General features: G+C 44.0%; 2 protein-coding genes across 3 annotated transcripts; both read right to left on the minus strand.

Moving 5' to 3' along the window:
• Window positions 1–304: 304 nt before the first annotated feature.
• LOC120065305 (sodium- and chloride-dependent GABA transporter 2-like) lies at window positions 305–51,466 on the minus strand. Of its 2 annotated transcripts, XM_039016195.1 has the most exons (14): window positions 51,115–51,466; window positions 46,667–46,801; window positions 43,974–44,114; window positions 15,210–15,297; window positions 14,171–14,303; window positions 7,866–8,000; window positions 7,498–7,601; window positions 6,726–6,850; window positions 6,386–6,498; window positions 6,001–6,138; window positions 5,466–5,568; window positions 1,348–1,448; window positions 986–1,156; window positions 305–659 (listed from the first exon to the last, which is right to left on the minus strand). In XM_039016195.1, the coding sequence occupies exons 1-14, from the start codon at window positions 51,317–51,319 to the stop codon at window positions 501–503; spliced, it is 1,851 nt and encodes a 616-aa protein (XP_038872123.1). In that variant the 5' UTR covers window positions 51,320–51,466; the 3' UTR covers window positions 305–500. The 2 variants fall into 2 exon arrangements, with proteins under 2 accessions (XP_038872123.1, XP_038872124.1); XM_039016196.1 differs by lacking the exon at window positions 46,667–46,801.
• Window positions 51,467–66,406: 14,940 nt separating this feature from the next.
• On the minus strand, window positions 66,407–115,649 carry LOC120064791 (fibroblast growth factor receptor substrate 2-like). Its single transcript, XM_039015393.1, has 6 exons — window positions 115,421–115,649; window positions 112,218–112,305; window positions 106,689–106,875; window positions 103,039–103,200; window positions 67,976–68,100; window positions 66,407–67,789 (listed from the first exon to the last, which is right to left on the minus strand). The coding sequence occupies exons 2-6, from the start codon at window positions 112,281–112,283 to the stop codon at window positions 66,407–66,409; spliced, it is 1,923 nt and encodes a 640-aa protein (XP_038871321.1). The 5' UTR covers window positions 112,284–112,305; window positions 115,421–115,649.
• Between the last annotated feature and the right edge of the window lie 4,911 nt (window positions 115,650–120,560).

Raw genomic sequence — 120,560 nt, forward strand, 5'->3', positions numbered from 1 at the left:
TGCTTATCCATTTTCTCTCATACATTTCAGCTTGGTTTCTCAAATCCTGCTATCTTGGTTCCTGCTTAACTTTCTAAGTTGCTAATCAATGCTTGCTGTATGCACATTTAAAACAATTTAGAATAACCTTTAAAACATACCCCATAATTATATCGTCACCATCTACATAGTAGCCTTTTCACATCTTAAAAGTATTTGAAAAGAAAAGTATTTGAAAACTCACAGTGCAAATAACATTTATAAAAGTCCTATCCCAAAAATATGGCTGCCATCCACCACTAAGGTGGGTCCTATATACAGTATAGGTAGAATAGCTGAGGTAAGACATAAATTACCTCAATACAATATCTGAGATCTAGAGAAAAAAAATACAAAATTAATACCATTTTTTTTATTTGCATATATTCCTCAAATATACAATACTTACGTATGGACTGTTTAATTTGGCACTGAAAATATATCAAAAGTACTATGTATCATGTTTTCAAATTAGCAAGATGTCATGTGTGCATCTCTAGCTCAACTATGCCACTTCCCTTGTACTCATGATTTGCAGCTGGATTAAGAATGGAATCTGGGTTCAGAGGGCACTGTTCAGGAGTTTGCTGCTTCTGGTTGAGGGCCTTGTTGGTTTCTGGGCGACATAGCTGTTTTAGGCTCTGTGAAAGCAGGTCGTCGATAAAAACAGAAATCCAATAACATGCATTTCACAGTTCTGATCAAAGAAGAGTAATAAATCCAAACAATCTAAATTACATTTCTGTGATTTTGCAAAATGTACGTTTTTGGTAAGCCCAAAGTCATTACTGAAGTATAAATCCCTATTTCTATGGTTCTACGTTATTAGGTTGTAATCTTTGTAAATAGTTTACCAAGCAATGTATGCCGTGGGCACAGGAAGATGGCATTTCCTCGCCACTTTCGTATTCTCATGAATATTGTATCTAAGCATTGTATCAACTACCACCATTGACAGTAGTCTTACCTGCCAGACTGTCAATTTGGACCGATAGACCTTCCAGATCATCCACAGAGGCACCAGAGCCACACAGGCGAGCCCCAGGAACCACCCCAATGCATATGCCCAGTCAGGGTACAAATAGGTTTTGTTGAACTTTAGGGGCTTGTATTGTACCAAGGAAAAGATGAATGTACCCTGAAGAGAAACAAATAATAACATAGGCATGTCATTCTATCGTGAATTGTTAAGGATTTGTATTGTTTTTTAGGCATGTTGCATGAGATAATATCATTCATATTAAAACCATAATATTACAGTATTTTTTTTAGAAATGTATATATTCCTTAAAGAAGGATTTTTGACAAAGCAGTGAGCCAACCACTCACCAAACAGACTGTAGGGGTGACGTAAAGCCAACAGTACTTAATCACTGGCCAGGGACGATACCCAATCATATCTTCTATGTTGTCATAGAGACGATCCACTCCTGTAAATAAAAAGTATAACACAGAGTTTGGGTCGACTCTGTTTACACTTCAACAAATTCAAGAAATTCATTTATATGATTTTCAGTGAGTATCAGTCTGAATTGTTAAATTATTGCTCTGAGTGAAGCTTTTAAAGGTTTAATCTGAAACACAAGTATTTTATGACCAATCAAGGGTTCAGCTAGGATGATAGTTTTGAAGTCGGGAGTTTACATACACTTAGGTTATAGTCATTAAAACTCGTTTTCAACAACTCCACAAATTTCTTGTTAACAAACTATAGTTTTGGCAAGTCGGTTAGGACATCTACTTTGTGCATGACACAAGTACATTTTCCAACAATTGTTTACAGACAGATTATTTCATTGTATCACAATTCCAGTGGGTCAGAAGTTTACATACACTAAGTTGACTGTGCCTTTAAACAGCTTGGAAAATTCCAGAAAATGATGTCATGGCTTTAGAAGGTTCTGATAGGCTAATTGACATCATTTGAGTCAATTGGAGGTGTACCTGTGGATGTATTTCAAGGCCTACCTTCAAACTCAGTGCCTCTTTGCTTGACATCATTGGAAAATCAAAAGAAATCATCCAAGACCTCAGAAAGAAAATTGTAGACCTCCACAAGTCTGGTTCATCCTTGAGAGCAATTTCCAAACACCTGAAGGTACCAGGTTCATCTGTACAAACAATAGTACGCAAGTATAAACACCATGGGACACTGCAGCCGTCATACTGCTCCGGAAGGAGACACGTTCTGTCTCCTAGAGATGAACGTACTTTGGTGCCAAAAGTGCAAATCAATCCCAGAACAACAGCAAAGGACCTTGTGAAGATGCTGGAGGAAACGGGTACAAAAGTATATATATCCACAGTAAAACGAGTCCTATATCAACATAACCTGAAAGGCCGCTCAGCAATGAAGAAGCCACTGCTCCAAAACAGCCATAAAAAAGCCAGACTACGGTTTGCAACTGCACATGGGGACAAAAATTGTACTTTTTGGAGAAATGTCCTCTGGTCTGATGAAACAAAAATAGGACTGCTTGGCCTTGACCTCGTTATGTTTGGAGGGAAAAGGGGGATGCTTGCAAGCTGAAGAACACCATCCTAACCGTGAAGCACAGGGGTGGCAGCATCATGTTGTGGGGATGCTTTGCTGCAGGAGGGGCTGGTGCACTTCACAAAATAGATAGCATCATGAGGATGGAAAATTGTGTGGATATATTGAAGCAACATCTCAAAACATCAGTCAGGAAGTTAAAGTTTGGTCGCAAATGGGTCTTCCAACTGGACAATGACCCCAAGCATACTTCCAAAGTTGTGGCAAATTGGCTTAAGGACAACAAAGTCAAGGCATTGGAGTGGCCATCACAAAGCCCTGACCTCAATCCTATAGAAAATGTGAGTGCAGAACTGAAAAAGCGTGTGCGAGCAAGGAGGCCTACAAACCTGACACAGTTACACCAACTCTGTCTGGAGGAATGGGCCAAAATTCACCCAACTTATTGTGGGAAGCTTGTGGAAGGCTACCTGAAACGTTTGACCCAAGTTAAACAATTTAAAGGCAATGCTACCAAATACTAATTGAGTTTATGTAAACTTCTGACCCACTGGGAATGTGATGAAAGAAATAAAAGCTGAAATAAATCATTCTCTCTACTATTATTCCGACATTTCACATTCTTAAAATAAAGTGGTGATCTTAACTGACCTAAGACAGGGAATTTTTATTAGGATTAAATGTCAGGAATTGTGAAAAACTGAGTTTAAATGTATTTGGCTAAGGTGTATGTAAACTTCCGACTTCAACTGTAGGTAAGGACATATCGGGTAGATATATAATGTTCAGTCAAACTTATGGATGGCTTCTCCATAATGAAGTATCATATCAATTATATTCCCATTATAAATTAAAGGTAAAACAATTATCTAGTCAGCACCCAAGGTGTTATAACACCTTTTGACAGAATTGCAGCAGATCTGACATGACTTTTGACATCATTTCTGGATACGTTCCTACCTGCTGCATCGGGTGTGTCAGGAAAGGCCGGGGGCCATATGTATTAAGATTCTCAGACTAGGAGTGCTGATTTAGGATCCGTTTAGCCTTTTAGATCAAAATGAATATGATTACACGAACAGGGGGGACCTGATCCTAGTGCAGCACTCATACGCTGAGACACTTGATACATACATACATACGGCCAAGATATCCCCTTTCAGTCCATAGTATTCCTATACGTTTTCCAGTAAGAGGTCAGGAGACTCATCCTCAGGTGTTCCTGTCTCCTTCCCTCTCATTAGAATACTTCTAGGATCTACAGTATTTACCCTAACATGCACCTCATTCCTACAGAAACACTTTGTAGCGCCAGCATACCTGCATTTATTACCATGCCATTTGGTTAGAACCTTCATAACAATTTTTGAATCTTTACTACAGTTCTCATTTACCAGCTATCCATGTGAACAAGGTCTCATAACATGTTGCTTCACTTGATATTAATGTTAATTGTATTACATTAGGTGCACACTGGGGGTGGTTTATTTTTCTGACTGCACAGTTGCCTGCCGTCTTTGTAAATTCCCCCCAGAGACATACACGGTCTGGCTGTGAACACACTGAAACACAATACTTCCCATGCCAGCAGACTGCCTTCAATGTTTCAAATGGAGTGAAAGATTAATGTCTGGAGTCAGTTTGAGGGAAATGTTAGTAAATAAATGTTATTTAAATAACACCATTACCTCTCTGACAGAAACTTGGATTGAGTATACTAAAACAATGAACAAGATCATTTCATGACCCACACTCCCACAGCCCAAGGGAGAGGGGCTATCCATGTTTCACAACCAATGACAGTTTATTTCCATAAAGCAATAAACATTTTCAAAGTTAGTCAAACGGACACAATTTGCAATAGCATGCCATGACTTGCATTGTTATGTTTATCTTAAAAGTAGTATCTTATAAAAGCGTTCAAGATTATATAATTGAACATCACTCTGCACATGAGTGAAATGGACCCTAATGAAACCTTATGTTAAACCCATGTGGATTTAAAGGTTTACTTGTGCGTTGCGCTCATTTAGTCTGTCAATGGTTAAGGCTTTTCTGTTTCGCAATCAAAGCCAAAGTAGCTGTGACAGCAGACATCCTTTTTCAAGAGACCAGGATGCCATCAAGCTTATATCCTCAATGGGGAAAGTCTAAGGAAGTATTATACACAGCTGACAGAGCACAAAGATGAAACCTAAGCAGAGACACTGTCTACAATTTTACTGACTAAGGACTAAGAGGATGAAATCAAGAGGACATATAGAAGACATATATCCAGTCATTGTTTGAATAGTGTTATTGAATAGGCTTGAGAAACAAGTGTACAATTATTTCACAAAAGACTGAATTAAGCACCTGGGACTTTAAAACACTGAAAACCCACAAAGAACATCAGAGGAACTGCACTTTAGAAGTCCCTATAAGAGATGTAAGAATCAACTTTATTGAATATCTGTTTTGGCTTCTGTGCCTCTTGCTTTAAAAGTACTTAGGCCACTTACTGAGTGATCATTTAGAAAGAATAGTATATCAACTGAGCAAAATGTAAGATCATTTGGCATTTGAAGATTTCAAGTGATATACAGTATTATTCAAAGACAATGTAGACTTCACTTACACATGTGCTATCATGGGACAAAATCATATTGCTTGGACATTTGAGCAACGTTCCTAGATGCTCAACCTTCTGGTCTGTCTACATGTGACAAAAAATGCAAATGCAAAAACGAGGGAACTTGGAGGCACACGTTTAGATAGACGTATCCACAACATCCTTAATCCCAAAAAATTAAAACCTGTCTTAGAAAGTCAAAATATTTCAACATAAATTAATTCCTCTCTAAGGATAAATCATAACCCAAAACAGGAACTGAATGGACGCTTAGGGCGAATAACTAACTCCTGAAGAGACACATTATTTCATTGTTATCACCAGAGAATCTTTAGGACTTACCATAAATCCAACCGATTGCTATTGACTGGCAGACAGAGAGCAGAAGGAGATTGTTGCCACTGCACACGTAATGGTCAAAAAGTTGAAGAAAATATAACCCTCCCTGCAACAGAGAACAGACATGATCGTACAGTGTGAAACTATGACTAATCGTCTAATCGGACGATACACTGGTATCGTCTGATCACAAAATGTTAATCAAAGGTACATGATATAGGGTATGTTATTCTCTAGAAAATAGTAACCAATAGTATGTATAGTACCAGGAAGACTTAAGATGTTAGCCTTTCTCACAGAGTGTGAGAATAAAATATTCATATGCCCCCAGGAAAGCAGCTTAACACGTTTCAACTTCTGGTAAAGGGGTGGGGAGGCCCTATCAGCGGTCTCACTAGACTGGTATACTAAGACAGTGTTGAGACATTGGCTAGGTCAGGACATAACTTTGTTCCAGTGCTTGACAACTATAGACTAGAAAAACACAGCCAGAATGAAGGGAGAAAAAGAGTGAAGACTTGTGTAGTGAGACACTCACCTCTGTGACCAGAAGGAGTCCCAGGAAGAAGCAGACAGAGCAGAGACAAAGCAGCAGCAGCTCTCGACGGTATCCCCTTCGAAACACGGTGGGGAACATGTCTGTCACAGAGGTCATCAGGCACTCCAGACTGACAAACTGTGACCAGGGGCAGAGAGGGGCCAAGTCATCCTCTACTCCTACTCACAAAGTTGCATGAACAACATTAAGCTCCGTCACTTGACTAAAAAATCCTAACAATAAAAATAATTTCCCATCTGTAATAAATAACAATGAAATCAGACACAAAATAATAAAAAGTTATCCTACTAATGTAGCCTCATATGGATAATATTTCAAGAATGATTAATCTAACTTCGATGCGGTTGAACCTTTGTTGTCTCACCTGTGTGTCAGCACCCAGCAAGATGACCATGACGAAGAAACATATGGACCACAACTGAGGTAAAGGCATCATGGCCACGGCACGAGGATAGGCTATGAACGCCAGGCCAGGACCTGTAGCAATGTGGACACATGCACTTTCTCATTCTCATACAAAATAAATAACCATAAACTCTGGAAGTATTGTTAAGTATAGAAGTTAGTGGTAAACTATGGAAGTTAGTGGTGGCCCCGGATCTGTTTGTGTTGTCTTGCCAACTCCTATGGTCATTGTCACGAGGAATTGGCAAGACAGCACAACGTGATCTGGCACCAGGCAAGGAAGTTAGTAGTACTCTTACCAGATGCTGCAACTTCAGATATGGGCAGCCCCTGTTCATATGACATGAAGCCCAACACAGAGAAGATAGCAAACCCAGCAACGAAGCTTGATCCTCCATTCACCAAACACAGCACAAACGTGTCCCTATAAATGAGGTAAAAGGTAAGAAAAGGTAAGGTAAGATCAGCTCGGGTCAAATCTCATGGATTGCACCTAAGGTCTGAGTAAATTTACTCTGTACAGGAATTCAAATAACTACATTTGAGATAAGCTAAACCTTCAGACAATGACAATAAAGAGGAGCAGGCTTTTAAGTCACCTCTCTGTCTCACTTGTTTGTGAACCAGGATAAAGAACTTCCTGTGAGGAGCCAGACCCCCCCTCAGCCTGAGCCATGGACACTCTGATGTATGAAAAGGCCCTTTAAGGGGTCAGTCAGAATCAATGCTAACAGTGTGTGGCTCCCAGACTCTCAGGCCAAGGACAGCATGGCCTATAGAGACTGTGAGACACTTGAGTGCCATGGCCAGCTACAGCACTACAGTTCCTGAAGTGATCCAAATTATAGTATAGAATATACTGTATATATCCAATACCCAAAAGTGTAAAATAATTTGATAATGGCAGACATAATTCAAACTGTCAGAGTAGGGCTCAAAAACAATACTTGGACATTTCCAAATCCACTACATCCTAGGCTAGTTAACCTCCCAAAGGACACAAAAAAAGTTCAATAAAAATTATAATACAATAGACAGCCAGCTGGCAGGGAAGAAAATATAAGTATTTACTTATAGCAGTCATTGTTATAATGATTGTAGCTGCCCAGTGCAGTCAGACTCCCTTGACAGATGCCAAAGGAGAAAAGCACCTGTGCTCCAGCATCCATCCATACCTGCAATGGTACACACAGTATACATCACTTTGAAGCCTTTTTAAAGGTAGAACATGAGCTGAAAAACATTGAGTAATAAAAACAGACAATGCATTGCATTTCCTGCCCACATGGTATCTTCGATGATTTTCTTGATCTACTGTTTTACCTGCTGCTCTCCAAACATACCTGTGGTGCTACAACAACCACATTGTCATCACCTATTTGTTACGGACTTATGATATTTGGCACACATGTTAAGGGGCATGACAGCTCATTATTTACCTGTGGGTCGACCAGTCTTGCAGGGTCCGGGTAGAGGTAGAACTTGATCCCATCAATAGCTCCAGGTAACGTGAGTCCCCGAGCCAATAGAACAATCAACATCAGATAGGGAAAGGTAGCTGTGAAATACACCACCTATCAAGAGGAGAGATATTACCTGACAATAAATAACCAAACATATTCACCATGACAGACATTTTAGTCCTTTCAGAAGATGTTTGTATCAAGGGAAAATAACAGTGTGCGTATATAACAAGGGGCTTAATGTCAGCCTCAGAAAGAGCAAAATGTATGTTAATAAAACTAAAGTGAGAATATTACACAGTGTACAAAACATTAGCAACACATGCTCTTTCCATGACATAGACTGACCAGGTGAATCCAGGTGAAATTTATGATCCCTTATTGATGTCACTTGTTAAATCAGTCAGTCTAGATGAAGGGCAGGAGACAGGTTAAATAAGTATTTTTAAGCCTTGAGACATGGTTTGTGTATGTGTGCCATTCAGAGGGTGAATTGGCAACCAAAAAAATGTAAGTGCCTTCGAACGGGGTATAGTAGTAGGTGCCAGGTGCACCGGCTTGAGTGTGTCAAGAACTGCAACGCTGCAGGGTTTTTCATGCTCAACAGTTTTCCGTGTGTATCAAGAATGGTCCACCACCCAAAGGACACCCAGCCAACTTGACACAACTGTGGGAAGCATTGGAGTCATGGGCCAGCATCCCTGTGAAACACTTTCGACACCTTGTAGAGTCCATGCCTGACGAATTGAGGCTGTTCTGAGTGCAAAAGGGGGTGCAACTTTATATTAGGAAGATGTCCCTAATGTTTTGTACACTCAGTGTATAAACAATAAATTATTCTAAATGTGACACATTTCTAGTTGGAACACTTTGTAAAAAACAAAACATATTGTTCCCTTTGGGAAAATATATCAATGTCCATGGTGAATTGGCACATAAAGCAAAAATTAATGTCAGAAAGCAACAGTGCTGGAATGTTTGCAGGTATAGGGGTAGCTTGAGAAAGCGTTTGCACAACTCCAGGTAAGTAGGTTGAATCATTTAAAACCACTCTTACTTAAACTTAAAGGGGCAATTTGCAGCTGCTTCATCCATTTTTGGACTTCTGAATTACTTACAGTTGAAGTCGGAAGTTTACATACACCTTAGCCAAATACATTTAAACTCAGTTTCACAATTCCTGACATTTAATCCGAGTAAAAATTCCTTGTCTTAGGTCAGTTAGGATCTCCACTTTATTTTAAGAATGTGAAATGTCAGAATAATAGTAGAGAGAATGATTTATTTAAGCTTTTATTGATTTCATCACATTCCCAGTGGGTAGCCTTCCACAAGCTTCCTACAATAAGTTGGGTGAATTTTGGCCCACTCCTCCTGACAGAGCTGGTGTAACTGAGTCAGGTTTGTAGGCCTCCTTGCTCGCACACACTTTTTCAGTTCTGCACACACATTTTCTATAGGATTGAGGTCAGGGCTTTGTGATGGCCACTCCAATACCTTGACTTTGTTGTCCTTAAGTCATTTGCCACAACTTTGGAAGTATGCTTGGGGTCATTGTCCATTTGGAAGACCCATTTGCGACCAATCTTTAACTTCCTGACTGATGTCTTGAGATGTTGCTTCAATATATCCACATAATTTTCCTACCTCATGATGCCATCTATTTTGTGAAGTGCACCAGCCCCTCCTGCAGCAAAGCACCCCCACAACATGATGCTGCCACCCCCGTGCTTCACGGTTGGGATGGTGTTCTTCAGCTTGCAAGCATCCCCCTTTTCCCTCCAAACATAACGATGATCATCAAGGCCAAACAGTTCGATTTTTGTTTCATCAGACCAGAGGACATTTCTCCAAAAAGCACAATCTTTGTCCCCATGTGCAGTTGCAAAGCGTAGTCTGGCTTTTTTATTGCGGTTTTGGAGCAGTGGCTGCTTCCTTGCTGAGCGGCTTTTCAGGTTATGTCGATATAGGACTTTTACTGTGGATATAGATAATTTTGAACCTGTTTCCTCCAGCATCGTCACAAAGTTCTTTGCTGTTGTTCTGGGATTGATTTGCACTTTTCGAACCAAAGTATGTTCATCTCTAGGACACAGACCGCGTCTCCTTCCTGAGCGGTATAATGGCTGCGTGGTCCCATGGTGTTTATACGTGCGTACTATTGTTTGTACAGATGAACCTGGTACCTTCAGGTGTTTGGAAATTGCTCTCAAGGATGAACCAGACTTGTGGAGGTCTACAATTTTCTTTCTGAGGTCTTGGCTGATTTCTTTTGATTTTGAAGAGGCACTGAGTTTGAAGGTAGGCCTTGAAATACATCCACAGGTTCACTTAGATTGCACACAGGTTGTAACGTCCTGACCGATCCCTGCTACACTCTCTCTTCTAGTGAAGAGAGGGAAGGCTGCCGTTACAGAACCACCCACCAAACCCGGACCAAGCAGCGTAGCAACGGGCAGCAACGGCAGCAGCAGCAGCAGCGGGACCAGGAGAAATGGACTTGGGAGGACGTATTGGACGGAAAGGGTTGCTACACATGGGAGGAGATCCTGGCTGGTAAGGATCGCCTTCCATGGGAACAGGTGGAGGCAGCTAGGAGAGCGAAAGCAGCTGAGAAGGGGAACCGGTGTTATGAGGGAACACGGCTGGCCAGGAAGCCCGAGAAGAAATCCCAAAAATTTCTTGGGGGGGGGGGGCTAAAGGGGAGTGTGGCGAAGTCAGGTAGGAGACCTGCGCCAACTTCCCGGGCTTACCGTGGAGAGCGAGAGTACGGGCAGACACCGTGTTGTGCGGAAGAGCGCACGGAGTCTCCTGTACGTGTGCTTAGCCCGGTGCGGGTTATTCCACCTCCCCGCACTAGCCGGGCTAGAGTGAGCATTGAGCCAAGTGCCATGAAGCCGGCTCAACATATCTGGCCTCCAGTACGTCTCCTCGGGCCGGTGTACATGGCACCAGCCTTACAAATGGTGTCTCCGGTTCGCCAGCATAGCCCAGTGCGGGCTATTCCACCTCGCCGCACTGGCAGGGCTACGGGGACCATTCAACCAGGTAAGGTTGGGCAGGCTCAGTGCTCAAGGGAGCCAGTACGCCTGCACGGTCCGGCATATCCGGCGCCACCTTCCCGCCCCAGCCCATTTCCTCCAGTTCCAGCACCCCGCACTCGCCTTATGGTGCGTGGCCCCAGCCCAGTACCACCAGTGCCTACACCACGCACCAGGCTTCCAGTGCGTCTCCAGAGCCCTGTTCCTCCTCCTCGCACTCTCCCTATGGTGCATGTCTCCAGCCCGGTACCACCAGTTCCGGCACCACGCATCAAGCCTCCTGTGCGTCTCCAGAGCCCTGTACGCACTGTTCCTTCTCCCCGCACTCGCCCTGAGGTGCGTGTCTCCAGTCCGGTACCACCAGTTCCGGCACCACGCATCAAGCCTCCTGTGCGTCTCCAGAGCCCTGTACGCACTGTTCCTTCTCCCCGCACTCGCCCTGAGGTGCGTGCCCTCAGCCCGGTACCTCCAGTTCCGGTACCACGCACCTCGAGAGTCCAGTGTGCCCTGTTCCTGTTCCCCGCACTAGCCTTGAGGTGCGTGTCTCCAGTCCGGTACCACCAGTTCCGGCACCACGCACCAGGCCTACTGTGCGCCTCAGCAGGTCAGAGTCGGCCGTCTGCCCAACGCCGCCTGCACTGCTCGTCTGCCCAGCGCCGTCTGAGCTGCTAGTCTGCCCAGCGCCGTCTGAGCCATCAGTCTGCCCAGCGCCATCTGAGCCATCCGTCTGCCCAGCGCCATCTGAGCCATCCGTCTGCCCAGCGCCATCTGAGCCATCTGCCTGCCCAGCACCATCTGAGCCATCCGTCTGCCCAGCGCCATCTGAGCCATCCGTCTGCCCAGCGCCATCTGAGCCATCCGTCTGCCCAGCGCCATCTGAGCCATCCGTCTGCCCAGCGCCATCTGAGCCATCCGTCTGCCCAGCGCCATGTGAGCCATCCGTCTGCCCAGCGCCATCTGAGCCATCCGTCTGCCCAGCGCCATCTGAGCCATCCGTCTGCCCAGCGCCATCTGAGCCATCCGTCTGCCCAGCGCCATCTGAGCCATCCGTCTGCCCAGCGCCATCTGAGCCATCCGTCTGCCCAGCGCCATCTGAGCCATCCGTCTGCCCAGCGCCATCTGAGCCATCCGTCTGCCACGAGCCTTCAGAGCCGCCCGTCTGTCCCGAGCCATTAGAGCCGTCCGCCAGACAGGAGCCGCTAGAGCCGTCCGTCAGTCAGGAGCCGCCAGCCAGTCAGGAGCCGCCAGAGCCGCCAGCCAGTCAGGAGCCGCCAGAGCCGCCAGCCAGTCAGGAGCCGCCAGAGCCGCCAGCCAGTCAGGAGCCGCCAGAGCCGCCAGCCAGTCAGGAGCCGCCAGAGCCGCCAGCCAGTCAGGAGCTGCCAGAGCCGCCAGCCAGTCAGGAGCTGCCAGAGCCGCCAGCCAGTCAGGAGCTGCCCTCCAGTCATGAGCTGCCCTCCAGTCATGAGCTGCACTCCAGTCATGAGCTGCCCTCCAGTCATGAGCTGCCCTCCAATCATGAGCTGCCCTCCAGTCATGAGCTGCCTTCCAGTCATGAGCTGCCCTCCAGTCATGAGCTGCCCTACAGTCATGAGCTGCCACTCAGTCATGAGCTGCCACTCAGTCATGAGCTGCCCTCCAGTCATGAGCTGCCTTCCAGTCATGAGCTGCACTCCAGTCATGAGCTGCCTTCCAGTCATGAGCTGCACTCCAGTCATGAGCTGCCTTCCAGTCATGAGCTGCCCTCCAGTCATGAGCTGCCTTCCAGTCATGAGCGGCCTTCCAGTCATGAGCTGCCCTACAGTCATGAGCTGCCCTACAGTCATGAGCTGCCCTCCAGTCATGAGCTGCCTTCCAGTCGTGAGCTGCCTTCCAGTCGTGAGCTGCCCTCCAGTCATGAGCTGCCTACCAGTCGTGAGCTGCCCTACAGTCGTGAGCTGCCCTACAGTCGTGAGCTGCCCTACATTCATGAGCTGCCACTCAGTCATGAGCTGCCACTCAGTCATGAGCTGCCACTCAGTCATGAGCTACCACTCAGTCATGAGCTGCCACTCAGTCCGGAGCTGCCACTCAGTCCGGAGCTGCCACTCAGTCCGGAGCTGCCACTCAGTCCGGAGCTGCCATTCAGTCCGGAGCTGCCATTCAGTCCGGAGCTGCCATTCAGTCCGGAGCTGCCATTCAGTCCGGAGCTGCCATTCGTCCTGAGCTGCCCCTCTGTCCTGAGCTACCTCTCTGTCCTGAGCTACCTCTCTGTCCTGAGCTACCTCTCTGTCCTGAGCTACCTCTCTGTCCTGAGCTACCTCCTAAATCATGTGGGGGCCTTGGGGAGGATTCTTAGGCCAAGGTCGTGGGCGAGGGTCGCCACTCAAAGGACGCTAAGGAGGGGGACAAAGACAGTGGTGGAGTGGTGTCCTCGTCCACCGCCGGAGCCGCCACCGCGGACAGATGCCCACCCAGACCCTCCCCTTGAGTTTTAGGGGTGCGTTCGGAGTCCGCACCTCAGGGGGGGGGGGGGGGGGGGGGGGGTACTGTAACGTCCTGACCATAGTTCTTATGTGTTTTGCTTGTTTAGTGTTGGTCAGGACGTGAGCTGGGTGGGAATTCTATGTTGTGTGTCTAGTTCGTCTGTTTCTGTGTTCAGCCTAATATGGTTCTCAATCAAAGACAGCTGTCAATCGTTGTCCCTGATTGAGAATCATATATAGGTGGCTTGTTTTGTGTTGGGGATTGTGGGTGGTTGTTTCCTGTCTTTGTGTTTTGTCTGCACCAGCTAGGACTGTATCGGTTTGCCACTTTTTGTTATTTTGTATCATTGTAAGTGTTCACTGTTTCGTTTAATTAAACATGTTGAGCACTGGCTACGCTGCGTGTTGGTCCGATCCCTGCTACACTCTCTCTTCTAGTGAAGAGAGGGAAGGCTGCCGTTACACAGGTGGACTTTATTTAACTAATTATGTGAAGGTAATTGGTTGCACCAGATCTTATTTAGGGGCTTCATAGCAAAGGGGGTGAATACATAGTGAATACATATGCACGCACCACTTGGACGTTAAAAAAAAATATATATATATTTGAAACAAGTTATTTTTTTCATTTCACGTCACCAATTTGAACTATTTTGTGTATGTCCATTACATGAAATCCAAATTAAAATCTATTTAAATTAAAGGTTGTAATGCAACAAAACAGGAAAAACGCCAAGGGGGATTAATACTTTTGCCATGCACTGTTGGCCTACTGTACCTTCCCAGTAGACTTCACTCCTTTCCAGACACAGAAGTAGCAGAGTATCCAGGCCAGCAGCAGACACAGAGCCAGCTCCCACCGCAGTCTACCAATCTGTTCTATCCCTGTGGAGATGCTCAACACCCTGCGCCTGGAAACAGCAGGCACATTTCATTCTTAATCTCACTGGGTTCACATACGCTTAATAAAAATACTACATATCAAAAATGTAACCCTGACTAATGTATAATTTGCTCCCTTCAAAAGGTTGTCATTGTGTTGGTATAGGCCCGGCCTAGACCAGTTTCTGTCTTGTTATGGATTAATAAAGTGTTCTAAGGATTAATTAAATCATTTGGATATGGAGCTAACTATCTCTCCAAAGTGGTCTGAACCAAACACTAATCCCTGAGAACAGACGTCACGAACAGGGTTGGGTTGGACACACTGCCTTCCCTTAACACTATTTTACAGACAGACATCTTGAGATGTTTTAGATATCATATTGAAAAGACAGAATAGTGAAGAAACTGCAGTTGTGCAATTCCTAAAAATGAACTAACTGTATGATAACTTCTGTACTTTTCAAGACTCATCTTCAATCAGCAGCTGCAGAAACTCCCAAAGTCAATACAGCTGTAAGGATTGAGTCCTATTGATTTGCCCTGATAAAGTATTATTTTGAACATATTGACAGTATTTTAAACTGCTATGAGACTTTTGTGCTTTTAGGTTTAATTAGTTTCGAAGGATGTGTGTTGACATGATAGTTGGCAACAAGAGAGAAATAGTAACCATATAAATCTATCGGGCATACACAGACCTTTGTTGAGATATTTAATTAAAGATTACATGGTTAAATGGAAAACACATAATAATAACTTGTGAATTACTTGATCATGAGAAAAAGTGATTATGAGAACATTGGCACATGACTACACTTAATTATTATAAGAATCACAGTAGTGTACAGTAGCTATAAGAATCCATGTGGAGAGAGTAGTGTAGAAATAGAATCACTTAGAATATTACAGTAAGTACTGTACATGACACTTACTCCCAGAACTCTGTCGCAGGTGAAGTTGCATTCACAGGGACTGTCCAGTTAGCTGACTGATTCCTCTTGTCAAATTCTACACAAGATTCTATGGGAGAAATACTTTTCATTAAAAATAAGACGAGTTTAATAGTTCAAGTAATATGTGTATACAGAATGTTTATTGTTCTTGCAAAGGTTGGAGATTATCATTTTGTTTTGTTAATAGACACCCTATTGTTTTAACCCAGTCAAACAAAACATAATATAGGCTGGAAATGAAAACCTAAGTTTAGATATTGAGGCAAAACAATGTCTAATGCAGAGACAGCATGAGCAGCTCAGTGGGAGCTCAAACTTAGCTTAAAAATACATCAGAAAATATTGCGCCCTTAGATAACTTGGGGAAACATTTAAGATTACAGTGGTAGTCTATATTATCACCCACGTCCTGTAATGCCATCTAGCGGACTCAGTAGATCAGGGTAACATCATAAACTACAAACTTCCTCCCCCACCCTTTTGTATCTGATACTTACTACTTACAAATGAAGTGGTAAAACAAGCTAATAATGACACTAACCTAATACAATCAAAACAAGCACCACTTGGTCTGTACTGGAACTAGATAGTGTTACACGGAGTGGAACAGTGGAATCCAAGACTCAGACGAGGAGACTGGGATGAAGTAACCAAGGTATTTATTGACAGGGGGGAAATGGAGTGCAGGTCAGGGGAAGCTCAGGCGGGTTTCTGGAAACCAGGTGCGGAGGCTGAGGCTGGAGCGAGAGGGGTTGAGACAGGGTAAGCAGGTCCGGAGGGGAATCTAGGGGAGTAGTAGAGTGGGGAATCCAGGACAGAGTAGACGTGGGACTGGAGACAGGGACCAGAGTCAGAGCGGGCAGAACTATAGCAGAGAGGAACAGGCATAACAGGATCTGAATAGTAACAAACGGCTAGAAACGTAGACTGACTGAGCAGAAGATTACAATCTGGCAGCGTGGAAGTGGCAGCGCTGAGTTTTTGTAGAGGTCTTGATTATGGAACAGGTTGCAGCTGGTGGGGATCTGCTCTAACTCCAGCACACCTGTCTCCGCCCACCCAATCACACACAGAGAGAGAGAGGGAGAGAGTACTGGCGGCAGCAGGTCAAGGAGACACAGGATGAGCGGTAGAGGGCATTGCGGGAGCAGATGTGACAGTACCACCCCCTCCAACCAGGCTTATCTGGGTGTGAGGTGTAGAAATCCCGTAAGAGGAAGGGGTCCAGAATGTGACGGCAGGGCACCCAGCAGCGCCCCTCAGGCCCGTATCCCTCCCAGTCCACCAGGTATTGCCAGCCACGACGGCGCACGTCCAGAAGCCGTCGGACGGTATAGGCAGGATGGTCAGCGATGAGCAGAGGGAGTGGAGGAGCTGCTGCAGGAAGAGGCAGGGAACTGGAGCAGACAGGTTTAATCAGGGATACATGGAAGGTAGGATGGATCTGGGTGGGAGTTTCAGGCACACCGCAGAGAGGTGTCAATTTCAAAGGGACCAATGAATCGGGGGGAAAGTTTCTTCGATGCCACATTCAATGGCAGGTTCTTTGATGAGAGCCATACCTTTTGACCCGGGGATGTAGACTGAAGCTGAGGCCCTGCGAAGGTTGGCTTGGGACTGGGTCCTGTCGGAGGCACAAAGAATGGCAGCCAAAGCCTTCCTCCAGTTTGGGTGATGATGGCGCAGATGGTTCTGGACAGAGGGAACCGCAATCTCAACCTCTTGGGCAGGGAACATGGGGAGTTGGTAACCGAGAGCACCCACACGAAGGGTGACATACTTGATGAGGCTTTGGTGAGGGTGTTGTGAGCATATTCAACCCAGGGTAGCTGAGCGCTCCAGGAGGAAGGGTTAGCAGAAGTCACGCAGCGTAGGGCAGTCTCCATCTCTTGGTTGGCCCGTTCGGTCTGGCCGTTGGTCTGGGGGGGATATCCAGAAGAAAGACTGACATTGATACCAAGAGCTGAACATAAGAATCTGCATACCTGGGAGGTAAACTGGGGTCCTCTGTCGGAAACGATGTCAGTGGGGATGACATGCAGACAAAACACATGTGATACTAACAGGTCCACAGTCTCCCTGGAGGACGGGAGCTTGGAGAGGGGAATGAAGTGAGCCATTTTGGAAAACCTGTCAATAATGGTGAGGATGACGGAGTTACCGTTTGATGGGGGAAGCCCAGTGACGAAGTCCAGAGCTATGTGTGACCAGCGACGACAGGGTATGGGAAGAGGGTGGAGCAGACCGGAAGTGGGTTTAGTGGAGGTTTTGTTCCGGGCACAAACCAAACAGGCTGAGACAAACTCCCGGACATCTCCCTCCATGGTGGGCCACCAAAAGCGCTGACGCAGGAAGGCGAGGCTCCGATTCATACCAGGGTGACAGGTGAGGTGGGTAGAATGGCCCCACTGAAGAACATCAGAGCAAACACAATCTGGAACAAACAGAGCATTACTTGGACCGTTACCCGGGCCAGGCTGGTTCTGCTGAGCCTGGCGGATATGGGACTTGATCTCCCAGGTGACGGCGGCAACAATGCAGGTGGATGGCACAATGGCTTCTGGCTCGGTACCCGTGTTGTCGGTGGTGAAATGTCGAGAGAGGGCATCAGGCTTGGTATTCTTCGAACAGGGGAAATAAGTGAGAGTGAAATTGAATCTACCGAAGAACAAGGCCCACCTGGCTTGCCGGGAGTTCAGACGTTTGGCGGTCTGGATGTAGGACAGGTTTTTATGGTCAGTCCACACGATGAAGGGGGTTACAGAGCCCTACAGCCAGTGACGCCATTCCTCCAGAGCCAGCTTAACTGCCAGGAGTTCCCGGTTTCCAATGTCAAAATTCCTCTCTGCAGGTGAGAGCTTATGGGAAAAGAATGCACATGGGTGGACCTTCTGATCAGAGGGGGAACTTGAGACAGAACAGCACCTACCCCGGTGTCAGAGGCGTCCACCTCCACGATGAACTGGAGTTCTGGGTCGGGCTGAGTAAGGAGCGGAGGTGAAGTGACGCTTCCAGGAAAGCTGCCTCTGGCTCAGGAGTCCAGTGAAACGGAGTGGAGGTGAAAGTGGTGAAAGGTGCTGCCAGTCGGCTGTAGTTGCGGATGAAATGTCTGTAAAAATGTGCAAACCCCAGGAAACGCTGTAGCTGCTTCAGGTTGGAGGGCGCGGGCCACTCTGTGACTGCCATGACCTTGGCGGGGTCCATACGTAACTGTCCCTGTGCAATAATATAACCCAGGAAAGACAATGTGGCAGCATGCAACTCACATTTTTCAGCTTCAACAAATAGCTTATTCTCCAACAGCCATTGAAGAACTTGGTGAACGTGTTGCTGGTGAGCCTCAGGATCCTTGGAAAAAAGATGATGATGTCATCTGAATAGACAAAAACGAAGCGTCCAATCACAGCCCTAAGCACGTCATTGACTAGGTTCTGGAAAACAGCAGGGGCATTAGTAAGACTTAAAGGCATGACCAAATACTCAAAGTGACCAAGTGTTGTGTTGAATGCAGTCTTCCACTCGTCCCCCTCTCTTATGCGGACAAGGTGGTAGGCATTCCGGAGGTCGAGTTTGGTAAACACGGTGGCACCATGGAGGGGGGAAAATGCAGAGCTGATGAGTGGCAAGGGGTACTTGTTCTTAACAGTGATATTATTCAGCCCACGGAAGTCTATGCACGGCCTCAGTGACCCATCCTTCTTCTTCACAAAGAAAAACCCAGCACCCACCGGGGAGGAAGATGGCTTGATAAGTCCTGCAGACAGAGAATCCTGGATGTATCACCCCATAGCCTCTTGCTCGGGACGAGAGAGGTTAAACAACCGGCTACTGGGGAGAGGACCTCCAGGTTGGAGGTCAATGGCACAGTTGTACGGCCGATGAGTGCAGCGACAGGGCGTGGTGCTTGCTGAACACAGGAGCTAGATCGTGATACTCAGGAGGAACTGATGACAGGTCCGGAGGTTCTGGAATGAACTGGGGCACAGACAAGGCAGGGGGGAGGGCAGAAAGTAAACAATTAGAGTGACAAAATGAACTCCAAGTTGTTACCTTTCCGGTGGTCCAATCAATCTGTGGGTTGTGTAGCTTTAACCGTGGATGGCCAAGAACCAGGGGAGAGTAAGGACAGTCGATTATGTGGAAACTGATCTTTTCCTGATGATTTCCAGAGAGACGCAGGATGACAGGGACGGTTCTCTCACAGACACGGGCGAGGAGCTGTCCATTGAGAGCTTTGGCATCGAGGGGTGAATCGAGTGGGACAGTGTCCAGGCCCAACTGGGTAACGACACCTCGGTCCAGGAAGCTCTCATCTGCGACCGAATCGATGAGAGCAGACAGAGGAAAAGCCTGGCTCTGCCACACAAGGTTGCCTTCAATCAGGGGTCTGGGGGAAGATGGGCAGGCGATTTGGCTCAACAGTACTGCCAACTACTGCCGAGCCCCCTCTTTTGCTGGACACAGTGAACAAGTGGAGACAAAGTGACAAACCTTGCCACAATATAGGCAGCTCCTAGCGCCGATTCGTCGTTGCTTCTCCTCTGGAAAGAGGAGGGCCCGGCCGAGCTGCATGGGTTCAGGATCTGGACTAGCCTGGGAATGAGATGCAGTCGGAGAAGGAGGACAAGGCACAGAGGCAGATGTTATGGGACATGCAACCCTACCTACCCTCTCCCTCCGACGCTCACGGAGACGGTTGTCGATGCGGATAGCGAGAGCGATGAGTTCATCAAGTCCATCAGGCTCATCCCTGGACACCAACTCGTCCTTGAGGATCTCAGTGAGCGCGTTCCGGAATGATCCCTGAAGGGCCTCCTCATTCCAGCCGCACTGAGCAGCGAGGGTGCGAAACTCACATGCCACCTCAGCAACACTATGGGGGCCTTGACAGAGGGACAGGAATCATTTAGTGGCATCCTTACCGCAGACCGGGTGGTCGAAGACTTTCTTCATCCACTCCGTGAATCTGGAGTAGGAGAAGCAGATGGGGGGTCTCTCCCACACCGCCGTGGCCCAGGAAAGCGCTGCTCCACGGAGCCAGCCCATCAGAAATGAAATCTTGGCCCGTTCGCTAGCATAAGAGTAGGGCTGTTGCTCAAATACTAGTGAACATTGTACCAAAAAGGCTCTGCAAGCTCCGAGGTTGCCATCGTAATTCTCGGGAGTCGGAAACAAACGGCTCCTGGAGCGTTTGAGAAGGACTTGGAACTGGTTGTAAGCTCTGGGCGAAGGGTTGGCCCGGTAGGTCAGACAGGCTCTGTGAAAACTCCTTGATGTGCTCCAGAAGGGTCTTCAGGGCTTGGTCATGTTGGAGAGTAGCAGTCTGCTGTGTTCATCTCTTTGGCCAGATCGTACTGTTACGCGGAGTGGAACAGGGGAATCCAAGAACAGACTCAGACGAGGAGACTGGGATGAAGTAACCAAGGTATTTATTGAAAGACAGGGAAGATGGAGTGCAGGTCAGGGGAAGCGCGGGCGGGTTTCTGGAAACCAGGTGCGGGGGCTGAGGCTGAGGCTGGAGCGAGAGGGGTTGTGTCACGTCCTGACCATAGTTCTTATGTGTTTTGCTTGTTTAGTGTTGGTCAGGACGTGAGCTGGGTGGGAATTCTATGTTGTGTGTCTAGTTTGTCTGTTTCTGTGTCCAGCCTAATATGGTTCTCAATCAGAGACAGCTGTCAATCGTTGTCCCTGATTGAGAATCATATATAGGTGGCTTGTTTTGTGTTGGGGATTGTGGGTGGTTGTTTCCTGTCTCTGTGTTTGTGTTCTGCACCAGATAGGACTGTTTCGGTTTGCCACACTTTGTTATTTTTTGTTCGTTGTAAGTGTTCACTGTTTTTTGTTTAATTAAACATGTTGAGCACTGGCTACGCTGCGTGTTGGTCCGATCCCTTTTAGTGAAGAGAGGGAAGGCTGCCGTTACAGAACCACCCACCAAACCCGGACCAAGCAGCGTAGCAACGGGCAGCAACGGCAGCAGCAGCAGCAGCGGGACCAGGAGAAATGGACTTGGGAGGACGTATTGGACGGAAAGGGTTGCTACACATGGGAGGAGATCCTGGCTGGTAAGGATCGCCTTCCATGGGAACAGGTGGAGGCAGCTAGGAGAGCGAAAGCAGCTGAGAAGGGGAACCGGTGTTATGAGGGAACACGGCTGGCCAGGAAGCCCGAGAAGAAATCCCCAAAATTTCTTGGGGAGGGGCTAAAGGGTAGTGTGGCGAAGTCAGGTAGGAGACCTGCGCCAACTTCCCATGCTTACCGTGGAGAGCGGGAGTACGGGCAGACACCGTGTTATGCGGAAGAGCGCACGGTGTCTCCTGTACGTGTGCATAGCCCGGTGCGGGTTATTCCACCTCCCCGCACTGGCCGGGCTAAATTGAGCATTGAGCCAAGTGCCATGAAGCCGGCTCAACATATCTGGCCTCCAGTACGTCTCCTCGGGCCGGTGTACATGGCACCAGCCTTACGCATGGTGTCCCCGGTTCGCCTACACAGCCCAGTGCGGGTTATTCCACCTCCCCACATTGGTCGGGCTACGGGGAGCATTCAACCAGGTAAGGTTGGGCAGGCTCAGTGCTCAAGGGAGCCAGTACGCCTGCACGGTCCGGTATATCCGGCGCCACCTTCCCGCCCCAGCCCAGTACCATCAGTGCCTACACCACGCACTAGGCTTCCAGTGCGTCTCCAGAGCCCTGTTCCTCCTCCACGCACTCTCCCTGTGGTGCGTGTCTCCAGCCCAGTACCACCAGTTCCGGCACCACGCACCAAGCCTCCTGTGCGTCTCCAGAGCCCTGTACGCACTGTTCCTTCTCCCCGCACTCGCCCTGAGGTGCGTGCCCTCAGTCCGGTACCACCAGTTCCGGCACCACGCACCAGGCCTATAGTGCGCTTTGAGAAACCAGTGTGCCCTGTTCCTGCTCCCCGCACTCGCCCTGAGGTGCGTGCCCTCAGTCCGGTACCACCAGTTCCGGCACCACGCACCAGGCCTATAGTGCGCTTTGAGAAACCAGTGTGCCCTGTTCCTGCTCCCCACACTAGCCTTGAGGTGCGTGTCTCCAGTCCGGTGCCACCAGTTCCGGCACCACGCACCAGGCCTACTGTGCGCCTCAGCAGGTCAGAGTCGGCCGTCTGCCCAACCCCACCTGCACTGCTCGTCTGCTCAACGCCGTCTGCACTGCTCGTCTGCCCAGCGCCATCTGAGCCATTCGTCTGCCCAGCGCCATCTGAGCCATCCGTCTGCCCAGCGCCATCTGAGCCATCCGTCTGCCCAGCGCCATCTGAGCCATCCGTCTGCCCAGCGCCATCTGAGCCATCCGTCTGCCCAGCGCCATCTGAGCCATCCGTCTGCCCAGCGCCATCTGAGCCATCCGTCTGTCCCGAGCCATTAGAGCCGCCCGTCTGTCCCGAGCCGTCAGAGCCGTTCGTCAGTCAGGAGCCGCTAGAGCCGTCCGTCAGTCAGGAGCCGCCAGAGCCTCCAGCCAGTCAGGGGCCGCCAGAGCCGCCAGCCAGTCAGGGGCCGCCAGAGCCGCCAGCCAGTCAGGGGCCGCCAGAGCCGCCAGCCAGTCAGGAGCCGCCAGAGCCGCCAGCCAGTCAGGAGCCGCCAGAGCCGCCAGCCAGTCAGGAGCCGCCAGAGCCGCCAGCCAGTCAGGAGCTGCCAGAGCCGCCAGCCAGTCAGGAGCTGCCAGAACCGCCAGCCAGTCAGGAGCTGCCAGAGCCGCCAGCCAGTCATGAGCTGCCCTCCAGTCATGAGCTGCCCTTCAGTCATGAGCTGCCTTCCAGTCATGAGCTGCCTTCCAGTCATGAGCTGCCTTCCAGTCATGAGCTGCCCTTCAGTCATGAGCTGCCCTCCAGTCATGAGCTGCCCTCCAGTCATGAGCTGCCCTCCAGTCATGAGCTGCCCTCCATTCATGAGCTGCCCTCCAGCCATGAGCTGGCCGCCAGTCATGAGCTGCCCGCCAGTCATGAGCTGCCCTCCAGTCATGAGCTGCCCCCCAGTCATGAGCTGCCCTCCAGTCATGAGCTGCCTTCCAGTCATGAGCTGCCTTCCAGTCATGAGCTGCCCTCCAGTCAGGAGCTGCATCTAGTCCGGAGCAACCATTCAGTCCAGAGCTGCCTCTCTGTCCGGAGCTGTCCTTCAGTCCGGAGTTGCCCCTCTGTCCTGAGCTGCCCCTCTGTCCTGAGCTACCTCTCTGTCCTGAGCTACCTCTCTGTCCTGAGCTACCCCTCTGTCCTGAGCTACCTCTCTGTCCTGAGTTGTCTATATTTAGGAGGGGCCTTGGTGAAGGTTCCTGGACCATGGTCGGGGGCGAGGGTCGCCACTCAAAGGACGCTAAGGAGGGGGACAAAGACAGTGGTGGAGTGGTGTCCTCGTCCACCGCCGGAGCCGCCACCGCGGACAGATGCCCACCCAGACCCTCCCCTTGAGTTTTAGGGGTGCGTTCGGAGTCCGCACCTCAGGGGGGGGGGTACTGTTACGTCCTGACCATAGTTCTTATGTGTTTTGCTTGTTTAGTGTTGGTCAGGACGTGAGCTGGGTGGGAATTCTATGTTGTGTGTCTAGTTTGTCTGTTTCTGTGTCCAGCCTAATATGGTTCTCAATCAGAGACAGCTGTCAATCGTTGTCCCTGATTGAGAATCATATATAGGTGGCTTGTTTTGTGTTGGGGATTGTGGGTGGTTGTTTCCTGTCTCTGTGTTTGTGTTCTGCACCAGATAGGACTGTTTCGGTTTGCCACACTTTGTTATTTTTTGTTCGTTGTAAGTGTTCACTGTTTTTTGTTTAATTAAACATGTTGAGCACTGGCTACGCTGCGTGTTGGTCCGATCCCTGTTTCACCCCCTCTTTTAGTGAAGAGAGGGAAGGCTGCCGTTACAGGTTGAAACAGGATAAGCAGGTCCGGAGGGGAATCCAAGGGAGTAGTAGAGTGGGGAATCCAGGACAGAGTAGCAGGATTTTTATTTTATTTATTTCACCTTTATTTAACCAGGTAGGCAAGTTGAGAACAAGTTCTCATTTACAATTGCGACCTGGCCAAGATAAAGCAAAGCAGTTCGACACATACAACAACACAGAGTTACACATGGAGTAAAACAAACATACAGTCAATAATGCAGTAGAAGAATAAGTCTATATACAATGTGAGCGAGTGAGGTGAGATAAGGGAGGTGAAGGCAAAAAAAGGCCATGGTGGCGAAGTAAATACAATATAGCAAGTAAAACACGAATGGTAGATTTGCAGTGGAAGAATGTGCAAAGTAGAAATAGAAATAACGGGGTGCAAAGGAGCTAAATAAATAAATAAATAAATACTGTAGGGGAAGAGGTAGTTGTTTGGGCTAAATTATGTACAGGTGCAGTAATTTGTGAGCTGCTCTGACAGCTGGTGCTTAAAGCTAGTGAGGGAGATAAGTATTTCCAGTTTCAGAGATTTTTGTAGTTCGCTCCAGCCATTGGCAGCAGAGAACTGGAAGGAGAGGCGGCCAAAGGAGGAATTGGCTTTCGGGGTGACCAGAGAGATATACCTGCTGGAGCGCGTGCTACAGGTGGGTGCTGCTATGGTGATCAGCGAGCTGAGATAAGGGGGGATTTTACCTAGCGGGGTCTTGTAGATGTAGAGCCAGTGGGTTTGGCGACGAGTATGAAGTGAGGGCCAGCCAACGAGAGCGTACAGGTCGCAGTGGTGGGTAGTATATGGGGCTTTGGTGACAAAACGGATGGCACTGTGATAGACTGCATCCAATTTATTGAGTATGTATTGGAGGCTATTTTGTAAATAGTCGAGGATCGGTAGGATGGTCAGTTTTACGAGGGTATGTTTGGCAGCATAAGTGAAGGATGCTTTGTTACGAAATAGGAAGCCAATTCTAGATTTAACTTTGGATTGGAGATGTTTGATGTGAGTCTGGAAGGAGAGTTTACAGTCTAACCAGACACCTAGTGTAACGCTCGTCTTCCTCCTCGTCTGAGGAGGAGCAAGGATCGGACCAATATGCAGCATGGGTTGAATACATAATAATTTTAATAATAATAACGAAGACGAAAAAACACTTGAACAAACTACAAAATAATAAACGACGTTAACAGACCTGAACTTGAGAACACATAAAACATGAACGCACGAACAGGAACAAACAAACGAACGAACGAAACGAAACAGTACCGTGTAGTGAACAAACACAGACACAGCAACAATCACCCACAAACAAACAGTGAGAACAGCCTACCTTAACATGGTTCTCAATCAGAGGAAACGTAAAACACCTGCCCCTGATTGAGAACCATATCAGGCTAATACAATGAACCCAACATATAAACACATAACATAGAATGCCCACCCAGCTCACGTCCTGACCAACTAAACAAGGCTAAACAAAGGAAATAAGGTCAGGAACGTGACACCTAGGTATTTGTAGTTGTACACATATTCTAAGTCAGAACCGTCCAGAGTAGTAATGCTGGACAGGCGGGCAGGTGCAGGCAGCGGTTGAAGAGCATGCATTTAGTTTTACTTGTAATTAAGAGCAGTTGGAGGCCACGGAAGGAGAGTTGTATGGCATTGAAGCTCGTCTGGAGGGTTGTTAACCTCTCTTGGGTAGGGGGCAGTATTTTCACGTCCGGATGAAAAGCGTGCCCAGAGTAAACTGCCTGATACTCAGGCCCAGATCCTAGGATATGCATATTATTAGTAGCTTCGGATAGAAAACACTCTGAAGTTTCTAAAACTGTTTGAAGGATGTCTGTGAGTATAACAGAACTCATAAGGCAGGCAAAAACCTGAGAGAAAATCCAACCAGGAAGTGGGAAATCTGAGGTTTGTAGGTTTTCAACTCTTTGCTTATCCAAGATACAGTGGAAATGGGGTCATGTTGCACTTCCTAAGGCTTCCACTAGATGTCAACAGTCTTTAGAACCCTCTTTGATGCTTCTACTGTGAAGTGGGGGCGAATGAGAGGGGATTGAGTAAGGTCTCTCCCAGAGTGCCACGAGCTGACCATGCGCGTTCATGTGAGAGTTAGCTTGAGTTCCATTGCATTTCTGAAGGCAAAGGAATTCTCCGGTTGGAAAATTATTGAAGATTTATGTTAAAAACATCCTAAAGATTGATTCTATACTTCGTTTGACATGTTTCTACGGACTGTAAAATTACTTTTTGGACTTTTCGTCCGTACTTTCCTCTGGACTTGCACGCGCGTCGTGAGTTTAATTATGTACTGAACGTGCGAACAACAAGGAGGAATTTGGACATAAATGATGGACATTATTGAACAAAACAAACATGTATTGTGGAACTGGGATTCCTGGGAGTGCATTCTGATGAAGATCATCAAAGGTAAGTGAATATTTATAATGCTATTTCTGACTTCTGTTGACTCCAACATGGCAGATATCTCTTTGGGTTGATTTGTCGTCTGAGCGCCGTACTCAGATTATTGCATGGTTTGCTTTTTCCGTAAAGTTTTTTCTAAATCTGACACAGCGGTTGCATTAAGGAGAAGTGCATCTAAAATTCCATGTATAACACTTGTATTTTCATAAAAATTTATGATGACTATTTCTGTAAATTGATGTGGCTCTCTGCAAAATCATCGGATGTTTTGGAACTACTGAACATAACGCGCCAATGTAAACTCAGATTTTTGGATATAAATATGAACTTTACCGAACAAAACATACATGTATTGTGTAACATGAAGTCCTATGAGTGTCATCTGATGAAGATCATCAAAGGTTAGTGATTCATTTTATCTATATTTCTGCTTTTTGTGACTCCTCTCTTTGGCTAGAAAAATGGCTGTGTTTTTCTGTGACTTGGCTCTGACCTAACATAATCGTTTGGTTTGCTTTCGTCGTAAAGCCTTTTTGAAATCGGACACTGTGTCTGGATTTACAACAAGTGTATCTTTAAAATGGTGTACAATACATGTATTTTTGAGGAATTTTAATTATGGGATTTCTGTTGTTTTGAATTTGGCGCCCTGCAGTTTCACTGGCTGTTGACGAGGTGAGATGCTACCGTCCCACATACCCTAGAGAGGTTAACACAGTGTCCAAAGAAGGGCCAGAAGTATACAGAATAGTGTCGTCTGCATAGAGGTGGATCAGAGACTCACCAGCAGCAAGAGCGACATCATTGATGTATACAGAGAAGAGAGTCGGCCCAAGAATTGAACCCTGTGGCACCCCCATAGAGACTGCCAGAGGCCCGGACAACAGGCCCTCCGATTTGACACACTGAACTCTATCAGAGAAGTAGTTGGTGAACCAGGCAAGGAATTAATTTGAGAAACTAAGGCTATTGAGTCTGCCGATGAGGATGTGGTGATTAACAGAGTCGAAAGCCTTGGCCAGGTCAATGAATACGGCTGCACAGTATTGTTTCTTATCGATGGCGGCTAAGATATCGTTTAGGACCTTGAGCGTGACTGAGGTGCACCCATGACCAGCTCTGAAACCAGATTGCACAGTGGAGAAGGTGTGGTGGGATTCAAAATGGTCGGTAATCTGTTTGTTGACTTGGCTTTCGAAGAACTTAGAAAGGCAGGGTAGGATAGATATAAGTCTGTAGCAGTTCGGGTCAAGAGTGTCCCCCCCTTTGAAGAGGGGGATGACCGCAGCTGCTTTCCAATCTTTGGGAATCTCAGACGACATGAAAGAGAGGTTGAACAGGCTAGTAATAGGGTTTGCAACCATTTCGGCAGATAACTTTAGAAAGAAAGGGTCCATATTGTCTAGCCCGGCTTATTTGTAGGGGTCCAGATTTTGCAGCTCTTTCAGAACATCAGCTGACTGGATTTGGGAGAAGGAGAAATGGGGAAGGCTTGGGCAAGTTGCTGTGGGGGGTGCGGTGCTGTTGACCGGGGTAGGGGTAGCCAGGTGGAAAGCATGGCCAGCCGTAGAAAAATGCTTATTGAAATTCTCAATTATAGTGGATTTATCAGTGGTGACAGAGTTTTCTATCCTCAGTGCAGTGGGCATCTGGGAGGAGGTGCTCTTATTCTCCATGGACTTTACAGTGTCCCCAAACTTTTTTGAGTTTGTGTTGCAGGAAGCACATTTCTGCTTGAAAAAGCTAGCCTTGGCTTTTCTAACTGCCTGTGTATATTGGTTTCTAACTTCCTGGAAAGTTGCATATCACGGGGGCTGTTCGATGCTAATGCAGAACGCCACAGGATGTTTTTGTGTTGGTTAAGGGCAGTCAGGTCTGGAGAGAACCAAGGGCTATATCTGTTCCTGGTTCTAAATTTCTTGAATGGGGCATGCTTATTTAAGATGGTGAGGAAGGCTTTTTTTTTTAAATAACCAGGCATCCTCTACTGACGGGATGAGGTCAATATCCTTCCAGGATACCCGGGCCAGGTCGATTAGAAAGGCCTGCTCGCTGAAGTGTTTCAGGGAGCGTTTGACAGTGATGAGTGGAGGTTGTTTGACCGCTGACCCATTACGGATGCAGGCAATGAGGCAGTGATCGCTGAGATCTTGGTTGAAAACAGCAGAGGTGTATTTAGAGGGCAAGTTGGTTAGGATGATATGAGGGTGCCCGTGTTTACGGCTTTGGGGTGGTACCTGATAGGTTCATTGATAATTTGTGTGAGATTGAGGGCATCAAGCTTAGATTGTAGGATGGCTGGGGTGTTAAGCATGTCCCAGTTTAGGTCACCTAGCAGCACGAGCTCTGAAGATAGATGGGGGGCAATCAGTTCACATATGGTGTCCAGAGCACAGCTGGGGGCAGAGGGTGGTCTATAGCAGGTGGCAACGGTGACAGACTTGTTTTTAGAGAGGTGGATTTTTAAAAGTAGAAGTTCAAATTGTTTGGGTACAGACCTGGATAGTAGGACAGAACTCTGCAGGCTATCACTGTAGTAGATTGCAACACCGCCCCCTTTGGCCGTTCTATCTTGTCTGAAAATGTTGTAGTTAGGGATGGAGATTTCAGAGTTTTTGGTGGTCTTCCTAAGCCAGGATTCAGACATGGCTAGGACATCCGGGTTGGCAGAGTGTACTAAAGCAGTGAATAAAACAAACTTAGGGAGGAGGCTTCTAATGTTAACATGCATGAAACCAAGGCTATTGCGGTTACAGAAGTCATCAAAAGAGAGCGCCTGGGGAATAGGAGTGGAGCTAGGCACTGCAGGGCCTGGATTCATCTCTACATCACCAGAGGAACAGAGGAGGAGTAGGATAAGGGTACGGCTAAAAGCTATGAGAATTGGTCGTCTAGGACGTCCGGAACAGAGAGTAAAAGGAGCAGGTTTCTGGGGGCGATAAAATAGCTTCAAGGTATAATGTACAGACAAAGGTATGGTAGAATGTGAATACAATAAGCTTAGGCATTGAGTGATGATGAGATAGATATTGTCTTTAGAAACATAATTGAAACCAGGTGATGTCATCGCATGTGTGGGTGGTGGAACTGAAAGGTTGGATAAGGTATTGTAATGATCTGACTAGATCATAAAGGAACAATTGTCCAGACAGAGTATTGAGTTTACAAATTGACGGTTTATTAACCCAACTTTACACAGGCTAATGTTTGGCCGTAGCCCACGCCAAATAAAATAAAGATACCCCACAAGCCAACCATGACCTTCTCTTGTGAAGGCCAGACATAAGAGAAAGAACAATGGCTAAACCTGGTCTTAACTTCCAATGCTCCATCCCCCTGCCCAACCCCCCTCCACGCCACTCCGCCAACCACCAGGATGCCCGGCATCAGAACATTCCAGGCATTCCCGTGATTGGCAGATAGCAGGTTGATTGGCATGTCGGACCCCGCGAACACTGGTAAGTACAACACAACCCACTAATAGCCTAACACATAACACACCGCTGTCTGTGCGGGTCGCTACAGTATAATGAGCAGGGCTAGAGGCTCTACAGTGAAATAAGTTAATAAACACTAACCAGAACAGCAATGGACAAGGCATATTGACATTAAGGAGAGGCTTGCTTAGCCGAGTGATCATAAGGGTCCAGCGAGTAGTGAGGTTGGTTGTGGTCACGGCGATTCAGACAGCTAGTCGGGCCATGGGTAGCAAGCTGGCAGAAGATGGAGGTCTGTTTTTAGCCACCTCGTGCGTTTCCGTTGGTAGATTAGTGGGGTTCCGTGTGGTAGAGGGGACCAATCCAATTGGCAAAATAGTTATAGTTATAGTGGCCCAAGAAAATTGTCCGATAGACCTATTCAGATAACAGCCGATAAGACAGCTAACGATTAGCGGGCCGCAGATGGGCGTTCAGGTTACGTCACAATGGAGGGGCCAGTTGGATAACTCCCTCGGGCAGATAACGTCGGTAGTCCAGTCGTGAAGGCCCGGTGGGGCTCCGCATCGGCAGTAAAACGTGTCCGGATAGGTGATTGTAGCCCAGGAGTGGCTGATGGAACTCTTCAGCTGGCTAGCTCCGGAATAATTGATGTTTGCTCCGAGACCGACGTTAGCCAATAGTCACTCGGATAGCAGCTAGCTAGCTGCAAGATCCAGGTGTAAATGTCCAGAGCTTGCGGTAGAAATCCAGGGATATGGAGAGAAAATAGGTCCGGTACGCTCTGGTCTGAGTCGCGTTGTACAAAACTGGCGATAGCTTTTCGAGCTAAATGATAGCTGATGACCGCCAACCATGGTTAGCTGAATACTAACGTTAGCCAGTGAAATGGCTAACTTCTGGCTAACTTCTGGCTAGCTTCTGTTGTGGATTTCAGTTTCGAGGTGAAAAATACTTTTTTTATTTTTTTATTGGTGTGGCGGGTTGTAGGAGAGTGTTTTGAAGTTGAGTTTTTAGAAAAAAATATATAAAAAGATATGTGAAGAAAAGATGTAAATATATATATACACGGGACACGACAAGACGAGGACAAAGGACGTCTGACTGCTATGCCATCTTGGAATGAGATTTTGAATCATGCTTATGATGAAATTATGAAATGTTCAGTATATTGTCAGTCTGTTTCAAAATAGATGGTTTGTTAAATGAGAATGTCCACTATTCCATTTGCCTACGTCAAAATGTATTTTCCTGTGTATGCATTGTAAATACAGTTGAAGATGGATGTTTACATACACCTTAGCCAAATACATTTAAACTCAGGTTTTCATAATTCCTGACATTTAATCCGAGTAAAAATTCCCTGTCTTAGGTCAGGTAGGATCACCACTTTATTTTAAGAATGTGAAATGTCAGAATAATAGTAGAGAGACTGATTTATTTCAGCTTAAATTTCTTTCATCACATTCCCAGTTGGTCAGTAGTTTACATACACTCAATTAGTATTTGGTAGCATTGCCTTTAAATTGTTTAACTTGGGTCAAATGTTTCGGGTAGCCTTCGACAAGCTCCCCACAATAAGTTGGGTGAATGTTGGCCCAATCCTCCTGACGGAGCTGGTGTAACTGAGTCAGGTTTGTAGGCCTCCTTGCTCGCACACACTTTTTCAGTTCTGCACACACATTTTCTATAGGATTGAGGTCAGGGCTTTGTGATGGCCACTCCAATACCTTGACTTTGCTGTCCTTAAGCCATTTTGCCACAACTTTGGAAGTATGCTTGGGGTCATTGTCCATTTGGAAGACCCATTTGCGACCAAGCTTTAACTTCCTGATTGATGTCTTGAGATGTTGCTTCAATATATCCATATACTTTTCCTACCTCATGATGCCATCTATTTTGTTAAGTGCACCAGTCCCTCCTGTAGCAAAGCACCCGCACAACATGATGCTGTCACCCCCGTGCTTCACGGTTGGGATGGTATTGTTCCGCTTGCAAGCCTCCCCCTTTTTCCTCCAAACATAACGATGGTCATTACGGCCAAACAGTTCTATTTTTGTTTCATCAGACCAGAGGACATTTCTCCAAAAAGTACGATCTTTGTTCCCATATGCAGTTGCAAACCGTAGTCTGGCTTTTTTATGGCGTTTTTGGAGCAGTGGCTTCTTCCTTGCTGTGCAGCCTTTCAGGTTATGTAGATATAGGATTCATTTTATTGTGGATATAGATACTTTTGTACCTGTTTCCTCCAGCATCTTCACAAGGTCCTTTGCTGTTGTTCTGGGATTGATTTGCACTTTTCGCACCAAAGTACGTTCATCTCTAGGAGACAGAACGCATCTTCTTCCTGAGACGTATGACGGCTGCATGGTAGCATGGTGTTTATACTTGCATACTGTTGTTTGTACAGATGAACGTGGTACCTTCAGGCATTTGGAAATTCCTCCCAAGGATGAACCTTGACTCAAATGATGTCAATTAGCATATCAGAAGCTTCTAAAGCCATGACATCATTTAAAAAAAAATCTAAGCTGTTTAAAGCACAGTCAACTTAGTGTATGTAAACTTCTGACCCACTGGAATTGTGATACAGTGAATTATAAGTGAAATAATCTGTCTGTAAACAATTGTTGGAAAAATTACTTGTGTCATGCACAAAGTAGATGTCCTAACCAACTTGCCAAAACTATAGTTTGTGAACAAGAAATTTGTAGAGTGGTTGAAAAACAGTTTTAATAACTGCAACATAAGTGTATGTAAACCTCCGACTTCAACTGTAGTTACATTTCTGCTGTCTTATTTTTTGCATATGAGATTTAATGTGATTGATGTGACGTGATCGCCTTGACATTTACATTTACATTTGAGTCATTTAGCAGACACCCTTAAACAGTATGACCTATAGGAGCAATTGGGGTTAAAACTTCTTGACGCTAGGGACCAGAATATATATCTTTTTTTTAATAACGTCCCCAACGTAAACGGACTATTTCTCAGGCCCAGATCGTAGAATATGCATATAATTTACAGATTAGGATAGAAAACACTCCAAAGTTTCCAAAACTGTCAAAATATAGTCTGTGAGTATAACAAAACTGATTCTGCAGGCGAAAACCTGAGGAAATCCAACCAGGAAGTGCTTTTTTATTTATTTTTATCCCTGTTCTGTTGCCTGCCCCTCCTCCATTTAAAAGCGTATCAACCAGATTCCTTTTCCAATGGCTTCCTCAGGCTGTGACCAGGCTTTAGACATAGTTTCAGGCTTTTATTTTGAAAAATGAGCGAGATTTGATTAGTTCCTGCGCGCGAGAGGGTAGCTCGACATTTTCTTTCTCTCTTTTATTGACTAGGTTACCGTCCGGTTGAAATATTATCGATTATGTGTGTTAAAAACAACCTGAGGATTGATTATAAAAAACGTTTGACATGTTTCTACGAACATTACGGATACTTTTTGGAATTTGTCTGCCTTTCAGGAACGGAACGAGGCTGTGGTTTTCTGAACATAACGCGCAACCCAAATGGCGTTTTTTTGTTATAAAACTAATATTTATCGAACAAAAATAACATTTATTGTGTAACTGGGAGTCTCGTGAGTACAAACATCCGAAGATTATCAAAGGTAAGCGATTAATTTTATTTATTTTCTGACTTTCGTGACCAAGCAAATTTAAGGTAACTGTTCTAGCATTGACTGATACACTCACAAACGCTTGGATTGCTTTCGCTGTAAAGCATATTTTCAAAATCTGACACGATAGGTGGATTAACAACAAGCTAAGCTGTGTTTTCGTATATTTCAGTTGTGATTGCATGATTATAAATATTTTTAGTATTATTTTTAGAATCTGATACTTTTTGGAATTTTCTTCTGCCTTTCAGGACCGGAACGAGCATGTGGTTTTCTGACCATAACGCGCAACCCAAATGGCGTTTTTTTGTTATAAACTAATATTTATCGAACAAAAATAACATTTATTGTGTAACTGGGAGTCTCGTGAGTGCAAACATCCAAAGATTATCAAAGGTAAGCGATTAATTGTATTGCTTTTCTGACTTTCGTGACCAAGCTAATATAAGGCTAACTGTTCTAGCATTGACTGATACACTCACAAACGCTTGGATTGCTTTCGCTGTAAAGCATATTTTCAAAATCTGACACGATAGGTGGATTAACAACAACCTAAGCTGTGTTTTGGTATATTTCACTTGTGATTCCATGATTATAAATATTTTTATGATTATTTTTGAATTTGGCGCTCTGCAATTCAGTGGTTGTTTAGGAAAATGATCCCGGTAACAGGATCCGTAGCGCCAAGAAGTTTTAAGTGCCTTGCTAAGGGAATATGACACCTGCGATTCACTTTAATTGCATGTGTGATGAATTAATTGCTTGTGTTATCACCTGCGTTGATGGGGCGGCAGGTAGCCTGGGTTAGAGCGTTGGGCCAGTAACCGAAAGGTTTCTGGATTGAATCCCAGAGCTGAAAAGGTCAAAATATGTCGATCTGCCCCTGAGCAAGGCAGTTAACCCACTGTTCCCCGGGCGCCAAAGATGTAGATTTTTTATTTATTTTATTTTACCTTTATGGTAGCCCCGCGCACCTCTCTGATTCAGAGGGGTTGGGTTAAATGCGGAAGACACATTTCAGTTGTACAACTGACTAGATATCCCCCTTTCCCTTTATTAACTGTTATGAAGTACACTACATGACCAAAAGCATGTGGACACCTACTCGTCAAACATCTCATTCCAAAATCATCGGCATTAATATGGAGTTGGTCCCCCCTTTGCTAGGGAAGGCTGGGAAGGCTTTCCACTAGATGTTGGAACATTGCTGCGGAGACTTACTTCCATTCAGCCACAAGAGCATTAGCGAAGTCGGGTGATTAGGCCTGGCTTGCAGTCGTCATTTCAATTCATCCCAAAGGTGTTCGATGAGGTCAGGGCTCTGTGCAGGCCAGTCAAGTTCTTCCACACCGATCTTGTGCACTAGGGCATTGTCATGCTGAAACAGGAAAGGGCCTTCCCCAAACTGTTGCCACAAAGTTGGAAGCACAAAATTGCCTAGAATGTCATTGTATGCTGTAGCATTAAGATTTTCCTTCACTGGAACTAAGCTCGAACCATGAAAAACAGCCCCAGACCATTATTCCTCCTCCACCAAACTTAACAGTTGGCACTATGCATTGGGGCAGGTAGCGTTCTCTTGGCATCTGCCAAACCCAGATTCGTCTGTCGATCTGCCAGATGGTGAAGCGTGAATCCAATGACGGTGACGCTTGGCATTGTGTATGGTGATTTAGGCTGCTTGGTCATGGAAACCCATTTCATGAAGCTCCGAACGAACAGTTCTTGTGCTGACATTGGAGGAATATGGAGGAATGATCTCTCTTAGGGTATACGAGTGGACGGCTAAGCTGAAAAATTTGACTCAATCGTACACTTTTTGATAAAAGCACCAAATGACTGCTTTTTTTGCCCCAGTGTAGCTCCTTTGTTAGGCTACTGATATTCCTTGCAGTTTGGTTGTTTTCAGTTTAAAAAAATGCTTAAGGCGCAACCACAGAGCAGGCTCAACTTACCCGGCTACCATAAATGTTATAAATTGGCCGTCTTTCACTTTAACGATGGGGATGAACCAAAATATAAGTTTTAGGCTCGCCACTGATTTGGTAAATAGCTGAGGGATTGGGGCTGGAGAAATGTAACTACTCTCAAATTCATAGAAAGAGCTATGGATGGAAGGACTGACCATCCAATGGAAGAGGCAAGTGGAAGGGGGAGAAAGTAAGGAACTTGTCTGTCGGCCCTGCATTAAAGACCAAAATTGGCTAAAGACAATTGTGATAAATAAAAAGTATACCAGTTTCATTTAAGGACCAAAACATTGACAACTCAACCAGCAACACGTTCCAGTATTGTGGAAAAAATCAATAATTATACCAATTCCTAAAGTATCGAATCCCTCTGTGCTGAATGACTATCGCCCTGTCGCTTTGACATCCTTAGTTATGAAATGCCTTGAGAAAATTGTGAAAAGTCATATTCTCAGTGTCACCCAGAAGCTCCTCGACCCATTTCAGTTTGCCTATCAGACCAGCAGAGGAGTTGATGATGCCATTCTTACCCTCCTTAACATGGTCTATAGACATCTAGAAGGTGCCAAATCCCATGTCAGGGTTCTGTTTGTTGACTTTTCTTCTGCCTTCAACACAATCCAGCCCTACATTCTGGCACAGAGACTCATTCGGGACTTTTCCTTAGATGGGGGGCTGGTTTTGTGGCTGTTGGACTTCCTGAGCCAACGCTCACAGCGAGTCAAAATAGGTCCCCATGTGTCGGATATACGCAATACCAACACAGGCTCTCCTCAGGGATGTGTTTTGTCCCCACTTCTGTACATCTTGTACACTAATAGTTGTACTAGTTCCCATACTGACAGACACCTCGTTAAGTTCGCTGATGACACTGCCTTGATCAGCCTGTTGCATGATGACGAGGAACATCATGGCCCGGTCCTAGATGACTTTGTAGAGTGGTGTGAGGAATCACACTTGGTCCTCAATACTAACAAGACCAAAGAGATGTGCATAGACTTCAGGAAGCGTACAACACCTACCTCTGCAACATCTATCAGAGGCCAGAATATAGAAATTGTAGAGGAATATAAATATCTGGGTGTCTTTTTGGACAGTAAGCTTCAGTGGAGTAAATGTACAGACCAGATCTACAAAAAGAGCCAACAGAGACTGTACTTTCTAAAAAAGTTGGGTTCTTTTAATATAGACTGTACTAGATTGACTCTGTTTTACAAATCCTTTATTGAGAGTATTTTAACTTTTTGTATTGTTTGTTGGTTTGGCAATGCCACTGTCAGTCAGAGAAACATGCTGAGAAGGATTATTACCACAGCAAGTAAGGTACTTGGAGTCAAACAGATAGGCCTGGATGAGATCTTTAAGGTCAGGGCCCTCCGTAAGGCTCACAAAATCATTTTAGACCCAAGTCACCCCCTGTACCTGGACTTTGAATTACTCCCCTCTGGGCGCAGGTATAGGGCACCCCTCAGCAGGAAAAATAGAACGAGACAATCATTTGTGCCAGGTGTGATATCCCTCTTAAATAGCTCGGGCAAATGTTCCCATTGACCTTTAAGGCCAGCAGGCTAGTCTTTGTTTTAAATGTTTTAAATGTTTTAAATGTTTTATTTTTTTCTTATTTCTTACTATTATTATTTTTTTATTGGTGCGTGACTGTTATTGAAAGTTGTATTGTCAATCTTGTTTTGTATTTAACGCCACTTTAAATGTGTACATGACACTGCAACAAAATTTCCCCATGGGGACAATAAAGTAAGTAAGTAAGTAAGCTGTGCCATATAGATTGCAAAATAGTTGGGAAGAGATTTTCAATGTACCGATTCCCTGTCATATGTCACAAAAAACAATGCTGGATTAAAAACGTATTAAGAGTTTTTCAATTCAAATTATTATACAAAAGTCTTGCAAAAAATAGAATGTTATATATATGGTGGATACAACCATCCCAGTTCTGCAGGTTTTTCTGTGAAGAGACAGAATCATTAGATCATTTGTTTTGGTAATGTCCATATGTAGCTTGTTTTTGGTTGCAAGTTCAGGAATGGCTGAACATTTACCTGGCGCTAACTCTGCAAATAGCACTGCTGGGTGATTTAAAAAGTAATTGTCAATTGATTTATAATTTTAATAATACTCTTATCAAAAATGTGTATCTTTAATTTACAGGATATATAATCTTTGAGAATAGAAAGGTTCATAACTTTTGTGAAACATCACAGCACCTATGAAAAATATATGGCAAATAGAAACTGGATAGTGTTCAGAGATAGATGGGAGGGGTTGAATGGAGCTGAAGGATGAGACTAAAAACACAAAAAAGAGAACTATTGTAAATTATACTGTGTCAGTAAAATGTATATAGTATGTATACGCTGGAAGTAGATGCCTAAGAGTTGTTGTCCATTAGTTTACTCCAATTAGGGGAGGGATTGTAGGGTTAGGGGAAAATAATAAAGAAAAATATATTTCAAACATACAGTACCAGTCAAAAGTTTGGACAGACCTACTCATTCAAGGGTTTTTCATTATTTTTACTATTTTCTACACTGTAGAATAATAGTGAAGACATCAAAACTATATAAATAACACATATGGAATCATGTTGTAACCAAAAAAGTGTTAAACAAATCAAAATATATTTTAGATTTTAGATTCTTCAAAGTAGCCACCCGTTGCCTTGATGACAGCTTTGCACACTCCTGGCATTCTCTCAACCAGCTTCACCTGGAATGATTTTCCAACAGTCTTGAGGGAGTTCCCACATATGCTGAGCACTTGTTGGCTGCTTTTCCTTCACTCTGCGATCCAACTCATCCCAAACCATCTCAATTGGGTTGAGATCGGGGTGATTGTGGAGCCCAGGCCATCTGATGCAGCACTCCATCACTCTCCTTCTTGGTCAAATAGCCCTTAAACAGCCTGGTGGTGTGTTGGGTCATTGATAGTCCCAATAAGCGCAAACCAGATGGGAGGCTGTGGTAGTCTTGAATTCTAAATAAATTACCGACAGTGTTACCAGCAAAGGACCCCAACACCATCACACCTCCTCCTTCATGCCTCACAGTGGGAACTACACATGCAGAGATCATCCGTTCACCTACTCTGCATCTCACATAGACACGTCGGTTGGAACAAAAAATCTACAATTTGGACTCATCAGACCAAAATAAAAAAATTCCACCGGTCTAATATCCATTGCTCGTGTTTCTTGGCCCAAGTCTCTTCTCAGCCATACGCTGCATTTGCTATATGCCTATTGTTTACCTTTTTGTTGGTGACACTTTGATATCTTGATACTATGCAGCTGTTTAAAACCTCTTGAGCCTATGGGGGGTGCTATTTCGATCTTGGAAAAATTGGTCTCCAAATTAAACTGCCTCGTACTCAATTCTTGCTCGTACAATATGCATATTATTATTACTATTGGATAGAAAACACTCTCTAGTTTCTAAAACCGTTTGAATTATGTCTCTGAGTGAAACAGAACTCATTCTGCAGCACTTTTCCTGCCAGGGAGTGAGATTTCAGAAATCTCGGCCTCTGTTCCCAGGTCAGTTTATAAGTCCCTGTGAACGCTGTGGGGCTACAAACACTGCATACGCCTTCCTCTAGATGTCAGTAAGTGGTGACAATTTGAATGGAGTCGATTGCGCAATCTGGGACCTTATATTAGACCCTGGAGCGGAAGTACCTTTCTTTTCAACCTTGCGCTCGACGCAGAATGGACGTCGGACTGGCCTCCTTCCAAGCTTTGGTTTAGCCAGTTCTATATCCCCGGTCATGTTTTTATTCGTTATAGGTGTTAAAGACATCATAAGGTAGTTAATTTAAACCGACTTATAGCAATTTATATCAGTTTATTGCGATTTTCTGGCATTTCTTTGTGACGCACTTTCAAGAGTTGGACACTTTTCCGGTACATGCCGAACGTTAGTGGCCATTTCGACAGGACAAGAGGACATCTTTCGACCAAAAGACGATGGTTCTGGAGAAAGGACACCTTGCCCAAGATTCTGATGGAAGCTCAGCTAATAGTAAGAACTATTTATGCTGATAAATTGTTGTTCTGTTGAAAATAGTCAAATGCATAAAACGCCATTACTTGCAATGTAGCCTTGCGTTATCGGACCCTGTATTGCGCAGCAACGTTAATTTTAAAAATGTAATTCAGCGATTGCATTAAGAACTAATTTGTCTTTCAATTGCTGTCCACCCTGTATTTTTTAGTCAAGTTTATGATTATTTATTGATTAGACTAGGTGACTCTCCAAGATGGCGCCCGACATTTTTCTGGGCAGCTTGGCAACTTTTCTCATTGTATAAGCACGATTTGTGCCGCTAAATATGCACATTTTCGAACAAACTCTATATGCCTTGTGTAATATGATGTTACAGGACTGTCATCTGAAGAATTCTGAGAAGGTTAGTGAAAAAATTTATATATTTTGGTGGTGATAACGTTATCGCTCTTTTTGCCTTGAATCAATGCTGGGGTGATGTTAGCACATGTGGTATGCTAATATAACGATATATTGTGTTTTCGCTGTAAAACACTTAGAAAATCTGAAATATTGTCTGGATTCACAAGATCTGTGTCTTTCAATTGCTGTACGCTGTGTATTTTTAAGAAATGTTTTATGATGAGTAATTAGGTAATACACGTTGCTCTCTGTAGTTATTCTAGTCGAGTTGTGATGGTGGCTGCAATGGTAAACTATGATTTATACCTGAAATATGCACATTTTTCTAACAAAACATATGCTATACAATAAATATGTTATCAGACTGTCATCTGATGAAGTTTTTTCTTGGTTAGTGGCTATTTATATCTTTATTTGGTCGAATTGGTGATAGCTACTGATGGAGTGAAAAAATGGTGGAGTAAGAAAAATGGTGTCTTTTGCTAACGTGGTTAGCTAATAGATTTACATATTGTGTCTTCCCTGTAAAACATTTTAAAAATCAGAAATGGTGGCTAGATTCACAAGAAGTGTATCTTTCATCTGGTGTCTTGGACTTGTGATTTAATGATATTTAGATGCTAGTATTTACTTGTGACGCTATGCTAGGCTATGCTAGTCAGCTTTTTTACTGGTGGGGGTGCTCCCGGATCCGGGTTTGGGAGGAACTAGAAGTTAAAGGGCAAATCCACAGATGGACCTAGAGAAATGTAACCACACTCAGATTAATAGATAGAGCTATGGATGCAAGGACTGACCATCTATGATATCAAAAATATTGTTTTAACCATGTTATGAGGCTATATGGTGTTTGTTTACATTTACAATGTTTACAAAACATTGGAGTAAAACAAGCTTATATTTTTGGTTCACATGTAGTGTGACAGTTTAACTAAACTAAAAACAAAAAGCAAAAAAAAAGGACTGACCATCCATGTGATCAAAATGACAGTTTAAGTCTATACAGTGTTGTTTACAAGGAGTAAAACAAGCTTATATATGGGGTTCTATTAGAAAGAAAATGATAATCTCATGATGGATATATAAATTATATTCTTCAAGAATCAATGGGTATTTATCATACATTTAAAAGTGTATTTTTCATATTGACAAGGTAGCGGAATTTAGTGAAATAAGGTACTTTATTCACATCAGGGGAATATTGTTAAACAAGGTAGCTATAATCACATCAGGGAAATTTAGCAAAACAAGGTAGCTTTATTCACATCAGGGGAATTTAGCAAAACAAGGTAGCTTTATTCACGTCAGGGGAATTTATCTGATTACGGTGCAACTCTACACGATTCAAGGTTGCTGTGTTCACATCCTGGTAACATAGCAGGTGTGAAACTTAAGTGCACCTCCCTATAATTCAAGGTTGCTGCATTCACGTCAGGTGAACATAGCAGGGGTGAAACTTTGGTGTAACTCCATACGATATGATATGTGGCTCTGTTCACGCCAGGGGAATGGAGCAGGAGTTAATGACTTTGGTGACACTCCACATGACATGATTATTGCCTTTCCATGTTGGTTTTCGTGTGTGGTGTACTTGCATTCAGTAGCATCTATGAATCACATGATTATGCACAGTATTGACGTAAAACAGAAGAACTAAGGATACCGATGTGAGATTCTCTCTGGTGTTTACAGAACAACTGGTGCTGTGAGATTAGGAAATCAGGATTCAAGGATGCTGGGAGATTAGGATATCAGGACCTGCTTAGACAAAGCAATTGTAATAGTAGAACAAAGGATCGCAATACATAAGAAAATGAATGGCTGCAGTATTGCTGTTATAACGAGAACATGATGTGTGGAATGCTAAACATACATTTAGGAAAGTGTGTATTCCTATTTTAAATGTATGTAGTTCTATCCTTGTGCTGTACTTGTCTATTAAAGGGAAACTTCAGGATTTTGGCAATGAGGCAATACTTCCCCAGAGTATATCAAGTCTCTGCATCCAGTATGAAGTAAGTTAGAGTTAGTTTCGCGAGCCAATGCTAACTAGCGTTAGCACAATGACTGGAAGTCTATGGGTATCTGCTAGCCTTATTAACTGTTATTATCTGTGTTATTAACTGCTATTACATATGTTATTAACGCTAAAGTAAGACTAGCTGTCGTCATTGGATCCTAATGGCTAAAAATCAAATTCAAGGTTACCAACCAGCCACTGACGAAACATACGCCTGCAATTCTTACATCGTAGCGCAGTAGGAGAGAGTGGTTTAATCCCTATTGCATATTCAGAGATCGATTTATAGCCATTAATCTAAAATAATTCATAGGTTTTAAACAAAAAACACTTCTTGTTTGTCATAGATGGACAAGATTAATATGAGATGAAAGGCGAGTTCCCAACGAGTTCAGGAAGCCAAGCTAGAGCTGTCTGACATTCACAGTGGTGGGGGCAGATGTTTTGATCAAGCGAGACCTTTAGAAAATATGCAAATTTTCTTTAACACTAAACATACAACTATGCATTTTACATGTATAAGTGTCACTCACCCAAGAGGGAAAGTCGTGACATAAGGAAGGTGAAATCTTAGTTAGTGGTTTTATAATTTTTTAAATACTATATTTAGAAAGCATAATTGTCATTTCAAGCCTTATTCATAGTTCTGTTGAATAGGAAAAAGTCATAGAAAATATTTCATGTTTTCATATTAATATCATATTTATACTGTTCCTCAAACGTGACTACACCTCGTCAATTTATAACTATTTTTACCAGAAAGGTGATATTTTAACCTTTCTTGTAGTGTGCAGCATTACTTGTTTATGGTCCTCATGATAAATAATTACTTTTGGGGATTACGTGGATTAGATTACATGTAGTTACATTTAAGAGGTTTTAAGGTCAATCCCTGCTACAACTAGGTTCTGAAGTTTTACCTGGTTACCATCAAGGAAAAACTCTGGGCCCAAGGGGAATAAAACTTTGCCCCCACTTCTGGGACCTGTGCTCCACCTCTGCTCAAAAATATAAATACCAAATGATTTACCCTCCAGAATATGTCTCCACACCAAGTTGAGTTGATAACCCATAGCATTCAAAGTTAAGAGTCAAAAGTTTAATATGGCAGCGGCACCCATATCAGTGGCCATCTTAGTTCATTCCAGTATGTCAGATTAACTCAATCGCCAATTTCTCAGCCTCTCAGTATCAGAGAAACGCAAAACTTTGAATGAATAACATACAAAGGTTTATGACAAGTTTTTGTGATTGAAATTGATCCGAATAACTTAAAACATGAAAAGCATACATCACATTTGACTATAAAGGTGTGAAAAGGTTAATAAAATAAAAATGTGTTACTGCTTGACAGTGTCTCTTCGCAATCATTACCAATTTGGAGTTGGCACTTTTAAGTATATAAATATGTTGCCACTTTTAAGGCTCGGACACACCAATAGCTTTTGCCAACCGATAGTACTTAGCACCTCTGAACAGAGTGCCGGATGTAATTTGCAAAGTGAGTGCAAACCGATTCCTCATGTAGAATCGTACAAAAATGTTGTCAGCCAGACATCCATCAGCAGGTGGTCCCTAAAACAAACCACGCCGAACAAGCAGCAGACAAACAGAAGATCGACAATCGGCGTGGTGTGTGTGGTCCTTTAGGGTTAACTGTTATTTCCTATGGAATTAACTTATTTGCTGTGTATTAATGTTATTAACTATTAATACATGTTTTATTAACTGTTACATCTAATTACTTGTGTTATCACCTGTTATCACCTGTCATTACTTGTGTAATTGACCTATTGTATATGTCAATATGTATATAATTGTAACTGCTATTGCCCATGTTACAAACTGTTATTACCTGTGTTATTGACTGTTATTACCATGTTGCTGTTATTACCTGTGTTATTGACTGTTATTACCCATGTTACTGTTATTACCTGTATTCCAGGCGTTTCTGCAGCTGGCCCATGGCAACTCGGCACTGAAGGAGGAGAACAAGTAGAAGAAGGCCCAGGCCTGGATGATGATGTATGACACTGCAGCATACGCAATGACCACCTGGGTGGCATAACCAATCCCTGGGGATGAACAAAACAAATGTAAATCTAAGTGCACTAAAATATACATGTAAATGTACACAGTTTCCTGTTTGCAGGTTTTGTGTTTTCCACCCTGATGAGGTTGGCTTTAAGGGAATTTTGTTACGGCCGTGTATATCCCCCCTCAAGCCGATACCACGACGGCCCACGACGGCCCTCAAGGAACTTCACTGGACTTTATGCAAACTGGAAACAATATATCCTGAAGTTGCATTTATTGTAGCTGGGGATTTTAACAAAGCAAATTTGAGGAAAAGGCTGCCTAAATTCAATCAACATATCGACTGTAGTACTCGCGCTGCTAAATCACTAGACCACTGTTACACCAACTTCCGGGATGCATACAAGGCCCTCTACCGCCCTCCATTCGGCAAATCTGACCCCGACTCCATTTTGCTCCTCCTTTCCTATAGGCAGAAACTCAAACAGGAAGTACACGTGCTAAGGACTATTCAACGCTGGTCTGACCAACCGGAATCCACACTTCAAGATTGTTTTGATCACGAGGACTGGGATATGTTCTGGGTAGCTTCTGAGAATAATATTGACAAATATATTGAAACGGTGACTGAGTTTATCAGGAAGTGTATAGCCTCCCGGGTGGCGCAGTGGTCTAGGGCACTGCATCGCAGTGCTAGCTGCGCCACCAGAGTCTCTGGGTTCGCGCCCAGGCTGGGCTGGGTTCGCGCCCAGGCTCTGTCGCAGCCGGCCGCAACCGGGAGGTCCGTGGGGCGACGCACAATTGGCATAGCGTCGTCCGGGTTAGGGAGGGTTTGGCCGGTAGGGATATCCTTGTCTCAGTATGTAAAATGTAATAAAATGTATGCACTCTACTGTAAGTCGCTCTGGATAAGAGCGTCTGCTAAATGACTAAAATGTAAATGTAAATGTATAGGAGACGTTGTACCCACTGTGACTATTAAAACCTACCCTAACCAGAAACCGTGGATAGATGGCAGCATTTGCGCAAAACTGAAAGTGCGAACCACCACATTTAACCATGGCAAGGTGACTGGGAATATGGCAGAATAGAAACAGAGTAGTTATTCCCTCCGCAAGGCATTCAAACATGCAAAATGTCAGTATAGAGACAAAGTGGAGTCTCAAGTCAACGGCTCAGACACAAGACGTATGTGGCAGGGTCTACAGACAATCACAGACTACAAAAGGAAAACCAGCCACGTCGCGGACACTGACGTCTTGCTTCCGGACAAGCTAAACACCTTCTTTGCCCGCTTTGAGGATAACACAGAGCCACTGACGCGGCCCGCTACCAAGGACTGCGGGCTCTCCTTCTCCGTGGCCGACGTGCGGCCCAGATGGCATCCCTAGCCGCGTCCTCAAAGCATGCGCAAACCAGCTGGCTGGTGTGTTTATAGACATATTCAATCTCTCCCTATCCCAGTCTGCTGTCCCCACATGTTTCAAGATGGCCACCATTGTTCCTGTACCCAAGAAAGCAAAGGTACTAAATGACTACCGACCCGTAGCACTCACTTCTGTCATCATGAAGTGCTTTGAGAGACTAGTCAAGGATCATATCACCTCTACCTTACCTGTCACCCTAGACCAATTTCAATTTGCGTACCGCCCCAATAGGTCCACAGACGATGCAATCGCCATCACACTGCAAGCTGCTCTATCCCATCTGGACAAGAGGAATACCTATGTAAGAATGCTGTTCATTGACTATAGCTCAGCATTCAACACCATAGTACCCTCTAAGCTCATCATTAAGCTCGAGGCTCTGGGTTTGAACCACGCCCTCTGCAATTGGGTCCTGGACTTGCTGACAGGCCACCCCCAGGTGCTGAAGGTAGGGAACAACACCTCCACTTCGCAGATCCTCAACACTGGGGCCCCACAAGGGTGCGTGCTCAGCCCCCTCCTGTACTCCCTGTTCACCCATGACTGCGTGGCCAAGCACGCCTCCAACTCAATCATCAAGTTTGCAGACGACACAACAGTAGTAGGGTTGACTACCAACAACAACGAGACTACCAACAACAACGGAATTGGGGGCTCTGTGGTGCAAGGAAAATAAACTCTCACTATATTATTTTATAATAATACAATTGCAGAGAATCAGATTTTGTTTAACAAGTAATACAATTTATATATATATTTTTTTTTAAATATAGGTTTCAGAATTATTGGAGGTGCCAATAATTTTGGAGGTGACTGTATATATTGTGTGGAATATTTCCCCTTGGCATCACCTGCTATTTACAAAACAAAATCCATCAGCACAGTACAGTACATACTGTACTATGAGGGTCCCTAAAATGAAATGTTCTTGCAGCTATAAATATCCTATCATTATTTCTCTCTCTCTCTCTCTCACACACACACACACACACACACACACACACACACACACACACACACACACACACACACACACACACACACACACACACACACACACACACACACACACACACACACACACACACACACACACACACACACACTTGTTAAACACACACACATTGGGATTCTATATGAAATTCTATTCTTGCAGTAGTAACCTTCAAAGAGAGGACAGAAGTGTCTCCAACAGGTGATGCAGCCCTGCGAGGTATACTGTCCCATGGCTGTCTCCAGGAGGAACATGGGGATCCCACAGGAGAGCAGGAACAGAACATAGGGAATCAGGAATGCACCTATGAGGACGGTTACAAAGTGTTGTTATGCCTAACTTGATTCACATGCCAACCTCATAAAATGTTAATCACATGGTCTAGACCAGCAGTTCCCAAACTGTGGGGCCTAGGGGGCGCAAGTTTTTTGAACTCAGTCTGGCTTTCAACTTACTCCTGAAAGATGTAATAGTAGAATGCACTAGGCGCAATTTAAAAAATTAAGTAGTGCATCATTAGTTTTCCTATTTATAACTTTTTAGAAATCTAGATTAACTAACCCATGTCAGCTAAGGTCTTTTAGCTAGGTTTTTTAGCCCATTGATTTTCTTGTAATGTTTGAGTCACTCAAATATCACATGAACACACATAAGACAATCTAAAATGTGAACAATTGAAGGAAATTTGCTATAATAAACTCTGACCCCCTCTGGTGGCATTTTTTAAATGACACATAATATTGAATACTACCCTCATTAAGTACATTTCGGTTTCCAAACTATAAGTCCTACAAACACACGCTTACTACAGTTAAAAAGGTAAGAACTGTGGGATTCAGATGAAGGTGTCAGAAATAATGTGACCACTACAGAGATCAAGAGTTTTATCGGGGGGGGGGGGGGTTCCCGAAAAAAGATTTGAACGGTTCGTTTTGAGGTAAAATATGTCACCAATTACAGTTCCAAAGGGAATGTATTTTTTTTTGTTGTTGAAAAATAAAATGTCAAATCTTTTACCTAATGGTGGCGCTGTAAACATGGACAAATTCCCGTTGGAACACAGCCATTTTAAAACCAATCCAATCCAATTTTATTGGTCACATACATGTGTTTAGCAGATGTTATTGCGGGTGTAGCGAAATGCTTGTGCTCTAGCTCCGACAGTGCAGTAATATCTAACAAGTAATATCTAACAATTTCACAACATATATCTAATACACACAATAAGTAAAGCAATAGAATTAAGAATATATAAATATATGGACGAGCAATGTCAGAGCGGCATAGACTAAGATACAGTAGAATAGTATAGAATAAAGTATATACATATGAGATGAGTAATGCAAGATATGTAAACATTATTAAAGTGTCATTATTAAAGTGACTAGTGTTCCATTTACTAAAGTGGCCAGTGATTTCAAGTCTGTGTATATAGGCAGCAGCCTCTCTGTGCTAGTGATGGCTGTTAAAAAGTCTGATGGCCTTGAGATAGAAGCTGTTTTTCAGTCTCTCAGTCCCAGCTTTGACGCACCTGTACTGACCTCGCCTTCTGGATGATAACTCAGTGAACAGGCAGTGGCTCGGGTGGTTGTTGTCCTTAATTAACTTTTTGTCCTTCCTGTGACATCGGGTGCTGTAGGTGTCCTGGGCAGTCCTGGGCAGGTAGTTTGCGCCCGTTGATGCGTTGGGCAGACCGTATCACCCTCTGGAGAGCCCTGCGGTTGCGGGCGGTGCAGTTGCCGTATCAGGTGGTGATACAGCCTGACAGGATGCTCTCAATTGTGCATCTGTAAAAGTTTGTGAGGGTTTTAGGTTTTAGGTTGAAGAGGTGCTGTTGCGTAGAGATTGAATATGTCCATAAACACACCAGCCAGCTGGTTTGCGCATGCTCTGAGGACGCGGCTCCGGATGCCATCTGGGCCGCAGCCTTGCGAGGGTTAACACATTTAAATGTCTTACTCACGTTGGCCACGGAGAAGGAGAACACACAGTCCTTGTTAGCAGGCTGCGTCAGTGGCTCTGTGTTATCCTCAAAGCGGGCAAAGAAGGTGTTTAGCTTGTCCGGAAGCAAGACGTCGGTATCTGCGACGTGGCTGGTTTTCCTTTTGTAGTCTGTGATTGTCTGTAGACCCTGTCACATACGTCTCGTGTCTGAGCCGTTGACTTGAGACTCCAATTTGTCTCTATACTGACGTTTTGCATGTTTGATTGCCTTGCGGAGGGAATAACTACTCTGTTTCTATTATGCCATATTCCCAGTCACCTTGCCATGGTTAAATGCGGTGGTTCGCACTTGGATCCTGGAAGTTGGAGTAACATTGGCCGAGTGATTTAGTAGCGTGAGTACTACAACCAATATGTTGATAGAATTTAGGCAGCCTTTTACTCAAATTTGCTTTGATAAAATCCCCAGCTACAATAAATGCAACTTCAGGATATATTGTTTCCAGTTTGCATAAAGTCCAGTGAAGTTCCTTGAGGGCTGTCGTGGTATCGGCTTGAGGGGGGATATACACAGCCGTGACTATAACCGAAGAAAATTATCTTGGGAGATAATACGGTCGGCATTTGATTGTGAGATATTCTAGGTGAACAAAAGGACTTCAGTTCCTGTATGTTATCACAATTACACCATGAGTTGTTAATCACGAAACACCCCTGCCCTTGATCTTCCCGGAGAGATGTTTATTCCTGTCTGCGCGATGAACTGAGAATCCAGATGGCTAGACCGATTCAGACAGTATATCCCGAGAGAGCCATGTTTCCGTGAAACAGAGTACAGTATGTTACAATCCCTGATGTCTCTCTGGAAAGAAACCCTTGCCCTGAGCTCGTCAATTTTATTATCCATGAACATGTTATTTATGAACATTAGCAAGTAATATACTCGGGAGCGGTGGGTGGTGTGCGCGCCTCCTAAATCGGACTAGAAGACCGCTCCGATTACCGGCGTAGTTTTGTGTCGGCTCTGGTATCAGTTCAATTGCCCTGGGTGGTACGAACAAAGGATCCGCTTTGAGAAAGTCGTATTCCTGGTAGCAATGCTGGTAGTGCTGGTGAAATACCGCCACTCTGATATACAATAGGATATTTTAAACATGCAGGGCTTGTGCAATTGTGCCATACCTTCATTTTTTGTCTACATATGAGTAGAAAGCTGAAGTCTCTACCTACCCACTGATGTAAATATATGCTGGGTCAGACGGGAATAATCTGGTGGGAAGTGAGGTGGCAACCAGAGGGTTGCTGGTATCAATTCCTTGATGCCATTGTCTGCCGCTGTGCCCTTGAGCGATGCACCCCCCACAATTTTCAGAGGGGTTGGGTTAAAAGCGGAAGTAAGGTTGGACCTTGTGCGCAATAAAGTGATCTTAATAATTGTTTCCTCTTTTACTGTTCACACCCCACACCTATTTAATGCATTCAATGTAGGTATCGGTATCAAACATTTCCTATCAAGCCATACCAGAGGAGATCAAATGTTGATTCAATTTCACAAGCTATACAAATTTTACAAGCTCAGGTAACACTTTACCACAAGGTACCCTTAATCCTTAACCTACAATTTCCTTGCCCCCATGGAAATCGAATTAACATAATACAAAAATCCCTATCAAAATCTGTCTGTTCAAGCTAGAGATATCTGTTTTTTTGCATGAGATGCGTCTCAATCCATCACATCCGCAGATATCATCTTTCCAGTGAAAAAGTGGCAGAGCTAAAGCAGTGTTTGTCAGACCATGAGACATCCCGAAAATTGGTATTTTCACAAAAACGTTTAAAGATGACACTCTCGTGAACTTGATGGTTTTCTCCATTTTGCTCTCGGACGCCCACAAGCCACAACATTTGTCTGAAGGTCCCTGATAGCAGTTTTAAAAAATGTGTGAAAATATATATGGAGATATTGTAGTTTAGTGCCTAAAATAAGGAGATAAATACATGTAAAAAAACAATTCTAATAGTTTCCTGGTCTTTCTTATATCTCTCAGATATAAGACAGACACTTCAGAACAAACTTCCTTCAGATTTTTTGGGGGGGCTATGTGTTGTTCCATGTAGTGAATCCGTTATTCAATGTGTTTCTATTGGTTAATAGCAGTAATGGCAAATTCAATGTTTCCTCCAATAATTTTTGTATATATTTTTTATACTTTAAAATTTAAAAATTCCAAATCAAATAGCTAAATGATCTTTGGTATGACCATCTTAAAACAATTCCATATGTTAGATTAGAACCCCCTCCCCCGGCTTAGACAGGGCTTAGACTCTATAGGGTTAAAGGGTTTCCAAGACATTTAATCATTAGTTAATTAATATGGAGTTTATAAACAGTTATAACTCCCTTAAAAGGTGCCTTAATGTAAAGTGTCACCCACTTTACACCCACTACGATCATAATGAAACCTGTGGGGAAAGACAGTACAGTACCTTACAACCATATCAAGTCAAATATTATATTAAAATAACATAAATAATAAGAATAGCAAGGTTATTCTTTCCCATGGTGTTGACATTGCAATCAAGTTCACTTAGTCCATGACCCTAGTGTAAATGCAGTAGCAGTGTACAGACAAAGTGTGCAGTTGTCTTCGAGTGTGCGATAGCGTCCCTTACCTCCTCCATTTTTGTAACACAGATATGGGAACCTCCACAAGTTCCCCAGCCCCACCAAGGTGCCTGCCACTGCCAAGAGGAACTCTAGCTTGTTGGCCCACTGGCCACGGTCTAGCAGCAACTGGCTCTTCTTCTGGCCCTTCACCAGACTGATGTCCTGGGCAGGCAGGTTATGACTGTGATCCTTCGGGAAATTTCTAGTCATTGTCACCAGCACACAGCAGTCTTTGGGTTAATAAAATTATACTGAAACCTTGTTTATTTAGGTGTTTGTTAAAAATCATAAAGACAAGCACCAAATTTGATAAATGTTCTCATTGCTGAATTTCCAATTAAATAGCCTATCAGTCACTCACTCTGTACGTTCTGAACCTAGTGAACCACAACACCCCACCTCTTTAAAGTGATTTGGTGCCAATAGGCGTTCCGTCATCTGCAAGGAGTTGGGCATAGATAATGCTGTATCTTCAGGTTGCGCACAGAGATACCTTTGTCCCGTGGTATTCTCACAAGTGTCTGAGGAAGTTCTAATTTTGCATCCATTGTTCTCCCAGTGTGTAACAGCCTAAAACTACTCAGCTGATCCTTACTTGGCACCAGTAGTAAGCTTCATTAATTTGCCCTTGTAGGATTACCAACAGTGGACATTTTTCTCACTTTCAGCCACTCGCTTACAAGTTAAAATGTATGGCTATATAGCACAATTACCTGACAATACTAAACCATTTGGATACCGTAGAGTGAAATATGCAGAACAAACATAATAAAGCACTTACCCCTCCATTACCATTGTCTCCTCCCCCATCCTCGCAGTGGTCTGAGTCTGTGCTGTAACGGCAGACTGATCAGTATTCCCCTCAGACAGCATGCTCCTAAACTGCTGCATACCCAGAACAAAGCAGAGATGTCATGAGTAGCCTAGACCAACAATCACAACAAACTAGTCAAACAATTCATTCTTAGTAACTACCCTTCACAACTTTCATCATAATCTTCATACATTGCCTAGAGAATAGGGTGATGGAGGAGGCTGAAAAAAGAATAGCACAAATAAACTGATAGCCAGTCAGGGCTGTTGTATGAGCTTGTTATTGTGGTAAGAGCTGCTACAGAGGAAAACAACACAGAATAACTTCCTGGGAGTACTTTTCCACTGGGACCGAGCTGCTGGGGTCATTGAGATTGGCAAAGTTGCTAACAACTAAACCAGATAAGCTGAGCTGTCTCTGGTATGTCAGAGCTGGTCATTAGGCTTTGGTCATTTGGTAATCGGGAAATGCTGATCATGGACCACTTATTATGTTGTTATTTAAACATATTTAGTCAACAATCCCTTCTCTCCCTATTATATCTTTGTAAAACAAGAAACTTCTCTGTGTTTTATTAAGATGTACAGTATACAATAAAAAAAATAACACATTTTAATTGAATACATTACTGCAGTATTTGTTCGTGTCAAGGTACAATTTGTTCAAGTAGTGGTTCTAAGTTGCCAAAATTCTTTTGAAATGCCATTCATTCACAGAAAATGAAGGTGCAGGTGTAAATTTTTGACTATGTTACTGAGTTGGCCTGGTTAAGTATCCACCATAGTTGCTGGAACCGGTCTGAACAGAACAATGTGAAAAGAAAATATATGAGCCAGCATAGTACAGTTTGGGTTGGCCCAATAGTGTGAATCAGACATACATGTACTGTATGTTTACCAGCTTGTGTCATTAACATTTAACCCACTGGTTTGGAAACAAACTGGATGGACTTCTCAGATGCTACCTAACCCTGGGATTAACACCATTACATATCATACATAATGTGCACTCTAAAAACAAAAAAGGTTCCTGGAGAATCCTTTCGGGGTTCTTCAAATTGAAACTGTGGGGGAACCCCAATAAGTTCTTAGAATAACCCTTTTTAGGAACTCATTTTAATGGTTCCTTTTGGGGTTCATTTTTGAACTACCCCCTCCCCTAATATTTGTATTATTAATAATATGCATAACATTAACAACAATAACATAATATTATAGTTGTCAGTGTTGATTATGATTTCAGTGGCAAAGCAGAATAAAAATATCTAAATATGAGGTAAACTCCCAGCAGAGCCCCAAGTATAATGGGTATATCCTCTGGCGTGTTGATGTTAATGTGTTGATGTTCTCCATATCATAACCAGAATGATTTATCCTCTGGCGTGTTGATGTTAATGTGTTGATGTTCTCCATATCCATAGCCAGAATGATTTATCCTCTGGCGTGTTGATGTTAATGTGTTGATGTTCTCCATATCATAACCAGAATGATTTATCCTCTGGCGTGTTGATGTTAATGTGTTGATGTTCTCCATATCATAACCAGAATGATTTATCCTCTGGCGTGTTGATGTTAATGTGTTGATGTTCTCCATATCATAACCAGAATGATTTTGCAGTGCATGGTGATTGAACAGGTTTCCTCTTATCTTCATCAGAGGTGTAGGAAGAGTGAAGTCTGTGAATCCCAAAAAAAGTATTATACAGATGATTAACAAAACATGCACACAACAGTATTCATACAGTTGAAGTCGGAAGTTTACATACAGTTAGGTTGGAGTCACTAAAACTAGTTTCTCAACCACTCCACAAATGTCTTGTTAACAAACTATAGTTTTGGCAAGTCGGTTAGGACATCTACTTTGTGCATGACACAAGTCATTTTTCCAACAATTGTTTACTGTCACGTTCGTCGTTTGGATGAAGAGAGGAGGACCAAGGTGCAGCGTGATAAGAATACATTCTTCTATTTATTTAACGAAACGAAGAACACTTAAACAAACTATGCAAAACAACAAACGAACGTGAAGCTATATATTAAACAAGTGCATACACAGGCAACTTACTTATAGACAATAACCCACAAAATACCCAACGGAATATGGCTGCCTAAATATGGTTCCCAATCAGAGACAACGATAAACAGCTGCCTCTAATTGAGAACCAATCTAGGCAACCATAGACATACAAACACCTAGACTAGTAAACACCCCATAAACATACAAAAAAACCTAAACAAGCCAAAACACATACATCCCCCATGTCACACCCTGACCTAACCAAAATAATAAAGAAATCAAAGATAACTAAGGTCAAATCAAATCAAATCAAGTTTATTTTATATAGCCCTTCGTACATCAGCTAATATCTCGAAGTGCTGTACATAAACCCAGCCTAAAACCCCAAACAGCAAGCAATGCAGGTGTAGAAGCACGGTGGCTAGGAAAAACTCCCTAGAAAGGCCAAAACCTAGGAAGAAACCTAGAGAGGAACCAGGCTATGAGGGGTGGCCAGTCCTCTTCTGGCTGTGCCGGGTGGAGATTATAACAGAACATGGCCAAGATGTTCAAAATGTTCATAAGTGACAAGCATGGTCAAATAATAATTAGGAATAAATGTCAGTTGGCTTTTCATAGCCGATCATTAAAAGTTGAAAACAGCAGGTCTGGGACAGGTAGAGGTTCCATAACCGCAGGCAGAACAGTTGAAACTGGAATAGCAGCAAGGCCAGGTGGACTGGGGACAGCAAGGAGTCATCATGCCCGGTAGTCCTGACGTATGGTCCTAGGGCTCAGGTCCTCCGAGAGAGAGAAAGAAAGAGAGAAGGAGAGAATTAGAGAGAGCCAAGATTTTCAAAATGTTCATAAATGACAAGCATGGTCAAATAATAATCAGGAATAAATGTCAGTTGGCTTTTCATAGCCGATCATTAAAAGTTGAAAACAGCAGGTCTGGGACAGGTAGGGGTTCCATAACCGCAGGCAGAACAGTTGAAACTGGAATAGCAGCAAGGCCAGGTGGACTGGGGACAGCAAGGAGTCATCATGCCCGGTAGTCCTGACGTATGGTCCTAGGGCTCAGGTCCTCCGAGAGAGAGAAAGAAAGAGAGAAGGAGAGAATTAGAGAGAGCCAAGATTTTCAAAATGTTCATAAATGACAAGCATGGTCAAATAATAATCAGGAATAAATGTCAGTTGGCTTTTCATAGCCGATCATTAAGAGTTGAAAGCAGCAGGTCTGGGACAGGTAAGGGTTCCATAACCGCAGGCAGAACAGTTGAAACTGGAACAGCAGCAAGGCCAGGTGGACTGGGGACAGCAAGGAGTCATCATGCCCGGTAGTCCTGACGTATGGTCCTAGGGCTCAGGTTCTCCGAGAGAGAGAAAGAAAGAGAGAAGGAGAGAATTAGAGAGAGCATACTTAAATTCACACAGGACACTGGATAAGACAGGAGAAGTACTCCAGATATAACCAACTGACCCTAGCCCCCCGACACATAAACTACTGCAGCATAAATACTGGAGGCTGAGACAGGAGGGGTCAGGAGACACTGTGGCCCCATCCGATGATACCCCCGGACAGGGCCAAACAGGAAGGAATGTAACCCCACCCACTTTGCCAAAGCACAGCCCCCGCACCACTAGAGGGATATCTTCAACCACCAACTTACAATCCTGAGACAAGGCCGAGTATAGCCCACAAAGATCTCCACCACAGCACAAACCAAGGGGGGCGCCAACCCAGACAGGAAGATCACGTCAGTAACTCAACCCACTCAAGTGACGCACCCCTCCTAGGGACGGCATGAAAGAGCACCAGTAAGCCAGTGACTCAGCCCCTGTAATAGGGTAAGAGGCAGAGAATCCCAGTGGAGAGAGGGGAACCGGCCAGGCAGAGACAGCAAGGGCGGTTCGTTGTTCCAGAGCCTTTCCGTTCACCTTCACACTCCTGGGCCAGACTACACTCAATCATATGACCTACTGAAGAGATAAGTCTTCAGTAAAGACTTAAAGGTTGAGACCGAGTCTGCGTCTCTCACATGGGTAGGCAGACCGTTCCATAAAAATGGAGATCTATAGGAGAAAGCCCTGCCTCCAGCTGTTTGCTTAGAAATTCTAGGGACAATTAGGAGGCCTGCGTCTTGTGACCGTAGCGTACGTGTAGGTATGTACGGCAGGACCAACTCGGAAAGATAGGTAGGAGCAAGCCCATGTAACGCTTTATAGGTTAACAGTAAAACCTTGAGGGCGTGACATTTACAGACAGATTATTTCACTTATAATTCACTGTATCACAATTCCAGTGGGTCAGAAGTTTACATACACTAAGTTGACTGTGCCTTTAAACAGCTTGAAAAATTCCAGAAAATTATGTCATGGCTTTAGAAGGTTCTGATAGGCTAATTGACATCATTTGAGTCAATTGGAGGTGTACCTGTGGATGTATTTCAAGGCCTACCTTCAAACTCAGTGCCTCTTTGCTTGACATCATTGGAAAATCAAAAGAAATCAGCCAAGACCTCAGAAAAAAAATTGTAGACCTCCACAAGTCTTGTTCATCCTTGGGAGCAATTTCCAAATGCCTGAAGGTACCACATTCCTCTGTACAAACAATAGTACACAAGTTTGAAAACCATGAGACCACGCAGCCGTCATACCGCTCAGGAAGGAGAAGCAGTCTGTCTCCTAGAGATGAAAGTAATTTGGTGCGAAAAGTGCAAATCAATCCCAGAACAACAGCAAAGGACCTTGTGAAGATGCTGGAGGAAACAGGTACAAAAGTATATATATCCACAGTAAAACGAGTCCTATATCAACATAACCTGAAAGGCCGCTCAGCAAGGAAGAAGCCACTGCTCCAAAACCGCCATAAAAAAGCCAGACTACGGTTTGCAACTACACATGGGGACAGAAATTGTACTTTTTGGAGAAATGTCCTCTGGTCTGATGAAACAAAAATAGACTTGTTTAGCCATAATGACCATCATTATGTTTGGAGGGAAAAGGGGATGCTTGCAAGCCGAAGAACACCATCCCAACCGTGAAGCACGGGGGTGGCAGCATCATGTTGTGCGGATGCTTTGCTGCAGGAGGGACTGGTGCACTTAACAAAATAGATGGCATCATGAGGATGGAAAATGATGTGGATATATTGAAGCAACATCTCAAGACATCAGTCAGGAAGTTAAAGCTTGGTCGCAAATGAGTCTTCCAAATGGGCAATGACCCCAAGCATACTTCCAAAGTTGTGGCAAAATGGCTTAAGGACAACAAAGTCAAGCTATTAGAGTGGCCATCACAAAGCCCTGACCTCAATCCTATAGAAAATGTGTGGGCAGAATTGAAAAAGTGTGTGCGAGCAAGGAGGCCTACAAACCTGACTCAGTTACACCAGCTCTGTCAGGAGGAATGGGCCAAAATTCACCCAACTTATCGTGGGAAGCTTGTGGAAGGCTACCCGAAATGTTTGACTCACGTTAAACAATTTAAAGGCAATGCTACCAAATACTAATTGAGTGTATGTAAACTTCTGACCCACTGGGAATGTGATGAAAGAAATAAAAGCTGAAATATATAATTCTTTCTACTATTATTCTGACATTTCATATTCTTAAAATAAAGTGGTGATCCTAATTTACCTAAAACAGGGATTTTTTTACTCGGATTAAATGTCAGGAATTGTGAAAAACTGAGTTTAAATGTATTTGGCTAAGTTTTATGTAAACTTCCGACTTCAACTGTACCTTGGTTTTTGTGGTAAATGTGAGTGAAAAAAAACTGTTTTCACACCCATACCTTGTCCATAATGTAGAGGCCTATGGTATATTTATTGAAGAGGTAAGGGAGGATGGTAAATGTGATCTGCATAACATACCAATACTAATTGACATACCTTTGTATACCTCCTCATCTGTACACCTACAGACCTACACACAAAAGTGAGCAGATCAGTCACCTGCACCCAATACAGCTAGACTTCAAAATATTCTTATAGCCTACATATTCTTAGCTCTTTGTTGATTGATATCCATTGAATTGTGGTGTCCATTTTCTGTTTTAGAATGATTTGCACAAATATGAAAAGATATGGTATCATCATAAAACAATATCCATTTATATAATACAAGGTACAAACCTTACCTTAAATTGAGGAGATCTTAACATTTCCCAATTAAGTGCCTGCACCTGCTGTCCTTTCAAATGAAAATCCAAATGTTTCAGTTAGGCAGTTAGGTTCCTGCAAGAACCCCCAACCTCGATGAACCCCACCTCCTATGGGGTTCTTGGAAGAAACTTTTGGGGGCAATTTTCAGTGCCAAGAACCCTAAGGTTCTTTGAAGAACTTTGAGGCTCTTAGAAGAACACTTGTGGAACCCCTAATTTTTAGAGTGTACAAGCAGGTGGCATCCAAGCCTTACACATAACAGTGGACACTACATCACCGCACTCCCTCTCTTGCTCTTGGTCCTCATCTTTGTAAGTCACATTGATTTAGCGCCTGTGTGTTTTATCAGTTTCTTTATGAAAATATTTAGCGAACTCCATGACAGTAGCTAAAGCAAGGGGCTATTAGCAACACACAAGTAGACTGCAAATTGGGCGGCAGGTAGCCTAGTGGTTAGAGCATTGGACTAGTAACCGAAAGGTTGCAAGATTGAATCCCCAAGCCGACAAGGTAAAAATCTGTCGTTCTGCCCCTGAACAAAGCAGTTAACCCACTATTCCTAGGTCGTCATTGGAAATAAGAATTTGTCCTTAACTGACTTGCCTAGTTAAATAAAGGTAAAATAAAAAATGCTGGGGCAGGCATGCCCTGAGCTCCTGAAGTGAGCGCCATTGGAGCGGGCAAGAAGGCTGACAAACTAGCCTTTGGGAATCTTGCTCCATGTCAAATTGGGCACACTCCGCTCATATACTCTGATCAGGGACTGGTAAGCTACTTCTACAATCTTTCCTCCTTGGGGGGCTGCTTCAAAATAGCACTGTAGAAGTGACAAACTAGTGTCACCTCAGGAACACTGGCCTATAGGATGTCAATGCTCAATAACATTCACAATGTTAGCTTCTGTTACACAGGATGGGTTCTTCTGTTACCACTACAAACATGCATTATGGATTCTAAGATCAGTTGGAACCTTTCCTCTAGCATCTTATATTGCTTACACCAAACGGAGTAAAAACAATAAAAACTCTTCTTTATTTGTGAGATTCCTCTTTATGACACAATGGATCATTAGCCATGAAACAAGACAGACGTATCAACACAACAAGACAACTATATAAAGCATATTTACAGCTGGATCAAAATCTCTAGTACTTACAAGACCATGCTCTCTGTACAAAAAATTATAAAAACGTGTTACACAGGCAGACGCCAAGTGCATGCTCAAAGTAAGGTAGTAAACAATATTTCACCTGCCAAAAGCAGTCTAAAAATGTATGTAATGTTGAATTTCAGGTTTTTTGTAAAACAAGATTATTATGAAGTAATATTCCATTGAAATGTACATACTCCAATCTTACTGTGGGCAATTTTAACAGGTACAGGCAGCTATTGATCATTTCCTCCAATGGAATGATTCAGTGTAAAAAAAAATCTGCTTCGGATTAAAATATTATTTTGATGACTATGTTCTTTACAGTTTAATTTTAATGTTGACATTACATTTAGTCACATACATATTTTTCGTACAAGTCACACTCTTCAATGGTTTATATACCATAACTCTCACCAAATGGCATGTATTCACCATTATGGCATTCATCAAAATAGTTTCATTTACGAAATGGCATGCCTGTTAAGTTTTGTATTGGGACAGGAACAGGAGGGGTACAGATAACATCCTGTAATATATGGGTCATCTTCTCTCAGAGTGATGGTATATGACATTTTTTATTCCCCAAATATAATGAGATGTTATGAGTTTCATCTTTCCACATTTCAACAGATGTAGCAAAAATAGCTTAGTTACAGTAGCTCCAATGAAGACAAGAGAAGACCTTCACTGCATCATACCCATATATATTATGTACATACCGAGAGACACATACTTACAAGAAATGCAAATATATACGAAGAAGAAACTCGCATAGCAAATTTTTAAATTGAGAACTTTTGAACACTCACTTTTCTGTTTTCAGCAAGGATAGAAACATTAAGCATAGTTGCCCTTCAGCTATACAGAGTCTCTCTTTGCTTATTACATTCATACCGCAGGTAAAACCAAGACCAGAGGGTGTCTCTCAAGGAGAATCCTATAGAGTTCCTGGTGAGTCTCAGCAAGTTGTGTCCCTGACCTTTGGTCAAAGTCATCGTACTCAAAGACATTTGGCACTCAGTCAATATTAGTGTACATCACAGTCAATTAGTTTGGCCCACCCCAAATTTCTATCAACCAATCAGCACAAATTCCATCACATACATTTTATTATCACCATTAACATACAGGTTCAACAGGTTTCCATTGATCTGGTCTTATTGGACTAGAAGAGTGTTAGCTTAGCATGTGACTGGATGAAAATAACGGACTCCTGTCAATATCATCGTCACCCAACAGTGGATATCACACATGCATTCAATGGTAAATAAATAAACAAACAAAAAAACATTAAGAAAATACAGTACCAAGTCACTGTAACATTTCGTAGATTTTGAGCTACTTTGTTAGTACCTTGGTAACATTATGGCACTAAGTGCATTCTGGACCTAGAGCGACATTTCGAGGGGCTGTGGAAGGAAAATTACTTATTTTCAAATAATCCCCATCATTGTGGCAAGAAACACCACTTGATGGCGATCTGCCTGTCAGGCAGTTGTAATGAAATTACAGAAAAGAGGGCAAAAACCTGTTGTTTGAATTAAATTATGGTAAAACTTTATTTTAAGATACACATATTAGCCACTAAGTTGTAGTTTATATGTGTGTATATCAGAGGAGGCTGGTGGAAGGAGCTATAGAAGGATGGGCTCATTGCAATGGCTGAAATGGAATCAATGGAACAGAGTCAGTCATGTGGTTTCCATGTTTGATACGCTCCATTAATTCCATTCCAGTCATTACAATGAGCCCGTAATCTTTTAGCTCCTCCCAACAGCCTCCTCTGGTGGATATGCTGTACATAGCTCATAAAGGCCTTTATTATGTCTTATTAGCCATATATTGGGCCTTAATTAAGTGTTTTCTTATTCAAACATAAGTCATGTGTTACTGGCCAGTAGTGCTGAGCGATTAGTGCTTTTTGAGGTCGGTTTGGTTTCGGTTTGAGAAAATAATCACGGTTTTTGATTTTTTTAAAACATTAATGTGGGTTGAATGCTGTAAAAACACAGAAAACAACAATTGATGGTAGTGACTGCCTATTACTATCACTTATTAAGCTGTGATCTGTCATTGTCATTGAAAACAAGTCTAAGAAGCAGTAAATCGGTTTTATGTTAACTATTTTTATTCAAATCATTCTTAAGTTTAGTTTTGCGTCTTTTACTTTCAGTTTTGTACTCCAGCTTCAAACAGCTGAAAATACAATATTTTTGGTTATGGGAAATATATTTCACAGCGATTTATACATAAACTGAAATTAGGCAAACTATTAGAATATTAGCAACCAGGAAATGCCAGTGCGATTTCTGCATAGTGCATCTTTAAATAACATATTTTGGTAGAATATATTCCATATTTGTTTTTAGTACGATGACTTTATTATTTCATTATTAAAACCCAAATGATGGTAGTGACTGCCCATTACTATTTACCACTTTTTAATGCACCATCCGTAATCATGAATCAAATATTTCAGTAGTGTATATTTAAGCAATAAGGCCTGAGTGGGTGTGGTATATGGCCAACATACCACGGCTAAGGGCTGTTCTTAGTGCGACGCAACGTGGAGTGCCTTGACACAGCCATTAGCCGTGGTATATTGGCCATATATCACAAACCCCCAAGGTGCCTTATTGCTATTATAAACTGTTACCAACGGAATTAGAGCAGTAAAAATAAGTGTTTTGTCATACCCGTGGTATACCACGGCTGTCAGCCAATCAGCATTCAGGGCTCAAACCACCCAGTTTATAATTTTTTAGGATTTATCATTTAATCCCAAATCGTCATCACATTAGCAGCCAGCCAGCCAGCCATCTATCCATCTATCTCTGTGCTCCCTAAAGATTCATCCTATTTAGGCTAGCAGCCTAACTAGCTGGCTGCTGTCTGACTAAATCACTGTTTCAGTTGTTCTTCAAAGTAGATAAGGCACACTTTTAAGACTGATGAATAACAACTATCAATCGATTAGATTAATTTTCGGTCGGGTAGATACCTAAATAACTGTTCCCTCGTTCGTGACGCGTTCTATGAACTTCTGTCTTTCTTTCCTTCTCATTCTGCCGGTCCCACAGGCTTGAACCAATGTGAACAGGCCGTTGAAGGCGCAATGGATTCTGGTCATTGTAGTTATTTACCCCCTCCCTGCAACGTCCCACAGCTCATACTTGATCTCTGAAGAGAAACCCGACGTTGAGCCAGAGATCAATACGTAATGAAGTCTCCGCACTAACAATGGGAGTCGTTGTCCAAAAGCCCGTAAGGCAGGCGACAAGCTTAAATTTTAAATAAGGCCATATATAGAAAGGAATTGGGCTTATGTTGGACATATTTTGCGACAGTGAAACCTCTCGCTTTGGCATCTTTCTCTGGTAAGAGCAAGAAATATTTACGAAATGGAATTAAAATAATTGAGTCTATGTCGTTAATTAAAAACTGAACATAAACCGAAATGTCGGCTAATCGCTTAGCACTACTGGCCAATCCTTAATCTTTTCTCTCATTTTGAAGGTACATCAATGTGACAACATTGATATAACAAGATACAGTATGACTTTAGCATAGGGTAGGTACACTTCCACATCTTAAGGTACTATTCCTGTGTACCAAATTGATAACAATGACTGACTAATGAATGGGCCTAGATCAACAGTCAAATACAGTACACAGATATCTTGGCCATACGCCTCCTGATACCTAACCTGGCCCTTTAAAAGGCTTCAACATTCAAGAGCCACCCACACACATCTATCAGAACGCTTGGCAACAGTCCCTTATGGCACAGTTAAGTCATGTGTAAAATAAGCGCACATCTGCTGTATATAAGACAATCAAGAAAACAGAAACATGCATTTTTCCACATTCTAATTTAAGCATGTATACAATAAAGTTGTATTATTATCAACTGACAGACAAAGGTCTTAGTTATTACAATGTCGATTCACATAAAAATAGGGATCAAATACAACAGACCTGCAGATCCATCAACAACACACCTCAAACCTCACACACATTGGACTGAATAAACCTCATCTCAATCAATACAACTCTATTAAACCATTATTGCGAAATGTAAACACCCTTTAAAATGTATCATGAAAAGATGTGTACAAATGGATATATCCCTGTCTGAAAAATGTCCACAGAGAGTAGACCTACATATCTCTTTCCATCAGATGAAATACAGTTATGTGGATTACAGTTGCTAGGCCTGTGCTGCACCTTCAGCCACTTTACTTCAGATTAGACAGCCAGATCGTAATGAAAACAAGGTTTGGTAGGATGATTATCACACCAATGAGGAGAAATAAGAAATAGAAATGAGAAATTACAACTTCCTTGAATTAAAAACAAATTTCTTTCCATACCGGTAGCCCATATGCACTGATCTTGAGTGACCTCTTCTTACGGTCTGAACTTCTGTGACAAATAGCTTACATACTGTCTCAATATGTTTATAGCAGCATAAAACCAGTGGAGTTGTGATGACTGGATAGATCCAACCAATCCTTTGTCTCACTCCAATATGGCTGTCGATGTATAACCTAGCCTATGAGGTGAAATGTGTCTTTCTTGCCCAGTTAAGAATCAGCTAGACAGATTCATGAGGAGGAGTACACAGGGTTAACAATTTAAATCCTGTGGCCATATGTATCAAGAGTCACAGAGTAGGAATGCTGCGTTTTAGATCACAATTAATACGATTACATTGACAGGGGAGACCTGATCCTAGATCAGCACTCCTACTCTTGATACATACACTCAGAGGCCAGTTTATTAGGTACACCACCCCGTTCACGAAAATGGTTCGCTCCTACAGACAGTGAGTCACGTGGCTGTGGCTTGCTATATAACGCAGGCAGACAGGCATCCAGTTACTGTTCGATTGAATGTTAGAATTGGGCAAAACGAGTGACCTAAGCAACTTTCAGCGTGATATGATGGAAACGGCCGGTCCTCCTGGGCTTTTCATGCACGACAGTGTCTAAAGTTTACCGAGAATGGTGCGAAAAACTAAAAACATCTATAGTCAGTGGCAGTCCTGTGGGTGAAAACAGCTCGTTGATGAGAGGTTAAAGGAGAATGGCAAGAATCGTGCAAGCTAACAGGCGGGGCCACAAACAGGCAAATAACAGGGCAGTACAACATTGGTGTTCAGAACGGCATCTCGGAACGCACAACTCATCGGCCCTTGTCACGGATGAGCCATTGCAGCAGACGACCACACCGGGTTCCACCCCTATCAGCTAAAAACAAGCAGAAAAAACAAGAAGAATCGTCCCCAGTTATAAATAAATAAATGTACGCCTGATCCCACGAATCCCGGTTCCTTTTGCGTCATGCAAAATCCCTTGATACCAATTGAGCAACGTTTCCATTCCCAGAAGAATTCTGAAGAGTTCTGGAGGCAAAGGGGGGTCAGGCCCGGTACTAGATAGGTGTACCTAATAAACTGGCCCTTGAACTCCAACTTTTGTTTTGTTTTTGACATGTAGGCTAACTCCTTCTTGCCTCTTAGCCCTCAAGTTTTCTTCTACAAATCCTAATGGAACATTGATTTGATTCATAATGTTCATACAGGTAACTAAAGATTTGGCACTTTAATATGTTAATACAGTCTTCTTCAGAATGTAATGTTATTAATTACAGGCATAACAATGGTATTACAATGGTGTCCCAGACAGTGTGCTGATGACTGGTGATACTTTGGTCTCCAAATCACCAACTGACTGGATTATGAAAAACTGGTCGTCACATTTTTTTGCAAAACAATCACAATATAGACATCTCGATGAATGAATAAATAAAATAATATCCTCAGTCAAATGTTCACTGATAGACTTTCCATAAACAGCTAACATTACACATAGTGATATATTCCCCTCAGACCCTCAGTTATCAATCTGATACTTACTAAAATAGTAAACAAGAAGACCTACTTTTTATGTGAGGTTATTTGTATTATCTTCAAGCCATTATCAAATTCTGCTCCGAAAAATTCCAGTTGCTATTGGTCTCTATAATGTTGCAAAAACAACAACATCCATACATAGTTTGGGCCTGTGTGATGACATCACCATCTCTAAGGAGTTTGTCAGAGCACAACCTTACTGTTACTCCAGAGCAGAGGGATTCTGAACTTTGGGGACATCAGTGGCCAGTGTCTGACCCCGAAGGTAAAAAGTGCAAAGGTAAGCATAGTTTAGGAATTAGATATGGATTCCTTATTCAAGTGGAATGATATGTGGTCAGAGGTCAATTCAATCATCTGTGTGTAGGGGGCAGTAGAGGATGCTGAACGTCTATCAACACACTATCATTATATGAAGGAAAACTATTATTTCCATTTGAAATACAATTTCAACGTGAAAGATTTATATTTAATCTTGAGGAGAGAGAAAATTGATACATAAAAAAAGAAATCTGCTGTGAGGTCTTTTTTAGACTCAAAATATAATACTCGATAGGATGTACGATTTTACAATTCCAAAGGATTATGTGCAAACTGTACTGATCTGTACTAATTCCTGAAGGCAGATAGTTATAAATATATATCATCATCTGTCCTTTCTATCAGTCACAGGGCCAAAATAAGTGCTTGTGAGGTGAAGAATGCACATTATTAGAATACAATTGAGGGAATAATAAACTATTTTTCATATCAGGAAATGTTCTGTCAATTTAACAATGTGGACTAGTAAACCTGTACTCGATAGTAGTTCATGTTCGTAAACAGGGATGTAAAATAAATAAAACAACAACACTGAATGATAATGGAATGAGGACCATAAACAATGGCAGCTAAAGGCTTTAACCATAAACCCAGCCAACCACGACCAAGGTTTCTGCTGCTAACTCAGACAGCATCTCACCACAGTCAGAAAGTGACCCATAATAATATTGCAACTTCAAACCAATCTTGCTCCATCAAGTGGAATATGTACGGATAGGTTTCAATTAGTTTTTTAATTAGGTACCTGTATATGATCCAACTGGTCAGGTCAGGACAGAACAGGACAGAAAAGGACAGGTGGATGGCTGGATGAGAGTGAGGGGTCCAGTGTGCTGCTGAGTTACTTATACCAGTCTATCCAACCAAGCCTGTTTCTCTCTCTCTTCTCCCTCCCTTCATTTTTCTCTGTCTCCTCCTCCTCACTGCGTCTACAGAGGCAGGTCTGTGCTGTTGTGGCGAGTCTTTCTCGACGTCCCATCGTCCCGGGGGAGGGCTTTCTGCAAGTTGGACATGGCTGCTGTCTTCTTCAGGTCGATCACAGCGTAGAACTCACTGCGCCGTGGGGCCTGCTGGGGGCCACATTTGAGGGGTGGCAGGCACTGGTGCTGTGGCTGTAGTGGCTGGTGCTGAGACTGGGCTCCTCCTCCACCCCCACCGAGGGCCTGGCATGGCGGCTCTGCATCGAGGTCCACCTGGATATAGTTGAGTTGCCTCGATGGGGTCATATGACCGTGTTCACAGCCCTCTCCCCGACCAAACCCTCCTCCCGGCCGCCTACGGAAATCAAAGCTGAATATTCGTCCGCCACGGTCCGACTGGGGGTGGCAGGCCTGGAGGTGAGGGGGGCAGGCATGTCGCAGCCGGCTGGGCTGGACCTGCTCTGTGTTGACATAGTTCTGCAGGGCGTCACGGTGGATTCCCCCCCTCCCCAGCCCGTCCTGGTGGTACCCGTTGGGCGTCCCAGGACCCTCTGAAAACTCGTACTCGTCAAAGTCCTCTTCCTCTTCCTCGTACTCCTCCTCATCCTGTTCCTCGTCATCGTCGTCCTGCTCCTCGTCTTTATGCAGGGCGCGGTACTCCCACACCGGCGGCAGCGACGGCAGGTTCTCGTAGTTGAGCAGAGCTGTCCGCCGGTGACCTCCGCCCATCCCTACGCCCCGCTCACAGGGGTACCCCTGAGGGGGCAGAGAGGATGGGCCGTGGGGGTGCGGTTGGAGAGGGTGTGGGTGTGATTGTGCGTGACTGTCTCCGGTGGTGCTGCTGCTGCTGCTGGAGCCCACAGACTGGGACACGCTGCTGGGGCTGAGTCTCATCCGGCGCCCCCCTCTCAGGCCGTTGATGTTCTCATAGGTGAGCTGGCTGCCCTGGCAGCCCTCCTGGTGCTCGTGGCCAGGGTGCCGGTGCATCACATGGTGATAGTGAGGGTGGTGGTAGGAGTGGGAGTTGCACAAGTGCAGAGGAGGCTCGTCCCCCTCTGCCTCTGAGCCTGTGGTGCCCTCTACAGGCAGCATGAGATGGGGATTGTGGCCCCCATGCCTCTCCCTCTCTAGCAGGTGGCGCTGTGCAGGGGTGGGTCCCAGCATGAATTTGACCTCCTGAGAGGAGGGCTGGAGGAATACCTGGGGTTCCTTGCGTTGTTCCTCCAGTGGGCAGCAGTGCATGCTGGCCTTCCCACCTCCTTGGCCCCCAACAGGCATGGCTCCTCGGGTTGACTCGTTGAAGGAGGTGGGCCGCACCTCAGGTAGAGAGTGTACACAGTGTCGACTGGAGAGTTCCCCATCCACAGTAACAGTATTCATATAGGTGTGAGCCTGCAGAGATGGGAAGAGAGAAAGAGAGCAAGAAAGAGAAAGATAAAGAGCGAGAGCAAGATTAGGAAGGACTCAGAGAGGATATTACACACATTGCGAGGTGAGGAGTAACCAGCGGTTACTGTGCAGCTCGGTTCGTCACTATAATGTGAAAACTACAATGGAGCGGTGAGGGGTCAATCTTACCTGGTCATCCAGGCCCATGAGGCTGTGGCCATGTGGGTCGTCAGTTAGAGAGGGCTGGGAGGATTCAGCTCTCATGGGATACCCCGGATATCCATTGGGAAAACCCTGGACAGGGAATGATGGAGCTGGAGACAATACAAACTGTGTTGAATGGGAGTCTGGGTAAATGAGGTTAGATGTTTTAATGTCTGCAAATCTAATGGTGTGTGTGTGTGGTGTATTGCAAAGACTGCTTAGTAATGAAACCTTTGCTGCATCTAGCGACTGGAATGAGCTGCAAAAAACACTCAAACTCCACAGTTTTGGGGCCTCCGGAGTGGCCGAAGGCACTAAATCGCAGTGCTAGAGGCGTCACTACAGATCCGGGTTTGATCCGGGCTGTGTCGCAGCTGGCCACAACCGGGAGACCCATGAGCGGCGCACAATTGGCCAAGCGTCTTCCGGGTTAGGGGAGGGCTTGGCCGGCTGGGATATCCTTGTCCCATCGCACTCTGGCTACTCCTTGTGGGGGCCGGGGGCATGCACGCCAACTTCGCCAGCTGTACGGTGTTTCCGCCGACACATTGGTACGGCTGGCTTCTGGGTTAAGCGAGCAGTGTTTCAAGGAGTGCGGTTTGGCGAGGGCGTGTTTCGGAGGACGCATGGCTCTCGACCTTCGCCTCTCCCAAGTCCGTACGGGAGTTGTAGCGATGGGACAAGACTGTAACTACCAATTGGATATCACAAAACATATAAGGGGTAAAAAGAACCCCCCAGAAAAAAAAAGAAATACTGGACAGTTTTATCTCCATCTCTTCATTCGAAGACTCAATCATGGACACTCTTACTGACAGGTATGGCTGATTCGCGTGATGTAGTGCTGTCTCTACCTTCTTGCCTTTATGCTGTTGTCTAAGCCCAATAACGTTTGCACCATGTTTTGTGCTGCTACCATGTGCTGCTGCCATGTTGTGTTGCTGCCATGCTATGTTGTTGTCTTAGGTCTCTCTTCATGTAGTGTTGTGGTGTCTCTTGTGATGATGTGTGTTATGTCCTATATATTTTTTTTAAATCCCAGCCCCGTCCCTGCAGGAGGCCTTTTGGTAGGCCGTCATCGGAAATAAGAATGAGTTTTTAACTGACTTGCCTAGTTAAATAAAGGTTAAACAATTAAAAAAATTCTACCCACAATATTAGAAGCTGTTACCAAGCGAAGCTTGATTTTGGAAGATGCTAACCCACTTAGCTAACTAGCTACTAAATTAGCAAACCAAATGCACAACTGCAAAGCAAAGCATTTAGGACATTTTAGTCAGTTCACTTAATAGTTATTATAAACACTTAGTTGTGAATTCCATACTACAACTACACTGAGAATACCAAAAGGTTAGGAACACCTTGAATGGCACACATACACAATCCATGTCTCAGGGCTTAAGAAATATTTTTTAACCTATCTCCTCACCTTCATCTACACTAATTGAAGTCGATTTAACAAGTGACATCAATAAGGGATCATAGCTTTCACATGGATTCACGTGGTATGTGGAAAGAGCAGGTGTGCTTAATATATTGTACACTCAGTGTAGATCACCTGACGTGTGCTGCACAACAGCATGTGACTCACAAGGCTCCGGTCTCTCATAATTTTGTGCTTGTAAACAAACACCACGTGACTGGGGACTATTGTTAGCTTCATAAGAAAAAATTATGTGACGTGAAATGAAGAACACGATCTTCTTCATCTCCTAACATATTGCACAAGTTAATTGCAGGTATTTACCTAAAAAGTAGCTTCAAATATTATAATTTATTAAAAAACTTAAAATAAATAGTTTCAATGGTATTGATGCTATTGAAAAACCATCCTGTGGCTATTTCCAAATATCCCGGCATACGGTACATGGTATACCGCCCAGGCCTACTCCCTACCCTTCCATTTCCTTTCCACTACCCTCCCTCACTCCCTACCCTCCCACCTGCCTTCCTCCTTACCCTTCCACCTCCCTTCTTCCCTACTCTTCCACCTCCCTCTCTGCCTCCAACAGGTTGGAGCGTTGAAACTGGGTTTGATGAAAGGGTTTACAGTAAGACGTGGTAGGCCTGTAGGCCCGATTGCCGACGGCGATGAGACAACCTACAGGGAGGAGGTCAGAGACTTGACAGTGTGGTGCCATGACAAAAACCTCTCCCTCAACGTCAGGGGAAAACACATCCTCATCCACATCGACGGGGCTGTAGTGGAGCAGATCGAGAGCTTCAAGTTCCTTGGCGTCCGCATCAATAAGGACGTAACATGATTCACACACACAGACACAAAGTCGAGGAAAAGGCATGACACCCCCTCTTCCCCCTCAGGAGGCTGAAAAGATTTGTCATGGGCCCTTGGATCCTCAAAAAGTTATACAGCTGCACCGTCGAGAGCCTCTTGACTGGTATTGCAAATTCACCACCTTTGACCTCCAAGCGCTACAGAGGGCGGAGCGAACAGTATATCACTAGGGCCGACCTCCCTGGCATCCAGGATTTCTATATCAGGCAGTGTTAGAGTAAGGCCCGAAAAATTGCCAAAGACTTCATCAATCTACACACAATACCCCATAATGATAAAGCAAAAACAGGTTTTAAAAATTGTCCTGAGCGCTCTGGAGCAGGTTTTCATCAAGGATCTCTCTGTACGTTGCTCCATTCATCTTTCCCTTGATCCTGACTAGTCTCCCAGTCCCTGCCTCTGAAAAACATCCTCACAGCATGATGCTGGCACCACCATACTTCACCGTAAGGATGGTGCCAGGTTTCCTCCAGACGTGACGCTTGGCATTCAGGCCAAAGAGTTCAATCTTGGTTTCATCAGACCAGAGAATCTTGTTTCTCATGATCTGAGAGTCCTTTACGTGCCTTTTGTCAAACTCCAAGTGGGCTGTCATGTGCCTTTTTACTGAGGAGTGGCTTCCGTCTGGCCACTCTATCATAAAGGCCTGATTGGTGGAGTGCTGCAGAGATGGTTGTCCTTCTGGAAGGTTCTCTCATCTCCAGAGAGGAGCTCTGGAGCTCTGTCAGAGTGACCATCGGGTTCTTGGTCACCTCTGTGACCAAGGCACTTCTCAAACCGATTTCTCAGTTTGGACAGGCGGCAAGCTCTAGGAGTGTTGGTGGTTCCAAACTTCTTCCATTTAAGAATGATGGAGGCCACTGTGTTCTTGGGGACTTACAATGCTGCAGAATTGTTTTGGTACCCTTCCCCAGATCTGTGCCTCGACATCATGTCTCAGAGCTCTACGGACAATTCCATCGACCTCATGGCTTGGGTTTTGCTCTGACATACACTGTCAACTGTGGGACCTTATATAGACAGGTGTGTGCCTTTCCAAATCATGTCCAATCAATTGAATTTACCAAAGGTGGACTCCAGTCAAGTTGTAGAAACAGCTCAAGGATGATCAATGGAAACAGGACGCACCTGAGCTCAATTTCGAGTCTCATACCAAAGGCTGAATACTTACGTAAATAAGGTATTTATGTTATGTTTTTTAAATAAATTTGCACACAAAAAAATTAACCCTGTTTTCGCTTTGTCATTATGAGGTATTGTGTGTAGATTGATGTCGAAAAACATTTATTTAATCAATTTTAGAATAAGGCTGTAACATAGCAAAATGTGGAAAAAGGGAAAGGGTCTGAATAATTTCCGAATGCACTGTACACACACACACACACACACACACACACACACACACACACACACACACACGCACACGCACACGCACACGCACACGCGCACGCGCACACGCATACTGACAGCACAAACCCACATACATACACACATGTATACCGACACAGCATTATTGATCCTTATACAACGGGTGGGTCTAATCCTGAATGCTGATTGGTTAAAACCGTATTCCAGCCGGTGTCTATTTCACAAGTTACCACCAACTAAATCTATGACGCTGAAATGCCTATTTACTCTGTTCCATCTGACTGCGCAATCCACTATCTCATCAACCCTGCCAGAAAATTTATAAACTTGATCTCCACTTTAAAAAGCATCTAGACTGTATCTCCCATTTCTTTTGGACTAACATTTGGTTTTCAACAGCGGAGAATTGTATAAACCTTGCTGTCTGTCTCTCTGACCTTTTCAATATTGAATTACGATCTCCACCGTCCAATATAAAGTGAATGTGTCTGAATGAGACAGACAGCAAATTGAGCTGGTTGTCATAGCCACATACAAAACTTTTTTTATTTGACTGGCTAAATTGATACTTTGTTGTGAAATCAACTGAATTGATGGCTAAGGGCTTGTAAGTAAGCATTTCACCAAGGTCTACACCTGTTGTATTCAGCGCAAGCGACAAATAAAATTAGATTTTGATTTGATTTGAGCTATCTCAGCTGTGGTGGATAACCAGAAGCCATGGATTACAGGCAACATCCGCACTGAGCTAAAGGCTAGAGCTGCCAATTCAAGGAGCGGGACTCTAACCCGGAAGCTTAATAAGAAATCCCGCTATGCCCTCCGGCGAACCATCCAACAGGCAAAGTGTCAATGCAGGACTAAGATCGAATCGTACTACACCGGCTCCGACGCTCGTCGGATGGGGCAGGGCTTGCAAACTATTACAGACTACAAAGGGAAGCACAGCCGAGAGCTGCCCAGTGACACGAGCCCACCAGACGAGCTAAACTACTTATATGCTCGCTTCGAGGCAAATAACACTGAAACATGCATGAGCGCACCAGCTGTTCCAGACGACTGTGTGATCACGCTCTCCACAGCCAATGTGAGTAAGACCTTTAAACAGGTTAACATTCACAAGGCCGTAGGGCCAGACGGATTACCAGGACGTGTACTGCGAGCATGCGCTGACCAACTGGTAAATGTCTTCACTGACATGTTCAACCTCTCCCTGTCCGGGTCTGTAATACCAACAGGTTTTAAGCAGACCACCATAGTCCCTGTTGCCAAGAACACTAAGGTAACCTGCCTAAATGACTACCGACCCGTAGCACTCATGTCTGTAGCCATGAAGTGCTTTGAAAGGCTGGTCATGGCTCACACCAACACCATTATCCCAGAAACCCTAGACCCACTCCAATTTGCACACCGCCCTAACAGATCCACAGATGATGCAATCTCTATTGCACTCCACACTGCCCTTTCCCACCTGGACAAAAGGAACACCTATGTAAGAATACTATTCATTGACTACAGCTCAGAGTTTAACACCATAGTGCCCTCAAAGCTCATTAATAAGCTAAGGACCCTGGGACTAAACACCTCCCTCTGCAACTGGATCCTGGACTTCTTGACGGGCCATCCAAGGTGGTAATGGCCAGGTCAATGAATACGGCTGCACAGTATTGTTTCTTATCGATGGCGGTTAAGATATCGTTTAGGACCTTGAGCGTGGCTGAAGTGCACCCATGACCAGGTCTGAAACTAGATTGCATAGCGGAGAAGGTATGGTGGGATTCGAAATGGTCGGTAATCTGTTTGTTGACTTGGCTTTCGAAAACCTTAGAAAGGCAGGGTAGGATAGATATAGGTCTGTAGCAGTTTGGGTCAAGAGTGTCCCCCCCCTTTGAAGAGGGGGATGATCGCAGCTGCTTTCCAATCTTTGGGAATCTCAGACGACACGAAAGAGAGGTTGAACAGGCTAGTAATATGGGTTGCAACAATTTCGGCAGATCATTTTAGAAAGAAAGGGTCCAGATTGTCTAGCCCGGCTGATTTGTAGGGGTCCAGATTTTGCCGCTCTTTCAGAACATCAGCTGACTGGATTTGGGAGAAGGAGAAATGGGGAAGGCTTGGGCGAGTTGCTGTGGGGGGTGCAGTGCTGTTGACCGGGGTAGGGGTAGCAAGGTGGAAAGCATGGCCAGCCGTAGAAAAATGCTTATTGAAATTCTCAATTATAGTGGATTTATCGGTGGTGAAAGTGTTTCCTATCCTCAGTGCAGTGGGCAGCTGTGAGGAGGTGTTCTTATTCTCCATGGACTTTACAGTCTCCCAGAACTTTTTTGAGTTTGTGTTGCAGGAAGCAAATTTCTGCTTGAAAAAGCTAGCCTTGGCTTTTCTAACTGCCTGTGTATATTGGTTTCTAGCTTCCCTGAAAAGTTGCATATCACGGGGGCTGTTCGATGCTAATGCAGATTGCCATAGGATGTTTATGTGTTGGTTAAGGGCAGTCAGGTCTGGAGAGAACCAAGGGCTATATCTGTTCCTGGTTCTACATTTCTTGAATGGGGCATGCTTAAGATGGTGAGGAAGGAATTTAAAAAAATAACCAGGCATCCTCTACTGACGGGATGAGATCAATATCCTTCCAGGATACCCCGGCCAGGTCGATTAGAAAGGCCTGCTCGCTGAAGTGTTTCAGGGAGCGTTTGACAGTGATGAGTGGAGGTCGTTTGACCGCTGACCCATTACGGATGCAGGCAATGAGGCAGTGATCGCTGAGATCTTGGTTGAAAACAGCAGAGGTGTATTTAGAGGGCAAGTTGGTTAGGATGATATCTATGAGGGTGCCCGTGTTTACGGCTTTGGGGTGGTACCTGGTAGGTTCATTGATAATTTGTGTGAGATTGAGGGCATCAAGCTTAGATTGTAGGATGGCTGGGGTGTTAAGCATGTTCCAGTTTAGGTCGCCTAGCAGCACGAGCTCTGAAGATAGATGGGGGGCAATCAGTTCACATATGGTGTCCAGAGCACAGCTGGGGGCAGAGCGTGGTCTATAGCAGGCGGCAACGGTGAGAGACTTGTTTTTAGAGGTGATTTTTAAAAGTAGAAGTTCAAATTGTTTGGGTACAGACCTGGATAGTAGGACAGAACTCTGCAGGCTATCTTTGCAGTAGATTGCAACACCGCCCCCTTTGGCCGTTCTATCTTGTCTGAAAATGTTGTAGTTAGGGATGGAGATTTCAAAGTTTTTGGTGGTCTTCCTAAGCCAGGATTCAGACACGGCTAGGACATCCGGGTTGGCAGAGTGTGCTAAAGCAGTGAATAAAACAAACTTAGGGAGGAGGCTTCTAATGTTAACATGCATGAAACCAAGGCTATTACGGTTACAGGAGTCATCAAAAGAGAGCGCCTGGGGAATAGGAGTGGAGCTAGGCACTGCAGGGCCTGGATTCACCTCTACATCACCAGAGGAACAGAGGAGGAGTAGGATAAGGGTTTGGCTAAAAACTATGAGAATTGGTCGTCTAAAACGTCCGGAACAGAGAGTAAAAGGAGGTTTCTGGGGGCGATAAAATAGCTTCAAGGTATAATGTACAGACAAAGGTATGGTAGGATGTGAATACAGTGGAGGTAAACCTAGGTATTGAGTGATGATGAGAGAGATATTGTCTCTAGAAACATCATTGAAACCAGGTGATGTCATCGCATGTGTGGGTGGTGGAACTGAAAGGTTGGATAAGGTATTATAATGAGCAGGGCTAGAGGCTCTACAGTGAAATAAGCCAATAAACACTAACCAGAACAGCAATGGACAAGGCATATTGACATTAAGGAGAGGCATGCTTAGTCGAGTGATCATAAGTGTCCAGTGAGTAGTGAGGTTGGTTGGGGTAACGGCGATTCAGACAGCTAGCCGGGCCATCGGTAGCAAGCTAGCAGAGGATGGAGGTCAGTTTTTAGCCACCTCGTGCGTTTCCGTCGGTAGATTAGTGGGGTTCCGTGTGGTAGAGGGGATCAATCCAATTGGCAAAATAGATATAGTTATAGTGACCCAAGAAAAATTGTCTGATAGACCTATTCAGATAGCAGCCGATAAGACAACTAACGATTAGCGGGCCGCAGATGGGCGTTCAGGTAACGTCGCGATGGAGGGGCCAGTTGAATAACTCCCTCGGGCAGATAACGTCGGTAGTCTAGTCGTGAAGGCCCGGTGGGGCTCCGCATCGGCAGTAAAACGTGTCCGGATACTCTTCAGCTGGCTAGCTCCGGAATAATTGTTGTTTGCTCCGGGATCGATGTAAGCCAATAGTCACACGGATAGCAGCTAGCTAGCTGCGAGATCCAGGTGTAAATGTCATGAGCTTGCGGTTGAAATCCGGGGATATGGAGAGAAAATAAGTCCGGTATGCTCTGGTCTGAGTCGCGTTGTACAAAACTGGCGATAGCTTTTCGAGCTAAAGGATAGCTGATGACCACAAACCGTGGTTAGCTGAATACTAACGTTAGCCAGTAAACTGGTTAGCTTCTGGCTAGCTTCTAGTAGGCTCATGGGTAGTTTCTGGTTAGCTTCTGGCTAGCTTCTGGTTAGCTTCTGGCTAGCTTCTGGTTAGCTTCTGGCTAGCTTCTATTGTGGATTTCAGATTTGAGGTAAATAATACTTCTTTTTTTTAATTGGTAAGGCGGCTTGCAGGAGAGTGTTTTGAAGTTGAGTTTTTGGAAAAGAAAATATATAAAAGATATGCGAAGAAAGATGTAAATATATATATACACGGGACACAACAAGACGAGGACAAAGGACGTCCGACTGCTATGCCAACTTGGTAAGAATGGTCCAAGCATGGTCCAAGCACACAAAGACAGTCGTGAAGAGGGCACGACAAAACCTATTCCTCCTCAGGAGACTCAAAAGATTTGGCATGGGTCCTCAGATCTTCAAAAAGTTATACAGCTGCACCATCAAGAGCATCCTGACTGGTTGCATCAGTGCCTGGTATGGCAACTGCTCAGCCTATGACCGCAAGGCACTACAGAGGGTAGTGTGTGCGGCCCAGTACATCACTGGGGCCAAGCTTCCTGCCACCCAGGACCTCTATACCAGGCGGAGTCAGAGGAAGGCCCTAAAAATTGTCAAAGACTCCAGCCACCCTAGTCATAGACTGTACTCTCTGCTACCACACGGCAAGCGGTACCGGAGCGTCCAAGTCTAGGTCCAAGAGGCTTCTTAACAGCTTCTACCCCCAAGTCATAAGACTCCTGAACATCTAATCAAATGGCTACCCAGACTATTTGCATTGCCCACCCCACCCCCTCTTTTACACCGCTGCTACTCTCTGTTATTATCTATGCATAGTCACTTTAATAACTCTACCTACATGTACATATTACCTCAATTACCTTGACTAACCGGTGCCCCCGCACATTGACTACCCTGTATACATTCTCGCTATTGTTATTTTACTTAGGGAGGAGGCTTCTAATGTTAACATGCATGAAACCAAGGCTATTACGGTTACAGGAGTCATCAAAAGAGAGCGCCTGGGGAATAGGAGTGGAGCTAGGCACTGCAGGGCCTGGATTCACCTCTACATCACCAGAGGAACAGAGGAGGAGTAGGATAAGGGTTTGGCTAAAAACTATGAGAATTGGTCGTCTAAAACGTCCGGAACAGAGAGTAAAAGGAGGTTTCTGGGGGCGATAAAATAGCTTCAAGGTATAATGTACAGACAAAGGTATGGTAGGATGTGAATACAGTGGAGGTAAACCTAGGTATTGAGTGATGATGAGAGAGATATTGTCTCTAGAAACATCATTGAAACCAGGTGATGTCATCGCATGTGTGGGTGGTGGAACTGAAAGGTTGGATAAGGTATTATAATGAGCAGGGCTAGAGGCTCTACAGTGAAATAAGCCAATAAACACTAACCAGAACAGCAATGGACAAGGCATATTGACATTAAGGAGAGGCATGCTTAGTCGAGTGATCATAAGTGTCCAGTGAGTAGTGAGGTTGGTTGGGGTAACGGCGATTCAGACAGCTAGCCGGGCCATCGGTAGCAAGCTAGCAGAGGATGGAGGTCAGTTTTTAGCCACCTCGTGCGTTTCCGTCGGTAGATTAGTGGGGTTCCGTGTGGTAGAGGGGATCAATCCAATTGGCAAAATAGATATAGTTATAGTGACCCAAGAAAAATTGTCTGATAGACCTATTCAGATAGCAGCCGATAAGACAACTAACGATTAGCGGGCCGCAGATGGGCGTTCAGGTAACGTCGCGATGGAGGGGCCAGTTGAATAACTCCCTCGGGCAGATAACGTCGGTAGTCTAGTCGTGAAGGCCCGGTGGGGCTCCGCATCGGCAGTAAAACGTGTCCGGATACTCTTCAGCTGGCTAGCTCCGGAATAATTGTTGTTTGCTCCGGGATCGATGTAAGCCAATAGTCACACGGATAGCAGCTAGCTAGCTGCGAGATCCAGGTGTAAATGTCATGAGCTTGCGGTTGAAATCCGGGGATATGGAGAGAAAATAAGTCCGGTATGCTCTGGTCTGAGTCGCGTTGTACAAAACTGGCGATAGCTTTTCGAGCTAAAGGATAGCTGATGACCACAAACCGTGGTTAGCTGAATACTAACGTTAGCCAGTAAACTGGTTAGCTTCTGGCTAGCTTCTAGTAGGCTCATGGGTAGTTTCTGGTTAGCTTCTGGCTAGCTTCTGGTTAGCTTCTGGCTAGCTTCTGGTTAGCTTCTGGCTAGCTTCTATTGTGGATTTCAGATTTGAGGTAAATAATACTTCTTTTTTTTAATTGGTAAGGCGGCTTGCAGGAGAGTGTTTTGAAGTTGAGTTTTTGGAAAAGAAAATATATAAAAGATATGCGAAGAAAGATGTAAATATATATATACACGGGACACAACAAGACGAGGACAAAGGACGTCCGACTGCTATGCCAACTTGGTAAGAATGGTCCAAGCATGGTCCAAGCACACAAAGACAGTCGTGAAGAGGGCACGACAAAACCTATTCCTCCTCAGGAGACTCAAAAGATTTGGCATGGGTCCTCAGATCTTCAAAAAGTTATACAGCTGCACCATCAAGAGCATCCTGACTGGTTGCATCAGTGCCTGGTATGGCAACTGCTCAGCCTATGACCGCAAGGCACTACAGAGGGTAGTGTGTGCGGCCCAGTACATCACTGGGGCCAAGCTTCCTGCCACCCAGGACCTCTATACCAGGCGGAGTCAGAGGAAGGCCCTAAAAATTGTCAAAGACTCCAGCCACCCTAGTCATAGACTGTACTCTCTGCTACCACACGGCAAGCGGTACCGGAGCGTCCAAGTCTAGGTCCAAGAGGCTTCTTAACAGCTTCTACCCCCAAGTCATAAGACTCCTGAACATCTAATCAAATGGCTACCCAGACTATTTGCATTGCCCACCCCACCCCCTCTTTTACACCGCTGCTACTCTCTGTTATTATCTATGCATAGTCACTTTAATAACTCTACCTACATGTACATATTACCTCAATTACCTTGACTAACCGGTGCCCCCGCACATTGACTACCCTGTATACATTCTCGCTATTGTTATTTTACTGCTGCTCTTTAACTACTAGTTACTTTTATTTCTTATTCATATTTTTTAAACTGCATTGTTGGTTAGGGGGTTGTAAGTAAGCATTTGTAAGGTCTACACCTGTTGTATTCGGTGCATGTGACTAATAAAATTTGATTTGATTTTTAACAAAGTGAATATATGGTTTCATTTATTAAAATCAGCTCAAATGAATGTCATGAATTGTCTTTCTTTTGTCTGAACATTGTTCTGACAAGAGAGCACATTTTCTCTGCCAGGCAAAACCGTGCATCATTAGCTCATTGTTATGGATTTATCCAAATAAATCCAACTAGAAAACAGCTACTTCGCTGTTATTCTGGCTGCACTTTTTGACGTGACTGTAAGTTAGCCGTAGTTGGCTAGCTAGCAAGCAAGAGATAAGAACGTTGCCAGCCAGTATTTCAATGGAACATCTAGAACGAGCGACTGGGTCGCGTCCATAGACTCAGAACAAAAAGACTGAACGACTGGGTCGCGTCGATAGATACAGAACAAAAAGACTGAACGACTGGGTCGCGTCTCTAGCAACCCTAGATTTGTGATGGGACTAAATCTTGTGGAAGGATGAAACAGTATGAATAAATTCATCAAAACAACAATTTTAATGAATATGTTGGTAAACCGTTGTATAAAAGTGATAATGCCCTCGAAGCCAATGTTTGGAAAGGGAAAGAGGGATACCTAGTCAGTTGAACAACTGAATGCATTCAACTTCAATGTGTCTTCCGCATTTAACCCAACCCCCTCTGAATCAGAGGATATATTGGCATGGTTTGCCGGCCCTCGACAAACACCTGTGCCAATATCCTCCAAACAGCGGCTTCTCTGGCATTATGACTTAATTATGCCTACACCCTTAAAAAATGACCCACGGGCTTAGTAAATATTGCAAAAGAAAATCAATGATTTTTACTTAAAATAATAGGTTTTACTTACATTTTAGAATATAATACGAATATTTCTAAGTAACAACCAACAACTACTTAATATTTTTGATATTCAAAGTATCATTATTATGTTGGACTGACAAGCTAAATCTAGTTCCGAATGTCAATTGTGCTTGGAACATTTCAACTGACTTTGTCTTGATCTTTCTCCTCTGGAATGGCCATGCGGCAGGAAAGGACCAAATTATAACTTGGAATGTAGTTTGGATCTCTCGACACATACTTTCGACTAAATTTCGAAAATATTTGTGGAAAAGATAAGGTAGAGTTAGATAATATTCTTCAAGTACGAAAAGCATTTAGCTAGCTATATTGCCAGAGCATATTATATTTGCACATTGATAAGCTAGCTAGTTAACGGCCGTGATGTCTGTATAGTTAGCTAGTGGTGGGCATGCTACTAGCTAGTAAGTTAGCAGTCATTTTTGTGTAAGATTATATTAACCGAAATAGCTATGTAACATATTACCTACCTAGCTTTACAAAAAATGCATCATCAGCAAACATGACAGTGGAACTGAACTAGAGTTCGACCGATTAATCGGAATGGCCGATTAATTAGGTTAATACCGATTAATCGGTATTTTTGGGCGCCGATTTGCCGATATTTTTTTTTATACCTTTATTTAACTAGGCAAGTCAGTTAAGAACACATTCTTATTTTCAATGACGGCCTAGGAACGGTGGGTTAACTGCCTTGTTCAGGGGCAGAACGACCGATTTTCACCTTGTCAGCTCGGGGGATCCAATCTTGCAACCTTACAGTTAACTAGTCCAACGCAATAACGACCTGCCTCTCTCTCGTTGCACTCCACAAGGAGACTGCCTGTTACGCGAATGCAGTAAGCCAAGGTAAGTTGCTAGCTAGCATTAAACTTATCTTATAAAAAACAATCAATTGTAACCACTAGTTAACTACACATGGTTGATGATATTACTAGATATTATCTAGCGTGTCCTGCGTTGCATATAATCTGACTGAGCATACAAGCATACAAGTATCTAAGTATCTGACTGAGCGGTGGTAGGCCGAAGCAGGCGCGTAAACATTAATTCAAACAGCACTTTCGTGCGTTTTGCCAGCAGCTCTTCATTGTGCGTCAAGCATTGCGCTGTTTATGACTTCAAGCCTATCAACTCCCGAGATAAGGCTGATGTAACCGAAGTGAAATGGCTAGCTAGTTAGCGCACGCTAATAGCGTTTCAAACATCACTCGCTCTGAGCCTTCTAGTAGTTGTTCCCCTTGCTCTGCATGGGTAACGCTGCTTCGATGGTGGGTGTTGTCGTTGTGTTGCTGGTTCGAGCCCAGGGAGAAGCAAGGAGAGGGACGGAAGCTATACTGTTACACTTGCAATACTATAGTGCCTATAAGAAACATCTAATAGTCAAAGGTTAATGAAATACAAATTGTATAGAGGGAAATAATCCTATAATTCCTATAATAACTACAACCTAAAACTTCTTAACTGGGAATATTGAAGACTCATGTTAAAAGGAACCACCAGCTTTCATATGTTCTCATGTTCTGAGCAAGGAACTGAAACGTTAGCTTTCTTACATAGCACATATTGCACTTTTACTTTCTTCTCCAACAATTTGTTTTTGCATTATTTAAACCAAATTGAACATGTTTCATTATTTACTTGAGGCTAAAATGATTTTATTGATGTATTATATTAAGTTAAAATAAGTGTTCATTCAGTATTGTTGTAATTGTTATTATTACAAATAAATAAATATCGGCCGATTAATCGGTATCGGCTTTTTTGGTCCTCCAATAATCGGTATCGGTATCGGCGTTGAAAAATCATAATCGGTCGACCTCTAAACTGAACACATGGTGCCCCTGCAATTTAAGGTTTGCATGCTAGGCAAGCTAGCCAGACAGAGACAGGAACGAACAATACGTAGCTAGCTATCTAGCTACACCTACTCTATCTAGCTACACCTAGCTATCTAGCTACACCTAGCTATCTAGCTACACCTAGCTATCAGCTACACCTGTCCTTGCAGAAACCTTGTTGTTCACGTATTCACAACATGTTCAAGGCAGCACTGCAAACGTTGACCTTGTGCAGTAGTTATCTAGTCTAATCTAACAGCCAAACTAGCTAAATTAAATAACTGGGCTGGCTAGTAAGATAGATAACAAGCAGCTCTTCCAAGTCAGCTAGGATTGCGATGATTCTGCTAGCTTTCTAAAGCTGAAGTCAAGTTTGATTTTCCTGACATTGTCATAGATTTGAATACAACTCCTCTTCTTTAGGTAATGTTATAGGTATTCAGACGTTCCTGAGTACTGGACAGACCATATTTTCCAGAATACATTGACAAGGTATGTAAATATATTCAAATGTTTGTGTTTTGATTGTAGCTCACATGAGGGCTTGTAGGGCCCTATGATTTCCGCAAAGCGGAAAACTCAGACGGAGCCCAGAAATTTAAACAGAATACACGCCACCCCTCTGTCACACCCTGGCCTCTGTTATATTGATTTTCTTTATTAGTTTAGTTAGGTCAGGGTGTGACATGGGATGTTTGTGTGTTTTTTCTAGTTTAGGGTGTGTGTATTGTTTAGGGGGTTGTGTATGGGGTTGTGTTCAGTAGAGAGGTCTAGGAAAGTCTATGGTTGCCTGGTTTGGTTCTCAATCAGAGACAGCTGTTTATTGTTGTCTCTGATTGGGAGCCATATTTAAGGCAGCCATAGACTTTAGGTGATTGTGGGAAATTGTCTATGTTCTATGTTGCATGTGTGCACTTAGTTCGGTTTAGCTTCACGATCGTTTGTTTTGTTCGTTTATAAGTGTTTGTTTTTTCCTTCATTAAAAGAAGATGTCTTTTTTCCACGCTGCGCCTTGGTCCACTCATTCGTCTCATAACGATCGTGACAGAATTTCCCACCAACCCAGGACCAAGCAGCGTGTGAAACAGCAACAGGACCCACCTACACAGGATTTATGGAAATGGGAGCAGGATCTGGGCTACACTACGTGGGAGGAGATCGACAGGTGGGCGATCGACCCAGGGCGAATGCCGGAGCCCGCCTGGGATTCTCTGGCGCAGTGCGAGGAGGGATACCGGCGAATGGAGGCAGCACGACAACGCGGTAGGAAGCCTGTGAGTCAGCCCAAAAAATTTCTTGTGGGGGGGGCTAAAAGGGAGTGTGGCGAAGTCAGGTAGGAGACCTGCGCCTACTCCCTGTACTTACCGTGGAGAGCGAGAGTACGGGCAGACACCGTGTTACGCAGTAGAGCGCATGGTGTCTCCTGTACGTGTGCATAGCCCGGTGCGGTACATACCAGCTCCTCGTATCGGCCGGGCTAGATTGAGTATTGAGCCAGGTGCCATGAAGCCGGCTCAACGCGTCTGGTCTCCAGTGCGTCTCCTCGGGCCGGCTTACATGGCACCAGCCTTACGCATGGTGTCCCCGGTTCGCCTGCATAGCCCGGTGCGGGTTATTCCACCTCCCCGTACTGGTCGGGCGATGGGGAGCATACAACCAGGTAAGGTTGGGCAGGCTCGGTGCTCAAGGGAGCCAGTACGCCTGCACGGTCCGGTATTTCCGGCGCCACCTCCCCGCCCCAGCCCAGTACCACCAGTGCCAACACCACGCACCAGGCTTCCAGTGTGTCTCCAGAGCCCTGTTCCTCCTCCACGCACTCGCCCTATGGTGCGTGTCTCCAGCCCGGTACCACCAGTTCCGGCACCACGCACCAAGCCTCCTGTGCGTCTCCAGAGTCCTGTGCGTCCTGTTGCTGCTCCCCGCACTAGCCTTGAGGTGCGTGTCCCCAGCCCGGTACCACCAGTTCCGGCACCACGCACTAGGCCTAATGTGCGTCTCCAGGGTCCAGTATGCCCTGTTCCTTCTCCCCGCACTAGCCTTGAGGTGCGTGTCTCCAGTCCGGTACCACCAGTTCCGGCACCACGCACCAGGCCTACTGTGCGCCTCAGCAGGTCAGAGTCGGCCGTCTGCCCAACGCCGCCTGCACTGCTCGTCTGCCCAGCGCCATCTGAGCCATCCGTCTGCCCAGCGCCATCTGAGCCATCCGTCTGCCCAGCGCCATCTGAGCCATCCGTCTGCCCAGCGCCATCTGAGCCATCCGTCTGCCCAGCGCCATCTGAGCCATCCGTCTGCCCAGCGCCATCTGAGCCATCCGTCTGCCCAGCACCATTAGAGCCGTCCGTCTGTCCCGAGCCGTCAGTGCCGTTCGTCAGCCAGGAGCCGCTAGAGCCGCCAGTCAGCCAGGATCTGCCAGAGCCGCCAGTCAGCCAGGATCTGCCAGAGCCGCCAGTCAGCCAGGATCTGCCAGAGCCGCCAGTCAGCCAGGATCTGCCAGAGCCGCCAGTCAGCCAGGATCTGCCAGAGCCGCCAGTCAGCCAGGATCTGCCAGAGCCGCCAGCCAGCCAGGATCTGCCAGAGCCGCCAGTCAGCCAGGATCTTCCAGAGCCGCCAACCAGCCAGGATCTTCCAGAGCCGCCAGCCAGCCATGAGCAGCCAGAGTCGCCAGCCAGCCATGAGCAGCCAGAGTCGCCAGCCAGCCATGAGCAGCCAGAGTCGCCAGCCAGCCATGAGCAGCCAGAGTCGCCAGCCAGCCATGAGCAGCCAGAGTCGCCAGCCAGCCATGAGCAGCCAGAGTCGCCAGCCAGCCATGAGCAGCCAGAGTCGCCAGCCAGCCATGAGCAGCCAGAGTCGCCAGCCAGCCATGAGCAGCCAGAGCCGCCAGCCAGCCAGGATCCGCCAGAGCCGCCAGCCAGCCAGGATCCGCCAGAGCGGGTAGTGACTATGGTGGAGGGGGGTCCACGTCCCGCACCCGAGCCGCCGCCATAGGAAGGCCCACCCGGACCCTCCCCTTCTGTGTCAGGTTTTGCGGCCGGAGTCCGCACCTTTGGGGGGGGGTACTGTCACACCCTGGCCTCTGTTATATTGATTTTCTTTATTAGTTTAGTTAGGTCAGGGTGTGACATGGGATGTTTGTGTGTTTTTTCTAGTTTAGGGTGTGTGTATTGTTTAGGGGGTTGTGTATGGGGTTGTGTTCAGTAGAGAGGTCTAGGAAAGTCTATGGTTGCCTGGTTTGGTTCTAAATCAGAGACAGCTGTTTATTGTTGTCTCTGATTGGGAGCCATATTTAAGGCAGCCATAGACTTTAGGTGATTGTGGGAAATTGTCTATGTTCTATGTTGCATGTGTGCACTTAGTTCGGTTTAGCTTCACGATCGTTTGTTTTGTTCGTTTATAAGTGTTTGTTTTTTCCTTCATTAAAAGAAGATGTCTTTTTTCCACGCTGCGCCTTGGTCCACTCATTCGTCTCATAACGATCGTGACACCCTCGGACAGGATACGCAGGATATTTTTATTACAGTAACCCAACATTAGTGTGAATAATAGGTATTAGATATATACTGTATTTTTTAAATCAACCAAATGGATTGAAAAAGTTAGGCAACAAAAAGACAACGGAATTTCAGAAAATAAAACAGCAAAAGTATTTTATAGGGCCCTATTAGTGTTTTACACAATGCGTTGTCACCCAGGCAGGTATTGACAATGTGTGTCTTCCTTATTTTAGAATGATATAGCATATGGGAAGTGTTAGTAATGTTTTAAGCTTATATATACACACAAAAATAATTGACTTCACCTTAACTTCTCTAGGGTATGTGGGACGGTAGCGTCCCACCTCCTCAACAGCCAGTGAAACTGCAGGGCGCCAAATTTAAAACAACAGAAATCCCATAATTTCAATTCCTCAAACATACAAGTATTTTACAACATTTTAAAGATACACTTGTTGTAAATCCAGCCAAAGTGTCCGATTTCAAAAAGGTTTTACCACGAAAGCACACCAAACGATTATGTTAGGTATGAGCCAAGTCACAGAAAAAGACAGCCATTTTTCCAGTCAAAGAGAGGAATAACAAAAAGCAGAAATAGAGATAAAGTTAATCACTAACCTTTGATGATCTTCATCAGATGACACTCATAGGACTTCATGTTACACAATACATGTATGTTTTGTTCGGTAAAGTTCATATTTATATCCAAAAATCTGAGTTTAGGTGGGACGCTACTGTCTCACTTGGCAAAAAGCCTGAGAAAATGCAGAGCGCCAAATTCAAATGAATTACTATAAGAATTACTATAAAAATCAAACGTTCATTAAATCACACATGAAAGATACCAAATTAAAGCTACACTGGTTGTGAATCCAGCCAACATGTCAGAATTCAAATAGGCTTTTCGGGGAAAGCAAACGATGCTATTATCTGAGGATAGCACCATTGTAAACAAAGACAGAGAAGCATATTTCAACCCTGCAGGCGCGACACAAAACGCAGAAATAAAAATATAATTCATGCCTTACCTTTGACGAGCTTCTGTTGTTGGCACTCCAATATGTCCCATAAACATCACAAATGGTCCTTTTGTTCGATTAATTCCGTCGATATATATCCAAAATGTCCATTTATTTGGCGCGTTTGATCCAGAAAAACACAGGTTCCAACTTGCTCAAACGTGACTACAAAATATCTCAAAGGTTACCTGTAAACTTTTCCAAAAGTTAATAATCAATAGAATTGAAGACGGGATGATCTGTGTTCAATACAGGATTAAAACCAACTATAGCTCGCTTTCTGGTCACGCGCTTCTATCTAACAGGACACCTCGAGTGACTCTCGTTCAAGATGGCCGTACATCTTCATTACACAAAGGAATAACCTCAACCAATTTCTCAAGACTGTTGACATCCAGTGGAAGCAGTAGGAACTGCAAGCAGGTCCCTTAGAAATCTGGTTTCCCAATGAAACCTCATTGAAAAGAGAGTGACCTCAAAAAAAAAGAATCTGAATGGTTTGTCCTCGGGGTTTCGCCTGCTAAATAAGTTCTGTTATACTCACAGACATGATTCAAACAGTTTTAGAAACTTCCGAGTGTTCTCTATCCAAATATACTAATAATATGCATATCTTATCTTCTGGGGATGAGTAGCTGGCAGTTTAATTTGGGCATGCTTTTCATCCAAAATTCCGAATGCTGCCCCCTACCCTAGACAAGTTAATTCCAAAGGGATCAAATGGCACATGCAATGTAAGATCTGCAGTTTTGCTGCATTCAAACAAACATAACTTTTCAAGCACTATAGACTGAGGCATGGACATAATCAACCACTGCCCTGCCTCCACCCAGACTGCATCTGTTCCTTCAAAACATGGGGTTCCCTTAAGGTACATTTGTCGAGGCAACATGCAACTGACAAGTCAGTAAGGCCAGGAGAGCTCTTTTCTTTTAAATGTGAAATTTGCAGAGCTTGCAGTTTCTCAACAGAAAAATATTTTTTTGAACACCGCGGAAACCATCTAAAGAAACATGAAACTGTCCTCTGTGTGTGACAAGTGCGGATTTAGAACAAATGTATATGGTACCTTTGCATCTCATAGGAGTCGAAAACACAATCCGCATTCTCTGGGCGACTTTAGAACTGGAGTCGTACAAAAACATATTGACCATTCAAATAAAGCAGGGACCGAGTGACTGAAAAACAGCTTCTATCTCAAGGCCATCAGACTGTTAAACAGCCACCACTAACATTTAGTGGCTGCTGCCAACATACTGACTCAACTCCAGCCACTTTAATAATGGGAATTATGTAAAAATGTATGTAAAAATGTATCACTAGCCACTTTAAACAATGCCACTTAATATAATGTTTACATACCCTACATTACTCATCTCATATGTATATGTATATACTGTACTCTATATCATCTACTGCATCTTGCCATCTTTATGTAATACATGTATCACTAGCCACTTTAAACTATGCCACTTTATGTTTATATACCCTACATTACTCATCTCATATGTATATACTGTACTCTATACCATCTACTGCATCTTGCCTATGCCGTTCTGTACCATCACTCATTCATATATCTTTATGTACATATTCTTTATCCCTTTACACTTGTGTGTATAAGGTAGTAGTTGTGGAATTGTTAGGTTAGATTACTCGTTGGTTATTACTGCATTGTCGGAACTAGAAGCACAAGCATTTCGCTACACTCGCATTAACATCTGCTAACCATGTGTATGTGATAAATACATTTGATTTGATTTGATTTGAATACACAAGTCCATGAAGAGGAGGAAACTTTAGAAGAACCAGAATTACAAAATGACATTGGGCAAAAAATTGGTCACCTTTTGCTCAAATTGGAAAGTATTTACAACGTGTCAAACAAGTGTATCAATGAGGTAGTAGAGGAACTGCATTTCATATCGTGCTCTGTGTCAGGTCCTGTCATAAAATACATTATTAATTCCTGTTTAAGGAAACATGGCTGTGTTATTGACAATTACAAAATCTCAGATTTGGTTCAAGATGTCTGAAACAAATCCCATGAGCACAGTTTTAGGGCCGGATGGAACCCTCGCCACACCGTACAAGAGGAAGCAGTTTTTTTAAGAAGAAAAATTCTGTGGTGGAGCCGGTAGAATATATACTTCATGCAAAGAAAGGAAGAAGCTTTCAGTATGTTCCTACATTCAGGAGAAAACTTTAAAAAGTAGGCCTACGAGTTTCTCGATACAAGTCTTTTTATGATGGCACACATTTCAAAGAAAATGACTGTATATCAGGAGATTAATTAACCCCATCTTTACTTCTCTATGTTGATGACTTTGAAGTGTGCAATCCCCTTGGAACATCCCGCAAAAAGCACAAAATCACAGGAGTCTATTGGGTGTTGGCAAATGTCCCATTACAGTTTAGGTCTACACTCAAGTCTATTTACTTAGCTGTTGTCTGCAAGGCTGTTGATGTTAAACATATGGATATGGGAAGGTGCTAGACACTTTTAAAAGATCTTGCACAATTGGAGGAGGAAGGACTTTTTATTCCTCTGCTGGGAAAGATACTGAAGGGCACTGTTTGTGTGGCGGCAGATAATCTTGGAGCCTACTCTATTGGTGGAGTTGTAGAAAGTTTTAGTGCAACGCATGTCTGCAGGTTCTGTTTGGATGAGTTATCTGAGATCCAGGTAAAAGAAGTGAGAACTGGGGCATTCCAACCCAGAACAAAGCAGCAACATTCTGAACAAATACAGACAGTTTTAGAAAATCCCACCTTAATACATTGCTATGGTGTGAAAAAGCAGTGTGCTTTGACTGAAAAACTTAAACATTTTGACATGCTGTCTGGCTATCCACCAGATGTGCTGCATGACCTTTTTTTGAGGGAATCCTGCCTCTGGAACTGGCATTGTGCTTAAAGGTTTTAATCAAGAATAAATATTTTATTCTGTTGGAACTCAACAATCTTATTATACAGATCCCCCATAAGTGGAGTGATAACACTGACTGCCCACAATCAATTCCTCTTGACTTGATGAATCCAAGGAAAATAAGTATTGGAGGAAATGCTCATGAAAACTGGTGCCTACTGCTTCTGCTTCCATTCGATATCGGAACTAAAATACCTGTAGGTGAACCATCATGGGAAATATGGACATCAAATATATTGTTGAACTTGTGGTTTCGCCAATTCACACAGAAGAATCAATTTGGTACCTTGACAGCAAGATATCCGAGCACAGGCATAGATTCTTAGAGGTTTTTCTTCAGGATAGTCTTATCCCGAAACATCATTTCATTGAACACTACCTGCAGCTGATAAAGGCATTTGGACCCCTTTTGGCTTTTTGGACTATGCGCTTTAAAGCTAAACACAGCTTTTTTAAGCGGATTGTTCGACAGACCAACAGCTTTCAAAACATGTTGCTGTCTCTTGCAGTGAAGCATCAACTAATTGCTTGCGTACCATCTGCATGGCACCAATCTTGTCAAGCCTGCCTTATCTGCCACAAAGCTGTCCACTGTTGCTTTGGAAGTGTTAAAGGATGACAAAGGAAGCGGTACAATGTTCTTTTCCAGATGAGACTTTTGTTCAGATGGCAAACACACTTTCCTGCAATGGTACCGACTACTCGGTTGGAATGATCCTAACCTACGGATCCACTGGAGGTCTACCAGACTTTGTTGAAATACTTCTAATGATCGTTGTTCATGGTGAACTTGCTTTTATTGCAAAGTGTCAGAATGCTTGGTATAATGAGCACCTTAGGGGGTTTGAGCTGGAATCCACACAGAAGCTTAAGGTCATTGAGCAAAAGGAATTGGCAGACATCTCCCCACTAACAGCATACGCTGTTGGCCAAAAGAGAATGGTAACCCTGAAGCACCACATTTGCCTGTAATATTAGGTAACAATCTTTTAAAATGGAATAGTTTTAAATGTGGTGTATTTATACATGGGTTTAAAAACAATGCATTGCTCATAGAGCTATGCCGGATTTAGTATTTGGTATAGAATAGAAATGCTTGGTTTTACATGTTTATTATTATGAGATCTAGTAAGCAGCACTTGATATCGATTTAATGGGATACCCATGTTTGACATCATACTCATTTGATAACTTTTAGGCATTTTTTCTTGACAGGATCACTTTCGCTACAACAGAACAGAAATGTCTGCCAGGCTACGGGACCTATTTGAGGGCCCTGATATCCGTAAGCTAACATTGCCTTCTGGAATCCCTGCTACTGTGGCTGAGCTTGGCACAATTGTGCAAGAGACATTTCAGCTTCAAAAATAATTTGTTCTACAGTACATGGACAGCGCATTTGGAGATCAGTTATTGTCTTTGCTTGATACTGAAGACCTAAAGGATAAAGACACCATCAAAGTGGTTGACCTTGACGGCCCACCTCTTATTACTTGAAATGTACAAGAACTCAATAACAGCTCCACAGAGACATCGGATGAGAGGGGCTCCCGTGGATCACGTGACACTGTGATATTGTCCTCTCCAGAAAGTACCTCTTCCCAACGCTCCAGTCCGTGGCCATCTGACTTTGAAGTTCCTCGCTTTGTTTATGATACAGAGCTCATTCTTGAGGCAGCTAATGAAGCACACATGAAGGATGGAACAGTACTCAACAATCTGTCTGTGAAATCAGACATCCTGGAAAAACTGTCTGAAAGGATCTTCCAGTTTACAGCCTATCCGTCAAGTCTACAAATTTGGCAGGTTGCAGAAGCTTTGGTAAAAAATTACCCATGTCTTAAAGAGCCTGGGTCCTTCTCAGGCCTGTACGGATGGCAAACCAACCTGAAGTATAAGATGGGCAATTACAGATCGAAACTGAGAGGAATTGTTTGCCCAGAACTGGAAGTGAACTCTGTCAATTGAAAATCCCCAGAGGACATGCCCGTTGCCAAGAACATAAAAAAAACAAAGAAGGCTGAGGTAAATTACCTCCCACCCCACCCTGCTGGAGAAACAGATGAGACTCTGGAGAGGGAGCGAGTGGAGCTACTGGGAGAAGTACAAATACGTGACAACCACATCATTGTGAGGCTTCTCATATCGAAGACAAGATGTCGTTCAGGCCCTTCCTGTGAAGGACTTCAAAGAAAGATGGCCAGCCCTGTTTGAGCCCACTCGGGTACAAAATACAGCTGAATGAAAATAGTCAATGTAGGTAAAAAATGTATATTGATTTAAATATTTTGTGTTGTCTTGACCTAATATTCTAATCTACAATGAAATATGCATTAAAGATTAGTCTGAACATTCTCAATCTGCACATGCTTTGGGAGGGGTTTCCCAATAGCATTCTGGCTCTCAGATCATCTTTTGTCCTTATCTGTTCAGAATTCTCTCTCTCTCTCTCACTCAGATTAAGGAAGAGTTCAGAAGAATTACAACTGTTGCTCTTGAGTCCACCTTTATGCAGAAGCTGGACGAATTTACACCAAAACTATTGGACTTGTTTAAGTCAAAAGGAGGTGAGGCCATGCAGAAAATCCTTGAAGTTCTGTACAGGGTATGCACAGTAACACCTTCACAATAGTATATATACTGTGTATTTATTTGCCGGTATTAAATGCAATTTGTATAACATCATATTACAGTGCAACACCATCCAGGAAAGAAGAGACAGTGTGATCCAGTGTGGGTGTGGGTTGAAGACCTTATCACAGAATACATGGTAAAGGATTTTATTTTTGTATCCTTATTTATCTCTAAATGAGGTATCTTCCTTTCTTTCCCTCTCTCCCCTCTCAAGTTGCACAGTTAATCTAGAAGCCTAGTCTGTTATTTCTTATTTTTTTCACTCAGGATGCTGACGACACCATGATTCGAGAGGACCTCGTTCAGCATGTGATGAAAGTGTTTACTGTGAAGGATCTGCACCAGAATATAGAACATGGGATCTGCATCGAAGGAGCAGAGGTCCTGGCTGGTATTCCGTGGGGCGACGCACAATTGGCATAGCGTCGTCCGGGTTAGGGAGGGTTTGGCCGGTAGGGATATCCTTGTCTCTGTATGTAAATGTAATAAAATGTATGCACTCTACTGTAAGTCGCTCTGGATAAGAGCGTCTGCTAAATGACTAAATGTAAAATGTATTCCCGGTGTTACACAGTCATGTACGTTGCTTATGGGCCTCATCTATGGCTTAAATCTAAGGTACCCCAAAGAACTGAAATATACCTTTGAGGTGTTCCAAAAAGTATTCTTGGAACTTGATGATCTCAGGACCTCCCCACGGGTCCAAGCTCTAAAGATGAAGTTACTTGTTTTCAGAGATGTCTAAAGATATCTATGAGAACTCTCAAAAGGCAAATCACAAACTGTGGTCTAAACCCTACTCAGTAAACTGAAAAGCTAGTTGCTAGGTGGTATAGGAGCTACAGTTTACATTATGCTCTTTGTCGGGTGAAGTCATAAGAGACATTGTCAATTCCTGTTTAAAAAAACAGCGTTGTTTTAAAACATACTACATATGCACTATAGTTTTGGCATGTCGGTTAGGGCATCTACTTTGTGCATGACAAGTCATTTTTACCCAAAAAATTACAGACAGATTATTTCATTTATAATTCACTGTATCACAATTCCAGTGGGTCAGAAGTCTACATACACTAAGTTGACTGTGCATTTAAACAGCTTGGAAAATTCCAGAAAATTATGTCATGGCTTTAGAAGGTTCTGATAGGCTAATTGACATCATTTGAGTCAATTGGAGGTGTACCTGTGGATGTATTTCAAGACCTACCTTCAAACTCAGTGCCTCTTTGCTTGACATCATGGGAAAATCAAAAGAAATCAGCCAAGACCTCCACAAAAATTGTAGACCTCCACAAGTCTGGTTCATCCTTGGGAGCAATTTCCAAATGCCTGAAGGTACCACGTTCATCTGTACAAACAATAGTACACAAGTATAAACACCATGGGACCACGCAGCCGTCATACCGCTCAGGAAGGAGACGCGTTCTGTCTCCTAGAGATGAACGTACTTTGGTGCGAAAAGTGCAAATCAATCCCAGAACAACAGCAAAGGACCTTGTGAAGATGCTGGAGGTAACAGGTACAAAAGTATATATATCCACAGTAAAACTAATCCTATGTCGATATAACCTGAAAGGCCGCTCAGCAAGGAAGAAGCCACTGCTCCAAAACCGCCATAAAAAAGCCAAAACTACGGTTTGCCACTGCATATGGGGACAAAGATCGTACTTTTTGGAGAAATGTCCTGTGGTCTGATGAAACAGAAATCTAACTGTTTGGCCATAATGACCATCGTTATGTTTGGAGGAAAGAGGGGGAGGCTTGCAAGCCGAAGAACACCATCCAAACCGTGAAGCACAGGAGTGGCAGCATCATGTTGTGGGGGTGCTTTGCTGCAGGAGGGACTGGTTCACTTCACAAAATAGATGGCATCATGAGGATGCAAAATTATGTGGATATATTGAAGCAACATCTCAAGACATCAGTCAGGAAGATAAAGCTTGGTCACAAATGGGTCTTCCAAATGGGCAATGACCCCAAGCATACTTCCAAAGTTGTGGAAAAATGGCTTAAGGACAACAAAGTCAAGGTATTGCAGTGGCCATCACAAAGCCCTGACCTCAATCCTATAGAAAATTTGTGTGCAGAACTGAAAAAGCGTGTGCGAGCAAGGAGGCCTACAAACCTGACTCAGTTACACCAGCTCTGTCAGGAGGAATGGGCCAAAATTCACCCAACTTATTGTTGGAAGCTTGTGGAAGGCTACCCAAAACGTTTGACCCAAGTTAAACAATTTAAAGGCAATGCTACCAAATACTAAATTGAGTGTATGTAAACTTCTGACCCACTGGGAATGAGATGAAAGAAATAAAAGCTTAAATAAATCATTCTCTCTACTATTATTCTGACATTTCACATTCTTAAAATAAAGTGGTGATCCTAACTGGCCTAAGACAGGGAATTTTTACTAGGATTAAATGTCAGGAATTGTGAAAACCTGAGTTTAAATGTACTTGGCTAAGGTGTATGTAAACTTCCGACTTCAATAGTATATATTTTTACCTCTATTTAACTAGTTAAGTCAGTTAAGAACAAATTCTTATTTACAATCACGGCCTACTTGTAAAGCCCCCCCCCCGGCCAAACCAGGGTCTATAGTGACGCCTCTAGCACTGCGATGCAGTGCCTTAGACCGTTGTGCCACTTCAATGCTGCAGAAATGTTTTGGTACCCTTCCCCAGATCTGTGCTTCGACATAATCCTGTCTTGGAGCTCTACACACAATTCCTTAGACCTCATGGCTTGGTTTTTGCTCTAACATGCACTGTCAAATCAAATCAAATTGTTTTTGTCACATGTTTCGAATACAACAGGTTCCGAATACAACCTTACCGTGAAATGCTTACTTACAAAGAAAGAGTTAAGAAAATATTTACTAAATAAACTAAAGTAAAAATAGTCAAATAAAAATAAATAACACAAAACTAACAGGGCTACATAAAGGGGGTACCAGTCCCGAGTCAATGTGTGGGGGTACAGGTTAGTCAAGTTATTTTGTACATGCAGGCAGGGGTAAAGTGACTATGCATAGATAATAAACAGCGAGTAGCAGCAGTGTAAAAACAAAGGGAGGGGGGTGTCTCAATGTAAATATTCCGGGTGGCCATTTGATTAATTGTTCAGCAGGCTTATGGCTTGTGGGTAGAAGCTGTTAACTTCCTATGGCTGTAGGGGCAGTATTGAGTAGCTTGGATGAAAGTTGCCCAGAGGTGCCCATCGTAAACTGCCTGCTTCTCAGTCCCAGTTGCTAATATATGCATATTATTATTCGTATTGGATAGAAAACACTCTGAAGTTTCTAAAACTGTTTGAATGATGTCTGTGAGTATAACAGAACTCATATGGCAGGCAAAAACCTGAGAAAAAATCCAAACAGTAAGTGGGAATTCTGAGGTTGGTCGATTTTCAACCAAGCCCCTATTGAATACACTGTGGGATATGGATGAGTTTGCACTTCCTACGGCTTCCACTAGATGTCAACAGTCTCTAGAACCTTGTCTGATGCCTCTACTGTGACGTGGGGCCGAAGGCGACAGGAATTAGTCAGGTCTATCATGACCTGACCATGCGCGTTCACATGAGAGGGAGCTCTGTTCCATCGCACATCTGAAGTCAATGTAATTCTCCGGTTGGAACGTTACTGAAGATTTATGTTAAAAACATTCTAAAGATTGATTCAACACATCGTTTGACATGTTTCTACTGACTGTTACGGAACTTTTTGACATTTTGTCTGCTTTTAGTGTACGCACTTCCTGACTTTGGATTTGTTTACCAAACACGCTAATAAAAATAGCTATTTGGACATAAATTATGGACATTACCGAACAAAACGAACATTTCTTGTGGAAGTGGGAGTCCTGGGAGTGCATTCCGACGAAGATCAGCAAAGGTAAGTGAAGATTTATAATGCTTTTTATGAGTTTTGTTGACTGCACAATTTGGCGGGTAACTGTATGGCTTCCTTTTGTGGCTGAACGCTGTTCTCAGATTATTGAATATTGTGGTTTTGCTGTAAAGCTTTTTGTAATCTGACACAGCGGTTGCATTAAGAACAAGTGTATCTTTAATTCTATGTAAAACATCTATCTTTCATCAAAGTTTATGATGAATATTTATGTTATTTGACATGGCTCTCTGCAATTTCTCCGGATATTTTGGAGGCATTTCTGAACATGGCGCCAATGTAAACTGAGTTTTTTGGATATAAATATGAACTTTATCGAACAAAACATATATGTATTGTGTAACATGAAGTCCTATGAGTGTCATCTGATGAAGATCATCAAAGGTTAGTGATTAATTTTATCTCTATTTCTGCTTTTTGTGAATCCTGTCTTTGGCTGGGAAAATGACTGTGTTTTTCTGTGATTTTGCGGTGACCTAACATAATCGTTTGTGGTGCTTTCGTGGTAAAGCCTATTTGAAATTGGACACTTTGGTGGGATTAACAACAAGATTACCTTTAAAATGCTATAAAATACATGTATGTTTGAGGAATTTTAATTATGAGATTTCTGTTTGAATTTGGCGCCCTGCACTTTCACTGGCTGTTGTCATATCATCCCGTTAACGGGATTGTAGCCATAAGAAGCTAGCCACTTTAAACTATGCCACTTTATGTTTACATACCCTACTTTACTCATCTCATATGTATATACTGTACTCTATACCATCTACTGTATCTTGCTTATGCCGTTCTGTACCATCACTCATTCATATATCTTTATGTACATATTCTTTATCCCTTTACACTTGTGTGTATAAGGTAGTAGTTGTGGAATTGTTAGGTTAGATTACTTGTTGGTTATTACTGCATTGTCGGAACTAGAAGCACAAGCATTTCGCTACACTCGCATTAACATCTGCTAACCATGTGTATGTGACAAATAAAATTTGATTTGATTTGATTTGCATTCGGAATGGATTCAGACACCTTCACTTTTTCCACATTTTGTTACGTTACTGCTTTATTCTAAAATGTATTAAATTAACTTTTTTGCTCACCAATTTACACACAATACCCCATGATGACAAAACAAAAACTGTTTTCAATATTTTTTCAAATTTATAAAAAATAAAAAACAGAAATACCTTATTTAGATAAGTATTCAGACCCTTTAATATGAGACTCAAAATTGATCATCCTTGAGCTGTTTCTACAACTTGATTGGAGTCCACCTGTGGTAAATTCAATTGATTGGACATGATTTGGAAAGGTCCCACAGTTGTCAGACTCCAGTCACCCAAGTCATAGACTGTTCTCTCTGCTACCGCACTGCAAGCAGTACTGGAGCGCCAAGTCTAGGAACAAAAGGCTCCCTAGTGATACATGTATTACATAAAGATGGCAAGATGGAGTAGATGATATAGAGTACAGTATATACATATACATATGAGATGAGTAATGTAGGGTATGTAAACATTATATTATGTGGCATTGTTTAAAGTGGCTAGTGGTACATTTTTACATAATTTCCATCAATTCCCATTATTAAAGTGGCTGGAGTTGAGTCAGTATGTTGGCAGCGGCCGCTAAATGTTAGTGGTGGCTGTTTAACAGTCTGATGGCCTTGAGATAGAAGCTGTTTTTCAGTCACTCGGTCCCTGCTTTATTTGAATGGTCAATATGTTTTTGTACGACTCCAGTTCTAAAGTCGCCCAGAGAATGCGGATTGTGTTTTCGACTCCTATGAGATGCAAAGGTACCATATACATTTGTTCTAAATCCGCACACTCACTCTCCTAAAGGTCCTGATCTAAACAATACAAATACTTTCCATTGTGTAACAGAGACTGTGTGACACTGTTTGGTCTGAGTGGGTTAGGAAAGTATATATCATCCACCACAGGCCTTTTTCTTGGGAGAGCGTTGTGGGCAAGTTCTTCCAAAACACACACTACTTCCTGTGTGTAGCATTAAGGAGACGTAGCAGCACTGGTTCTGGGAAAGTCTTGATGTGGAAATAGTTTGGACCAGAACACACTGAAATGAGAGTGAGAAAGGTCCAGCACAAAAGATGGACCTTTGAAGTTGTGCTTTAACCAGGACTTTGGTCATGTAGGACACAGTATTTCATCGAAATTGATGACTTTCTGTCACCGAACATAGTGGAAACAAAGGCATATGATGATCATGCTCTTGGTCTCAGTTGGTTAAATGATTCTGTATATACATCTGATCAAACTCTTTTTAATAAAGAATGGTAATATTTGATTTGTGTAGGTTTAAAAATCAGACCGTTTTTTTTACTAGTACTTTGTTAAGTATGACATTTGTGATAATATCCATAGTTGACGAAGGGATTGTGCATGTGTGTGTATATACACTGTGGCCAGTTTATTGGGTGCACCCATCTAGTACTGGGTTGGACCCCCCTTTGCCTCCAGAACAGCCTGAATTCTTCGGGACATGGAAAAGTTTGTCAATTTCTCAAGGGACCTAACATTCACCTGGTAAACATTCCCCACATCATTACGCCACCAGCCAGTACTGTTGACACCAGGTAGGATGGGACCATGCTTATTCCCCATTCTGACTCTGTCATCAGCATGACGCAGAAACCAGGATTTTCAAAACCAGGATTTGACGGACCAGACAATGTTTTTCCACTCCTCAATTGTCCAGTATTGGTGTTTGAGTGCCCACTGGAGCCGCTTCTTGTTTTTAGCTGACAGGAGGGGAACCCTGTGTGGTCGTCTGCTGCAATCCATGCATCCATGACAAGGACCGATGATTTGTATATTCTGAGATGCCATTCTGCAAACCACTGTTGTACTGCGCCGTTATTTGCCTGTTTGTGGCCCACCTGTTAGCTTGCACAATTCCTGCCATTCTCCTTCGACATCTCTCATCGAGCTGTTTTGCCCGCAGGACTGCCACTGACTGGATGTGTTTTTTGTCGCACCATTCTCTGTAAACCCTATACACAGTCGTGCGTGAAACCCAAGAGGGCAGACCTTTCTGAGGTACTGGAACCAACGCGCCTGGCCCCGACGATCATACCACACTCAAAGTCGCTTAGGTCCCTCGTTTTGCCCATTCTAACGTTTGATCGAACAGTAACTGAATGCCTCATGCATGTCTGCCTGTTTTATATAGCAGCCCACGTGACCCACTGTCTGTAAGAGCTAACCAATTAACGTGAACGGGGTGGTGAACCAAATCAAATTTTATTGGTCGCATACACATGGTTAGCGGATGTTATTGCGAGTGTAGTGAAATGCTTGTGCTTCTAGTTCCGTCAGTGCAGCAATATCTAACAATTCCACAACAACTACCTAATACACACATCTAAGTAAGGAATGGAATAAGAATATATAAATATATGGATGAGCAATGACAGAGGCATAGGCAAGATGTAATAGGTGGTATAAAATACAGTATATACATATGAGATGAGTAATGCAAGATATGTTAACATTATTAAAGTGCCATTATTAAAGTGACTAGTGATCCATTTATTGAAGTGGCCAATGATTTCAAGTCTGTATGTTGGCAGCAGCCTCTCTGTGTTAGTGATGGCTGTTTAACAGTCTGATGGCCTTGAGACGGAAGCTGTTTTTCAGTCTCTCTGTCCCAGCTTTGATGCACCTGTACTGACCTCGCCTTCTGGATGGTAGCGGGGTGAACAGGCAGTGGCTTGGGTGGTTGTTGTCCTTGATGATCTTTATGGCCTTCCTGTGACATCGGGTGGTGTAGGTGTCCTGGAGGGCAGGTAGTTTGCCCCCGGTGATGCGTTGTGCAGACCTCACTACCCTCTGGAGAGCCTTACGGTTGTGGGCGGAGCAGTTGCCGTACCAGGCGGTGATACAGCCCGACAGGATGCTCTCGATTGTGCATCTGTAGAAGTTTGTGAGTGCTTTTGGTGACAAGCCGAATTTCTTCAGCCTCCTGAGGTTGAAGAGGCGCTGCTGCGCCTTCTTCACAACGCTGTCTGTGTGGGTGGACCAATTCAGTTTGTCCGTGATGTGTACACCGAGGAACTTAAAACTTTCCACCTTCTCCACTACTGACCCTTCGATGTGGATAGGGGGGTGCTCCCTTTGCTGTTTCCTGAAGTCCACAATCATCTCCTTTGTTTTGTTGACGTTGAGTGTGAGGTTATTTTCCTGACACCACACTCCGAGGGCCCTCACCTCCTCCCTGTAGGCCGTCTCGTCGTTGTTGGTAATCAAGCCTACCACTGTAGTGTCATCCGCAAACTTGATGATTGAGTTGGAGGCGTGCATGGCCACGCAGTCGTGGGTGAACAGGGAGTACAGGAGAGGGCTCAGAACGCACCCTTGTGGGGCCCCAGTGTTGAGGATCAGCGGGGTGGAGATGTTGTTACCTACCCTCACCACCTGGGGGCGGCCCGTCAGGAAGTCCAGGACCCAGTTGCACAGGGCGGGGTCGAGACCCAGGGTCTCGAGCTTGATGACGAGTTTGGAGGGTACTATGGTGTTAAATGCTGAGCTGTAGTCGATGAACAGCATTCTCACATAAGTATTCCTCTTGTCCAGATGGGTTAGGGCAGTGTGCAGTGTGGTTGCGATTGCGTCGTCTGTGGACCTATTGGGTCGGTAAGCAAATTGGAGTGGGTCTAGGGTGTCCGGTAGGGTGGAGGTGATATGGTCCTTGACTAGTCTCTCAAAGCACTTCATGATGACGGAAGTGAGTGCTACGGGGCAGTAGTCGTTTAGCTCAGTTACCTTAGCTTTCTTGGGAACAGGAACAATGGTGGCCCTCTTGAAGCATGTGGGAACAGCAGACTGGGATAAGGATTGATTGAATATGTCCGTAAACACACCAGCCAGCTGGTCTGCGCATGCTCTGAGGACGCGGCTGGGAATGCCGTCTGGGCCTGCAGCCTTGCGAGGGTTAACACGTTTAAATGTTTTACTCACCTCGGCTGCAGTGAAGGAGAGCCCGCAGGTTTTGGTAGCGGGCCGTGTCAGTGGCACTGTATTGTCCTCAAAGCGAGCAAAAAAGTTATTAAACCTGTCTGGGAGCAAGACATCCTGGTCCGCGACGGGGCTGGTTTTCTTTTTGTAATCCGTGATTGACTGTAGACCCTGCCACATACCTCTTGTGTCTGAGCTGTTGAATTGCGACTCTATTTTGTCTCTGTACTGGGACTTAGCTTGTTTGATTGCCTTGCGGAGAGAATAGCTACACTGTTTGTATTCGGTCATGTTTCCGGTCACCTTGCCCTGGTTAAAAGCAGTGGTTCGCGCTTTCAGTTTCACGCGAATGCTGCCGTCAATCCGCGGTTTCTGGTTTGGGAATGTTTTAATCGTTGCTGTGGGTACGACATCGTCAATGCACTTTCTAATGAACTCGCTCACCGAATCAGCATATTCGTCAATGTTGTTGTTGGACGCAATGCGGAACATATTCCAATCCGCGTGATCGAAGCAGTCTTGAAGCGTGGAATCAGATTGGTCGGACCAGCGTTGAACAGACCTGAGCGAGGGAGCTTGTTGTTTTAGTTTCTGTTTGTAGGCTGGAAGCAACAAAATGGAGTCGTTGTCAGCTTTTCCGAAAGGAGGGCGGGGGAGGGCCTTATATGCGTCGCGGAAGTTAGTATAACAATGATACAAGGTTTTACCAGCCCTGGTAGCACAATCGATATGCTGATAGAATTTAGGGAGTTTTGTTTTCAGATTAGCCTTGTTAAAATCCCCAGCTACGATGAATGCAGCCTCAGGGTGTGTGGTTTCCAGTTTACAAAGAGTCAGATAAAGTTCGTTCAGGGCCATCGATGTGTCTGCTTGGGGGGGAATATATACGGCTGTGATTATAATCGAGAGAATTCCCTTGGTAGATAATGCGGTCGACATTTGATTGTGAGGAGTTCTAGATCAGGTGAACAGAATGACTTGAGTTCCTGTATGTTGTTATGATCACACCACGTCTCGTTAATCATAAGGCATATACCCCCGCCCCTCTTCTTACCAGAAAGATGTATGTTTCTGTCGGCGCGATGCGTGAAGAAACCAGCTGGCTGCACCGACTCGGTTAGCGTCTCTTGAGTTAGCCATGTTTCCGTGAAGCAGAGAACGTTACAATCTCTGATGTCTCTCTGGAATGTTACCCGTGCTCGGATTTCATCAACCTTATTGTCAAGAGACTGGACATTGGCGAGTAGTATGCTAGGGAGTGGAGCGCGATGTGCCCGTCTCCGAAGCCTGACCAGGAGACCGCTACGTTTGCCCCTTTTACGGCGTCGCATAGGGTCGCCGGCTGGGATCAGATCCATTGTATTGGGTGGAAGGCAAAACACTGGATCCGTTTCGGGAAAGTCATATTCCTGGTTGGAACGATGGTGAGTTGACGTTGCTCTTATATTCAGTAGTTCCTCCCGAATGTATGTAATGAAACCTAAGATTACCTGGGGTACCAATGTAAGGAATAACACATAAAAAAACAAAATACTGCATATTTTCCAAGGAACGCGAAGCGAGGCGGCCATCTTGGTCGGCGCCGGAAGTTGAATGCACCGTACATATCTACCACAAATACCTCGTACCCCTGCACACTGATCTAATACTGGTACTCCTTGTATATAGTTCCATTCTTGTATATTTTATTCGTTGTGTTACTATAATTTTTCAACTCTGGATTGTTAGGAAGGGCTCGTAAGCATTTCACGTTAAAGTCTACACCTGTTGTATTTGCTGCATGTGACAAATATAATTCGATTTTGGATTTAAGCAGCAAAAAAAGTAACGGTTAAGGCTTTGTATTTGGGACATGTGACAAATTAAATGTTATTTGATTTTCTTTCGACACCAGATCCCTGATATCTGGAATTATTACTGTTTTTCGCCCGACTCTTTTCCAACACATATTCTCAGCTATTGCTCCACATCTGTCCTGTATTACTGTGAAATTACATTTTAAATTCTGTGTTTGTGTGTGTTTGTATCTGTGTTTGTGCTTACTGTTGGGTGTCTGTGGTGTTCGAGGAATGTCTATCTCTCGTGCGTGTCCGCTGCCGGTCATGATCATAGGCTCCTCCACCACATTGATACTGTTGCACTGCATCAGCTCCTGGAGGAGGTTGAAAATCTCCTCCGCACGAGAACATTTAAACGCAAAGATCCCTGCATGACCACAGAGAAAACAAACATAAAGTTGAAGTCAGAAGTTTACATACACCTTAGCCAAATACATTTAAACTCAGGTTTTCACAATTCCTGACATTTAATCCTAATAAAAATTCCCTGTCTTAGGTCAGTTAGGATCACCACTTAATTTTAAGAATGTGAAATGTCAGAATAATAGTAGAGAGAATGATTTATTTCAGCTTTTATTTCTTTCATCACATTCCCAGTGGGTCAGAAGTTTACATACACTCAATTAGTATTTGGTAGCATTGCCTTTAAATTGTTTAACTTGGGTCAAACATTTCAGGTAGTCTTCCACAAGCTTCCCACAATAAGTTGGGTGAATTTTGGCCCATTCCTCCTGACAGAGCTGGTGTAACTGAGTCAGGTTTATGGGCCTCCTTGCTCGCACACGCTTTTTCAGTTCTGCCCACAAATTTTCTATAGGATTGAGGTCAGGGCTTTGTGATGGCCACTGCAATACCTTGACTTTGTTGTCCTTAAGCCATTTTGCCACAACTTTGGAAGAATGCTTGGGGTCATTGTCCATTTGGAAGACCCATTTGCGACCAAGCTTTAACTTCCTGACTGATGTCTTGAGATGTTGCTTCACATATCCACATAATTTTCCATCCTCATGATGCCATCTATTATGTGAAGTACACCAGTCCCGCCTGCAGCAAAGCGCCACCACAACATGATACTGCCACCCCCGTTCTTCACGGTTTCGATGGTGTTCTTCGGCTTGCAAGCCTCCCCCTTTTTCCTCCAAACAAAATGATGGTCATTATGGCCAAACAGTTAGATTTTTGTTTCATCAGACCAGATGACATTTCTCCAAAAAAGTACGATCTTTGTCCCCATGTGCAGTTGCAAACCGTAGTCTGGCTTTTTTATGGCGGTTTTGGAGCAGTGGCTTCTTCCTTGCTGAGCGGCCTTTCAGGTTATGTCGACACAGGACTCGTTTTACTGTGGATATATATACTTTTGTACCTGTTTCCTCCAGCATCTTCACAAGGTCCTTTGCTGTTGTTCTGGGATTGATTTGCACTTTTCGCACCAAAGTACGTTAATTTCTAGGAGACAGAACGCGTCTCCTTCCTGAGCGGTATGACGGCTGCGTGGACCCGTGGTGCTTATACTTGCGTACTATTGTTTGTACAGATGAACGTGGTACCTTCAGGCGTTTGGAAATTGCTCCCTAGGATGAACCAGACTTGTGGAGGTCTACAATTTTTTTCTGAGGTCTTGGCTGATTTCTTTTGATTTTCCCATGATGTCAAGCAAAGAGGCACTGAGTTTGAAGGTAGGCCTTGAAATACATCCACAGGTACACCTCCAATTGACTCAAATGATGACAATTAGCCTATCAGAAGCTTCTAAAGCCATGACAGAATTTTCCAAGCTGTTTAAATGCACAGTCAACTTAGTGTATGTAAACTTCTGACCCACTGGAATTGTCATACAGTGAATTATAAGTGAAATAATCTGTCCGTAAACAATTGTTGGAAAAATTACTTGTGTCATGCACAAATTAGATATCCTAACCGTCTTGCCAAAACTATAGTTTGTTAACAAGGAATTTGTGGAGTGGTTGAAAAACGAGTTTTAATGACTCCAACCTAAGTGTATGTAAACTTCCGACTTCAACTGTACATACAGTGGGGAGAACAAGTATTTGATACACTGCCGATTTTGCAGGTTTTCCTACTTACAAAGCATGTAGAGGTCTGTAATTTTTATCATAGGTACACTTCAACTGTGAGAGACGGAATCTAAAACAAAAATCCAGAAAATCACATTGTATGATTTTTAAGTAATTAATCAGCATTTTATTGCATGACATAAGTATTTGATACATCATAAAAGCAGAACTTAATATTTGGTACAGAAACCTTTGTTTGCAATTACAGAGATCATACGTTTCCTGTAGTTCTTGACCAGGTTTGCACAAACTGCAGGAGGGATTTAGGCCCACTCCTCCATACAGACCTTCTCCAGATCCTTCAGGTTTCGGGGCTGTCGCTGGGCAATACGGACTTTCAGCTCCCTCCAAAGATTTTCTATTGGATTCAGGTCTGGAGACTGGCTAGGCCCCTCCAGGACCTTGAGATGCTTCTTACGGAGCCACTCCTTAGTTGCCCTGGCTGTGTGTTTCGGGTCATTGTCATGCTGGAAGACCCAGCCACGACCCATCTTCAATGCTCTTACTGAGGGAAGGAGGTTGTTGGCCAAGATCTCGCGATACATGGCCCCATCCATCCTCCCCTCAATACGGTGCAGAAGTCCTGTCCCCTTTGCAGAAAAGCATCCCCAAAGAATGATGTTTCCACCTCCATGCTTCATGGTTGGGATGGTGTTCTTGGGGTTGTACTCATCCTTCTTCTTCCTCCAAACACGGCGAGTGGAGTTTAGACCAAAAAGCTTTATTTTTGTCTCATCAGACCACATGACCTTCTCCCATTCCTCCTCTGGATCATCCAGATGGTCATTGGCAAACTTCAGACGGGCCTGGACATGCGCTGGCTTGAGCAGGGGGACCTTGCGTGCGCTGCAGGATTTTAATCCATGACGGCGTAGTGTGTTACTAATGGTTTTCTTTGAGACTGTGCTCCCAGCTCTCTTCAGGTCATTGACCAGGTCCTGCCATGTAGTTCTGGGCTGATCCCTCACCTTCCTTATGATCATTGATGCCCCACGAGGTGAGATCTTGCATGGAGCCCCAGACCGAGGGTGATTGACCGTCATCTTGAACTTCTTCCATTTTCTAATAATTGCGCCAACAGTTGTTGCCTTCTCACCAAGTTGCTTGCCTATTGTCCTGTAGCCCATCCCAGCCTTGTGCAGGTCTACAATTTTATCCCTGATGTCCTTACACAGCTTTCTGGTCTTGGCCATTGTGGAGAGGTTGGAGTCTGTTTGATTGAGTGTGTGGACAGGTGTCTTTTATACAGGTAACGAGTTCAAACAGGTGCAGTTAATACAGGTAATGAGTGGAGAACAGGAGGGCTTCTTAAAGAAAAACTAACAGGTCTGTGAGAGCCGGAAGTTTTACTGGTTGGTAGGTGATCAAATACTTATGTCATGCAATAAAATGCTAAATAATTACTTAAAAATCATACAATGTGATTTTCTGGATTTTTGTTTTAGATTCCGTCTCTCACAGTTGAAGTGTACCTATGATAAAAAATGACAGACCTCTACATGCTTTGTAAGTAGGAAAACATGCAAAATCGGCAGTGTATCAAATACTTGTTCTCCCCACTGTATATATAAGTTATCTTAAACTAATCTAAAACTGTTGTTGTTTGAAAGCAAAGATTCCTGACCAAAAATAAATGATCCCATTCCAATTGTGGTTCATTTTCATACAAAAGTAGAACAGAAACGTTGCCCTTATTCAGCACTGTATGTACACACATCTCATAGGGCAACATTTTGTAATACCTATGTACTAATAACTAGGCCAGTTGGTTCAGACTCACCCTGTCCAGTCTGACAGCGCCGGCCACTCTCGAATGAGAAGAGGTTGGAGTCGTAGCCATAGCGCCGCAGACATAGGTAGGGCCACCGGATGGCGTCCCTCTTGCGTGTGTGCAGGATGAGCTCGGTCTGGGTGAGCTCCATGGTCCCAGAACCCAACTCATTCCCCTCATCATCCACATTGGTCACCTGCCATGGGAAAATACCAATAAGTAAGGTACCCGTTTGTGGTCCCACTTTAAACAAGTTACAATTTATAAAGGATTTATATAGCATACATATAGTCTCCATAAGCACGACATAGATCAGTGGTCACCAACCGGTCGATCTTCAAGGCATTCCTAGTCGATCACCAAACATTTCTGTAGAAAAGCCAACGAGAATGCATAAAGGTTTGCTCTCCTTTTTTTGGTGTTGCACTGTTGGCGGTACAGTGTCTTGCAAAAGTCACCCTTGGCATTTTTCCTATTTTGTTGCATTACAACCTGTAATTTAAATTGATTTCTATTTCATGTAATGGACATACACAAAATAGTCCAAATTGATGAAGTGAAATGGGGAAGAAAAATTGAAAAAAATTCTACAAACTAAAGAACTGAAAAGTGGTGCATGCATACAGTGGGGCAAAAAAGTATTTAGTCAGCCACCAATTGTGCAAGTTCTCCCACTTAAAAAGATGAGAGAGGCCTGTAATTTTCATCATAGGTACACTTCAACTATGACAGACAAAATGAGAAAAAAAAATCCAGAAAATCACATTGTAGGATTTTTAATGAATTTATTTGCAAATTATGGTGGAAAATAAGTATTTGGTCACCTACAAACAAGCAAGATTTCTGGCTCTCACAGACCTGTAACTTCTTCTTTAAGAGGCTCCTCTGTCCTCCACTCATTACCTGTATTAATGGCACCTGTTTGAACTTGTTATCAGTATAAAAGACACCTGTCCACAACCTCAAACAGTCACACTCCAAACTCCACTATGGCCAAGACCAAAGAGCTGTCAAAGGACACCAGAAACAAAAGTGTAGACCTGCACCAGGCTGGGAAGACTGAATCTGCAATAGGTAAGCAGCTTGGTTTGAAGAAATCAACTGTGGGAGCAATTATTAGGAAATGGAAGACATACAAGACCACTGATAATCTTCCTCGATCTGGGGCTCCACGCAAGATCTCACCCCGTGGGGTCAAAATGATCACAAGAACGGTGAGCAAAAATCCCAGAACCACACGTGCGGACCTAGTGAATGACCTGCAGAGAGCTGGGACCAAAGTAACAAAGCCTACCATCAGTAACACACTACGCCGCCAGGGACTCAAATCCTGCAGTGCTAGACGTGTCCCCCTGCTTAAGCCAGTACATGTCCAGGCCCGTCTGAAGTTTGCTAGAGAGCATTTGGATGATCCAGAAGAAGATTGGGAGAATGTCATATGGTCAGATGAAACCAAAATAGAACTTTTTGGTAAAAACTCAACTCGTCGTGTTTGGAGGACAAAGAATGCTGAGTTGCATCCAAAGAACACCATACCTACTGTGAAGCATGGGGGTGGAAACATCATGCTTTGGGGCTGTTTTTCTGCAAAGGGACCAGAACGACTGATCCGTGTAAAGGAAAGAATGAATGGGGCCATGTATCGTGAGATTTTGAGTGAAAACCTCCTTCCATCAGCAAGGGCATTGAAGATGAAACGTGGCTGGGTCTTTCAGCATGACAATGATCCCAAACACACCGCCCGGGCAACGAAGGAGTGGCTTCGTAAGAAGCATTTCAAGGTCCTGGAGTGGCCTAGCCAGTCTCCAGATCTCAACCCCATAGAAAAACTTTGGAGGGAGTTGAAAGTCCGTGTTTCCCAGCAACAGCCCCAAAACATCACTGCTCTAGAGGAGATCTGCATGGAGGAATGGGCCAAAATACCAGCAACAGTGTGTGAAAACCTTGTGAAGACTTACAGAAAACATTTGACCTCTGTCATTGCCAACAAAGGGTATATAACAAAGTATTGAGATAAACGTTTGTTATTGACCAAATACTTATTTTCCACCATAATTTGCAAATAAATTCATTAAAAATCCTACAATGTGATTTTCTGGATTTTTTTTCTCATTTTGTCTGTCATAGTTGAAGTGTACCTATGATGAAAAGTACAGGCCTCTCTCATCTTTTTAAGTGGGAGAACTTGCACAATTGGTGGCTGACTAAATACTTTTTTGCCCCACTGTATATATTCACCCCCTTTGCAATGAAGCCCCTAAATAAGATCTGGTGCAACCAATTACCTTCAGAAGTCACATAGTTAGTTAAATAAAGTCCAACTGTGTGCAATCTAAGTGTCACATGATCTGTCAAATTATCTCAGTATATATACACACCTGTTCTGAAAAGTCCCAGAGTCTGCAACACCACTAAGCAAGGGGCACCACCAAGCAAGCGGCACCATGAAGACCAAGGAGCTCTCCAAACAGGTCAGGGACAAAGTTGTGGAGAAAAAATCCAGAAAACACACTACGCCGCCAGGGACTCAAATCCTGCAGTGCTCGATCAGGGTTGGGTTATAAAAAAATATCAGAAACTTTGAATATCCCACGGAGCACCATTAAATCCATTATTAAAAAATGGAAAGAATATGGCACCACAATAAACCTGCCAAGACAGGGCTGCCCACCAAAACTCACGGACCAGGCAAGGATGGCATACATCAGAGAGGCAACAAAGAGACCAAAGATAACCCTGAAAGAGCTGCAAAGCTCCACAGCGGAGATTGCAGTATCTGTCCATAGGACCACTTTAAGCCGTAAACTCCACAGAGCTGGGCTTTACGGAAGAGTGGCTTGAGAAAAAGCCATTGCTTAAAGAACAAAATAAGCAAACACGTTTGGTGTTCGCCAAAAGGTATGTGGGAGACTCCCCAAACATATGGAAGAAGCTACTCTGGTCAGATGAGACTAAAATTGAGCTTTTTGGCCATCAAGGAAAACGCTATGTCTGGCGCAAACCCAACACCTCTCATCACCCCGAGAGCACCATCCCCACAGTGAAGCATGGTGGTGGCAGCATCATGCTGTGGGGATGTTTTTCATTGGCAGGGACTGGGAAACTGGTCAGAATTGAAGGACTGATGGATGGCACTAAATACAGGGAAATTCTTTGGGAAACCTGTTTCAGTCTCCCAGAGATTTGAGACTGGGACGGAGGTTCACCTTCCAGAAGGACAATGACCCTAAGCATCCTGCTAAAGCAACACGCAAGTGGATTAAGGGGAAACATTTAAATGTCTTTGAATGGCCTAGTCAAAGCCCAGACCTCAATCCAATTGAGAATCTGTGGTATGACTTAAAGATTGCTGTACACCTATGGAACCCATCCAACTTGAAGGAGCTGGAACAATTTTGCCTTGAAGAATGGGCATCAATCCCAGTGGCTAGATGTGCCAAGCTTATAGAGACATACCCCAAGAGACTTGCAGCTGTAATAGTGGTGAATAGTTATGCACGCTCAAGTTTTGTTTTTTTGTCTAATTTCTTGTTTGTTTCACAATAAAAAATATTTTGTATCTTCAAAGTGGTAGGCATGTTGTGTAAATCAAATGATACAAACCCCCCAAAAATCTATACATTTAAATTCCAGTTGTAAGGCAACAAAATAGGAAAAATGCCAAGGGGGTGAATACTTTCGCAAGCCCCTGTAGGTGCGCTTGATTCAGAAGCCCTGCGCACCAGGAAGGCAAAGTGTTCCCCTTTTGAACCAATTCATTTGTGTGAAAAGACAGCAAAGTTTGGTAATAGCCTACGTGACATTTCATTACTTTTAAAACTATGACCAGAGAGAGACTGTCAAAGAATACAGCAAAGAGCTACTGTTTTAATGAGTGAGTTCATGTCTAAGTTTTTATTCAGCACTGTCAACACTGTTTTTATTCAACACTATAACAAAACATAAAACGCAGTTCTCTCTACTTCCACTTGCACTGCAATAAATGATAAGCCAAGTCTATCGATAGCCTTGTGTTTTTATTATTATTAGCAGTCATTGCTTCTATTTTAATATGAAGGAATATTTCACTTTCTCTGGTCATAGGAATAACATGAATTTGTGCCTGAGGCAGATGCGGTGCGACTCGAGTTTTGCCATCAGGTGGAAGATGGTGTCCGCTCTCTCTGGTCAGTATCACCGGAGGAATTACTTTTTTATTTTTTATTTAACTAGGCAATTCAGTTAAGAACAAATTCTTATTTACAATGACGGCCCACCAGGGAACAGTGGCCGTCATTGTAAATAAGAATTTGTTCATAACTGACTTGCCTAGTTAAATAAAATTTAAAAAATGTCATTCCTCCGGAAGGGGCAGCACAACAGATTTTTACCTTTTCAGCTCGGGGATTCAATCCAGCAACCTTTCGGTTACTGGCCCAACGCTCTAGCCACTAGGCTACCTGCCGCCACAGGAAAGGAAGGAAAGAGCATGGACAGTGAAAGGCAGACCCTCTGCTGCTCTCTCCCTCCCTTCTTCCGCTGAGGCTAAAGCCGTGTTCAAAATAACTGGGAACTCGGAAATCTCTGACTTCCGACTTCAGTGCATTCAAGACAACTGGGAACTTGGGAAAAAACGAGATCCGACTGTGAAAAAAAGTTTTGAACAGTCATCCAACTGCGAATTAAAAGTCGGAAACTGGCATCTTTCTAGAGCTCCAACTTTCCGACTTGAAGATCACTGACGTCATGATTTGACCTCATTTTTCACCCCAGAGTTCCCAGTTGTCTTGAAAGCACCATGTCCATCAGATGCAGGTACCATCAGTCCAGTCAAATAAAAAAGCTAACTTTTTGCAAATTATTTCAATTTATGGTCAGCTGTGCCTCGCAAGTGCTACACCAACTGATCTATTTTGTTATAAAGCTCAAGTTTTCAAATGTAATATGGTCTGAGAAAAACAATATTGGCAGGGCAGACATATACAGTATATAGTGAATATGCTGTGATAATGTATGCGGCCTAGTGCACAAACGTCATTCCTACAGAACTGTTTTTATTAGGTTAATGTTACATTTTTTAAGTAATCTTTTTTTATTTTTTTTATCTGAGCGTTAGATCTCGGCTTGCTTTTTGACTGCGAAAGTGATCTCGACTCAGAAAAGGTTGGTGACCACTGACATAGATGCAGAGCATAAATCTGTGTCTAAATTAAGACAGATTATTGTATTTGGAAGTACATAATGCAGTCACTATATGTAAACAAAAGGTAAACAGGGCATAGTACAGTACATTTCACTGCACCTATCCAGTATTTGACAAGATATATATATATATATATATATATATATTTTTTTTTTTACAGATATTAGGCATCAATAGATAGCTGGATAGCTGACTATCCACTGTTATAACCGAGCCATAATAGCCAGGTGTATAGGACAAAAGCACAACAGCAAAGAAAAGCTCATCATAACATAAAACACCATAGACTAGGTATCTGATCAAATCAAATACACCACACACTAGGGCAGCCAATATATGAGGGTTTAGAAAGGAACCTTGAATTTAGTGAGATGGTTGTCTTGGATGGGGTCTCTGTATAGACAGCTCCAACAGCGCCCCATAGCTCAGCAGGACAGCTGAAACCTACAGTACAGAGAAAAAGATAAGATAGATATTATCCCATGAACACACACACACACTGTAGGGGAGTGGGACCAAAGACCTATGAACGATTTCATTAGAACATTTTGATACAAGGAAAATCAAATCAAAGTTTATTTGTCACATGCGCCGTAGACCTTACAGTGAAATGCTTACTTACAGGCTCTAACCAATAGTGCAAAAAAGGTATTAGGTGAAAAATAGGTAAGTAAAGAAATAAAAAACACAGTGAAAAATAACAGTAGCGAGGCTATATACAGTAGCGAGGCTATAAAAGTAGCGAGGCTACATACAGACACCGGTTAGTCAAGCTGATTTGAGGTAGTATGTACAGTGGGGCAAAAAAGTATTTAGTCAGCCACCAATTGTGCAAGTTCTCCCACTTAAAAAGATGAGAGAGGCCTGTAATTTTCATCATAGGTACACTTCAACTATGACAGACAAAATGAGAAAAAAAAATCCAGAAAATCACATTGTAGGATTTTTAATGAATTTATTTGCAAATTATGGTGGAAAATAAGTATTTGGTCAATAACAAACGTTTATCTCAATACTTTGTTATATACCCTTTGTTGGCAATGACAGAGGTCAAACGTTTTCTGTAAGTCTTCACAAGGTTTTCACACACTGTTGCTGGTATTTTGGCCCATTCCTCCATGCAGATCTCCTCTAGAGCAGTGATGTTTTGGGGCTGTTGCTGGGAAACACGGACTTTCAACTCCCTCCAAAGTTTTTCTATGGGGTTGAGATCTGGAGACTGGCTAGGCCACTCCAGGACCTTGAAATGCTTCTTACGAAGCCACTCCTTCGTTGCCCGGGCGGTGTGTTTGGGATCATTGTCATGCTGAAAGACCCAGCCACGTTTCATCTTCAATGCCCTTGCTGATGGAAGGAGGTTTTCACTCAAAATCTCACGATACATGGCCCCATTCATTCTTTCCTTTACACGGATCAGTCGTTCTGGTCCCTTTGCAGAAAAACAGCCCCAAAGCATGATGTTTCCACCCCCATGCTTCACAGTAGGTATGGTGTTCTTTGGATGCAACTCAGCATTCTTTGTCCTCCAAACACGACGAGTTGAGTTTTTACCAAAAAGTTCTATTTTGGTTTCATCTGACCATATGACATTCTCCCAATCTTCTTCTGGATCATCCAAATGCTCTCTAGCAAACTTCAGACGGGCCTGGACATGTACTGGCTTAAGCAGGGGGACACGTCTGGCACTGCAGGATTTGAGTCCCTGGCGGCGTAGTGTGTTACTGATGGTAGGCTTTGTTACTTTGGTCCCAGCTCTCTGCAGGTCATTCACTAGGTCCCCACGTGTGGTTCTGGGATTTTTGCTCACCGTTCTTGTGATCATTTTGACCCCACAGGGTGAGATCTTGCGTGGAGCCCCAGATCGAGGGAGATTATCAGTGGTCTTGTATGTCTTCCATTTCCTAATAATTATTCCCACAGTTGATTTCTTCAAACCAAGCTGCTTACCTATTGCAGATTCAGTCTTCCCAGCCTGGTGCAGGTCTACAATTTTATTTCTGGTGTCCTTTGACAGCTCTTTGGTCTTGGCCATAGTGGAGTTTGGAGTGTGACTGTTTGAGGTTGTGGAGAGGTGTCTTTTATACTGATAACAAGTTCAAACAGGTGCCATTAATACAGGTAATGAGTGGAGGACAGAGGAGCCTCTTAAAGAAGAAGTTACAGGTCTGTGAGAGCCAGAAATCTTGCTTGTGTAGGTGACCAAATACTTATTTTCCACCATAATTTGCAAATAAATTCATTAAAAATCCTACAATGTGATTTTCTGGATTTTTTTTCTCATTTTGTCTGTCATAGTTGAAGTGTACCTATGATGAAAATTACAGGCCTCTCTCATCTTTTTAAGTGGGAGAACTTGCACAATTGGTGGCTGACTAAATACTTTTTTGCCCCACTGTACATGTAGATATGGTTAAAGTGACTATGCATATATGATGAACAGAGAGTAGCAGATCAGCACTCCTGTAGGAGATCCAGCACTAGCAGATCCAGCACACTAGATCAGCACTCCTACTTTATAAATACGGACCCAGGTTGACATTTTATTGTTTTTACCTCCAGTGTTTTTTTGTTGAGTAAAACAACTAAATTATCAACCAAACTGAGTATGAAGTAGACTAGGCCTAACTCATCACTCGTATAACAGGGATAAATGAAAACAAAAAAAATCCAAGATACAACCTTAGAAGTGTGGGTGATGAATCCAAGGTGTTTAGTGTAGTCTGGTGCCACCCTTGGGCCCAGACATAAATAACAGCATGTCAGCTGGCCCAGATATGAGTATTTCCACTACTATGATACATTATTTATTTGAATTGATGGTCAACATGCATTTGTGTTGCATTTGCTGCATTACCATGTGTATTAGGCCTACTATGTTATAATTTCAATAACGGACTACTGAGACAAACAGACTAACATGTTTGTGTGCAATCCCCCTAATCAAACTGCACTGTCAATAGACACACCAGCTGTCAGTATGTCTTACATGCCCATAATAAGAGACAAATAGCCTATAATAATGCTTTGATCATTCATACACGGGATTTTTGTTAGGGTTAGCCTACACAAAATGAATACACAATATTACTACTGTAATCCTTTGTGGTGTTTCTAATCTCATATAGCTAAGTAGCCTATATCACCATACTGACTATGTGATCCCGATGTGATATCCTGAGTTATTAAACGGGATGAAAATGTAATTATTTTTCAAAAGAGATACTATAGCTAGCGATAGGTCCCTTATTACGGATTTCCTTTCGCCAGCTAAACACTAAGACAACGCAACACATGGGGAACTGTAAAAAATAAAATAAAAAACAATGAATCGACGTCGCCATACAAACGCACAATGACAGCGAAAGCGTTTATAAATGTGCAGCGCAGCAGCCGAGCAGGTATAACTGTAGAGGAACACAGACAGCTGTTTTGTATGAAACACTGCACACCGACATTGTTTAGCCTATCTGTGAAAATGGGAGGGGACACATGGGAGAAAGCCATATCGCAGATATAACAGGTTTACTAAAGGAAACATACAGCAGCGGTTGCTACTCACATGTTTGGCAAGGATTGTTATGCGAGACGAGAATGATCAAGACTGCAAATTGTTGTCAACGGTGATTGCGAGAGGAGCTGGTCATATACGCGTCGGTTTATGATGCTAGTATTGTATATGACACTTGTTAAATAAGAAAGGAAAATAAATTATCTGAAAATAAAGCAATAAACTGTTGTTTTTATTTTATTTACGCCCCCCCTGCTGCAGCACGGGCCTCTCTTTGACATTTCCCGACCACGGGGTTGAGAGTTCACAATCAGACAACGAGGTTTTGTGGAGCGACAAGAAGGTATAGAAAGCTGGAGGACTGAATGTGACGCTAAGGTGTGACTATGGTTTGCTATAGGACGATGTGGTAGATGCGGGGCCCGTCCTGGCGGGTCTGCCGCCCGAGGTGAGACCAAAAATGTGCAGCCCCTACAAGAATAGTCACAGTAAGCAAATTCACGTTTAAAAGACGTTAAAATACGGATTTTATCCAGACGTTGAAGTTAGTTTCAATTTAGGTTCTGAATGAAAGGTGAAAATACGTATTTTCAAGACTTTGAAATCAGGTTCATTTTCAGTTCTGAATGAGAGTTGAAATACGTAATTTATAGACATCTATGTTTGGGCCAAATCAAGGCTGGTTCAGACCGGATAAAATCTGAACAAAACATAGACATCTATGATTGGTTCAGATTTGGACCGGACTGGACCAAAAACCAACGTCCATGGACGTGGAAGTCAAGGCCGGAGTTATAGCCTAAAGCAGGGATGGGCAACTCCAATACACAGGTCCGGAAAAGTGTCACACTTTTTCCCCATCCCAAGTCAACACAATGAATTAAGCTAATTCTAAACTGAAGATTATGATTAGTTGATTATTGGAGTCACATGTGTTAGCTGGAGCTGGGGTAAAAGTGTCACACCATCCAGGCCCCAGAGAACTGGAGTTGCCCATCCCTGGCCTACAGTGTTGCCTGACATTTTATTTTAGGAATGCCGAATCTACACTACCGGTCAAAAGTTTTAGAACACCTACACATTCAAGGGTTTTTCTTTATTTTTATACATTTCTACATTGTAGAATAATAGTGAAGACATCAAAACTATGAAATAACACATCATGTAGTAATCGTGTACCATGTAGTAATCATGTAGTAATCAAAAATAAGAATTTGTTCTTAACTGACTTGCCTAGTTAAATAAAGGTACAAATATATATATATATATATATATATATATATATATATAAATGTGTTAAACAAATCTAAATATATTGTATATTTGAGATTCTAGAAATAGCCACCCTTTGCCTTGATGACAGTTTTGCACACCCTTGGCATTCTCTCCTCCAGCTTCACATGGAATGCTTTTCCAACAGTCTTGAAGGAGTTCCCACATATGCTGAGCACTTGTTGGCTACTTTTCCTTCACTCTGCGGTCCGACTCATCCCATCCTATCTCAATTTGGTTGAGGTCGGGGGATTGCGGAGGAAAGGTCATCTGATGCAGAACTCCATCACTCTCCTTCTTGGTAAAATAGCCCTTACACAGCCTGGAGGTGTGTTGGTCATTGTCCTGTTGAAAAATAAATTATAGTCCCATTTAGAGCAAAACCAGATGAGATGGCTTATCGCTGCAGAATGCTGTGGTATCCATGCTGGTTAAGTGTGCCTTGAATTCTAAATAAATCACAGACAGTGTCACCAGCAAAGCACCCCCACACCCTAACACCTCCTCCTCCTTACTTTACGGTGGGAAATACATATGCAGAGATCATCCGTTCACCCACACCACGTCTCACAAAGACACAGCGGTTGGAACCAAAAATCTCCAATTTGGACTCCAGACCAAGGGACACATTTCCACCGGTCTAATTTGTTTCTTGGCCCAAGCAAGTCTCTTCTTCTTAATGGTGTCCTTTAGTAGTGGTTTCTTTGCAACAATTTGACCATGAAGAACTGATTCACACAGTCTCCTCTGAACAGTTGATGTTGAGATGTGTGTGTTACTTGAACTCTGTGAAGCATTTATTTGGGCTGACATTTCTGAAGCTGGTAATTCTAATGAACTTATCCTCTGCAGCAGAGGTAACTATGGGTCTTCCATTCCTGTGGCGGTCGTCATGAGAGCCAGTTTCATCATAGCGCTTGATGGTTTTTGGGACTGCACATTTTCTGTACTGACTGACCTTCATGTCTTAAAGAAATGATGCACTGGCTTTATTAGTCCTGATTCCTGTGACTAATCAATTTAAGGGTATGGGTATGATAGGCATTTTAGAAAAAAAACTACTAAAACACCTGGCCCAAGTCATAGGTCTACATTAACAAGTTTCCAGGAAAGTTTGTAGTTTATAAATTATACATACAGGCCTATAGGCTACAAGCAATTATTTCATATTGTTAATTTATAATACCATTGTAACGATCGTTGTTGGAAGGATGGTCGGACCAAGATGCAGCGTGGGGTAGGTTAATCATTTTTATTTATGATAACCGGCACAAAACAAGAAAGAGTAACAAACGAAACGTACAGCTTTGTAGGGCTAGAAAGCAACAATACAAAATCAAGATCCCACACACAACAGGTGGAAAAAGGCTGCCTAAATATGATCCCCAATCAGAGACATACCAGGCCAACGTAGAAATACCCACCCTAGTCAAACCCTGACCTAACCAAAATAGAGAATAAAAAGGCTCTCTAAGGTCAGGGCGTGACAGTACCCCCCCCCCCCCCAAAGGTGCGGACTCCGGCCGCAAAACCTGACTCTATGGGGGAGGGTCCGGGTGGGCATCTAGCCTCGGTGGCGGCTCCAGTTCGGGACGTAGACCCCGCTCCGCTCGCGAATCCCTCCGCTTCCGTGGAAACGGACCGTGGATCGTCGCCGGAGGCTCTGGACCGTGGATCGTCGCCGGAGGAACCGGACCGTAGATCGTCGCCGGAGGCTCCGGACCGTGGATCGTTGCCGGGGACTCCGGACCGTAGGTTCCAGACCGTGGATCGTCGCCGGGGGCTCCGGACCGTAGATCGTCACCGGAGCTCCGGACTGGGAACCCTCGCCTAGGGCTCCGGACTGGGGACCCTCGCAGGAGGCTCCGGACTGGGAACCCTCGCAGGAGGCTCCGGACTGGGAACCCTCGCAGGAGGCTCCGGACCATGGATCATCACTGGAGGCTCCGGGCCATGGATCCATTGCTGGAGGCTCCGGGCCATGGATCCGTCGCTGGAGGCTCCGGGCCATGGATCCGTCGCTGGAGGCTCCGGACTGGGATCAGTCGCTGGAGGCTCCGGACTGGGAACCGTCGCTGGAGGCTCCGGACCGCAGACCGTCGCTGGAGGCTCCGGACCGCAGACCGTCGCTGGAGGCCCTGGACTGCCGACCGTCGCTGAAGGCTCTGAACTACAGACCGTCGCTGGAGGCCTGGTGCGTGGAGCTGGCACAGGACGTACCGGGCTGGGGAGACACACAGGAGGCCTGGTGCGTGGAGCTGGCACAGGGCGTACCGGGCTGGGGAGACGCACTGGAGGCCGGGTGCGTGGAGCCGGCACAGGATGTACCGGGCTGGGGAGACGCACAGGAGGCCTGCAGCGTGGAGCCGGCACAGGACGTACCGGGCTGGGGAGACGCACAGGAGGCCTGGTGCGTGGAGCTGGCACATGACGTACCGGGCTGGGGAGACGCACAGGAGGCCTGGAGCGTGGAGCCGGCACAGGACGTACCGGGCTGTGGAGGCGCACTGGAGGTCTGGAGCGTAGAGCTGGCACAACGTGTCTTGGACAGATGACAACCTTCGCACGGCAAGTGCGGGGAGCTGGCACAGGACGTACCGGGCTGTGGAGGCGCACTGGAGACACGGTGCGTAGAACCGGCACACATTGTACCGGAACGATAACACGCTCCTCAAAGCGAGTGCGGAGAGCTGGCACAGGACGTGCAGGGCTGGGGAGGCATACTGGAGACCTGGTGTGTGGGGCCGGCACAGTCTTCACCAGACGGCTAGCACGCTCCTCAGGACGAGTACGGAGAGCTGACTCAGGTGGCATTAAACTGAGGACACGCTCCTTAGGGCGAATGGCGTGCCTCATGCACCAACACAACAGCTCTCTCATAACTCTCTCCTCCAATTTCCCCATCAACTCACTGACTGTCTCTGATTCACTCCCTTCACTCCCCTCCAAGTTCACCTTCCTCTCCCAGACTGGCTCCCTCGGCTCCACCCCGTGTGGACTGGCTCTGGTTCACACCTCGGCTCCGCCGACCTCCCCGTGTGCCCCCCCCATTTTATTTTTTGAGGCTGCCTCTCGGGCTTCCGTTGTGGCCGCGAACCCCGGTGTCGTCGTTGTTGCTCCTTCGCTGCCTCCGCCTGCTTCCATGGCAGGCTTCTGTCTCCTGCCATGATTTCGTCCCACGTCCAAGTTGTCCTCCACTCCTGACTTTCCTCCCAGGATCCCTGCTCCTCCTGGGCACGCTGCTTGGTCCTGGGGTGGTGGGATCTTCTGTAACGATCGTTGTTGGAAGGATGGTCGGACCAAGATGCAGCGTGGGGTAGGTTAATAATTTTTATTTATGATAACCAGCACAAAACAAGAAAGAGTAACAAACGAAACGTACAGCTTTGTAGGGCTAGAAAGCAACAATACAAAATCAAGATCCCACACACAACAGGTGGTAAAAGGCTGCCTAAATATGATCCCCAATCAAAGACAACGATAGACAGCCGCCTCTGATTGGGAACCATACCAGGCCAACATAGAAATACACAAACTAGAGTACCCACCCTAGTCACACCCTGACCTAACCAAAATAGAGAATAAAAAGGCTCTCTAAGGTCAGGGCGTGACAACCATTTAAAGTTCAGCTGTTTGGTAGGTTAGTAGTATTGTAGGCTAATTCTGAATGGGAAATTTCAAAAAATTTCAATTTCACATTCATGATCTTCAGCACTACCCCAACATCAACATACACTAAAAGTATGTGGACAACCCTTCAAATTAGATTCGGCATTTTCAACAACACCAGTTGCTGACAAGTGTACAAAATCGAGCACACAGCCATGCAATCTCCATAGACAAACATTGGCAGTAGAATGGCCCGTACTGAAGAGCTCCGTGACTTTCAACGTGGCACCGTTATAGGATGCCACCTTTC

This window comes from Salvelinus namaycush, chromosome 20, assembly GCF_016432855.1.
Source record: "Salvelinus namaycush isolate Seneca chromosome 20, SaNama_1.0, whole genome shotgun sequence".
NCBI lineage: Eukaryota > Metazoa > Chordata > Actinopteri > Salmoniformes > Salmonidae > Salvelinus > Salvelinus namaycush.

What these genes read in the sequence shown, in the direction of transcription:
- LOC120065305 (XM_039016195.1), bottom strand. Translation starts at nt 51,319, where the DNA reads ATGACTAGAAATTTCCCGAAGGATCACAGTCATAACCTGCCTGCCCAG. An exon ending in CAAGACTGGTCGACCCACAG is followed by an intron (nt 7,602 to 7,865) that starts GTAAATAATGAG and finishes GTACCATTGCAG; the next exon opens with GTATGGATGGATGCTGGAGC. An exon ending in GACTCCTTCTGGTCACAGAG is followed by an intron (nt 5,569 to 6,000) that starts GTGAGTGTCTCA and finishes TCTCTGTTGCAG; the next exon opens with GGAGGGTTATATTTTCTTCA.
- LOC120064791 (XM_039015393.1), bottom strand. Translation starts at nt 112,283, where the DNA reads ATGGGGCGCTGTTGGAGCTGTCTATACAGAGACCCCATCCAAGACAAC. An exon ending in ACCATCTCACTAAATTCAAG is followed by an intron (nt 106,876 to 112,217) that starts GTTCCTTTCTAA and finishes TTCCCATGGCAG; the next exon opens with GTGACCAATGTGGATGATGA. An exon ending in TCATGGGCCTGGATGACCAG is followed by an intron (nt 67,790 to 67,975) that starts GTAAGATTGACC and finishes CCATCTCTGCAG; the next exon opens with GCTCACACCTATATGAATAC.